The sequence below is a fragment of the Cyprinodon tularosa genome, unplaced genomic scaffold (genome assembly GCF_016077235.1).
Source record: "Cyprinodon tularosa strain WSP-4 unplaced genomic scaffold, ASM1607723v1 ctg25, whole genome shotgun sequence".
Classification (NCBI taxonomy): domain Eukaryota; kingdom Metazoa; phylum Chordata; class Actinopteri; order Cyprinodontiformes; family Cyprinodontidae; genus Cyprinodon; species Cyprinodon tularosa.
The window spans coordinates 1968552-2112730 of record NW_024038928.1 but is presented as its reverse complement, the minus strand read 5'-3'; the positions used below and the strand labels follow the sequence as shown (position 1 = coordinate 2112730).

Sequence of the window (144179 nt, the reverse complement as noted above, 5' to 3'; positions counted from 1 at the left end):
TATCTTAGGGTTAGGGTTAGAGTCAGGGTTAGGGTTAATTCTATGTTAAATTCTATGTTATTGAATGGTGCGTAAGATGCACATGCGCAAGGATATCTTGTCTCGAGGCAAGACGTAAAAATACGACGAAATACAACGGAAAAAAACGTCAAAAACGTACGAAATACTGTGCATAACTTTTCATACGATTTCATACGAACTGATAATGAGAATACACTGTACAGGGTGTTGTTCGACGACTGTGTCGAACAACACGCTGTGCCCACAAAACCCTTCAGAGCTTCCGGGATAAATGAAATTAACTCTCTTGCAACTGTCAATGGCAGCCGGGGAGCAGTGTGGGGTTAAAGGTTTTGCTCAGGAACCCAGAGTGGCAGTCTGCAGGGATCGAACCGGGTACTTACAACCTTACAAGCTCATTGCTCTAACCAGTGTTGTAGTACTCGAGATCGGTCTTGGTCTCAAGACTGGTCTCAAGACCATTTTTTGATGGTCTCGTCTCGGACTTGACCGCATTTGGTTTCGGTCTTGTCTCGGTCTCGACTTCCCTCGGTCTTGGTCTTGACTTGGTCTCGGACCCTAAAAGTCTTGGTCTTGTCTCGGTCTCGATACACTCTGGTCTTGGTCTTGTCTTGGTCTCGGGTTAGGTGGTTTTGACCACAACACTGGCTCTAACCACTAGGCCAGAGGACACAGATTAGCGGACCACAGACCACATTTATAAATTACCAATTGCTGTCAGACGGCAACTTCACCTGCACCGCTTCTCCTGTTTGTGTGGTAAATCCCCGGGACCAGGCTACACATTATATAAATTAGCCAAAGAGCTGCTGTCAGTCTGGGTTGCTGCTGCTAGCTACTTTTAGACACAGCAGGCAAACCAGCAAGCTGGGCAATGGGAAAGAAGGAGAAGATGATGAGAAAAAGAGAGCAGAGAAAGTGTGGACTGCTGGAAGAACTGCGCTGAACTGGTGACAGAAAAGTGAAATGGCATGCTCAAAGATGACCCTGCACATTTTGAGTATGTTTGGCTCAACCTGCTGCTGTGAAGCAGGATTCTCCACCATGAACAGAATCAAAAACAAATATGGATCCAGGCTGAAAATGAGCACCTTGATATGTGCTTGAAAATGGCTTTGTCTCCATTCAAATACCATTTTTATAAAATATCTGAATCAGGAAATTGTCTATATACCAAACTGAACAATTGTTATCTACTTAAAAAAACACTTTAGATTTCAAAGTGTCAAAAATATATATATATCTATATATTTTTATATTTTATATTTAAAAAGTCAGTGTATAACATGGATGCATAAAAACCTCATTTTATTTCAGTGTTAAAATATGTTTAAAGGAACAGATTATAATTAAAAACGTCTCTGGACCTTAACTGGTTGATGATTTTCATTATTCGGACCCTGCTGATTTTTAATTGGTGACCCCTGATCTAGTTGAATATCTCTGTAAAGTGCCTCCAGATGACATGTGGCGCTATATAAATAAACTGAATTGAGTTGTTAGACAAATTATTGTTATGGCCCATTTCCAACTCTTAAAAGTAAAATATTGGCATATGGTTCGTCATAATTATGAACCATAAAGTAAATTTCATCCTGCAAAGTAATAAAAATCTAAAGTAATTATTTTCAGATATGTTGGATTTCGTAATTATGATAAACCACGTGCCATTTTATCCTTTCAGTTGGCGGGAATGGGCTTCCATAAACTGTAACTATAACAGAGATCTCAGTAGGAACCGGAACCATACGGATTAGTTCTCAGTTCTAGGTACCAGAACTTCATACCCAGCGAAATATCGCGGTTTGATATTATTATTGTGGGGGAACGGCACGTGATTCTGCGGTCCTTCGGGTCTGACGTCACCCTCCTCCCCCAGCGCCTCCTCCTCCCCTCTCTGAGTCCATCATGGAGTGAGGAGGAGATGGGGATCGCGCGGTGCCTTCCTCACCGACACCAGAACCTCCAGTTCGGTCACAGCTTCCCCGGTCCGTACGGAGGAGGAGGTGGAGGAGGAGGAGGAGGAGGTGTTTGAGGAGCAGCAGGAACCGCATCACCATGAAGACCCCGCACCGCGCTGCGGCCGCGGCAGCCGAGCGGAGCTGAACCGGAGAAGATGAGCGAGGACCTGCGGCCGGACGAGTGAGTGTCACACCTGGTTCTGGTTCTGGTTCTGTGTGAGTGAGTGAGTGACAGGAGGCGTCTCATCACGTGGACACGGTCTGAGCGCCACTGATGAGGAGGATGAGGAGGGCCTCCTCTTCTTCACTGAGGCCAGAGGAGCAGAAGGAGTAGAAAGGAGGTCCGCAAAAAATAAAGGAGGAGGGATAACCGGTTCGGTTCGGTTCTGTTTCATCCCAGAAATGCTGCATGTTGTGACTCATCTTCAGGTTCCAGCTGATGGAAGCTGATCTGGTCCTGCTGATCTGGTTCTTCTGATCTGGTTCTTCTGATCTGGTTCTGCTGATCTGGTTCTACTGATCTGGTTCTTCTGATCTGGTCCTTCTGATCTGGTTCTGCTGATCTGGTTATGTTGATCTGGTTCTTCTGATCTGGTTCTGCTGGTTTGGTCCTGCTGGTCTGGTTCAGCTGATCTGGTTATGATGATCTGTTCCTGCTGGTCTGGTTCAGCTGATCTGGTTCTGCTGGTCTGGTCCTGCTGGTCTGGTTCAGCTGATCTGGTTCTGCTGATCTGGTTATGATGATCTGGTATTGCTGGTCTGGTTCTGCTGATCTGGTTCTGCTGGTCTGGTCCTGCTGGTCTGGTTCAGCTGATCTGGTTCTGCTGGTCTGGTCCTGCTGGTCTGGTTCAGCTGATCTGGTCCTGCTGACTGGTTCTGCTGCTGTGAGCCGGTTCTCTTCGGACCTCCAGAATAGGCTGCCTTCAGATGACTCAGTAACTCCAGGTACTCCTGGAGGTTCAGGTGGTTCTGGGTTTCTCCTGGTAGAACCTGGACTTTTAGAAACATTGCTAAGATGCTGAAGGCTCTGGTCAGGATGGGGTTAACTTCAGGGGTGGAGCTAGATGGTGGGCCAGGGGTGGCCACCCCTAGCCAATCGTTGCCACGATTAGTGCTATTAAATATCAATTTTATGCAGAATGTTTATTGATACAAGTAGGTAAGCCCCAGAAATCAAAACTGAAAGAGTTTTATCCACTATACCATTGATCTAGAAATTATAGATGTTTAAATATATGCGTCTATTTGTTAACAAAGGCTGTTGGAAAGAATAGTTTGTCTTTATTTAAAAATATGGATGTTTTGCTTGTTAATTTTCCTGTTGGAACAGTGTAGATTGACCCTGAGGTTCTGGTGCCTTTAAACTTTCGGCCACCCCTCAGTGTACAGTGGTTATTGCCTGGCCACCCTTATAAACATTTTGTAGTTACGCCTCTGGTTACAGTATCTCATCAGTCCACTTCCTCCCGAGGTTCATAGAACCGCTCTGGAGACGCATCACAATCTAGTAAAGTTCTGCTGAGACCCGCTTTCAGACGTGGTTCTTTCCTGAGACGGAGATTCTGGAAACCAACTCATTGATTCTCAGACAGGAAAGTTTTATTTGATAAACATAGCATATTATGATAAAGTTCATTATTTTGCATAATATAATAAAACTTGAACATTTATATATTTTAGATTCATTGCTCACTAATTGAAATTTTTCAGGTCTTTTATTTGTCATGATGTTACAAAGTTCAGACCTAAATGCAACAAACCGAACAGAGAGACCAGGGAAAAGGTTTAACGGGTTTTACTGAAGAGGTTAAACAGAAAGAGAAGTGTTGCTCTGAACACTGCTCAACCGGAACTGTAAAGTGAGGGGAAGACACAGCGGTTAGTTCAGGCTCAGTGAGGAATTTGACTCGTGAACTTGGAGAAGAGGATTTGGTTGCTGACTCGTGTTTCCAGAGAAATTGTTTTATCCTTGACTCCTGTCTATGTGCTGTAGTCCCAGTGTTTGTCTGATTCGGTTGAGGGCGGAACAGGGTTTACCCAGAATGCAGTTGCTCTTTGGGGGACGGCAAATCTGAGTGCCACTCAGCTTTCCTGCTGTACTTGAACGGGTCGTAGTGGTGAATAATCCCTTTCTCAGTGAGAAGCTCAAACAATCTCTAGGGGAAAGTGGATCCAAACCTCCTGTTTGAACCCCAGCTCAGTTTAAAGCTCAGTTGATCCTTCCAGGGAGAGAAGGTCCGAAAAATCCAGTTTGCAGGATTACTTCCTGCCGAGAGGCAAAGAAAAAAACAAAGTTAAACTCAAGTTGACAAAAACTCAGTTCAACTCAGCAAAACTCAGCTTGGCTAGAGTACCCAAAACTGGCAAACACTCTGGTGTCGAAGTAGTGGCAGTCAGCAGCTTAAGAACACTCTGTTAATGAGGAAACCATCAGCAGGTGTGTGTGGAGGCGGACCAGAACCAGGCGCCTCCTGGTGGATGAAGAGAGACAAACACAGAAACACGAAACCAAAGACAGGAGTCCTGACATTATTATTATCTTAATACGGATGATTTTGGCATACAGCTTATGAAAACCCCAAATTTCTATTCCACAAAATTAGCATATGATGAAAAAGGTCTCTAAACGAGCTATGCACCTAATCATCTTAATCAATAAATTAACTCTTAACACCTGCAAAAGATTCCTGAGGCCTTTAAAACTCCCAGCCTGGTTCATCACTCAGAACCCCAGTCATGGGTAAGACGGCCGACCTGACTGCGGTCCAGAAGGCCATCATTGACACCCTCATGCAAGAGAGTATGACACAGAAAGATATTTCTGAACCAATAGGCTGTTCCCAGAGCGCTGCATCAAGGCACCTCAGTGGGAAGACTGTGGGAAGGAAAAAGTGGCAGAAAACGCAGCAGAAATTAGAGTGCAATGAATGGAAAATATATACACGTTCAAATTTTATCATTACATTATGGAAAATAATTAACTTTATCACAATATGCTAATATTTTGAGAAGGACCTGTAGATCAAGGTTTATCCGATTACATTTTTAAGATTTATCTGAAACCTTTCTACTTCGCAAATTCAAGATATCTCTGAAAATAACATTCAAAATCCTCTCTGCAGGTCCACCGCTCTGTCTAGAAACTTCTATGGTTCTGTAAGCTGAGGCGGTTGTGTGAAACCGCTGCCTTTAACTCTGTAGTTAACTTTCAGGTCTCAGGCTCATCATTGATTCAGTTGCTCTAATTAAACTGAAAGTCGTTTGTGGGAATAAAAAGTCTCTGTGGAGAAGAGCTCCACCAGCCAGAAGTTTATAAAGACAGATTCTATAGATGTAACTTAGAACTAAAAATGTCTGAGACTCCTTCTTCTCTGAGATCAGCAACATTTTTTTTCTAATTTCTTCACCCAGAAGATCAGAGGGGCAGTCTGTACTTATATATATTTATTGTCATTCCACTGTGACAAGTACAGAGCAATGAAATGAACTCTCTGCATTTAACCCATCCCCCTTGGGAAGCAGTGGGCTGCCATTGTGCGGCGCCCAGGGAGCAGTGTGGGGTCAAGGGTCTTGCTCAGGGACCCAGAAATGTAGTATGTGGGATGGAAGCCCTAACCACTAGGCCACCACTCCCCTAAAGCAGATCAGCTAAATACCTGAAGGCCATTTAGTTGATCAACATTTCTTAAACACTTTTCGGAACTAATTACGTCATAATTTAAGGAGATACTGGTTATTCTTCTCAGATGAACAACTGGAAACCTAAAATCTAAGCTGATGCTAACAGTTGATAGATTTCTATACATCTTTTACTTTCATTTTACCTTTCATTTCCTCTGTGGTGTAATGGTTTAAAGGGAAACGCTGTTTTTTTTTACATTGGGCCCTTGATTTTCTGTTATTACATCATGTTCTACTCACCCATATGAGTTTTGCATCATTTGGAGCCATTCTAAAGATATTCCCTTAGGTTATATCCAAGTAGCGTCTTCCTTTTGGTAAAATACTTGAAGAACAAACTAAACTGTTCATAATTTATTCTTTATTGTACGCCAGCATTCATAACATGTAGGCGAATCACTGTCCCCCCAGACATCTGCGCTTATATTTCTTATATTTATATCTGTTAAAAACAAAGCGGCGCGTGTATGACGTCATAACTTAAAATCTTTTTAAAATGTAAAAAAAAAAAACGGCGTTTCCCTTTAAGTCTTCTATTTAGAAGTGCAGAATCAATTCAAATCCAAGTACATCATGAATGAAATCTGGCATTAAAACAATGTGAAGGAGCAGATGTAATTATAACACTTTTTTTTCTTCACATTCTGTCAATATTCCTGCAGATCTAATGTGGACCGTATGTATTTTACAGGCCTCACTGTAACTCACACTGACCTGGACATGAACAAAATCCTCTTCAGCTGCTCCAGAGGAGGGTTTTATCGTCGTGTGTGTGTGGTCTAGCACACTGATAATACATCCCTGATTCAAATCCATTTAAAAGATTGAATTAATTTCCATTTTGCACTGTTAGATTTGAATGAAAAAACAAGAAATGGTATCAATACAGTCAAAGTTGTGAGCAGGTAATTTATTAAAAACAACAAATTAACTTAAAAAGGCTAGTGGATCAGAGAATCTGAGCCCGACACGGGCTTAAATCGGCCCCTTAACACTAAACTTATGCACTAACCCTATATTTGTGTGTTCCCGATGAGTCAAATTGGTTCCAGAAAGAGCCGTGTGGCTGCAGGTTTTCTTTCCAACCAAGCAGTAGCACACCAGACTCCAGTCATCTCATCAAGTGAGTCCAGTCTTAAAGTTGTAGGGAAGTCATATTTAAATGTCAAATCATTCTGGCTTAAACATGTATATAAATGTACTCTTTATCAGACTATATTGTCCCAAAATGTAGAAAATTTCTATTTAAAAAAAAATCCTGTCTTAAAATCTTTTTTTTTTTTTTTCATTATTTTATGCAGGCCAATTAGTTATACATCAGCTTGAACACCTAAATTTCCCCAATCATGTATCAACGGTCATCTGTCAATCTAATTTTTTTCATCAGCATCTTGATTCATGTGTCGCAGCTAATAAACGCAACGGTTGAAATAAGAATAATTTCCTTTCGCATTGAGTTCCATCCCAGTGTTGACAGGGATGGACGTCTGTGTCTTCAGCAGGCGTAGAGCTAACAGAACTGGCAACGTTGCGAGGCAAGGGCTCAAACATGGCGTCCTCTTCCACAACATCTTCGTCCCCACTTTCCTCCTCTAAATAAAAAATGAATGACGGAGGAGACTCATCCACGACCTCCGACACTAAACTCTCCTCCTCTTGCATGTTTCCGCTGTCCATAGAGTTCCTTGACAGTGTCGTTTCTAAGTCACCAATTTAGTGCTACTTGGTCACAATGGAATTTCCCATTGGGAACCTACTAGCACTAAGTTGCTAACTGGTTAGCAAGATGCTTCCAATAAACCGGCCACAACCAAACATGCCTAAGAACCTTCCGCTACAACAATCCCACCCTCTTGATAAACAACCAATCACATTCACTTTATTCACTCGTGTTAAGTTGTGCATCACTCAGGAGAATTCGGAAATACAACGGTTGGAAAGGCTGTTTCCTTTCGACTTTAACATGATGACTTGATGAAATGACAGGAGTCTGGTGTGCTACTGCTTGTTTGGAAACAAAACCTGCAGCCACACGGCTCTTTCTGGAACCAGCATGACACCCCAGCTGTAGAGGGACCGTCACAATATGAGCCGTCCCAAACTACGTAGTGGGTAGGGCAAGTTGACCATTCAGGAGCTTAAATAGTGAGTCTGTTTTAGTGCAGGCTTGTTGGAATTTGGCGGGGGGTGTAACGCGAACTAGTGGCGTCGGAAACGCGCATTCATATGCAGGTTCCGCTGGTTTGCTGCATCTTCGTCACACGGACAGAAAATCACAAGTTGGGAAAAAAATGAAAAATACGTCATTAATCCCTAAATTGAGCTTTATTTGACTGGATAGATTTATTTTTAAGAAAATGGCAAACATGTTTATGTTAACTTGCCCCACAGAGCTACATGTGGCGTCTTTGTGTTCCCTCCAACCTTTCCGTTGGAGGGAAGAGGCCTTCCCATTAACGTTTATACCCGCCACGTACAATCCAGACGGTTTTGAGTGGGACTTTACAGCAAGTGACCCTTGATAGTTAAAGGTTAGTGGTTAGTGGGCGGTTTAGGATTCAGCCTTAAGGGCTGGTTATGCTCACTTAGCAGTGTGTCGCAGTGAGCTTGTCGCAGGTATGACGCAGATATTTTTGATTTAGGCCCAATTTTGAAGTGTGCTCTGCGCTATGTTATTCCACGCCACAATGCAAGCGGTACAACCACGAACTAGCTAGGAAAGAAGCATTTGTTCTTTTAAAGAACAAAGAGGCTAAAACATATAAATACATTGAAATGGAGTCAAAATACACCCCTGTTCTAGAAGCCATGGTTCCAGAAGTTCTACCTGTGTGTGTTGCAGTGACAGCTACATGGTGCGCGTCAAGGCAGTGGTGATGACCAGAGACGAGTCCAGCGGCGGTTGGTTGGCGCAGGATGGCTGTCTGAGCAGGGTGGGGGTGTGCAGGCTGCTGCCCAACGAGCTTCAGGGACGGAACCGCTTCCTGATCCACGGAGAGCGGCTCAAAGACCGGCAGGTGGGTTCTACGCTCCTTCACCGGGGTCATGGTTCTGTTAAACATCTGGTTGGTCGGTGTTGGTTCTCCAGCAAATCCAGCCTCAGTTTGGAAAGAGAGAGAAGAAGGGTTGAGTTTTGAAACTCTGATCAGAACATCAAGCTTAAGAATACACAAAGTAAAACAAAAAAGAAAATTAAGATCCAGTAATTTATTTTCTGCTAAATAACCAGGAAATAGAAATTTCATGGTTTCAAACAATTCTTCTTTTATTTATTTATTTATTTGTTCAAGAGGGAAGATCACATATCCCTGTGTTGTATTACCAGTGTTGGGGAGTAACGGATTACAACGACGTTACGTAATTTAATTACAAAAACAGAGTAACTGTAATTCCTTACAGTTACAATGAGAAAATATGTAATTCAGTTACAGTTACTTCCGAAAATATTAAGAATTACAAATTTAGTTACATTTTTAAAAAAATATAAAGAAAAACCTTTGCGAAATATGTACAGTGAACCCTCGCTATAACGCAGTTCACTTTTCACGGTCTCGCTGCTTCACGGATTTGCATCATGCATAGTTAAACTTTATTGTCAAACATAATCAATGGTGGCATGTCGGTTTATAAGGAACTTTTGGCCCAGAAGAAAAAAGAGCGACAACAACTACCGATAGCTATTTTCTTCTCTCCAAAAAACACACCTGTACCGCAGGCTTTAGAAGAAAAAAACGCCACAGAGCAGAGTCAGGATGCAGCGGCTCTGTCAAACAGCAGTGAAATACTGTATTGAACACGTCAGTCACTATTTATCCTTCTGTACTTTGTATTTTTTTTCATAATCATTTTTCATTTTCTCCCGTTCCAATCCGTCACGGCGGGGCGGTGCTGATCCCCACAATATTAACTCTTTAGTTCGTATTGATGATTAAAATTATTACTTATTTATTGATAACCATATTATTTTACAGTACAGTACAGTAGTCATTTGTAAAAAAAAAAAAAAACAGACAACAACAACGTTTATACCGTACTTTTATTTGTTTAACAAATGCTTGGGCCTGTAAAAAGTTTTTGTTCCTTGATTTCAATGTTGTATGGAGTATTTCATTGTATAATAACTTACCCCCGCGATAAACGAGGGTTCACTGTAATGATATTTTTATTGCTTCGCGCCCTATATCGCCGTTTCCCGCTACGGCTTCTTGTCTCTATCATATTTGCCACTCTGATGATCCATCCTGTGCTGGTGGAGCCTCCTTGAGGAACAGCAAGCGAGCAGACGGTTCTATTTCAGCTCAAGCAGGGCATCAAAAATGAAAGCCGTCCAGCACTGGAAAATTAAGGAGCATTTCATTTACATCTGTGAAAATGGCTCAAATTTAACCGTGCAGTGCAAGAAGTGTTTGCCGGCTATCAACCTGAACCTGCTTGTGTTAGTCTGCAAACTGCATAAATGGTAGAGCCTGGGGGAGGAACAGAAAAGAGTATGGCCCGATGAGAGGAGTCTGAGAAAATCTTCCATGCCTGGTGCTGGCATCTCTTCTTGTTGACATCCTGTGATCGCCTGTCAGCAGTTCCCTCTCAGCTTAGTGCTTTTTTAAGGTTCACATTCAGTTCTCAAAAATTAAATGTTGAACATTGGTCAATACTCATTAAAACCTTAAAGTAATCAAAAAGTAATCAAAAGTAATTAGTTACATTACTTTCTAAAAGTAATTGAAAAAGTTACACTACAATTACATTTTAAACAAGGTAACTTGTAACTGTAACGGATTACATTTTTTAAGTAACTTACCCAACACTGTGTATTACTATGGGAAAGTTTCGCAGGGGTAAGTTTGGAGAACAGAGAAAAACAATTTGCTCCACCAATTGTCAAAGTTAATATCATGGCTTATGGCATAACATACATGTATGTATAAGTTGACATTTAGGAACAAATGCAAATCTTATAGCAGTTCTAAAGAACTTTCTGTGTTCTTTAGAACTGAACTCACCTGACTTGTCAGTGACTAATGTGCTGACGATTCTTGAAATAGATAAATATGTCATGTTTGATAATTTTACAGTAAATACGTGTATGAATCGCTGCAGGAAGGAACAGCAGTGCCTGAATATGAGCCCTGCACAATTTTCAGAAATAAAGAGTATCTCAGGGAAATGTATTAGCATTGACTTCTGTCTTTATAACCAACAGGGAAAGAGGGAAGTGACGTATGTCGTAAAGCAGGCTGAGGTAGTTGTTTTGTTTGACAGAGGCCGTTTCTCAATACGTGTACTTGTGCGTTCTCATGTTCTCGTGAAACATCATCAGCCTCATTCCTAGTACTGCTCCAGTTCACAAGATCAGCAGACCGAGAACGGACAAAGTCCCCGGGATGTTGTTCTCACCCCTCCATATTTACCCAGCATGCATCAGAGCAGACTTGTCCGTTCTTGAGATTGACAGCTGTCCCAGCATGCACTGCGGCAGCAGCAGCTTTCAATGGAGCGCTCACAGAGCTCAGAGTATTAAGTTAAAAGTTTACTGTTCTGTAGCCGTTGGGCAATAAAAGTAAGTTTTAAGATAATTTTAAGGTGAGGACATTATACTTTTAAGCATAACTATACAGCCCATTTACTGATTTAATGTCTAATAAAAAAAAAATTCAGAAGTTGAGAGGACCGCAGCAACCAGCGGAGCTCCGGGGTTAGCGGCAGCCAGTGCTAACCTCAGCCCGTCTGCAGCAGCCCTCTCTCGGCATAGCCGTTTGTGAAGGACCGCTGACTCTGATGCCGAGTTCTTTTGTTTTATTTGGCAAAATGTTAATTTCATTTGTGTTTATCTGACTGTTTTAATTATTATTCCGCCACTAAATGAAAAAAAGTCCGAATTTATTATTATCTAGAGACTATTAATAACAGGAGGTGAAATGCAGCTCCAGACGAGCGTCACGAGTCACAAGTACCTCTGTTCAAATTGACCCAGATTTATACTGTTTGCTCCTATTCTCTCCAAGTCTATACTTTACCAAGTTCCTCTCAAGAACATATTTGGCGAGGACACAAGTCCGTACTAATGTTCTTATGAATTGAGAAACGGCTAGAGTTACTGCCATCCTCCTGGTCTACGGAAAAAGAGGAAGAGTCCAGTCTGAATTGAATTACTATTGGTGAAAAACAAAAAAAGTCACGTGTTGTTTTGTGAATGTAATTATCTCTTTTTTAAGGGTTTTTCCATTTTGTTCCATCTTTACTTTACTTTTTTTTAGGTGATTCTTGAGTGTTTCTTGAAAAAAGACCTGGTCTACACAAAAGCCACTCCCACGTTCCATCACTGGAAGGTAGACAACAAAAAGTGTGGCCTAACCTTTCAGTGCTCGTCTGATGCCCGAGCTTTTGACCGTGGGGTGAGGAGGGCTCTGGAGGATCTGGCAGAAGGTATGAAAGGAAACCTTTTAGCTTAGCATATGTCTCTCTCCATAAGGCAAGCAGTTAGCTGAAGTATTCATTGTACAGCAAGTGAAAGAATGGAGTACTACAGAGTTGACAAAGTCCACTTGTCCCAGAATAACACTCTGTTTCTCATTCAGTTTCATTCCCCATGTTTTTCTCCCATAATGTTTACATTTGATCACTGCTACACTTTAAGAAAATGGAAATGTCATGAGAGCTGGGCAAAACGAAGTCCAAGTGTCTAAGATTTGGTCATCTAGCTTTTTTTTCTTCTTTCAAGTGAGGAACTATATCTCCCAAAGTGTTTCATAAAAAATAACTTCAACATGCATTAAGTATTAAACAGTTAAAAGGATAAATTCCCAATACAACAATCAGAGAAGTCATTGTGAAAATGAAGGGGAACTCTGTGCTCTAGAGCTATCCATAAGGGTCACAGGGGGCTGGTGGCAATCTCCCTTAGTTTAGTGGCTAAAGGCAAGGACAGATTTGGACAGATTTCCAGTTCTTTCCTGGGCAACAATTTCCCTTTTTCCAAATACCTACCTCCTGTTTCTAGCTCCTATCCTTCAACTTAAATGGAGTCAACAATTCCAACTTTATCCAGGGCTGGAAAGGAATACTGGACTGCTGTGAGGATCCCAGGCGGACATAATTACCTGACATAAAATTGGACTACAGCCTCCTGATAAAGAACTACAAAAAACTAAATTTACATAAATAAAGTGAACAGCTGAAGCTATTAAGTATAAAACCTGAAGCATAAGAATGTGTGTACATGAGCATGTGTCACACAGAGTACAGGGTAGAAATAATGGATTTTTTTTTTATTCCATAAGGTGGGCTGTGCCTATACGCCTTGTCACCAAAAAATACCCAATATTCCTTGGCAGTAGCTCAGGAAATCATGAGGTTGTTATGCAATTGGCAATAGAAAGCATATTGCTTTCTTGTCCTAGCTCTTTCCTTACTACCAACACTCAAGACCCTTGCTTAATCTTAGTAGCTTGGTAATGACACTGAAGCCAAGGCAGAAGTGTGTCAGAGGTCTCCGAAATAAAAGCTGTTCTAATAGTGCTGGCAGTCAGGAAGCAGCTAGGATAAGGAAGCAGGATGCTTGCTAGTCTCAGTTCATTTTGCACAGGTGACCTCCTGATGACCCTGAACCGCCCTTGTATGACAGACAGTATAGCTAGAGCCCACTATTTTGTGACATGTACTGTGTGCGACACATGAAAACGTCCACATCCACATATGTTTTGGGGTTTTTACTGGAGAGCTTTTGTGGTTTGTCTCATTTGTGAAACTTGTTTTTTTTTTCTGGAAGACTATTGTCCCAAATTGACCCAGCTTCATTCATGTTTGTGTCGGCCCATATGGCTGAGGGTTCAGGTTATGTTTTTAGACTTTGGCAGGAAGTATGCCGAGAGACCCCACAAATCCATGGAGTAAACATGCAAAATGTTGGGAATCAAATCCAGGGCTATTATGCTGTCGGATGGATGGATGGATGGATGGATGGATGGATGGATGAAAGAGGACCTTTTAGAGGAACATTCAGGTGTCACACATCTGTTTTCTGTTCTGAAGGTTCCACAACTTCTTCATCTACGCTGCAGAATGAAGCAGAGCTGGGGGATGATGATGTCTTCACGGTAAGAAGTCTCTTGAGTCTCTTTATTGATAAATGATTAGTGTTTAAGACAGATTTTTTAAAATGAAGTCCTGACATTCCATAATAACCCATGTTCCAATAACAATCTGCAAACACACCTCTTGGCAAGAAATTACTGAACTCGACAACAGGAAGGAAGCACTGAGAACCATCAACAGGATCAGGGATTAGAAACCTGATGAGCATGTGGGATGGACCCTCACGCAGTGACAACGTGGACTGTGGTCAGATGGATCAGTATATAGGACTAATGAGGAGAAAGAGTCTCCAACTTGTCAGCAACCAGTCCCAGATGACAAAGTTTTCATCTGGGACTCAGGGCATGGATATAGAATAATTCAATTCATTTTTTTATATAGCTAAATTTCTTTACAGAGACAATTCAACCAGATCATGCAGTCAGATTGGTCCAATGTTTTCTATCTAAGGAAAACCAACTGATTGCATCGACTAATTAACTCCGAAGCAATCCCTCACACTTAGCATGCTTGTAGCGACAGTGGAGAGGAAAAACTCTCTTTTAACATGAAGAAACCTCCAGCAGAACCAGGCCCAGTGTGAGCGCCATCTGCTGAGGCACACTGAGTTCAAGGGGTCAGAGGCAGACATAGAAAGCGAAGCAGAGATAAAAAAGGTAACCGTCAATCAGCTCCGAAGGCGACCCCATCCAGGATACACAAAGTCAGGCAGACATGTTTCAAGCTATCTCCCATGTCAGGAAATGAAAGAGGGCTAACCATACAGTTAGTCAGTCAGAAAAAAAAGGACTATACTGAAAAACAGGGCAAACCCAACATCTATAAACAAAGGTGTTGATGGTAACAGCACAGCTGATATTTCTCTCCATGATATAGTCTCAGCAATACAGGGTCAGACAAGATGAAGCGACTATGATGAGCAAAAGCAGAGCAAGCATAACGTTAGAGATTGATCAAATACTGCAGAATGGGAGAATAGCGATAAAATGAAGAAGAATGATGAAAAGTAGTCCCTATGTCCTCCAGCAGTCTAAGCCTATAGCAGCATAACTATAGAGATAGCTCAGGATAAGATGAGCTACTGTAATTATAAGCTTTATCAAAAAAGAAAAGTGTTAAGCCTAGCCTTAAAAGTAGACAATGGACTAAAACTGGTAGTTGGTTCCACAGGAGAGGAGCCTGATAACCAACTAATCTGCCTCCCATTCTACTTTTAGAAATTCTAGGAACCACTATTAAACCTGCAGATTGAGAGTGAAGTGCTCCGTTAGGGACATATGGAATTATCAGAATAAGAAGTAGATCCTCAAAAGACATAAAGGCTGTAAAATGTAGAGGAAGTAATGGGAACACTACCAATATTTTGGAGGTGTGGGCTGCAGTAATAAAATCTTTTGAGGGTTTTTAAACACAAAACTGGTGACAGTTCAACTGTCTCAACAGTTAAAAAACCCTGAAAAAATGAAAATAATGTTATTACAGTTCCTGGATGTTAAGCTTCCATCCATTTCTCTGCGGATTTGTTTCATTCTGAATAGTTTCCATCAAGATATCTACTGTAACCCTGCAGAGGTTCATAGGATTTCAGCGAACAAAGATCTGTCACAGTTCCTGTTTATATAGGGAGCTTCAATTAAAGGAAAGAACAGCCTGCTGCAGGTCTTTCCTTCCTGTCTGCTGTCTGAGTCCTTTCTCAAGAACCCGAGGAAGTAAGATTGTTTCCAATAAGACCTACAGGATAACTCACCCAGTCTGGGAACACGTCTTTTTCCGAGGCAATTTTATCTATTCAACTCTAAAGAAAATCTACAAAAAAAGACTACGTCGTAGATCCCAAAAATATGTCTGATCACATAGGGACTGATCTGTTTGGTTGCTAACGACAACTATTAGCTTAGTTAGCTCTGGTCCTTAAAGGAATAGTACACCCAAAACATGATTAGCCTTCATTTTTTACTCACCCCCATGCTGAACAACACTCTGGAGTACTTTTTTGATATCTCAAATGCATCTGGAGATCTGGGAGGTTTCTTGCTGTCTGCTTACATTCAAATAATGGAGGTCCATAGCGCCCGAGGCAGAAAGTTCCATAAAAGTCCACAAAAAACGTGTCAATATTTCTCCATACTGCTCGTCCAATGTGCAATTTCATCTAGTTTGGTCTGCCGCGGTTTCCGTAGACTCGTGAACGCGCAGGCGCGCGCTTTTAGGAAATCCTATACACTACTGTTTATGCTCTAAAAACATTCTAAATGACTTTGTTTCGAGTAAATTCTGAATGCTACCCACTCAGGACACTTGGAATATATTGGACGAGCAGTATGGAGGAATATTGACACGTTTTTTGTGGACTTTTATGGACCTTTCTGTCTCGGGCGCCGTAGACCTCCATTATTTGAATGTCAGCAGACAGCAAGAAGCCTCCCAGATCTCCAGATGCATTTGAGATATCAAAAAAGTACTCCAGAGTGTTGTTCAGCATGGGGGTGAGTAGAAAATGAAGGCTAATCATGTTTTGGGTGTACTATTCCTTTAAGGGGAGCTGAGACTGATGTAACATGGTGCTCTGTGTCACATGACCCATTCAGTGATGGATTCCACCCGCTAACCTAACGTCCACAATGAATAAATATGTAGGTAGAAATTTAATTATACAGTGAGACATAACTGTATATATATTTCTTAATTAGCTTCTTTATTTTTTCACCTTTTTTGTAAACAGTTTCATTTGTTACTTGAATCAATTTGTTTAATTGAGGTCTGAAGAAGTTTTCTCTAAGGGAGACCCTAAAGAAATAAGATTCCTTTTGTAGGGTTTTGTTTTCCCTAGAGATGTCCATTGAATGCAAACTCATAGCCATGTCTCGATGTGTAGAACACTACACTGTACCCTTAATTTGGTTCTAATAACAGCAGATTGTTTACTAGTTTGTCTACTGGTAATTACTTTAGTTTTTTTTTATTATGCTGATCATAAAGCAATTTTTACAATGTGTTATGTCATTGGCTGATCTTTAATAAATATTTTAACCAGTGTGTCAGACTCATTTTGGATTGACACTAGCTTGGTACAACGTTAAGTAGCTTCTGATGTAGTTAAACTACTTTTAACACATTAGTGTAACTTAGCTTGCTATAATTCTTTAGGTGGTAGCTTTTGTGTAGTGAAGCTTAATTTATTGTTGAGTAACTGATAGCTTAGCTCACTACACTGGACAAGTAGCTTGCCCAACACTGCGTATAACCTAGTAGGTTTGACCATAGTAATGACCAATTGTTGGCTATATTTAGCCCTGGGTCAAGCTGTCTTCCTTTTACAAACTATTTGTATTGTTTCACCTTCTCCATTTCTTCTCCAGACTGCCACTGACAGCTCATCCAACTCGTCTCAGAGGAGAGAGCCCACCATGCATGTGTTGGCTCCGGCCAATTTCTGCGAGCCGCGTCGACACCACTGCATCCTGGGACATTTCTACGAACATCACCGGCCCTCTGACCACTACTTCCTCGATCCGGTGAGTCCACATCTATCTCTGAGAGGCATTATGGCCGAACTGATCTACATGTCTCCATGATATTTCTGCATCAACCAATCTTCTCTGACTCTCCTAGGCAGTACACATCTTTCCTCGTCATGCCAACTTCCCTTTGGAGGAGGAGGAGATTGTTCGCATTAGCCCTCACGAGCGAACCTGGCTCACCGGCTATGAGGACTACCGGCACGCCAACTCCACACGTGACAAACTCATGCAGCCACACATCCCGGACACCTGTGTGCACTTCACCAAGAGTGAGCCGCCCAAACACAACTACACGTACCCGTACCCTCTGAGCTGCGGCGTGCAGCGAGGCTATGACAGCAAGCCGGGCTGCCTGGAGATGGGAGGTGGTCGCAGGGCAGTGGTGACGCTGCAGCCTCGACCTCCTCAGTCCAAAGGGAAGTGTCGCATGGAGGATGGGGAGCGTTTTCGCTGCGTTTACTGTCAGGACATGTTCAACCGCGAGGACAATGGGCGGGGCCAGTGCCAGGAGGCTCCTGACCCCATTCAGACCTGTATCCGCCGGGTCAGCTTCATGTGGTGCGCCGACAGCCTGCTGTATCACTGCATGTCGGATCCGGAGGGCGACTACTCGGACCCGTGCTCCTGTGACACCAGCGACGAGCGCTTCTGCCTGCGCTGGACGGCGTTGATCGGATTGTCGCTGGTGGCGCCCTGCATGTGCTGCTACGCCCCTCTAAGGGCATGCCATCGCTGTGGGGTGGCTTGCCGCTGCTGCGGTGGGAAACACAGAGCTGTGGGGTGAGTCACCGCAGGCCCCGCCCACACAGCAGAGACCACCTGGAAACCGATGCCGCTGTTATTTCTGTTGTTGATGTGGTTCATTTGTAGAAAGAAGTGAAACTTTGTGTCAACCGTTGTGCTTTTTTTTTTTTTTGTTACTCAGAGGACCAAAAGGCTTTGTGAAGAAAATGTCTCCACAGAACATAAAAGTATGAATATGGGTGTATTATTAGGGCTGACAGATTTAATGTCAACACAGAAAATCATCTAAAGTACATCTAGAAATCAATTTGTAGTTGGTAACACTAAGGCACCATAGCATTTATCATGAAGGGTCGCTTCATTCTCTTTGTTTTGCAAAAAAACAAAAACAAAAGTTAAAGCAACCAAGTGTAGTTTTTAGCCATTAGGGGTGTTAGTGCTGTAATTTCCAGGTTTAACACCCCTGAAGGCCAGTGGCATTTCTATATTAAACAGTCTCCCTGTATTCTGGTTCTGCTAGCAGATCATTCTGGACCAGCAGATGGAGAAGTCATGATTTCCTTGTAAACACAAGGACACATTCACCGCTGTAGATGAAATCCTACATCGTAATTATGTCTGGTCAGGTAAGGGTCAGATCTGTCTTGTTGGCTAACTACTTTTAGCTTAGTTAGCTCTGGCCTTTCAGGGGATCCACCATTAGTTGTACCAGCAGACTTTATTTGGGGAAAAAAATGTGTATATTCAGTTTAAAAAGAACACACTTAAAATACTGTAAACTGTTTAGTTTAAATAAATGTACATATTATTTACGCTGCAATGCATTCTGGGCAAGTAATGTATGGTAGGTCCTTTAGCGTTAGCTCTTTCCAGCCAAAACTACAAAAAGTGAAGTTGAACTTTTCAGTTTGAGCCACAGAACTTTGAAATGAATGAGAATGTATAAATTACAGGAGGTGATAAAGATGAGGAGGACCAAATGGAGGAAGAGAGGAGAATTGGATGAAGAAGCTGATGCTAGGAGATGCTAACCAAGATGGAGAACTATGCTACAAAAAGCTCCGGTTTCTAAATGAGGGTGTTATCTACGGAAGAGGATTAGGGCCACTGAAAAAAAAAAAAGTTTACTGATTTTTAAATTTTATTTCAGTTTAACATGGGAATGTTAATCTCAGAATTCTGACTTTGATCTCAGAATTTTGACTTTTTTCTCAGAATTCTGACTTTAATCTCAGAATTCTGACTTTTAATCTCAGAAATCTGACTTTATTCTCAGAATCCTGACTTTTTTCTCAGAATTCTGACTTTAATCTCAGAATTCTGACTTTTTTCTCAGAATTCTGACTTTAATCTCAGAATTCTGACTTTAACCTCAGAATTCTGACTTTAATCTCAGAATTCTGACTTTAATCTCAGAATTTTGACTTTTTTCTCAGAATTCTGACTTTAATCACAGAATTCTGACTTTAATCTCAGAATTCTGACTTTAATCTCAGAATTTTGACTTTTTTCTCAGAATTCTGACTTTAATCACAGAATTCTGACTTTAATCTCAGAATTCTGACTTTAATCTCAGAATTTTGGATCTTAATGTAGATGGGCACCATGAAGGAAGAGATGTGGGAGCACTCAGCTTCACTGACAAAGATGTGAGTTGTTTGAGAGGGGCAGTAACACATTGGTGGAAAATGACGGAATTAGGCAACCTTTTACATGCCCGCGGGGTCCCCTCATTAATGGAGGAGCAGAAGGTCATTAAAACAAGAGAGCTAGTCTCTAAAACAGACATGGCTATGGCTTGATGCTAACATGTTTGTTATCTGTCAGAATTCTGAGAAAAAAGTCAGAATTCTGAGATTAAAGTAAGAATTCTGACTTTTTTTCCAATACTAAATTGAAATAAAATTTTAAAATCAGTCCTTTTTTTTTTCAGTGGCCCTAATCCTCTTCCGTAGTTAGCAGTTAGCATCAGGATCATATCATTTTCTCAGATATACTAGAATGATGAGGTACAACAACTGACAAATGCTTGACTTTTAATTTAAACAGTTCATTATCTTTGGGTTTGATTCTGATTTTCTTCTGCTAACGGTGTTAGCACTAGCGAATATAGTAAACAGTAAATAACAAGCCAATTACATTTGTTTATTTTTCGTACAGATATCTCATGTATAACAAAAACTTTGAGGCAGCGACGCAGTGTGGCCATTTTTTATTTATTTACACCAGTCAAACACAAGTGATAAAAACAGCTCTGCTAATGTTAGCCTTCCCATGTTCACTCTGTAGGTTCCAGCCCCGCAGGACCTAACCACGTCATCAGCCCATCATATATTGCACAGTTGAAAATGGACTTCCACGGGTGAAAAATAGGACAAAGAATATGGTAATTATGAGTTTTTACACAAAGGGAAATTCTACGTCAATAAGAAAATGACAACATATTAAAGTCACGGGTTCAACTAGTCATGGATCCCTTCATGGAGATGTCAGGATGTCGCAAAGCGGTGCTATGGGTCACATGATTCAGTCGATCCTTTAAAGTTTCTTGGGAGTGTTTTTAAGAAGAGAAACCTGGATTTGGAATCATTAGAAAAATCTTAAATTAAGCTAATAATTGTGTCAAATTTTACACATTGTTGCTTTAACTTTTAAAACATGTATACCGTATTTTCACGACCATAAGGCGCACCGGACTAAAAGGCGCGTTTTTTATATACAGGTACATGTCCTCTCAGGTGGATTTTCCAACTTAAAAACATATTAAAACTACTTTATTCCCACTGATCACAGCAAATAAAGATGCAAGGTGTATTTATTACAAAGTATTATTCAAACCTGGGAACCGGCATGCTGATGACACAGGGCTGTGATTACTCCTCTGATACAGTTTATTGAGGCATAAATTAACTTAAAACATAGGCAGGATAATAATCTGGATGAACTGACTGCAATGATTAAATTTTCAGGTGGACTTTCTCACTTAAAAAGATTTAGATTATTTAGATGAAAAAACACCTGCGGAGGTGAGCCCGTATGCCCCGCGGCCCATAGGTTGCTGTTGAATTAAGTTTTCAGGTAGAAAAATAGAGCGGGAGCAAAACTGAGTATGATTGTGCTTTATTAATGTATTTATTACAGAGTATTAATCAAACCCCTCAAAGTCCTCATCCTCTGTTTCTGAATTAAACAGCTGCGCTAAATCCGACATGCCAGTTTCCCCTTCTTCTTCGTTTATTGACGCATAAATTAACTTAAAACATAGGCAGGATAATAATCTGGATGAACTGACTGCAATGATTAAATTTTCAGGTGGGCTTTATCACTTAAAAAGATTTAGATTATTTAGATGAAAAAACACCTGCGGAGGTGAGTCCGGATGCCCCGCGGCCCATAGGCTGCTGTTGAATTAAGTTTTCAGGTAGAAAAATAGAGCGGGAGCAAAACTGAGTATGATTGTGCTTTATTCATGTATTTATTACAGAGTATTAATCAAACCCATCAAAGTCCTCACCCTCTGTTTCTGAATTAAACAGCTGTGCTAAATCCGACATGCCAGTTTCCTCTTCTTCTTCGTTTATTGACGCATAAATTAACTTAAAACATAGGCAGGATAATAATCTGGATGAACTGACTGCAATGATTAAATTTTCAGGTGGGCTTTATCACTTAAAAAGATTTAGATTATTTAGATGAAAAAACACCTGCGGAGGTGAGCCCGTATGCCCCGCGGCCCATAGGCTGCTGTTGAATTAAGTTTTCAGGTAGAAAAATACAGCGGGAGCAAAACTGAGTATGATTGTGCTTTATTCAAGTATTTATTACAGAGTATTAATCAAACCCCTCAAAGTCCTCATCCTCTGTTTCTGAATTAAACAGCTGCGCTAAATCCGACATGCCAGTTTCCCCTTCTTCGCTGTCAGTCACTTTCCGTGCAGCGCAGCTCCTCAGAAATAATGCCGGCTTTTGCAAAAGCTTGAACAACAGAGCCAGCAGACACGTTAGTCCAAGCATCTACAATCCATCCGCAAACTGTGGCGTAACTTGCCCGGCGCTGCCTTCCACTTTTCCTGAAACTGTGGTCTCAGTCTGTCATCCATCGCTCCCACGCCGCTCGCAGCCTTACTTTGAACGGCCGCGTCACACCGATGTCGAGGGGTGGAAGCTCCTTTGTCAGACCCCCGGGATAACGGCGAGCACAGCGTTCATTTGATTCATCTTTTTTTCACATCGGCTGTGAGATGGGCACGCAGCAATGGTGATGCGTGGAAAAAAACACCTAGTCTTCTCAGATACACCTGCCTCAGCCACGCATCCATACGGAGCCACCCAGCCTTATACGCGCGTCAACCATTGACTTTGCATGTAAACTCGCTGCTTCTGCTGCAATTGCTGGGTCCGGTTCACACCGATGTCGAGCGGTTGAACAGCGAGCACAGGGTTAATTTGTTTCCCCATGTTTTTCACATCAGCTGTGAGATGGGCACGCATGGAGTTACATATTAACAGCAATTGTGAGGGGTGGAAAAAAAAAACACCTGGTCTCCTTACATTCAGCCACTCTTTCATCATCTCCTCAATGAGGTGGTCTCAAAAGTCGCAGTTACAACACACATAGGGCGCACCGCACCATAGGGCGCACCGCACATTTTGAGGGGAAAAAAAGACGTTTAAGTGCGCCTTATAGTCGTGAAAATACGGTACATTCATTCTACACAGAGTTATATATTTCAAGAGCTTGTTGATATTTATTTGAATGATTCTAGCTTCCAGAAAAAAAACTAAATCTAATAAAATCAGAGATATCTAGAGTACCCTAATTTAATATTAGGTAGCGCTAATTTAATATTCTTTATTATAGTAAAAGTAGAAAGTAGTCGTCCAGGAAATTGCTCTAGTGGGAATAAAAAAGCATTTGGTAAAATAGCTGCTAAAGTTCTGAGGAACTGTTGGTTCATTATTATTATCTGATTAAATTATAAATATCCAGACATATATGGATCAGGTACAATTAATTATATTTTAAAGTATGAAATAAAAAGAAACCCCACCCAAAAATAACATGATTGATTAAAAATAAGATTTGTTTTTCAGAAGAAACTATTTATAGCATATTTTTTTCAACATAAACCTATACATAACCATGTTTAGTTGGTTAAGTATATATTTCAGGAAAGGATAAAGAAATTCTAGCTAAAATATCTACTGTTTATTGTATTTTTAACTGGATATTTGAATAGCTCAAGTAGCCAGAAATGTTACTCCAGTTAGAGTAACGATACTCTCACAAAAAAACATAATTTAAGAAGTAAAAACTTACAAATACTTCTAAAAGTATGTTCTTTTCTAAAGGTTCCTCAAGTAAATGTAACTAGTTACTACAAACCTGCCTTTTAGCAATAAAAACACTATAGATTCAGTGAATCTCCTCCAAACCTTTGACTGGGCTGCATTTCTCACTGTTGATTCGGCCCCTTTTCCCGCCACACCTTTTTCCTTCCACTTAACTTTTTATTAGCTCACATTGTTAGCCACCTTTAGCAAGGACCTAACGGAGCTGGAGGGAGCCAGTGTCGAAAAGCTGGACATCTTCCAGGTCAGCTGTTTTCCACATGCTGTAAATTTCTTAACATTATGTAATTTCTTGAAATTAAGTGTAATTTCCCTTGTTTTTGAGCAGGTAGGAATATCTGCAAATGGAACAAGACAGGTTATGTGTAAAATAAAAACATACAAACTTTTTTTTTTCTGATTTTAGGCACATAATAAATCTAGTTATCTTGAATGCAAAGCTACACTGGAAAAAAAATCTAAATCTAGACAAGTAATTTTTCTTAAAATAAGTGCAGTTGTTCTCCGATTGAGGAGGCCAAATTTACAATTGTCAATGGAAATAGAGAATTTACATTTAAAGTGAGAAAATGCAATTGCATTGTCTTATTTCAAGTGCATTTTATCTAATTATCTTATTTTAAGAGTAAAAATATTAATTGCATTGGCCATTTACCTACTCAAATTAAGGGTATATACACTTAATTTATGAATTTTTTTTTATTTTTCAGTTTACGTATTCCTTAGGCAGATCACATTATTTAACTTCTCAGATTAAAGGAAATTTTAATTATTTTAACATCAGTTTTTGCAATGAAGCTGTCAGTTGTCTTGATTAATAGCCCATTTTTATTGGTCTGATGTAAAAATCTGATCTTCTGAGAAACTATTTATGAATTTCATCTGCTGTAAGCTAGAATCATCAAAAGAAAAAAATCAGGTATGAATAAAATATATTTCTCTGTGTAGCATGAATATTACTGAAGAACTGACAATTAATTCGATTTAGTTTAGAGGGTCCAGGGTTTAATACCAGCGCTGTTGGTAGTGTGACGGTCAGCAGAGATGGTTTACTTAAAAAGGTTAACAGTGTATCCCAATTAACCTTCAGCTCTGTGGTTTTTCACTCAAGCTGATAGGTTTTTCCTCATAATGCAGGGTCTGTCTGAAATGCAGCCTGTTGGGTATTTTTGCAGCCAACAGACTTTGTTTACTGACTGGTTAAACGTTAAACTCTCCTACAAATTGTCAAAAGTATGTCCCTTTTTGTTCTTTCTTTCTCCTTAAAGCTTATACTTTTTCTCCAGATCTTTAAACATAAATAGATAAATTAAGAAACTTTGCTTAGTCTGTTTAAAGAACACTCCCAAATCCATTTTTTTCTTTCATAAATATTTTTTTCATAAATATATTTTTAAAATTCCCCCAAAATGCTTACTTATTATGGACCTCTTTTTAAATATCACTGAATTAATTAAAATAGGTAAATGGCAGATTATCGCCTTTCTCAAATTAGGGGAAAAGAAACGTATAAGCAAAACGTCTTGCTTATTTTTAGAACAGATGAACCACACTTGTTTTTTCACACATTTCCTTTTTAACTCTTCTCATTTTTATATCGCATAACAATGTTTTGGTGTTTTATTGATCTCTCTGGCCTGATTCGACCATTTTGGCCCCAGTGATAAAGTTTGGACTCTAATGGCAGCAAACCGATGTTATTCTGCTTGTTGGGTCTTTTTAGATCATGGTGGATTTCAGTTGTCAGGAACACACATGTAGATCCTGTTGGGTTCAGTATCTAATTTCATAATCTGGATTGAAACACCATTATACTCCAGTTTAAACCAGAGCAGTGGCTCCGGAGGAGTCCAGGCCTTCTCTCTACCTCACAGGACATAACCTAGGCTCCAGACACCCTTTTAAATACACCTGCTTTATCCACACCGATAGCGGTTTAAATTAAATGGCACAGAAGAGAAAAACCACACAGAGTTCATCTCCTGGCGGCTAAGAGCAGGAAAACATGGAGGAAATTCCCTTAGACTTACAAAAACAGATTGTAGCTGCCTGGATTCATCCTGGCGTCTCTCAACTAGCTATCTCTGCTTCCCTCCAGCAGAGTAATGGATCCTTTTACAAGGAGGAAACCTGTTTTTGAATATGAAGATGAGTTCATTGTATTGGAACAGCCTTCAGTCGCTGGATCTCATCCAGATGTTGGACTGGAGATCTTGGATTTGTAGGTGTTCTGCAAGTCCTGGGATATAATGAGTTGATTTGGGCCAGAACCTGAGAGGTTTTCTTCTTCCTGGAGAAGAAACTGTCTCTGCAGTGCTGATCTGAAGGTAAAAGTCTAAACAGTCCGTGTCCAGGATGTGTTGGTTCTGCAGGGATGATGGCTGCCCATTTTCTTAGTCAGCTATCCTGCTTCTAGATTGATGCAAGCCTCGTCCTGATCACCCTTCCTGAAGACATGATTGTTGTAATTTGAATGGGTCCTGTTTGGTGGATGAGCCAATCACAGCGATGCAGGAACTATTGATAGAGTGAATAGTTGCTGGTGACGATGGATAAAGTGCAGTCCCAGGTTGGCTTCATCATCTCTGATCTGTTTCCCATTAAGCAAACCACATTAAGCCTGAGATCTTCTTCCGATTCCTCCGTACCAATCGATCACTGGATTTTCATGGCCACAGGGAAACATGTCATTTATCCCAGTGGTGGTGCATTTCCTAGAGACCGGTATTATGGTTGAACATCTGAAGCATTAGAGAACCTCACACATCTATAGGGAATAGCTAAAGCCCCAAGTTGATGCAAGGACTATCGTATTTTCACGGCCATAAGGCGCACCGTACTAACAGGCGCAGTCTCAGTTATGTGTGCCATTACTGTATTTAACACACACATAAGGCGCACCGGATTATAGGGCACGGGTTTTATATACAGATACATATCCTCTACTACGTTTAAATACCTCTACTGCGTATTTAAAAATAGAGCGGCATCTTGTCCATGTTGGTGATGGGGCTTGGCTGGATGCGTTTGTCGGCGATGTGTTTGCTGCAGTAGGATTGGAAGCTCGCCAGGTTTTCATTATAATCCGCTGGACGTTGCTGCGCTACTGTACCGTTTCATAAAATTCATAAAAACGGACCTCCTTGAAAATGTTCAATTTTCATTTCTTCCGCTAGCGTTACTGCTTTTAGTCGAACAGTGACCGTCGAAAAGCTCGCCCCACTTGTTCTTTGCTCGCTGATCCACCGCTCGAGTCTTTCCTCCAACTTGGGCCACCTCTCCTTATGTCCGTGGAAACTCAGCTGCGTCTTCTTCACCTGTCGGAGTTCGTTTTCCATCTTCCTCCACTTGCGAACCATCGATTCATTAATCTTGAATTCTCTTGCGGCTGCTCGATTTCCATGTTCCTCTGCGTAGCTGATAGCCTTCAGTTTAAACTGTGCTTCATAGGTGTGTCTCTTTGCCATTTTCAGGGTTGTTAAGACAACAATGTTCTGCATAAAGCACATACCTGTTCTTTTATACACAATCCACGCCCACACTTCCTCCTTTAAAGTTCTCATGGTGGTCTCAACAACGTCCGCAGTAACAACATACATACGGCACACCGCACTTTAGGGCGTGCCGCACATTTTGATGGAAAAAGAAGACGTTTATATGCGCCTTATAGTCGTGAAAATACTGTAGTTGCTTTTGGCCGACAGGTACTGGGTCTTTTGTGCTCTTCTGACGATGAAGGAGCCTATTGACATCTTTCTGAGTGCAGGTTGTTGGTGGTATGAGAAGGACCAGTAAAGTTTTTAGTTGGCCTTTATGTGGGTGAACAGGTTAGAGGTCGAATGGCTGTTTGTCCAACCTGCAGAAGAACCGATCATCACATCAGTTTTTCACATTGCAGGAATGTACTTAACTTTCCATCCTTGATCAGACCTTTTGTGCAGGCATGAATACCTTTAGGGAAACACAGGATTGGACACTACCTTTTTGAGGTAGTGTCCGACTGAAGCCTCCCACTGCTTCTGGTCTAAACACGAACCCAAACTACAGAAAATTTTGGGATATATCAAGCCATTGTAGCTATGAACAAAATACTGAAATCATACCTGAGGGGTCGTCGGTTGCCTAGCACGCTGGAAACACGATCTAGAAATAAGCTGATGAAGATTCTCAGTCATCCAGGTCATAGTCATTCTGTAAAGGTTTAAAAACGATCCACTGGACTTGGTTTTCAAGCTTTGAAGACGTTTCGCTTCCCCTCCAGGAAGCTTTCTCAATTCAAATGTCCGGATCCGCAGTGAGTTTGAGGCTTTATATAGACAAGGCCTTGTATTGCTTGGAAACATACAAATTGAAACCGACGAGTGGGTCGTTTGGTTCCATTGTTAGCCTGTAATACCTGAAATCTGTCTATGATTGTGAATGGTCGATCTAAAAATAAGTAAATATATCTTAAATTAAGTGTATTTACCCTTTATTTGAGTAGGTAAATGAGAGTTAAAAAAAAGATAATTAGATAATATGCACTTAAAATAAGACAATTCAATTGTGTTTTCTTATTTTGAATGTAAATTGTCTTGTTCCATTGGCAAAATGTATCTTTTACCTCCTCCATTCAAGAACAAATGCACTTATTTTAAGAAAAAAATTACTAATCTAGATTTCGATTTCTTCCAGTGCAACTTTGTTGCCATTATAAAGTTTTTCTCTATTTCCAAGTCTGTGCTACGTGTTGTCCTACTCATGCCCGTCCAATGGCAGCAATAATCGTAACAAATGTTGGTTTGTTACACTGTATAATTCACATGTAAAATAAAAAATGTGGGAGCAAAGCGGACCAAACAAAAAGTAAAAATATGAAGTCAAACCAAGCAAGCGGACTAATTGAGTGTTTTGGTGCGATAAAACCCTTAGGGCCGGATCTATCAAAGGTTTGCGTGTATAAAAACGTGAGCTATTTCACTGCGCACGCTAAAAAATTTACAAACTGATCTATCAACAGCGTGCTAAAAGGATTTGGTCTTTAAAACGTGCTAAATAGCGCCTCCTATCCATTTAGTACTTTTTCTGCAATGAATATGCGATATGGGGCGTTTACACGCAAAAGTGCGTCTTGTGGGAGGAGAACATGTAAATATATTAATTTAGCACTCGCAAAGTGATTTATTAAACCTGAAAGCAATTTTGCTAACGGTATCTGACTCTATATTTAACACGTTTCAAAAGAAGGTGCAAATGGTCTGTATGTAATTGCGTAATTGCGCACACATGGCAGCGGTTATAGTCGCAAGAAGGAGACATGGAAATGAAGCAAGGAGACGCAGAGAACACATTTTTTCACTCCGTGTGAATATTTTTGGAATGAACGAGGTAACGATCATCAAAACATATCGTTTATCCAGCATTGACATTTTGGAGCTGCTGGGGGAACTCCGAATGGATTTGGAGCCAGCCACAAGGAGGACCCACGCAATACCAGATATCACAAAACTCCTTGCAACATGGCACTTTTTTGCATCTGGGTCATTCCAGCGTACGGTTGCAGCGAGAGCTGGGATCTCCCAATCTCGTTTTTTCAGAAGTGCTGTCCGACGGGGTCGGGGTTCTCCCCCTGCACCTGTGGAGCAACGTGCCAAATGCTGCGGGCATGCGTACGCGCAGCACACATATTCAGCCACATACCACCTTAGGGATTAAAGCTTGCCAAAGTTTATATATATATATATATATATATATATATATATATATATATATATATATATATATATATATATATATATATATATATATATATATATATATATATATATATATATATATATATAATATTTTTTTGTTGGGGATCACTGTAAGATTTAAATTTCTTAATGCGCAAGTTTGTACAAACTACTTTGCCGCAAACCACAAAACGTGCAAAACCATCATTTAAATAGGGCGTCTCCAACAGTTTTGCACCTGCAACCAGTTACGCAATCACTCTTGTTAAATCACCCGCAAACCATGGTTCAGCCCCTCGCGCAAAATTCCAGTTTGCGAGCGCAAATTACTGCACGCAAAATTGGATCTTGATAAATCCGGCCCTTAGTCTCCTTGGTCAGTTTGCTCCTGGCTCTCCCAGGGCTCTCCTTAGTAAGATACAGTTTCCTGTGATGTGAAATTAACAATCTTTTTTTTGTTATTTGTACTAAATGTCTCGGTCTAAACAAACATGTCTTCACAAAAATAGATTCTTATTTAGGACCGGTACACAAAGCTCTGAATACAGTTCAGTCTGTGCAGACAAAGCGGGCCTATAACCGAACGATCAGTCCTGAGCTTTGCGAGGAACTGCTCGATGTTTCCTTTAGGTAAAGTGTGTTTGTGTGTCTGATGGGACACGTAATATGCTGTCTGTATTTTGGAAGCAGATTTGAGAAGTTTGTGCTGCTGAAACATCCAAAAAAGAGAGTCTAATGGGTTTAAACACACGTCAGAACAAACATGATTGCGTTTAGTTAATGCAAAAGCTTACAATCTTTAAAAGATGGTGCCTGTCAACCCTGTAATGCCAAATGTATCATATTTGATACATAAAGTTTCTGAAATGTTTTGCATCTGACACCTTTTGCATAATTTAATGGTAAAAGCTTTGCTCAAAATCCTATTGTACACAATCAGATATACCTGATAACAGAGGGCAGAAGACTACACAAAAAATAATCTTGACTTACCGCATAGTAATAAATTATTAATATCAAAAATGTATTTCTGTTTTTTCTTTTTACATATTTTGTTAAAAGGCCAAATAAGGACTTCAAACCAAAAAAAAAGTAATTTTCTGTTTTGTTTTATTCTTGGATCGGGCTTTAAAGGGTTAAGGTAGTTTTTACAGCAAAATGGAGTCCAAACTTGTACTAGCAAGGTATATATATATATATATATATATATATATATATATATATATATATATATATATATATATATATATATATATATAAAAAATTGTCAATTAAAGTTTTGGCAGCCCTGCTGACCTGTTCTGAGATCTGTTTTGAAGTTCCTCTCTCCTCCGCAAACCAACAGACTGCAGTTGGAAGCACTTAATGGTTCGCAACAGACCTGCATTCCTGAGCATACATGTGACAAAACCTCTGCTTTACTAACTAGAGTATTAAAATTATTAGATTTCTCTAATTCAAGCTTATTCTCAGCTAAAAGCCCACTGATATACCTTCAGCTAGTTTCCCTCCATCTGCTTTTACAGAAAACTTACAGTTCAGACTTAAAGGTTGGTGGAAGGAAACGGCAACAAAAACCGTCACTGCTGGCCACACAAGATGGAATCCACAGTCGGGTCAGAACACAGCAGCTGGCATTTCAAGAGAAACTGAAGGGAGCAGCAGTCAGGACTCTCATGTCTGTCCCGCTGATTTGCTTCAGTCCACCGTCAGATGTGGAGACGCGTCCTACAATAATAAAAAAAAATAAAGCGTCACACATGATTTTTTTCAAGGTGCACTGAAGCTGTTTCCTGTGTGTCTCAGTCTTTCGTCCTGTGCTGGCTCTCTTCAGACGTTAAAGGAAAGTGCCTGAAGCCTCCTCTTCCTCATGTGCTCATTGATTTTTCAGTGTAAAAACTGTATGACAGAAAAAAAAAAAAGCAAAGGTGCAATTCATCGGTTTGTCTTTTTATACATAACTTACATTTATACCAGTGTAAAAAAAAAATGGAATATATATGAATATATACTGTTTATGTATCAGGTCAGCGATGTACATTTTTCAGTTTTATTTTTTTATTGTTTCTAAAATGATGGATGTCAAAGATACAAACAAAAAGACTTAAATCTGAAAAATAAAAGAAAACACTTAAATATGACAGAGTTTGTGTATTTCATTTACTAACATTGACAGACTTGTGGTGTTCAGAGGAAACGGTCACCCAGCTCTGCGACAGATATTCAAACTAATACACTGCCTGGCCAACAAAAAAAAAGGCGCCACCTGGATTCAACTAAGCAAATAGGTACGAGCCTCCTATTGGATAATTACTGCATGGGCGATTATCTTTCAGCTGGCAACAAGTTATTTAACCCCAACTGGTGCGATGACTTCTCATTTCCTAAACAACCATGTCGAAAGACACATCCCGAGGTTGTGGAAAAGATGCTAGTCTGTTTGAGAAGGGTCAAATTATTGGCATGCATTGTGAGAGACCGAGCCAGCCAAGCATGAGGACACAGTGGTGATTGTCAAGAAAACTGGGTTTTATTTCCAATAAAACCAATAATCCAAACAAAAAAATCAGGGCCCTTAAAAGAGGTCAAATGAAGAGATTAACTAAGGGCAAAAAAATATCAAGTTCAAACATTTGAAACCTCAAACTAACTGAACAAAAAAAAACTGACCTGACATACAGCAAACAAAGGGGACTTAAATACTGGCTGATCAGACCAGACTGACACACTGAGGAAGAGGTAGGGAGAACATCTACACCAATTTAACAAAAATAACTAAACAGTTAGCTTAAGGATTAAACTTAAATGAAAATTATTAAATTAACAAAATGAGCAAATCAAAAAAGTAAGAAGAAGAAATTATGCAACATATTTAACATGTTGAGTCCATGATCTTCCCCCTTAGTGGAACTCCAGATGGTACCACCCAATCAGTCCATGATCATGTCAGCCACAGTCTCCCAGTTGACAGCACTCCCACAACACCAGAAAAGAAAGCACTAAATATATTAAGCATTTGACAAAATTATATATACAAAAGTCAACCAAATGTGCACACTACAATCGGAACTAATGTCTTCAATATTGTCAGAATAGAAAATACATTTATGCTACTGTGTATTAAAACTTATGAAAAAGTGGTTGTGTGTGGGGTTACTGACCATGTGACCATCACACCATCAAGCAGAGAAAACATCTAAAGAGATTCCAGAAACCACTAAAATTGGGTTAAGAACCGTCCAACGTGTTATTAAAAACTGGAAGGATAGTGGGGACCCATCATCTTCAAGGAAGAAATGTGGCCGGAAAAAAATCCTGAATGATTGTGATCGGCGATCACTTAAACATGTGGTGAGATCAAATCGAAGAAAAACAACAGTAGAACTCAGGGCTATGTTTAATACTGAAAGTAAGAGCATTTCCACACGCACAATGCGAAGGGACCTCAAGGGATTGGGACTGAACATCTGTGTAGCCATAAGGAAACTACTAATCAGTGAGGCTAACCGGAAAAAAAGGCTTCAATTTGCTAGGGAGCATAAAGATTGGACTGTGGAGCAATGGAAGAAGGTCATGTGGTCTGATGAGTCCAGATTTACCCTGTTCCAGAGTGATGGGCGAATCAGGGTAAGAAGAGAGGCAGGTGAAGTGATGCACCCACCATGCCTAGTGCCTACTGTACAAGCCTGTGGGGGCGGTGTTATGATCTGGGGTTGCTGCAGTTGGTCAGGTCTAGGTTCAGAAACAGTATGTGCTCAAAGAATGAGGTCAACTGACTACCTGAATATACTGAATGACCAGGTTATTCCATCAATGGACTTTTTCTTCCCTGATGGCACAGGGGTATTCCAAGATCACAATGCCAGGATTCATCGGGCTCAAATGGTGAAAGACTGGTTCAGGGAGCATGACACATCATTTTCACACATGGATTGGCCACCACAGAGTCCAGACCTCAACCCCATTGAGAATCTTTGGGATGTGCTAGAGAGGGCTTTGCGCAGTGATCAGACTCTACCATCATCAATGCAAGATCTTGGTGAAATATTAATGCAACACTGGATGGAAATAAAGCTTTTGACATTGCAGAAGCCTATCGAAACAATGCCACAGAGAATGCGTGCCGTAATCAAAGCTAAAGGCGGTCCAACAAAGTATTAGAGTGAATGACCTTTTTTTTGGTGGCGACTTTTTTTTGGCCAGTCAGTGTATCTGACCTGAAAATGCTGATAGGACATCACTTGACATCTCCACAGAAAACACCCTCACTGCAGTGTTGCTGGAGAAGCCTGGGAAGATTGGAGACATGGTGCATGTCTTCAGGACTGTCCTCTAATCCAAGGCTACTGGGAAAAAATAAAATAATCAACAAACGGATGTTCCCCTTAAATACACAAATAAATTGATTGATTGATTCTACTGATCTACCTCACTCACTCAGATCAGCAGGCAAAAATGGGATGCCGATTTTAGCATTTCTTCATGTTAATTAATTAGTGTGTCTCTTTCGATTTAAAAGAAAGTCCCTCTGGCTGGTCTTTAAAAGCTTACCAAATAAACTGCCTGTGCACATTCTTAGTCATCTGGGTCATAACAAGCACCAAACAGGCTTAAGTTGGAAGACAACTGCACATTTTTGAAGACATTTCGACTCCTATCCAGGAGTCTTGTCAGTTCTGTTGGATTGAACCAAAATAACAGAGGTATCAAGTAACGAAGTACAAATACTTCGTTACCGTACTTAAGTACAATTTTTAGGTATTTATACTTTACTCAATTACTTATTTTTCTTCCTACTTCTGACTTCTACTCATTACATTTTCACGCAAGTATCTGTACTTTCTATTTCTTGCATTTTTAAAACAAACGTAACTCGTTACTCTTGGTTTCGGTTTAATGTTTATAAATATTTATTTCACTGCATGTGCTCCATCCAATGCAGATCACTGGCTCCATCCACATCTAGTGAAAACTAGTGGAATTGGATGAGTCATATAATGCAAGCACTCATTGGTTAGCTAAAGGAAATCGTCAGAAGCCAGCAGGTGTTCTTGAAACTGCAAACGTGAATTGTCCATGCCATGCAACAATGTTGGATTCATAAAAAGATGTTGAAATGTCTGAAAGGTCGGACACAGGCCAGGGCGTATCGGGAGATGGAGACGGTGACCAACAAGACCTCCCTTATCCTTGGCCCTATCTCAAAGAGATTTTCAAAACAGTCGAAAAATTAAGCTTTCAATTCATATAGTGGCATCTGGTTGTTTTTATTTAAAGGTTACTTTATACTTTTATACTTTTAGTAGTTTTTGGAGCACTTACTTTTTTTTTTTTACTTGAGTAAAGAGGTCAAGTTGATTCTTCAACTTTTACCAGAGTGTTTTTAAACTGCAGTATCTATACTTCTACTTAACTAACAAATGTGTGAACTTTTGACACCACTGGAGCAGATGGGAGGAAGTCTGCACTGCTGATATCTGTTCTGTTATCACAGCACAAGTTATTGATTTGTCTGGTTGGAACTCATAAAATGCACACTTTTTTAAAACTTTGACACTGATCTGTTAATGTAGATCAATATAGGACATATAAGTAGAGGACTGTTTTCTGTAAACTGTTGAAGTAATCTGATGATTTATCACTTTACAATCCTCATGATATTAGTTATTATGTTTATACATTTTTATGATCTTCATTTAGCAATATCTGGCTATAATCTTCCCCAAAACAGCTTTTGTTCTTGGAGAAAAATAGTTTATTGCAGGCAATCTTAAGTTTATATTAATTCAGCTAAATCTATAGATACAAACTGATGGAAATAGATTGTTGTGGCCCAGCTTTGATGACACAAAAAAAGTGGAAATCCACAAAGGCCACAGATGCACCATGGACTAATTTTACGCAGACATAGAAAAAATGTTCCAAGTAAACTTCTTTAGTTTTCTTAGGTTATTTTCTCCACAGGCAAGCAAACTGAAAAAGAAAAACATTTCCTCCATGTTTCTCTTGCACTGGTTAAAAAAAAAAACCCTACGCCCACCCAGATGCATGCAAGTCCTGCCATTGATGGCCTGTTTATAAAAATAATTCACCTAAATTAATCATAACTAACCAAAAACAAAGGAACATGACTAAATAACCAAAAAACAATCTCATAACAGATATCAAACAATAAATTAAAATAAACTTAGCAAGATTATGCACAAAACAAAAAACTTTGCTAATTATTAACAAAAATAATCGTCTCCTACATAGATATTGTGAAACGTAAACTCACAAAATCCTAAACATTGAATTTGAACATTTTGTAGTTTAGTTAAGCACGCCTTGAACGGACTATTTAGCGGGAGCACACGCCCATGGCCCAAAAAACTACAGTACCCATAATTCCTTTAGTCTGGTATTTCCGGGTTGGTCGTAATCAAACGGCCATATTTGATTCGGTTACAGTCTTCTGACAGCTACTTTACGGAGAAAATCGTCTTAAAATTGACGACAGGACCAATTAAATCCCTCTGAGACGACCTCCAGCTGCTTCCACAGCCAACACACTTCACAACCAGCAGACAACAATGAATCCGGAATAGTAAGTCTGGTTCTGGTGCGGAGTGACACGTCCAGGTCCGGGCTGAGCTGTCAGCTCACCGGGGAGGCTAACGCTGAGCTAACCGGGCGGAGCGTCGCGTTAACGATTTTTCTCCTCGGTGCTCAGGCTTTAACCTGTCCGCCAGTCGGGACCTCTGGTACCAGCCGCGATGTCGAGCTCCTACATGGGTCCTGACACCAGGTCTAAGTCCAGATATGACCGAGCCGAATTCCAGGCAGTATCGGTCTGCTAGCTAACTGTTAGCTGCTAACTGGCTAACTCTGTTTACTCTGATTAGCAAATTATTGTGTGACGGGTTAGTTACTGTTTGGCAATAGGTTAGATGTGTTGTGTGCTGGTCAGCGTTTAGAGGATCGGTTAGTTACTGATGGGTTAGTTACTGTGACGAGTTAATATCTGACGGGTCAGTAATTGTAGATCTAGTTGCCGTCTCAGGGGTGTGTTTAGTTGTTTTAAGAATTCAATTACCTGGCAGTTTCTCAAATGTGTGGGTTCTTTCTTTGTTTTTTAGTACTAAATTTAAGTGATATTGGATTAAAAATGTATTGAATCAACTGCCTGATTTTAATTGCTAAGTGGGCTGATACACTTTCTGTTTTGTTTTTAGCCAAATACAATTATTGAGTTTATTGTGGTGAGTGATATCGCTGACTATGTGTGTGTATATATATATATATATATATATATATATATATATATATATATATATATATATATATATATATATATATATACATATGTGTGTGTGTGTGTTGGCCTTTGTTGGAATAACAGCTGAGTTGGAGCTACAAAGGTCCCACCCATTTATCAACAGATCTTTCTCAGAGCTGTCGCCACTGGGTTTTAAGAAGCTATTTGTACAGAGATTCAGTTGTTCTTTTACCTGCTTAAAATTATTGAGACATTTTGAACTGGTAACCTGATGCAATCCCCCGCAGAGAGAATCCATTCGGATTCACATTATATTCATCATGATTTCCCTCCCCAAGCAAAGTTTAAATCAACATTGTATTAAAGAATATTACCAGAACCTTCTGCCTGGAGTGTTGGAATGAACTCCGAAATAACTCCACCTAGTATAAATAGCTCTAAACATTTAGCGGGATTGGGGGAACATTTTGTTTCATTATTATTTTGTGGAACTACAATATAAACTTGAATATAAAACTTATTAGCTGGACAGGTGTTGTTTTTCATTATTTCACCTCATACGATATTACCCGTATTACTGTCAGACAAGGACAAATCATCTGTTTTTACTCCCAGAACCCTGAGCATCCTCATCATTGTTCTTAGTAAAGGAAGATTTATCTAGAAGCTGTTGCATTTAGCTTTCAGAAGTATATAGAGAACAGAGTAGAGATGGCTTGAGGCTTTTGTTAAGAAAGTCTTGCGTGTTTTTCCCCACAGTTTTTTAATTTTGTAAATGCTGGAAAATAGGAAAAGCCTTTATAACAATATTTTGCTTTTTTATAAAGACATTTAACAGAACCTCAGCAGGACAAACAAGCTCCATTCTGTGATTTATAAATCCCCATCTAAAGCTAACTTCTTCTGCATATGAATTACCAGGCAGTGGCAGGATTATAAAAGCTAGCGTACAGCTGCAGTTAGCGCTCAGTGCTGTTTGCTGGACAGAATTTCTGTTGCACGGTTTGAATTTTCGTCTGCCGCTAAATGTCTGAGACATAGTGGTTCAAGGTTGATAGCACAGTGACTGAAAACAGTTTTTAGTGGGATTTTATTCTTAAAGGATTATGTTAACTAAATATTAATGATATATTTCACTGTGGGGATCATTAAATCGCAAACTGTTAAATTCTCAAAACAAAGCTAGCGTAAAAATGGAACATGATGGTCCAGGGATCATGTGCCAGATTGTCGCTCTGATATCAACATTGCCCACTCCTTACTGGTAAATAGACACCAAACTGTTAGTATCAAACCCATGGTTTCTTCAGCTTTGTGTATTTGAACAGAGAAGAGTTTAACTATGTTTCTTTAATACTTGAAAAAAGGACTTTAGCTAAAATAAGTACTTGTCTCCAATGGAAAAAAAAATCTTGGAAACCTGAGGCTCTTAGTTCTGACATCGATAAAAGGTTTAATTTAAAATTTGACCCCATTTAAATGTAACCTTATAATGGATTAAATATGTTGTAGTTTTCTATTACCTTCAAAAACCCATGTTTGCGATACTTAAAAACTCCTCATTTGATAATTACATATCCTTTGTTATATTTTTCACCCCTGGAGGTGGCCATTTTATAGCAGTGCAATGCATGCTGGTTAGATGATGCATTTGGGTCTGACTGGACTGAAACCTACGGAGTAAACACAGGAAGGCTAACAGTAGCAGAGTTGTGAATCACATGACTGGTGTGAATTTAGACAATGCCACGCTGCTTTGCTGCCTCAAAGTTTTCCTAAATACCGTACATCATATGTTTAAGTCAACCTGGTAAATGTTTCCTTACAGCCGCTGCTGTTGCACAACATTTTACTTCAGCTACCATAATAGGTCCACGCAGAATAATTCTCTCTATCACAGAAGTCTGTAATATCTCAGACAGTTTCTGAAAACTTGGACATCTGGTCCCCATATTCTTAAAGCCTAAAGATCATATTTAAAGGACATCCACAGACGCCTCCTTGTTTCCTCACTTTACGCTGAATGTCAGACTGAACCGATGTGTTTTTCTCCTCACAGTGATTACTTATTCAAGCTGCTGCTGATCGGTGACTCCGGCGTCGGAAAGTCCTGCCTCCTGCTTCGGTTCGCGGTAAGTTTCTGTGTGTCTGTGATCTTTTTGCTGATGAGCAGCGGGTGTCTCACTCTCCCGTCTGTCTGACCCCCCCACACACAGGATGACACGTACACAGAGAGCTACATCAGCACCATCGGGGTGGACTTTAAGATCAGGACCATCGAGCTGGACGGGAAGACCATCAAGCTTCAGATTGTAAGAAAGCCCCCCCCCCCCCCCCCCCCCCCCCCCCCCCCCCCCACCACAGATAATTTATAACACTTGTTTGGTTTAATCTGACCTTAATCTGACCCTCTGCAGTGGGACACAGCTGGGCAGGAGAGATTCAGAACCATCACATCCAGTTACTACAGAGGAGCTCATGGCATCATAGTGGTCTACGATGTGACAGATCAGGTCAGTGACCTCTAGCAGGACACATTCATCCATGGTCCAACTGGACTGATAACCAGTAAACATCCGGTTAATGGAGGGGGTATAGATCAGTGTTGACCTGCTCGGATCAGCCATAAGCATCCGTCTGAGATGAGACGTTTTTGCTTTTAAGGTTCTCGGAGGGGTTTGCCTCTGAAGTTCTGTTCATGATCTCCCCTTTTTAAAGTTACTCAAATCCGTTCGTTCTATCCAGATTTCATATCCTTAAAAAGGTTTTACTGTGAAATACATAAATAATGGCTTCATTTTAGTTATTTCAGATATGTGACTGTTGATTTACATTAAAAGTAGCAGAAGATTTGGTTTACAGGTGATTTTACTGGATTTAGAATAGAATAGAAAATCACTTAATTGTCCCACAATGGGGAAATTCTGGTGTTTACAGCAGCAAAAAGACTGCAGGAAAAATGCTCACACAAATGTGGACCTTAGAAAAATGTATAAGAATAACGTAATAGTGAACATTTAAAAGATAAATAATAAAATAATGTTCTGTAAAATGTTTTAACAATATAAAACCGCACCTGGACAGTTTTATATTTAAACCAAAGATCCAAAGAACGTCCTCTGACCTTAGTTTAGTCAGACCCTCTGCAGTACATCATATGTTTAAGCCAACTTGGTAAAAAAAAAAAAAAAAAGTGTTAGGGTTAGGCTCAGCTGCATCATTTTAAAGTTGCGTTTGCTTTCACCCTCAGGAGTCCTTCAATAATGTTAAACAGTGGCTCCAGGAGATCGACCGCTACGCCAGTGAGAACGTCAACAAGCTTCTCGTAGGGAACAAATGCGACCTGACCACAAAGAAGGTGGTGGACTACACTACAGCCAAGGTATGTGGGTCTCAGAGTTCCAGTCAGTCTGCAAAAGGTCTGAGGAGCACGCCTTTCAACAGCTGCCCCAGTGTAGCCCAAGGGTAGCTTGGATTTTAATAATAATGATAATAATTGAACTTAACTGGTTTCTCATTGGAGAAATGTACCTCTTCATTTAACCCATCCCTTTGGGAAGCAGTGCATCGTTGGGCGTCTGGGGAGCTATCAGGGGGTTAAGGTTCTTGCTCAGAGACCCAGAGTGGCAGTCTGTGGGATTGGGTTTTAAACTCACAACCGGCCACAGTGTTGCCGATTCATCTGAATTTTCCTCATCAGTAAAAACGTAACTAAAACCTTGATCGTTTTTCTCTTCTCCAGGAGTTTGCAGACAACCTTGGGATCCCGTTCCTGGAGAGCAGCGCCAAGAGTGCCACCAACGTGGAGCAGGCCTTCATGACTATGGCAGCTGAGATCAAGAAGAGGATGGGCCCCGGGGCCACAGCCGGTGCCTCAGAGAAGTCCAAAGTCAACATCCAGAGCAAGCCGGTCAACACTTCATCTGGAGGCTGCTGCTGAGAACCATGAGGTGCCGCGATCCGACCCTCCCCACCCCTTCACTGACCCGCCCCCCAAGTCCGCCACCTGTCTTCATGTCCCTTCCACCACGTCCTCCTCAGAAAGACAGTCAGGAGGACCCAACGGCGTCCCTGTGTCTCAGTCAGCAGTAAGGCGATAACCTCCCCCCCCTAATCACACCGCCGTCTCCCATCGCACGGAAAGCGTTTAAAAAAAAAAGTGTCTCCGGTTTGTGCTGCTCTTCACCACCAGTAGTGCAGAGCAGCACGACTCTTCAGACGGAGCTCACGCTCAGACCGGCAGCGTGCACGCTGCACCGCGCTCCTTCAGCAGGCTCCGCCCCACACAGCCCACGTGCCTTCACGGCAGGAGAAGAATCCACGCTGCTCCACAACAACATTCCCGCCTGCCTGCGTGCACGCTGCCGGTTTAGTTTGCTCGCTGAGCGCCGCTCCTCCAGAGCTCCTATAAACTGTATATATTTATACATAAATGTTTGCAGAGCATGTAGAGCAGAGAATGAAAGGAAGCGGATATCTGAGCACCTCATATGTGGCTGCGGACGTGACATTTTTGTGGCACAGTGTCTATTAAAGAATGAAGGAGATCTTTGATAAGAGCTCGTTCCTGTGTGGTCTGTTCTTCTCTGATTCCTCAGATTTATTCATTAATCTGATCACCGTTGATGCTCCATTTCTGAAATCTGCTCTTAATCCATACACTTTGGAAAAAATCCTCAGAGCTGTAATTTTCTGGATTTAGAGAATCCAGGGTGAGGGACCATTCCTTTCTAGTTTTCTGACATGTTTTCCAATATTATTGAAGGCAAAGATCACATTTCAAATAATGAATTTAAAACCGGGTTCCTACAGTAGTTATGAAACTTAATGTACAGAAATCTAAAGGTCATGAGGTCACACTCAGAATATGACTTTGTTCATTTTTCATCACCCCTTCTATATGCTCTTTTTTTCATTGATGCTGATTTTTTTTTTTTTTTTATAAATTCATTTATCTATAAACTAAAATTGGTAGTAAATTTAACACGGGGATTGCTGTTAAATGTGTAAAACGTGGTTCAAAAATAGAACTTTGAAAAAAAAATTCAATAAAAATTTTTTTGGAATTAATTTGTCTGGATTAGATTTTGTTTTCCATTTTTTTTTTTTCAAAATATTTTAGGGGAGCATAAGTTTTATAATTTACATTCTTTTCATATTCTGATGGAGAAGGGCAATGCATGGACCAACGGAAATGATTCTGCCCTGCCTGGACGTTAGCAACGACATTTGGGAAAATCAGAAAAAAATTTTTTGAAAAGAAATGGGGTTCCACAATCCTGAAATTATCATCTGAAATCAAGTTTAATCATTTCTTTTAAATGGAGCTTATTTGAGCCTTCTGGTTACATATGAGAGCTCGCCTTCTTCGCTTTGCTTTCCCTTTACCAATTGATGTTATGACTGAAGAAAATTTTGCTCTACACTGCAAAAAATATAAATCTAACTAAGTCATTTTTTTTTTTAAAATAAGTACATTTGTTCTTGAATTGAGGGGGAAAAGGAGATACTTTGCAAATGGAACAAGACAATTTACATTTAAAATAAGAAAAAGCCATTGCTTTGTCATTTCAAGAGCATATTATCTAATTATTTTATTTTAAGAGTAAAAATACTCATTCCATTGGCAAATCATCATTTACCTGCTCAAATTAAGGGTGAATACACTTGATTTAAGACATTTTTACTCATTTCTAGATCGTTTTAGCAGTGTAATTACATTCTTTTTTTAACTCATCTGCGTCCAACTATTAGTCTGAAAAGAGGATAAACTGAAAGACAGTAAAGAATCTATAGAATATTCTAGGTCTATTTGAGTTGATAAGAAAACCTGAGTCACATCTATTCAATTCACAAAGATCTAGAAGCTGTGATAAATCATCCCACATTATACAGTCAGATTAATATTTTTTTCCTTTTAGCTGATTAACAGCATCACGACCCAAATGGAACAATTTATCCTGCAGGAAACTTAAAATCAATCAAATCAGTAAAGCAAAGAGCAAATGGAAGCGTGCAGACACACATAAAAATAAATAATATAGAAATATATATAATAAATTCAGACTGTAAAGATAATATACAGCATAAGAAAAAAATGCGCAGATAGAAATATCAGACTCAGATTTGTTTAGATTATGAACAAATGGGAAACTTCAAATATTAGCAGGGGTGTGAATACTTACTGGGTCCAAACAGCAGAGGTTAGTACCGTAGTAATTAGTTACATTTACTCAGTTACATTTTACTGGAGTAACAATTTGAAAAAAAAATTACTGCAAAAACGATCTAGAAATAAGTACAAATTTCTTAAATTAAGTGTATTCACCCTTAATTTGAGCAGGTAAATGAGATAGTTTGCCAATGGAATGAGTAATTTTACTCTTAAAATAAGATAATTAGATAATATGCACTTACAATAAGACAATGTAATTGTGTTTTCTTATCTTAAGTGTAAACTGTCTTGTTCCATTGGCAAAATGTTTCTTCTACCACCTCAATTCAAGAACAAATGCACTTATTTTAAGAAAAAAGGACTTATCTAGATTTAGATTTTTTGCAGGGTAGAAGTAGTTGTACTGTGACGTACTTCTTACTTTTACTTGAGTATTTCAGTAAAGTATCGCCGTTCCTACTTGAGTAAAATCTCTGACTACATTGTTCTTTATGAGTAATTTGAAATATTCCAAAATCAGGTAAACTTACAGTAAACAGATATTAACAGTGGGCGTTTATTAATTTTTCCTAATATATATACAGTTCTCATTGTAAGGATTGGTTTTCTAAGCATTTCTCCTGCATGAATCTGTTCTTGTATATTGATAACATTTATATTCTTTAGGCATTTGAGTCTTTAAAATACCAGAACTTGCACATAAAGTCTTTCAGCAGCATGATTTATAAACATTAAATCTTAGACTTAGATTTATTTTGTCATTTGTAGACACACGTGTAAACAAAAAGAAATGTTAAGAACACCTCTCTAGACAATTTCATTTTTTTAAAGTGCAGCCTTGAAATCAGTAAAAACGACATAAAAACAGTAATATAAACATATGACCATCAGTTATTCCGTTCCCTTTTTAATGAAATACTTTTTTACTTTCACTGGTGTGAAAAAATGTAAAAGTAGTGCTACTCTGAAATGAGTAAAATTTTTGGGTAATCTACCGATCTCTGCTGAACAGACCTACTTGAGGACAATTAGTTCCCCAGTTAACCCAGTAGTCCTGTTTGGACTGGGGAAGGAGCAGGAGAACTGGGAGGCCTTCAGGCAGTGGCATCTGATCCCTGAATGACTTGTTACTCATGGAGGGAGTAGAATACCCAGATAATTTGCTGACAAGAGCATTACTTAAGCAAAGTAATTGTAAATTTTTATCTAAAAAGTGCTCACATCAATGTAACTAATTTCTACCCACCTCTGCATCCATGTCTGCTTTATCAGCGGATCTTTTATTTGCAAAACCTTCATTACATCAAAATGTTCTTTCATGAAGAGAATCAGAACATCCCTGCAGTACAAAAGCAATAATCCAAGTCAACTACTGTGTAGTCTTTCCTACGGAAGAGGATTAGGGCCACTGAAAAAAAAAAAAAAAAAATTAACTGATTTTTAAATTTTCTTAAACTCAGAATTCAGACTTTTTCTCAGAATTCTGACTTTTTTTCTCAGAATTCTGAGAAAAAAAGTCAGAATTCTGAGATTAAAGTCAGAATTCTGAGATTAAAATCAGAATTCTGACTTTTTTCCCCATACTAAACTGAAATAAAATGTAAAAATCAGTTAACTTTTTTTTTTTTCTCCACTGGCCCTAATCCTCTTCCGTACTTTCCTTATCCCTCTACTGTGTAGATATTTTTTTATATCTAAGGGAAAAATATTCCATCCATCCATTATCTGACACGCTTGTCCCAACTCGGGTGGCGAGGGGTGCTGGTACCTATATCCAGCAGTCAATGGGTGAGAGGCGGGGTGCACCCTGGACAGGTCGCCAGTCCATCGCAGGGCAACACAGAGACACACAGGACAAACAACCATTAATGCACACCTAAGGAGAATCTAGAGAAGCCAATTAACCCAACAGTCATGTTTTTGGACTGTGGGAGGAAGCCGGAGTACCCGGAGAGAACCCACGCATGCTCAGGGAGAACATGCAAGCTCCATGCAGAAAGACCCTGGGCCAGGAATCGAGCCCAGAACCTTCTTGCTGCAAGGCAGCAGTGCTACCCACTGCACCACTGCAAAATAAAAATATTCCAGGACATTTTGTACTATATACACTCTTTTTAAATTGTCTGTTGTATTTTTATCTTTAATGGCATCTTGCTTTAACCCTTTGTACTCTATATAAGCTACTGGAACCAGAATTTCCCTGAAGGAGTAATCCCAAGAGATAAGTCCCAGTCTAAGAACCAAGAATGCATCAATTTCCTCTTAAATTATTTTAATTTCTTGTGTACACTAAAATTTACAGATTTCCAGTCTGAAAAGAAGCCGGGCATGCACGGCGACCTCCTCACAGCCTCTGACTGCGATTCAGCCGTTTTCCATAGGAACCTCCTGGAACATTTAGTCCATAGTTTAACTGTACACAGTCTAAAGCCACAGTGAGCTATGATTACATCCATTTCATCTTTACAATGTGCAAAAATCCTCCTGGGAGACGGCGACATTAGAATGAGCGAAAAAAAAAAAAAAAACAAACAAAGAAAAACAGCAACAGACACAGACAGGTTTGTCCCTTAATTGCTTCACTGCTGCCAGATTCAACCAAACAAGAATAACAGGAAGGACATATTCACACAGGTGGATGGAGAGCAGCTTCACGAGGCGGGAACGAAGCTGCAGGACACAGAAAACCCTGGAAGGGAGAAACTAAGGCCTCCGAACAGAACGAGGGACGAACATTCAGCTGGATTCTGCAGGCAGTGTGGTTTCAAGTCCATAAATAGATTTATAAAGACTCTTATGTTTATATAAATGTTTTCATACTTTGTAGACCTCTATGAGTCCCACTTCAGTTTAAGAGCTCCAGCCAGTGTTTCCTTCACACTACCGCCAAAATAAAAGCAGAATCACTCAAATAAAACATTAAATCCCTGATTATGTACACACCCCTCCCCCAAAACAGAAACGGTGAACTTTATTCAGAAAAACTAAATAATGAACAAAAAAAAGAGGAATTATGCAGGTTAATGCGCGGGGTCTGTTAGTGCGATGGGCGGGGCTTCAGTCGGGCGTGGCCTGTGAGCAGAGTGGCGTCAGTGTGGCAGGGAACATCAGAACCTTGGCCTGCATGAAGGAGAGGTCTGGCAGCGCTGCGATCACCTTGGACGCCTCCTCGCTCAGGTTCTCGTCTTTCCTCGGCTTCCTGTCGGGGGCAGAGACACAAACCAGCTCAGAGCGGTTCTCACTGGGGGTTACGCAGCAGAAAGCGGAGCGCCGGCTCTTACCTGGTGGACGTGCTGGTTTTCTCCATGGTGGACATGAGGCGGGCGAAGGCGTCGGCCACGCGGCTCCCGGCGCCACTTGAGTCCAGCTTGGTAGTGGTGAGCTCAAACAGTTCCGGGTCCACACCTGAGACAGAGGGGGAGAACAGAGATGACCCAGATGGAACCAAACGGACCAAACAGGAGAAACTTTTAGCAGAACATCTGGTAAAAAGATGTTAATCACCAGATTCATCACGACGCAACATCAGTTTGTTTAGACGACGACGCGACAATTCCTCTGATCGTTTTCAGCACTCTTAAGATTGTAATTAAATTCAATTTAAAAGTCTGCGATTTATACCATGTGATGTCATCTAACATGATCATTTCCATCTATATCACAACACATCAGAATTAAAACAGTATTTAACTGATAAAAAAATAAAAATCACCTGTTCTGACAGTAACGCCAGAGCTAGCGTAGACTTAAGGGCAGATTAGACTTCTGCAACCGCACAGATCAAATGTCACATGGGTCTGCTCGCAAACCAGTTTTGCTGGTATGCTTCTGCACCGTCGGTCTGGAATTCCTAGGGATGCACAGCAGTTTACCGCCAAAGTGCAAGGGGTAGGCTAATCGAGAACTCGCGAGAACTTTGGGGGATGGTCACAAGAACTTCGCTTTGGCAGAGAAATTGGCATCTTTATATAATTTGTCTGAGGCATCGTACAAGTGGTTGTACTTCCGAACCTCTTCGATTATCCTTTTGTCGTAGTTGTCCATTGTAGTTGTTTCTTGGTTTTAAAAAAATGGCGCGCCCCGGCACCGAATCGATAAAGACGACCACACAGACAGCCGGAAAGGCGTACCAAGGACCAATCACAGCTGCTTTTTGTCTACGGACTTCAGCTTGAGATCTGCGCTGGTTTCTGTGTTAGGAAAAAAGTAGCAGACTAGCCGGGCTGTAGCAGGTATGCTTCAAAAGCCTGGACAGGGCGGAGCTTCGGCAAGCATCGTCATACTGCATTTGCCCCGCCCTCACCGGTTTCTTCGCCATTAACAGACAGGTTTAAATTCCTATGAAAAACCTTATGAGTTTGGGAATTTAGGAAACTCTCCTGCTGTTATGCCGACCAGCAGGGAGAGCTAAGAGTATGCAGCCAAACAGCACAATGCAAGCTAGCTGACTGAACCATTAGCTGGCTAATTAACCAGCCAATGGCAGCATAACAGACTCCAGAAAACACCAGGAACCTGGAGTTATGTTCATGCTGGTCCAACCAGATCAAAGGATGAACTCAAGGTGGAAACCAACCAGGTGACCTGAGGCTCTGCCTTCTACTGGACATTTTCTGGAAATTTTCTTAACCCTATAATGCCAAATGTATCATATTTAATACATAAGGTTTCTGAAATGTTTTGCATCTGATACCTTTTGCATAATTTAATGGTATAAACTTTGCTCAAAATCCTATTGTACACAATCAGATATACCTGATAACAGCCAGTAGAAGACTACACAAAAAATAATCTTGACTTATCGCATAGTAATAAATTATTAATATTTTTTTTTTACATATTTTGTTAAAAGGGCAAATAAGGAATTCAAACAAAAAAAAGTAATTTTCTGTTTTGTTTTATTCTTGGATCGGGCTTTAAAGGGTTAAAGGTTATTGGTCGGGTTTTAAGGGCAACATTATGCCCAGAACCAAAACCTGGATGTGGAGAAAAGACAATTAAATGCGATATATTCAGAATAAATTTAAGATCAGCTAATTATTTTTGCATTTTTTACTTCTGTATTAGTATGAGACCGCAAAAACCAAGTGGCGGTCCTCAAGGGTCCATTTTAGGGACCCTCTTATTTATCTCATTCATCTCACCCTAACTTATCAGTTACCTTAGCGATGCTGATGACATTCAGCTGTACATTACCATGTCACCAGCTGACTATAAACCAGCTCTGGGTGAATGCACAGAAGAAACCAAGCACTAATGTCTCATCAGGACCTTAAAAAAGTAACTCCTGATTCGTTCATCTTTAGTAGAATTGATCCCTGCAGCGGTGTCCTCACAGGTCTGCCTAAAAAGTGGATCAGCAGCTGCAGCCGATTCAGAACGGTGCTGCCTGCGTCCTCACTAGAACTAAGAAAGTAGAGAACATTAGCCCAGTTCTAGAGTCCTTCCTCTGGCTCCCCGTGTCTCAGGGAATAAACTTTAAAATCCTTCTGTTAGTCTAATATGGCTTTGCATCAAAATACATTCCAGACTGGTTGGCAGGAGATCAACAGCCAGACCTCTCCGGTCTACTGGACTAGAACCACAAGAAAACACTGAGAAGCAATTTTTGGTTCTTATTCTCCACTAATCTAAAATAAACTCCCAGAAAACAGTTAAAGTGCTAAAACCCTCAGTTGACGTGACTTTTTATTTATGTATAGAGGAGATGTTTATATTTCCTCTTAATATGAATACTATTAGACTGACCCCATGAGACGATGCTCTGATCCACCTGCAGCAGTGGTGGGTTTGGGGGCAGCAGGGGTACAAACTGGTGCAGCATTAATGGTGCGTTTTGTTGGGAATCCTTCCTAACCTGGGCGCTCTAACCCTTCCTTCAAAAAGTCGCTCCCTGTCTGCGGAGATGCCTGGACTGCATGTGCACTTAGACCTGCGAGCACTTAGGGTGAGACTGAGTCGATGACGGACTCTGAAAGATGTCAGGTTCACGTAGTCATGACGCTTCTCTAACATTTAAGTACAAATAAGGAGGTAAATGTGTTAAAAAACACGGTTCTGTTGTGTAAAAGTCAGCACATCGACCATTTTGACAGTTTTCAGCCAATTGGCCGAGATGTTGTAGGTGAAAACCCAGAGTCAATCGATCTTTAGGAATGAATATGACCATTGATTCAGAATTGGAAAATGGGTTTTTGTTACGATTCTAAATCAAGGTTTCTTAACCCTGGTCCTCCACTGGCCTTCATGTTTTACTCTCTACTCAAGCACAACTGATTAAAATTATTGCCTTACCTCCTCCATTGCCATCAGATCATGCAAAGCCTGTTGATCACCTTTTAATTCAGGTCAGGTGTGAGGAGGCAGGGAAACCCCTAAAACATGGAGGGCAGTGGGTCCCAAGGACCAGGGTTAAGTAACCCTGCTCCAAAATGATGATACCTTGTCTTGATGACATCAGGAAAACGGTGACTGACATCACTGCCCTTTCCTCTAGCCTTCAAATTCAAGCGGCATTAAAATGTTTTAAATGACATTATTCCTTTAATAATAAATGATGTAATAACGATGGAAGAGGCGGTCCAGACTTTTCTTTTTGGCTACAGGCAATGGCGTAAATATCGCTAAGTAGAGACAGCAGTTGCTTATGTATGGAGGATAAAAAGTGCCAAAATTAAATAAATAATTAAAAGTGTCAATAATTAATTAAATGTGGAATTAAATAAATAAATGTGTCATTCATTAATTAAAACCACGTCACTAATATAAAGTGCCACAATTAAATAAATAAATACAGCTATAGACAATTAATTTAATGTGTAATTCATTAAATAAATAAGGAATTAAATATATAAGTGTCATTAATTTAATAAAATACGTCTTCATTTTATAAAAAAAAAAAAATATATATATAATTATTTCAGTGTGCATTTAATTATTTCATGGTCCTGTGTCGCAGTGCATCGAAACCATTAAAAGAATCTGTCAAACTCACCCATCAACGTTAGGTTAACGCGAATCGAGTCTCTGTAATCGATTTGCTTCGCCTTAATGTGCAGGGTGACCAATCAGGTGTTAGATAACCGCCCCCTAACTTTGATGGGCGAGTTTGACAGATTCTTTTAATGGTTTCGACGCACTGCGACACAGGACCATGAAATAATTAAATGCACACTGAAATAATTATATATATTTTTAAATAAAATGAAGACATATTTTATTAAATTAATGACACATTTATATATTTAATTCCTTATTTATTTAATGAATTACACATTTAATTGTTTATCGCTGTATTTATTTATTTAATTGTGGCACTTTATATGAGTGACGTGGTTTTAATTAATGAATGACACATTTATTTATTTAATTCCACATTTAATTAATTATTGACACATTTAATTATTTATTTAATGCTGTATTTATTTATTTAATTTAGGCACTTTTTATCCTCCATACTTATGGGCCCACGGCCTCTTAGGGGCCCCATCACTGACACCTGGCTGGCTCCCTACGCAATTGTTGACTAAGAGGTCTCTTTGCAGATGTAATGGTGCGAAAAATTCACCTGATACAGAAGAGACTGACCGCATCGGACCTAGTTTATACCGCAACACATGCCAGATTTCATCGTGATGGCGAGCCGTTTAAACACGACACCAATAGCAAAGCAGACAGCGGTACTTTTAATTACTATGTTAACAACTGTGTATAGTTCACTGGGCGGTTGGTAAACAATACACTCATATAATATGTTTCAAACCGCAATAAAGATCTTAAAAGAACAATGTATTTGAGTATTTCATTTTTTACGTGTTAGCGACAATGGATACAAAAAAGAGGTACTTAAGCGGATTCCAGAAAAGAAAAAGGAAAGAAGAGCTGCTGTAAGAATGGAAAAAAACTTCCAAAATCAACACGTTCTGTCAAAGAACCGAAGAGGGAGAGGTGGACGTTGCTGCTACAGTGAGAAAAGATCGCGATCAGGAGATGAATGGAGAGAGGGTGGGTGAGGAGGGGGGCTGTGAAGCTGAAGGTTGCCCCATGGCTTGTTGTGTTAATATACTAAAGTATATCCATGTCTAGTGAAGGTGAAGAAGGATGAAGTGGATATGTATGGAACACTTATCGGGTCGGTTGTCTACGGCGGGGGTTGGTTTGATAATGAGTTTTTGTCACCAATGGTTCCATTCAAGGTGCGCAGTCACTATTTTTCCATGTGTGATGTGTAATCATATACTACTAAGTAGGGCTGGGCGATAATTCAATAACGATATATATCGATCGATAGACGTGTGGCGCAATAGAAAAAAAGAGGGTCGATAAAAGTTTGATAAAAAAATAAACGCAGTTTTCCTTCCTTCTCATTGTAGCCTAGCATGTAGGTTTATGCTAGTCACTGCTTCCTCCCAACCAATCACAATCGCGGACCCAGGCATGCCGTCACCAAGCGCCTCCCTCTCAAACCACAACACAGAGCACATGAAGCTGTGCAGCAAGGAGAGGCGGAGGAAATTGTTTCAAAGAAGGGTTTTTGTAGTTCGGCAGTCTGGCAGTATTTCGGTCATGGCAAGTCGGACAAAAAACAAACCACAGTCATCTGTAAAATGTGTAGGGAACCAGTGAAAACCAAGATGATAATGAAACCAACTTGTTTTTTTTTTTTTTTTTTTTTTATCATCTCAGTCGCTCACAGCCGCAGGAGTACGAGCTGTGTAGGCCCCGACGCAGCTCTCCTCCGAGGAATCTTCGGAAAATATATATATATTTTCAGTTCTGGGCAGTTTCCCACGTAGTTCTAACAATTGAGAGAAAAATGCTGAGGGGCCAGAAACTTCAAAGTAATAACTCAGGTTAAAGCAGGAAACGGGGGCGGCGGCGGCGGTGGGGGGGCATTTATTTATTTGTTATATTTATTTTGGTCACTTTTCTGATCACTGTAGCTTATTCTTTGTCAGTATTTAATAACATAACTCAGGTCTCTTAAGTTATTTTCTTTAAAACAATTCTGTTATGGTTAAAAAAGTTGGTTAAATAAAGATTTAATTCGAAGTCTGTGTTTTTGTTTTTTATTAAAATTAAATCATTTAGCAATATTATAAAAAGTCCAGGCAGAGCTGCACATAAAATATGGTTTCAAATCTTTTCAATAATTATCGATATCGATCAATATGCATTTCTTTTTATCGATAAGCTTTTTTTCTATATCGCCCAGCCCTACTACTAAGTAGGGATGCACGATATAATCGGCCCCCTATCGGTATCGGCCTGTATCGGCCTTAAAACTGAACATCGGACATCGGCCACCCCACCGATATTTAACCTGATATTTGATCAGCTTCTGAGTTTCTAAAGTCTAAAAAAAAAAAAATACTACTTCTTCTTCTTCCTCAAAAACTTCTTTTTTACAGACTTAAAAACTTCTAAAGACCAGGGAAAAAATATTGTTACATTAAAATATCACAATATCTTCATATGCTGATATATTGCCATTTAAAAACACCATATCAATCTCTTTTACTAATGAAATATTGCTTTATTTCATCGTTATGCTACAAAATCCCCCGAAAATTCACAAAATTTTGCCATATTTTTATATGTTGACATATTGACGCGGTATCGATCTATTTTACTAACAAAATCTCACAAGAATTTGCAAAATATCACGAGAGTTTGTAACAGAACGATGAAATTTCACGAGATTTTGAAAGTAAAATAGATCGATACCGCGTTTTTAAAAATCTATTTAATATCAGCATATGAAAATATATTTGAGTGTATTATTTTTCAAAGTGTCAGAAATGGATAACAAAACTGCTATTTTCAATGACTACTTATTTTTGTCCAGCTTTAACATCGGTATCGATATCGGTTTTCGGCTACATGAGTTTTAAAATATCGGCATATCGGATATCGGCCAAAATCCCAATATCGTGCATCACTACTACTAAGAATTGCATAATTGTATCTTCTTGACCGATGGAACTGTCGCCGTATCCTGAACCTTTATCACGTGTTGTACTTCATATGGGGCCCACCCAGATAATGTTGCTTACAGGCCTATTGTTGGGTCATTACGCCATTGGCTACAGGAATATTCTGCAGAACCAGTCGGCCGGATCCGGCCATAGTGGCAGCAAAGCCAAAGCTACAGATTGGCTGCAGGGTGTCAGACTCAGTCCAGGACGAACGTCTGAACCGGTTCTCAGACCAAAAAAAAAAAAGTTTATGCTCATTGTGATTAATTTGGTGGGATGGATGAGAGGTTAAGGTGAGCAGCCGCTGACCTGGGATGGAGGCTGAGCTGCTGGAGCCTGAATCCTCCACCGGGCCAAAGAAGTCCAGGTTTAACAGAGCCGAGCCTCCGCTGGCTGGACGGCCGAGGTAAACACAGACAGACAGAGAGAGAGAGAAAGAGAGCGGTCATGCAGCAGAGTCGGCTTCATGTGAGACTGATGACAGACGGCTGCAGGCTGACCTCAGATCAGCTCAAGCATCTCAGCTTCAGCAGCGAGCAAAGCAAGGAGGCCCATCAGCGGCTCAACCATCAGAATGATCAGATTACGATGCTGATGCCACCATACTGAAAAGAGGGGTGGGATTGTTCTGCTCAGCTCCTGGATTTCATCTGATTATCTGAACCGGTTTGACTGAGGAGCAAAAAACGTCCTCAGAGGATGAAGAACATTCCGGTCTCCGCTGCTGGAGCAGAACAAGCCCAAGGAGCAGCTGGAAACTTTGTTTTATTGTTTTAAATCCCCTCACAGGGAAAACGGCACAGAAACAAGGACCCTTCAACTCAGGCTGAATTCTGCCGGTTCCACTGAGCCGTCTGTCGGACGGAGGAGCTTCTGAGGAGCTACGAGGTTAAATGGCGGCGGGAGGGAGACAGACGGCGGGGGAGCTGGATCACCTACCATCCAAAGGGTTGGTAAGGCCACTGCTGCTCCAGTCAAACTGGATGGGAGGGAGCGCCTCCTGCTGGAAGAACAGGAAACACTTTAAACACGCCAGCTATCATTCCAGATCATTTGGGCAGCAAGTGACTCGGTCTCAGCGTGCTGACCCACCTGCACCGGGTCAGACGGGCAGGAGCTTTTCTCTGCGGCTGCAGGGGGCGTCTGAGCGATGGAGGTGATCATCTCTGCAGCAGAAACGGGCTTCGCCGGCTCTTTGGTCGGTTCCAGCATCCCCTGAAAACGACACCAGTCAATCATCTGCAAACCCAGCATTCTGAAGGTTCTGGATGCAGAGCAGCGGATGGGCTGAACTCACCAGGCCGGCTGCGTACATCGGCACAATTACCGGCTGCTTCCGCTGTCCCGTGAACAACTGGAGAAGGAACAAAACAAATAAAACTATGAAAAGAACTAATCCAACAACAAAAGATGCATCCAACACAAGAACCCCAAGAGGAACCATTCCCAGAGATCTGATCCTGCACCAGGAAGCACCACAGCTCCACTTCCTGTTGGTCAGGGATCTTAATCAGCTCACTTCCTCTTCCGTGGTGCAGCATCACATACAGCTAAGATCTAGAGCAAATTCTGCTGCCATCAGAATCACAACTTTTACAGTGACGCCCATTGTTTTCCACCAAGGCGATGGAAACCAGGTCACCCAATGCAGACCACACAAAGAAATCAGAACCAAACTGATTGACTTATGAAACAAAACAAAGACCAACTAGATTTAAAAACACTTAGAATATCTGAATCCTCCAGGACAGACTTACGATGTTTCTGGTGTCAATGCCGAGGCAGCAGAGCAGGACTTTGTTGCAGTGCGAGCCCCCCCACTGGTACCGAAGCCCCAGAGCCTCGTGGACGTCCCGAAGCTGCATCCAGACGTCGCCGTGCGTCGACCTGCAGCGAAAACGGTGAGAGGGACGCATCGCTGACGGCTGCTCCTCACAAAATGACGTCACATCAGATCAGGAAACTTCACAAAATCGACTCACCGGCTGCTTCTCAAACTCTCCTCCTCGCCATCAGGATCCGGTTGGACCTTTCCGGGCTCCAGCAGGACCTTCAGGGTCGCCACCTGGTCCTCCACTTGGTGGCTCTGGGTGGAGCTCGGGAAGCTGCTGAGAAACAAACCCTGCAGACGGCTGGACAGCGCCACCTGGGGAGGGATCAGAGCAGCTGCTTGAACTGGTGATCCGGTTCTGTGGGCTCCTGACTGATCTGACCCGCCACACTTTGATGGTAATGAGTCCAAAGCGCAGATCGTTTTAGCAAATTAACCCGATTAAATGACTGCAGCGCCTCCCCCTGCTGGTCATGTTACTGCTTACGCCCACAGCCAGCCATCGGAACCTTTAATCCAGCTGGGAAAGAGTTAACCTGAGATACCGTTCAGGTGATGTATTAGTGGGACGAGCCTGCAGGTGTTCATTTCTGAACAGAACTCTCTTTTATACAGAGCATGATTCAAACAAACTGGACCATCTCAGAATTCTAATGGTTCCAGAAACAGCTGGGGCCGGACCAGGAACCAAGAACTGGAACCATTTCAGTTCTAAATGGGAGAAAATTCTTTTTCAGCACCTGAAACGAGCCAGAACCAGCAAACAAACTGAACTTTAGCTAAAAAATCCCACAGACTGAAGCTGGATTGTTTTGGTTCGGCCCAGATTTACTGATACTTTGCCTGGTTCCTGGTCCGCCCACTATCCCAACAGAACCATATCAGGCCCGTTTGTCAAAGGAAACATATTTTAGAGTGATGTTAATTATTTGAAGCCTTTAAACTGGACATGATGTATTTCTGGGAGAACCCAGAACCTTTTAGGACCGCATCCAGGGTCCAGATTAAGCCCCGCTTCTTACCGGCTGAGTTTCTGGTCTGCCCGTCTCCTCACTAACTGCAGGCGTTGGACCTTCATCCCACTCTTCCTCTGTGCCAACCTCGGTGGTGACGCTCGGCGCGGTGCTGAAGGCAGCCCAGGACTCTTGCTCCTGGTTCTGCTGCTCTCCGAAGGCGCTCCAACCAGAATCCTCCTCGCCGTCTTTGGCGGAGCTGAAATTCCCAAAACTCTCGCTGGTGGGAAACTCTGTGAACTCCTCCCCATGTTCCCCCTCGTTTCCGCAGGTAACGCATTCAGGAGAGTTGAAGTCGCCGAAGTCGTCCTCCTCCATGTTTGCACATTCCGCCGCAGAATCAGAACCCTGCGATGTGTTCTGTTCCTTCTGGATCTCCACGTGCTCAAAGTCTGCGAAGCCCGGACCGCTGAACGACCCGGCATCGCCAAAGTCGCCAAAGTCTTCCTCTTCCTCAGCGGGGGTGGCCGTGTCCCCCTGGAGCGGTGGGGACGGCACCGAGCCGGTGGTGCTGACGTCGCCGTACTCCTCCAGGGCGTCTGTGGACAGCAGGCGTCCAAACGACGTCTCCGTCTCCGAGCTCTTCTCCTCCGACTGCCCCGCCTCGACATCTGCAGCCGTGTCAGATGACAGGTCTTTGGACTCGTCCTCGTCGGCTTCCGTCCCGTCCAAGGAGAGACGGTCGTTAGTGCAAACGGTATCTGAGGGCTCAGGAGCGACGTCTTGGTCCGTTTGTAGAGAGTCCGTGTCCGGGCCCCGGTCTGTGTTACAGGAGCCAGCCGGGGCCTCGTCTCTGTGTGTGTCCCTGACAGTTCCCTCTGAAGACGCTCCCTGGTCCCCGTTGCTGTCCCCTGTGGGGGCGGCGTGCCCCGGCGAAATGTCCGTGTGCTCCTCTGTCTCTGCAGAGTTGGAAAAAGAAGCAAAGTCTGCAAACCCGTCCTCCAGACTGCCGTCCGTGTCCTCTGTGGACGGTCTCTTAGTATGAGAGTGGACAGATCTCTGTGCAGAGGGGCTTCCCTGAAGGTCAAAGGTCACAAATCCGTTAGTCAGGACCTCTGTGTCCTCGCCATTGCAATCAGCAGGCTCACTCACAGAAAAGTCCAGTGAGGAGGAAGAGGTTTTCCTCGTCTCAGTCCTTTCTGAGGGACCGATGGGGCCGATGCCGTTGGCCTTGGACAGCTCAATGGTCACCACCCCTTTGCTGCCCTGGACCTCAGGCGGCGAGGTGGCCGTCAACGCTTGGCTCTGGTCGAAGCTGGTCGGGGTATCAAACTCAGAGAAGCTGATGCTGTTTGGAACGCCAGAGAAGGTACCAAAATCCCCAAACTCATCGTCCTCTTCCTCCGCACCGTCCTCCATCGGCGGCGGCGAGGACGAGTACATGCGTATCACCTCTGGCTCCATAATCCAGTGGGTCGCCTCTGCTACACCTGGAAGACGGAGTGAAAGAAAGAAAACAGAAATTAAACCCAAAAGGTAAATAATCAGTGTGAAGCTCAGATCCCGAGCAGAACCTGGACGCCTGGCTGAGACCCAAATTAAACCAAGATTAAAAAAAGAGCCACACATCACTGGATCTTCTGACCTAACAAGCAATCAGGGTCGCCTCTGGGCTTTACCTCAAACGGCTCCTCTGTGGGATTTTAACATCTGTGTCACATGGATCATGACCCTCACAGGAGCAGCTGCTCTGTTCACTGCAACCTACTAACTGTTCTGATAACGAGACCTTCAGGATCATTCATGATAAGAAGCTGCTGACATTCAACAACCATCAACCATTAGAGTGGCTCAGGTTATCCTGAGATATCTCTATATTTATGCTGCTATAGGCTAAAACTTCAGAAGGACATAAGGACCCCTATTTCATCATTTTGCTTCATTCTATCTCTGCAGAATCTGTTAGTTCAATCTCTAACCTTCTGCTCTCTCTGCTTTTTCTCTGAGTAGTTTTGCCTCGTCTATTCCTATTTGGCCGTGACTCCATCCTGGAGAGAAACATCAGCTGTGCTGCTGCCATCAACACCCTTGTTTATAGATGCTGGAGATCAGCCTGTTTTTCCAGTGTAGTCCTGTTTCTCTGACCGTGACTGGCTGGATGTGCTCTCTTCATTCTCTGACATGGAAGTTGGCTCAGAACTCGTCTGCCTGGCTGTGTGTTTCCTGGACGGGGCCGCCTTTTACTGCTGCTTTTTGTATCCCTGATTATGTCTCCTTGAACCCCAGTCGGCCTCGGCAGATGGCCGCTCACACTGAGCCTGGTTCTGCTGGAGGTTTCTTCCTGTTAAAAGGGAGTTTTTCCTCTCCACAGTCGCTAAAAGCATGCTTAGTGTGAGGGATTGCATTGGAGGCAATGAGTCGATGCAATAAACTAGTTTTCCTTAGATAGAAAACTTTGAATCAATTTGACTGGATGATCTGGTTGAACTGTAATGTGCCTATAAATAAACTGAATTGAATTGAAAAGGACCTCAGTTTTAGTTTAAAACCTATTCAACTGGAGGTCTGTATCAAACTCCCCTCCCACCCTGGTCAATAATGGCAGTGCCTCTAACATGTCCTCATTCATCAAACCAGCAACCAGTCAGACTCTTCCTTGTTGCATCAACTATTTAGAGAAGAGTCTCTTTTTCTTCGTTACTTTTTCCAACTCTGAACAACTTCCGTTTCTGGATCAAAGCAGGAACTGCAGCTGAGGGAGGAGCCAAAACACCTGAGAGCAGGTGTGACCCTGGAGCTGAGCTGGACCACAAACCTGCAGGGCCAGAAAGACTAGTCAACCTGCAGGAAATACCTCAGAGCCCCGCGGTGACGTGGAAACTGTTCCAACAGATCAGTGTCAGAAAAACACAACTAGAACCAAACCTGTCCCAAAATCAATGTCAGAACAGAAGTAGACACTAATCTGAGGTCGGTGTCAGAGCTGATAGGAACCGAAAGCGACGGATCGATGTCAGAACAAGCTTACCTGAACTTTCCTCACAGCCCAGTAGAAGATCCCTGCCTGTTTCACGTCAAACCGACCGTTTTAGGTGGTCTGTCCCTCTTGATCACTCACTGTTTCACACTTTATTTAGCTGCTAGCTGCGGCTAACATGCTAACAGAGCTAACAGGTGATCAGGCTCCCAGCTGGCGGAGGTTGAATGCTGATCGGGGGTTTAATGATCATGATGTGGGTGATCGGACACTTCCAGCCCCGGACACAGACACGTCCAGTCAGAGGAAGAATTAAATTAACAGGCCGAACACCTGCTTCACTCCAGCTAGCCTAGCTTAGCTTAGCTAAGCTGTGGACTAAGACAATAATCAACAGAATTACGTCACAAACGCCCGGTTCCGACCCAGCTGGGATATTATAAAGAGATAGAGTCGGTAGATTCTGACCCGTCCAATTCATTAAGCAGCAGATATGAACAGAACAAGGCTAAACTCAAACACAACCAGCCTGTTTCCCCGAAGCTAGCATCCCGTTAGCTCCTCCAGCCGGCTCCGCCGGACCCGGACAGAGAGCAGCTCACCATTAGAAAGCGGCACCGCGGGTCCATGGCTCGGTGTGAAGGCAGCGGTGTCCGGTAAGGGTCAGCAGCAGCCAGCTGGACGGTGTGTGACGGCTGGAGGTGAAGGTGGAGTCAGTCAGCTGCTTGGTTCCTCCCAGCATGCAGCGCGTCCTGCCTGCCTGCCTGCCTGCCTGCGGCTCCAAAGTTTCCAGGTGGAACAGGTAGTTTGGTACCCACAGCATTAACATCCGATTTAAGCAAAGGAATGGAGAAAATAAGGTCATTTTTATTAATTACTATCAATGTGGCTTTAGAGCAGGTGGATTAACAACAGTGGTCAGTAAGGATATATAGGAAAAACTTTAAAAATTAAGGAAATAATGATGATAGGATACATGATTCCTTATGGAGAGAAGGACTCATAAAACTCAATCAGATGGGAATAGATGAGAAGAAAGATAAGATAAGAAAAAAGTCAGAATTCTGAGTTTTAAGTCAAGATTCTGAGTTTAAAGTCAGAATTCTGAGTTTTAAGTCAAGATTCTGAGATTTAAGTCAGAATTCTGAGTTTAAAGTCAGAATTGTGAGAAAAAAGTAAAAATTCTGAGATTAAAGTTAGAATTCTGAGAAAAAAGTCAGAATTCTGAGTTTAAAGTCAGAATTGTGAGAAAAAAAAGTCAGAATTCTGAGATTAAAGTTAGAATTCTGAGAAAAAAGTCAGAATTCTAAGAAAAAAGTCAGAATTCTGAGTTTAAAGTCAGAATTGTGAGAAAAAAAGTCAGAATTCTGAGATTAAAGTTAGAATTCTGAGAAAAAAGTCAGAATTCTAAGAAAAAAGTCAGAATTCGGACTTTTTCCCCATGTTAAACTGAAATAAAATTTTCATGTTACTGATTACGGCCTCACACATTTTAAATTCAAAACAAAGTTTTAAAATGTTGACTTTTTATAGTGCAGTAATAGTTATTGTGTAAAAATAAGTTATCTGTAGTTATGTGAAAAAATGTTCACACAATATCCATTATTTTCTATATTTTGGATTTTTTTCTGAGAATTAAAGTAAAGCAAAATGGACCCTACTAAAATACTTACATTTTAAATATACTGTAAACTAAGAGTTTCACAACTGTGTTTATTAATTATTCTATGCAGTTCAAGTAACATATGCTGCTGCCACCAGACTCTACAACACGACAGTACAACAGCAACAACTTGTGCAATATATAATGTGCAATTTACCGTTTGATACCCTTTGCAATAACCTGTTTCTCTACATTTGACACCCAATGCAATAACTATATATAAATATCCATCTATATAAATAACAATGTAAACACCCTGTGCAATAATCCTGTATAATGATCGATATACAAGTGAAGATAGGGGATATATTTTACAAAGAATGGAAAATGGAATTCTTCAAGGTACTTTTTTCAGTTCCTGATTATAGAAACCAGTGGGATCTGCTAATTATAAAATGTTTAACTTTCTTGTAATATTTCAAAAGCGTATCAAGGTAAATCTAAAGGTTTAGAGTTATAATTGATCAGAAATAAATGAGATACAGTGGGATGCATAAGAATCCTGTTTCTGTTGTTTTTTTTAAAAAGTCTACATGGACCGTTAAGTCAAAGCCAAAAACCTACAAAAAAAAAAAGAAACTTAACAGACTATAATTAAGGTTGTAATACCACATTTATTTTTTCCAAAGACATTCCACTTTTTGGTGGCATATCTTCCAGAAAATTATTGGCAGTTTTGTATTCAGCCATTTTCAATAGCTGTCTTACTACCAGCTATCAGTAGATGTGATCTTTCCTAACTTGGGATCCCAATCCTGAATAAATAGCAAAAAGAAAAAGTTAATATTTAACCTGATGAGGGATCTGATTGCAGTCATAATTTTTCTCCAGTAGGGGGAGATCTCAGTACAGTGACAAAAAATGTGAAAGGGACCTGCAGACTCATTCCCACATATTCTACAGTAATCTCCAAGCTTTGGATCTTTGTTTATTAATTTGCTTCATTTTGCGAGGAATAAAGAATTTTCCAGGTGAATTCTGTCCACTGGTGGAAGCTAGAGGTAATACATTGTGTTTATTGCATACATTTTATCAATCTAATTCTGTTAATTTTATGTTTGCATATTTTTTTCATTTAGTTTTAACAAGGAAAGAATAGATTTTTTAAATTATTTTAATGACAAACACTAAATACAGTCTTGCTTCTCTAAATTCAAAGAATTTGTAAAATGCTGGAAGGTTTCCAAATTTCCTCAGGTAGGAATGCTAAAATCTGATGACTCAAATTTAGAGTCATAGCAATATTGTGGTAGATATTTAAAATGTTTGCACTCTACATTTCGCATATCAAATATGAAGTGGGATGGTTTGTCTGATCTACTCTGCTCCAGATCCAACAATTTGAACTCCATGTTAGGACTGCACTGTACTGTTCTGCAATAATAGGCACCAGCACACCTCGCGACAACAGTAGGGATAAGCGTGTTGGAACGTGGGATGGATGGATGTTCTGTAACAATATTTAAGGCAATGTAGAGCCATAGCACCATTGTTTGTAGAGAGCTGCGGTGCCTTTTCTTTTCCTTGATAAAGGTTGAAATGAATCTGTTTTATTCAGGTTTGAGGTTACCCATTTAAAGACTGACTAAGACAGCAGCCTGGGTAGAATATGCATCTTAACCATCTCAATTTGGTTAAACACATTCATGTAAATCAATCACCAGCAGTTTAAATACTTTTAATTTCATTCAAAAATTAGCAGTTATGATATGTATTTTTATGCATGTATTTACTCCTATGCTTTTTCCATTTGAATTGATTCATTTACCAATGTTTTCAGGAAGCATATAATTAAAGGTGAGAGTTTGACTTCTGTGCAAATCAAACTGATAACTCAAATATATAATTATAGTCCTTTTTTTAGTAGGATGAGCAAAATCATTATGGAATTATTTAGATTCGTAAATGTGTCATAGTTTTGGTTCTTTTATGTTTTCTTTTGAGTATTCAGTTTTACTTTGCTCCTTGTTTTCTAGTTTTAGTGGTTTAATTCTTATTTTGTTGTGTTTTCTGGTTATTTTCAGTTTTCAGGTTTTTATTTGTTGCCCTCTGCTGCCCTCTTGTGTTCTCCTTTTTCCTTTGCTCCTTTCCTGTTCTGCTCTGTTTCACATCTGCTCCTAATCTCCTTGTTAGTCCTCTATTTTTCTCACTCTCCCATAAATACTCTCTCTGTGCAGTTCTTCAGTGCTGGTTCTTTGTCAAACTTCCTCCAACTCTGTCTTCCACCTCTTGATAGTCTTCCCCCCTGATGTCTCCATGTTTTCTGGTTGGTTAAACTTTTTTCTTGTTGGATGTACTTTTGGATTTTTGGATTTCTGCTTCAGTTGTTTGAAAACACTTCAATAAATCTCTGCCTCCCTGTCTCTGCATTTGGGTCCTCGCACCACAACCAAATCTTGACAAAATGTTAAAAGAACTAATCAGCATATGGACATTCCTTGTGATGATCAGCTCCAATAAGAATATCTTTGTCCTGTCTGATATGCTGGTAAAGATTCTCAGTCATCCAGGTCATAGTCATTCTGAAAAAAAAAAACAATCCACTGGACTTTGTTTTCAAGTTTGAAGATGTTTCGCTTCCCATCCAGGAAACTTTTTCAATGCAAATAGAGTTGAGTTTTTTGGGCTTTATACAGTAGACCAACAAAGCCTTGTTTTTTTTTTTTTTTTTTTTTTAGAAAACCCCCTTTGGAATGGGGGTCATTTGGCTTCTTTTGTTGTCCTGCAATCCCCCATATCTGTCTATACCTCTCTGATCATTTGTGCAATGGGGTTCCATAAACAGGGCAAAAAGTATTGGGTTGAAGGAACACCTCTGTCTGCATCTTCTATGTAGGTTAACAGTCTCTGATATGTTTCCTTTAATTATGACTTATGTAATGATTTCATTAAATCCACTATCAGATTATTAAAGCTAAATCCCTGTTAAACAATGTATAGGTATTCCCTGTCAGTGACATTTAAATGTAAGGCAGCCATGTTAAATTTTAAGTTTACAATTGTCAGAAACCTTCAACTTTGTCACTCAATATAATGGCTTCTGATCATGATAACTATATATATATATATATATATATATATATATATATATATATATAATTTTTTATTTTTATTTTTATTTTTTTTTTTACTTTAGTCTTTGGCATTTCAACATATGATGATGTGTTGTGAATTAGCACTATATATATTTAACCTGAATTTACCAGAGTGATTAAAAACTGCATTCTTTGAACAACAAATGATAGTTTTGGTTCTTTTTTGCTTCAATATATTAAACACAAATCTGGAAATCAAAGTATTTTTTAAAGTCTGTGAAAAATGATGGTATGTTGTAAAATGAAGTATATACTGAGGTGGTACTTGTAGTAAAAGCTTGCAGAACCACAGCCTTAGATGGCTGTTGATGTTGTGTGCAAAGAACAGTTTTACAACCACACTTTCATTCATGGGAAGTTTATGGAAGTTTCCCAGTCTGTGTAGTTCTGTTGAGATAACGGAAACTAAGTGTTTTGTCATTTCTTTTCGTTATGTTGTCATCCAACATCCTGCTCGGCTGTTTTTTGAAGCAGAACTGGGTGATGTTCCTCATTTATGGTTCCTATTTGTGCACAATTTTGTCTTTGCCTGTCAGTTCAATTAAATTTGATTTAATCATATTCATTCAGTTGCTTTCAGTTTATTTAATTCCTTCATAAAACTCCATAGGCTCTGTTCTGACTGCCTGCAGGAGAACCTTTAGAAACTCCAGGCAGGGAAACTACAGCTCTGGATAATTGGTGAGTCTTGGACACATTTTGACTCCTGCTTTCAATTGCAAAAAAAAAAAAGGATTCATTTATTTGATTCCATCAATTAGAGCTTTGCTGCTGTTGGTTTGTTTAAAAAATTGGCGATTTGAAATGTAGACCTTTTGATTATTTACATAAACAATCATCCATAATGGGGATCATCATAGAAACACTGAAATCATGGAGAGAAGTACATGAAAAGGACTCCCTTACAATCACTATTTTAATGCAAACAAATATTGTGCACATGTCCATTTATTTGACTGGGAGAAATTCTGAATTCAGAAAAAAACTGGGAGAAAGTTTTTTTTATAAATGTTATATGAGGACAGAACTGAGGCTAGTTGAGTTTATTTTTAATTGGTACTGACAGGAGTGTATAGTAACACTGGTGATGTTGGATCTGCCTGTGTGTGAACTTTACCACTATGTCTCTCACTGCCCTGTTAATGCCGCCACGTCGATGCCGTGGATCTATTCTGTAACATTCTAGCAACATAATTGCATTAAGTTCCGAACGATGAGAGACAAAATGACTTTTAAATCAGAAAGTCTTTTAATCCAAAACTTGACATCTCAAAGGCAGGTCTATGTTTGCCCATCTTTATTACAAAACTTGAAAATACAATTTAAACAAAACTTGATATATCAGCACAGTGCCAGCCTTCTTAGTGTCTTCCAAATTATCTTTTTAATATTCAGTTTAAGCCATTTAGTTGGTCAAATTCTCAATCTTTCAAATCAGTGCAACAGAGCATGTGTGCATAATAAGGAATGCTTCACAAGCATTCACACTATTGAGAGCCTCTTTTTCTTCTGGTTGCTTCCGTAAACTTTTTGAATCACTACAACTTCTGTATAGCTTTTTCAGCTGTTAAACTTTTACAATGTTCATCTTAATCAGGACTTTCTGCTCTGACTTATATTTCAAACCTTTATACTTTTTTGGGATCTCTGCTCCAATGCATAGAGAGTGCATAGAGATGTCAATATCTACAGTTGATTTATTAAAAATGCCTGTCAGTAAAAGTCAACAGCAATAACTTCAATAACAAACGATCATTTTATTCAAAATGTATTTCTTAAAAATGCTTAACAATTCCTGTAATAAATGAAAAGCACAATGAAAGAAATAATGTCTCATCTAAACATCCCTCACTTAACAATAAAAGTTAACAATAACTCTCAATAACAGATGATATTCAGCCTCAGTAATGAACTAAATAATGTCTGTTCTGTAGGCTATTGGAAAAAATAAATTAACAAATGAGCTAATTAACAAAAAATACCTCTTGTGTAGCAAAAATTATTCAAAATGTACCAAAAACGAACAAACATATCAATAGACTATCTTTACTTTCGGTGTCCAGGTGGCTTTTCAGATTCCTTGCACCTCCATTGGACACCGAGACATATGTGCCTGCTTTGCATACTGTGCACAAGGCATCCAATGTGTCTCTCGATCCGGTCTGAAAGTGGGAAAACTCTTTTGTAAATCGTCGTTAAACATACATTTGCGCTTTTGCATGTTGTTGGCGTACTGACAGCCACGCTATCTTTATTCTGATTAAGAACAGGGCTGCCCGCACTGACGCGGCTCAGGGATTACGTCAGCGTCGTGCGCAGTGCCCTAGTGCCTGTAAATTGAATAGTCGAATTAAGGTAATTTAAAAAACAGGACATTTCCTCACTTTCTAAAAAAAAACCAGGACGCCCGGGACAGGACGTGAAATACGGACATGTCATGGGAAATACGGACGTTTGGTCACCCTATCCTAAATGTTCTACTGAGCTGTGTTGTGACAACATAAATGGTTGAACTAATTCGTTGTTCTCACTCGTTGAAAAAGAACATGCGTTTAGTCATAATTGTAGCTGAAATTATTCCAAATACATCTTTTTTTAATGACGAAATCTCAGCTAATTTCTCTTGGTCATTGCACATTTTCAAAGCTGTTAAAGCTACCAAGGACTAACTCATGTCACCCAACTTCCCTCCATAAGCTGGGGTGCGGTTTGGTTCGGATCTCTGCTGTTTCAATGTGTTAGATGGGAACAAACTGGGTTATGTAACAGGACTTGTCATAGGACTTAAGGGGCACATGGGAGCTGGCTCAGAGCTCGTCTGCCTGGCTGTGTGTTTTCTGGACGGTTCCGCCTTTAAAGCTGCTTTTTGTATCTCTGCTTCTGTCTCCTTGAACCCCAGTCGGCCTCTGCAGATGGCCGCTCACACTGAGCCTGGTTCTGCTTGAGGTTTCTTCCTGTTAAAAGGGAGTTTTTCCTCTCCACTGTTGCTACAAGCATGCTCAATGTGAAGGATTGCATTTGAGTCAATGAGTCAATGCAATCAACTGGTTTTCCTTAGATAGAAAACTTTGAATCAATTTGACTGGATGATCTGGTTGAATTGTCTCTGTAAAGTGCCTTGAGATGACTTGTGTTGTGAATTGGTGCTATATAAATAAACTTAACTGAATTTAATGTACATTGTGATGATTGTTAAAATGTTTTATTGTGTAGCTCATGCTCCAATGTTTAATTCCAGCTGAGGATAAACATGAACCGGGTGAGCCGGCATTGGATTTGTTGCTCTTCAATTTTGATGAGTTGGTTGAGGTGGTTTGGGCATTTGAATATGATCTAAAATCTTTAATTTAGAGGGTTTCTATGCACACCCAATTGGAGCAAGATTACACCACAGACTGACGACTTGCAAGAACAGTTAGTTTACCTCTTCTGGCCTGGGACTCCCAGCAAATCACTCATACACTCATAAGGTGCTATAGATTGAGGTCTGCAAAAGATGTTATGTTTCCTTCTTATTCTTTCCTTCAAATTCATTTCACATAAATAGATTAATGTATTTATTATTTGACAATTATGCTTTATTAAAAAATATTATTTTTTTCAGGGTGGTGGTGGATGAGGAGCAATAATCACCAACTATTGCTGGTAACAACCCATTATCCTTTGGGCAAAACAAAAGGCCCTATGATGCCACAGGCATCATAGCTGCCAGGAGAACATGTTTCTATTACCAAACTCCACAATGTAATTTATGTGATGACACATCCGATCACACCATTTAGGACAGTATAAAACACTAGTAAGAGCCCACAATGACACCAGAGGAGCTATTGAACTTTCTGGAGGACTTGGTAGAGGAAGAATTCCTTAAATTCAAGTGGCTCCTTCAACAGACTAGTCATCTTTTGGGTTTCCCAGCCATAAAAAAGAGCCATCTTCAGACAGCAAATAGGCAGGACACCGTGGACCTGATGGTCCAGACCTATAGTCTCTCTGGAGCTGTAAAGGTAACCAAGAACATTTTAGAGAAGATCAACAGGAATGACTTGCTGCAAATGTTGTGTTCCAGCAGCTTGAGAACAGAAGGTCAGTTATAAAATGAGACACACATTTTTAAAAGTAGTAAGATTATCTTAGTTTCTGAGTTTTATTTCTGCCTTTCAGTGGATGTGAGTGATGTTGGGAGAATTTCAGAGGACACAGGCCATTTAACATCTCCTATTCAGACTCCTCTTCCTCAAATTCAAAAGGAAGTTCGTGGAATAACTGGTATGTAGTTAATTCAAAAAGAACAAATGTATAATAGTTTGAAATCACTCATTCTTATAATATTGCTTTTCTGTGACTTTTGATATTGGTATTTTACCTTTTTTAAGTTTTCTTATTGAAATTTCATGAAAAATTGATTAACTAGATACGATTTAACTTTTAGATTAATGCAGTTTCAAATCATATAGTCACACTTGTGGATAGTTTTCTTTTTAAAGTAAAACGGCTCAGTTGAGTCATAGTTTGCAGGATACGCCCCTCCTGGATGAGCACAATAAACTCGCTTGCATTGCTTCATTGACTTTAAAGCCATCCCTCACACCGAGCTTGCATGAAGCAACAGTGTAGAGTAAAAAAATCACTTTTACTCTAAGAAAATTCCCGCTGAACCAAGCTCAGTCTGGGAGACCTCCTACCACGTCCGACTGGGGTTCAAGGGGGCAGAAAAAAACTTACAAAGGGAGCATAGACGTATGGATCCATATATAATTTATATTAGTAAAGATGATGATGAACTAGCTCCATAGGTGGCTCTGTCTGGGAAACAGCAAAGCAGACAAGGTTTGAGCCAGTTTGAAAACCAAAAGGGAGGAAAGAGAGAACATGCATTTATGAAATAAGCTGAGCCCATAGCTATATCTAGGAGAGAAGTAGGACTTAGCATTGAATAATAGGCTCAACTCTATCGTCTCTAATAGAAGGTGGGGCAGCCCTGATGATTTCGCCCCCATGATGGTGTCTGAGCCAGAGAAGAACAGCCGAGATGTAGCTAGCATGACAGGTGAAAAGGATAGAGAGCAAAACGTTATGGGTTAAACTAATAGATATTTCAGAATAGGAGAATAATAAAGCAGAAAGATGAAAAGTGGTTTGATTGTTCTCCATCAGAATAAGCCTATAGCCACATCACAATAGAAATAGCTCTGGATAAACTTAACTTTCTAACTATAAGCTTACCTCCTGAAAGTAAACAGGGTGTCTGTGTCATTAAGACTCCTACAGAAGAGGAGCCTCATAACCAAAGGATCCGCCTCCCATTCAGTGTAAATGTAGTTAAGTGTAACTGTAGCGAAAAGCCTTCAGCTGATTCAAAATGCTGCAGCCAGAGTTCTGATGAAAATTAAAAAGAGAGATCATATCTCTCCTATCCTGGCTTCTCTTCATTGGCTTCCTGTTAAATCCAGAAAATAATTTAAAATCCTCCTTCTCACATATAAAGCCTTAATTAACCAAGCTCCCTCTGATATCAGAGATCTGATTGTTCCTTATATCCCTAACAGAGTACTTTACTAGTGGTTCATAGGATTTCTAAAAGTAGAATGGGAGGCAGATATTTTAGCTATCAGGCCCCTCTCTTGTAGAACCAACTACCAGTTTTATTCTGTGAGGCAGACACCCTGTCTACTTTTAAGGCTAGGCTTAAAACTTTCCTTTTTCATAAAGCTTCTAGTTAAAGGGCTCATGTTATCCTGAGCTATCTCTATAGTTCTGCTGCTATAGACTTAAACTGCTGGAGGACATAGGGACCCCTTTTCATCATTCTGCTACATTCTCAATCTATTCTCAAATTCTGCAGCTGGCTCAGAGCTCATCTGTCTGGCTCTGTCTGCCTTTGGAGCCGGTTGCCTTTTGTATCTTTGTTTCTTTTTCTATGTCTGCTTCTCTCTCCTTTAACCCTGGTCAGCCTCAGCAGATAGCCACTCACACTGAGTCTGGTTTTGCTGGAAGTTTCTTCCTGTTAAAAGGGAGTTTTCTTCTCCACTGTCACTACATGCATGTTTTGTGTGAAGGATTGATGAATAGTTAAAGAGGCGATGCAACCAGCTTTTTCCCGTAGGGCCCTGTCACACCTTGCCGATTTAGACATTTTATGTCTGACATCCCAGATTCTTCTAAAAAGCTGGCATACACTGAACTTTCTATATATTTTTTTCAATTTCCGGCATGTACATAGCATATTCATAACGAGTCCAGAGCGTATGCCCAACAACAGCCTAACTTATGCAAAAACACACGGCAGCGTAATGCCCATGAATTGATGCACAAGCCAGTGTCCTGAGGGGAGCAGCGATGTGCCTGCAAGCACTCCGGCCTGCATAAAAAGATGTCTTTGATTGCGGTGTTAATCTAAAAAAAAATGAAAAAGAAAGAAAGAAGGCTTGCAGTCGCAGCAGATTCAGCGTCATGTCTGCTAGGAAGATTGTTGCCAATATGCCATTATACAGAAGCTGTATGTTGGAAACACGTTCAGTGGTCGACTGGAAAACGTCAGCTACATTGATATGCGTTGCAGATAAGTTCTTGATAAGTTATACATAAGTCATTCTGTCTAGCTTATCCAAAGCCAATGAGGAACTTGTGCATAAATTAAGATTAACTTACACTTAACTTATGTCAACGATCAAATTACAAACCTGTAAATTATGCCCCATGTATGAGCATACGCTGAGATACATTGACGTAAATAAACTAAATGGAAATGAAATAGGTGAGGATTTCTTATTGAAAACTAGGGAGGACAGCTCTACCTGAGGAATGGTTACAAACCTGAAAGATATTCAACATTTAATATAAGCCTACTAATAATTTTAATCAAACAGGCTACCTCTAATATATATCTCTATGAAAACTTATTTCCGCTTTGCTAATTGATGGGAAATCAGGTGGACCACCTTCCACAACAGGTGGATTTTTCATTCTATTAGGAAACTATGTTTGGATTTCAGCAAATCCAAACATAGTTTCATAAATGAAGTGAAACCTTGTAAACGTTTTAATGATTATAGTATTTTATTGCCTGGGGGGGGCATCACATTAAGGCTTCTAACAACAGTAATATTAATTTGTGAATGTTGTTGCATGAGAAATACTAATTTCAAACAAAACTTATTTTCCTATCAAACAGAGGAAATGGTTCCAGTTCCTGAGCCGCATCCCATCACATTTTATCGACAGATGCTTCAGTCAAACTTCCAGGACAAGTTCATGTGCGCACAGGAGGGTTGGGCTGAAGATAAACAACGCCTGGTGGATATCTATACAGAGGTCTACATCACTGCTGGATGTGATGTACACATCAACACACAACATGAGGTCAGGCAGATTGAGAACCCATTAAAGCCAGCAGAAGAAATACGAGTGAAACCCAGAGACATGTTTAATCATCCTTCAGGAGAGTACCAGCCCATAAAAACCATACTGACCAACGGAATAGCAGGAATTGGGAAAACCTTCCTTGTGCAGAAGTTTGTTTTGGACTGGGCTGAACAAAGATCCAATGAAAACATAGATCTTATTTTCCCCTTCACCTTCCGTCAGCTAAATCCACTAAGAGCAGAAAAATTCAGTTTAGCGCAGCTCATCCATGAATGTATCCCAGAAACTGTTGATATCAAAAAGGAGGCTCTAAATTACATCTTTAAAACGCTGCAGTCTTCTGGAAACAGCAACTATGACAAAAGTAGATTTAAGCTTCTGTTTGTGTTTGATGGACTGGATGAGAGCCGACTTCATTTGGATCTTCACATGAACGACAGTAGATCCACTGATGTAAAAAAGAAAGCCACACCAGATGTTCTGTTGAGGAAACTCATCAATGGGAAACTTCTTCGCTCTGCTCGAATCTGGATAACTTCGAGACCAGCAGCAGCCAGTCAGATTCCCAGGCAGTTTGTTAGCAGCGTGAATGAGGTCAGAGGGTTCACTGACCTTCAAAAAGAGACGTACTTTAGGAAACGGTTCAGAGATGAAAGGCGGGCGAACAAGATCATTTCCCACATCAAGGGATCACAAAGTCTCCACATCATGTGCCACATTCCAGTCTTCTGCTGGATCACAGCTACCGTTCTGGAGGATATGATAAAAACCAGAGGCACTGGAGATCTCCCCAAGAGCCTGACTGAGATGTATACAGAGTTCCTGGTGTTTCAGATGGATCACTCTAAAGAGAAATATGGCTCTGAGATGTCTATTCAGTCCATCAAATCCTTAGCAAAGCTTGCTTATCATCAGCTGGAGAAGGGCAACCTGATCTTCTACGAGAAGGATCTCATTGAGACCAGTGTTGATTTGAAAGAAGCCTCAGTGATCTCAGGATTATTCACAGAGATCTTCAAAGAAGTACGTGGCAGGAAAGATAAAGAAAAGATGTTTAGCTTTGTCCATCTGAGCGTTCAGGAGTTTCTGGCTGCTGTTTATGTAAGAATGTCTCTTAGCAACAGCTACAAACATTTATTTTTACCCCAGAGGTCCAAAAAAATGCATTCTGTCCCGAAAACAAGAGCTTCCAAAACCAACCAAGTTTATATCGACAAAGCCTTGCAGTCTCCAAACGGACACTTGGATTTGTTCCTTCGCTTCTTTCTGGGTCTTTCGTTGCGGACAAATCAAGATAAACTTAAGGAACTGATGGTAAAACCCTGGAGCAGCTCAGAAACCAGCCATGAAACAGTCCAGTACATCAAGAAAAAGATTGGTGAAAATCTTTCTCTAGAGAAAAGTCTCAATCTGTTCCACTGTCTGAATGAACTGAATGATCATTCTCTTGTAAATGACATTCAACAGTACCTGAGTTCAGGAAGTCTCTCCACTGATAAACTATCTGCTGTCCAGTGGTCAGCTCTGACTTTCATACTGCTATCATCAAAAGAACATCTGGAAGTCTTTGACTTAAAAAAGTACTCCGCTTCAGAGGAGGCTCTTATTAGACTTCTGACAGTGGTCAAAGCCTCAAATAGAGCTCTGTAAGTATATATTTATATATATATTTATGTTTGTTGCTGGACTCCACATAATGCAAAATATAGATCTATTAATTTATCTTTGTTCAACAGAACAAAGATTTTCCCCAAATTTCCCAAGACCTTTGCATATAACATAGAAGAAATTTTTTTTAGTCATGACTACGATTGGATGACCATATGTGAGGGTAGGACTGTAGACTGTCAGCTAAATGGAGAGCCAAAGCACTCCCTAGCTTTCTCTTTTCATCACAACAGACCAGAACAGGGTCTGCCTATCGATCTCCCGCTCCATTCTCCCCTCATTTGTGAACAGGCCACTAGAGGGCGCTGCTGTTGGTGGGACGTATCAAATTCACTTCCTGTTTTCACAGTTGAGCTATGTTCTGTGGTCCTGCTCAGTGTTCCCATCCGTCCTGGAGCCACGATCCGTAACATCAGCTCATATTCGCATATACAACCAGATTTACATCCGGGTCGCCCTCAATTTTAATTTGTAAAAAAGACCCAAACTACGTTTTACCCTCCCCAAAAATTGTAAACGTTCTAAATTATAATGTGTTAAAGGTTAATTATATAGTTCCTGAGAAAATAAATGCCTTTAAATCCTTTCTGTTTTATCACACGTCTGTGTCCGATCTGTACCGGAAACGGGATCCTACGCTACTGCCGGGAGGCAACTATTTCGGTTTTGGATTTAAACCTAAATTTAGTCTTTTTGTGTTTTATGTTTTCCTCTATGTTGACATTATGGTTTATAGTCTGCATTAAAATGCAGATAAACATGGTGTAATCATATCTTGACAGACTGCTCTGAGCGTGTCCGATGATGACGTCAGAGAAACAGTTTAATGGAGAAAATGTAATAAGCTAGCCTGGGTGCCAGTCCGAACTTAGTCCCGCCCACAAGGTTTGAGGTCGGGGAAGTTCGGTCTGGCTCTGCTCCATAGTAGCGCGAGTATTAAAGCCCACTGTCAGGCGATCCAATCAAATTGTCAGGGCGGGCTTTATACGATGATGGACAGATGATCAAGAGTAACGTTATCAACCACGTGACCAAAGCGCGCTTGGGTGACAACAATAATGGCTGCCGCTGGAGAGTTTGGGTGAGTAGATTCTGCTATTAGGTATGTTCTAGAAGATATCGACAGCAAATTAATTTTAAAAGAGGAACAGAGAAACGCGATCAAGGCTCATCTTCTTATTCTAGGCGTGCAACTGCACGCTTTGATTTTTGTGGACAACAACTATGCCTCGCTTAAGATACGTCACGCACTCCGTTGCTCTTATTGGTTGTAGATCTATCCAATTGAGTGCAGAGGCATTTTTTTTCCTGGTCCGTTCAAAACACGCCCCATAATCACAGCTCTATGGAGCAGTATCAGACTCATATTCTGACTAGAATTGAGTCGGACTACGTCAGGCTAGTAATAAGCATCAAAATTGTCTAAAAAACTCATAAAACATTTTTAAAGGTGTCTATGAGCATTCTTTATTGAATTAAGGATATAAATAAGTAATTTTAGTACCATAATTACATTACATTTATTGAAACCCAGATGTATACTGTATCTGGTTGCGCATGCACAAAGGAGCTGATGGTACAGATCGTGCCTCCGGGTCGGATCAGGTGGTGACTCTCAGGCTCCATTTGTGCTAAGTCCTTTTTTCTGTGATATTTCTAAGTTACCCCAAGCTTTGAAAAAAAAAATGCTGCTTACATTTAAAGTTTTAGAATTACAATGGAAGTATGCCAATACACCACCTTTTCATGAAAGTAAAGGCCACAGAAATGGTGTTTTTAAACAGATTTACCTCCTTATTTGGACACATTGAGGGAAGTCCTGTGAAAACGCTAATCCCGTGCTGTTAAGTCTGCCATCAGCATACAAAGGCAGGTGAACGCATTGTTGCCAACTTAGCAACTTTGTCAGAACCCTTCAGGGACTTTTTTTTTTTAATTTTTCAAAAAAGCAACTAGTGACAGATCTGGCTACTATTTTCTTTCCTGTTGAAGACTTCTGTGACAATGTGAAAGCAAACGATGTGAGTGAGCAAACAAACTCCTCCCTCCCCCAAAAACACTGAGTCAGATGCAGCAGTTGCAGCCCAATCCTACAGTCAAAGATAGAAGGACTTTTCTTTAAACCTGTTGCTCTAGAATATATATTTTTTTATCCTTTATTTAACCAGGTAATACCCATTGAGATTAAAATATTTTTTGCAAGGGAGACCTAGCCAAGATAGGTATAAAAAATTACATCACATCATTACATACGTACAAAGACACACACATAAAAGCCAAATATGCACTTACAATAAAATTTCATTTAAGACATTGACATGTGAGGGAGTTCAACTCAAAACATCTCATTCTCAGCTTAAAAGTATTAAAAGGAACCAATTTACTATGTTTCAGGTTATTTTGCAGCAAATTCCATGTAAAGGGTGCAGAGTAAGCAAAGGCCTTTTTGCCCAGCTCAGTACTGACACGTGGGATAGAAAACAAGACAACAGCCTGAGAACGGAGAGAGTAATGACCAGTACTTTTTTCATAAGAAGTGAACATAAATAAGATGGCAGCGCACCAAGAATAGCCTTATATATAAATATATATCAATGACAAAGCCTCCGTGTAGCCAAGGCAGACCACCCTACATGAGAATACAGCTCACAGATGCATGATAGGCTGCGTCACAGCTTATTTTGAAAGTAAAAACCCAATTTTAGTCTCAACTTTCTCACTAGACAGTGAACATGAGGCTTAAATGATAGGTGGCCATCAATGACAATAGATCCCTCCTGTATTTATTTCATACTCACCGCCATCCACTGTGGTCTTCTGTACCCAACTTTGTTAACTAAATCTTAACTTGCTTCACTTAAAGGTATAGAGGATGAGCTTTTATATCTGGGTGGATCATCTAAATAAGTGGTCCTCCTAACTGTTCTAGTGATATGTTCAGGTAAGGCCAGCCTACACACTCGTCCTGTTAGCTATCTTTAAATGCGCATGGTCACTTTCAGGCGAATATCAGAGGTGAGCTACGGTTTCAGTCATTGAAGCTCTCCTTTCTCAACACGGTTCTTTGAAAATGGCCGAGGATTGTAAGAGAAAAAGTGTCTAAGAAATGTATGAGAAGAAAAGAACGGCCTCAGAAGAGGCTGATATATCCCAGAATGCTTTGCGGGGAGAGCTCTCCTGTTTTAGCGGCCCGCTGTCAACATAGGCTCTTGCCACCCACCAGCGGTGACTAATAAAAAAGATAGGGCAGGCACCATGCAGTGGAGGAGGAGTTACGTAACCAACGGGGAGTAAAAATCAGTGATCATCTCTCCAAACGGTCAATTAACTGAGTTTGCTATACAATCTACAGTGATTAAGGGAATGCTATAGTAATTCCCGCCTTTTCTGAGTATATGTTGGAAGAAAGCCAATAACTAAGCGTCATACTGAATTATGAAAAATGGCAGTTTTTTGTCTACAGAATTTTCTGAGAAATTGGGCAAAAAAAAAAAAAAAAAAATCAGATGTCAGAACTAAAATATAATTAAGTTTTATTAGCATTTGGTTAACTAAACAAAAAAGGGTTGTAGTGAAATGAGACCAGACAAAAATGCCAACCTCTTGATCTATGACTTGTAAATTTACATATAAAGCTATTTTTGACATAAAATATTCCAAAATATCACACAGTCGTTAGACTTTGTGATATCTTAATCAATTGAGAAGCTAAAACATTGTGATAATAAAATTAAAGAAAGTAAAATTCAATCATTTTGTGAAAACTGATGACCCTTTGAGACAGAATGCTACTTGTATGCCGCTGTGCTCTGAAATGTATTAATTTCAACAAATTGCTCCATGGTGGTTTATCCCTACGTCAGGCAACTGCCCAACCTAAGCCATTAGAAATGATAGATTTCAGTGCATTTTGCATCTTTTCTAAACGGGCCATAAGAGCTGTAAGGCATCAAGGTGCAGATTCAGACCAATAAGTTCTGTGACCCTCTTTTAGCTTTAAATGACATTTCTAATGCAAAATATGACTAAATTATGTTGCTTAGTAAACTCCTGCTGAATCATGTTAAAACCAAAACATTAAATTTTTTTATTGCTGACACTTTTCAAAGTACATTTCATTTGATTGAGCTGAATGTTAGGGGTGTTTATGTAGAGTTATGCAGCTTATGGTTGTTCTATGTTGGAGTGGCTGCTTTATTTTGAGGATTTTTTTAAAAGAACTTAAATTAATTGATTTCTTGATCATTTAAAAAAAACATTTTTTTTTTTTTTAACCACCTATGTTGGATGTTGTGCAGCTGAAAGGATTTCCACCGATATCTTTTCATTTTTGGTAGGACGCATATCAATAGCAGCCAATAAAAAGTTTTTTTTTTTTTTTTTCCACCTGGAAGCAGCTCATTAACATCTCTTCCAATTTGATCCAAAAGGAGGATGTAGAGCAACAGGAAGAAGAAAAAAGATGAGGAAAAAATTCAAGCCATGTCTTCCATTAATCCTTTAAATCCAGGTGTATTGTATTTGATGCATGACAAACAATCACACACAGAACAGAAAACCTATAAAAGCTTACACAGAATATTTATGAAAATAAATGATCTAATTTAACTTATATAAAATGTATGTTTTGTTCTTGAGTGTCATTTGGTCTCAAACATCAATCTTGGCAAAAGGCAGAAAAATTGACATTACTTTATCTTTCACAGGCTCATTCATTGTTCTCTCATTATAACTGTCTTAGATCAGTGTATTTTGTTAACTGAGTTACTACAATATTTAAGCATTTAAAGTGTCTCATAAAATTAAGTTGTGTTTATTTCTCACTGTCTTCTAGGCTCAATGATTGCAACCTGTCAGAGAGAAGTTGTGAAGCTCTGTCCTCAGTTCTCAGCTTGCAGAAATCAGGCTTGAGAGAACTGGACCTGAGCAACAACGACCTGCAAGATTCAGGAGTTAAACTCCTGTCTGCTGGACTAGAGAGTTCACACTGCAGACTGGAAATCCTCCGGTCAGACATTTAGTCCTGGAACATACTTTGATCTTAATTTGCTTATACTGTGCGTTTATACGTAGGGTCAGCACAGAAGTGAAATAATCACTGTTTGGACTAACATGTTTTTGAGGATCATGCAATAGTAACTGCGTACATTTTCCAGTAACTAGCACTATAACCAATTAACAAACTACATTTAATTGATTACTGCATTTAAGTGCTTTTTTTGAGTTTCTTCACTTTACTTGAGTAATTTTTTGGGAGAGTGCTTATAACTTTCTACTCCACTAAATTTCGAGGAAGCTGCTAGTTAATTGTTCCTTTCGGCTCAACTTAGATTCGTAATCCACTGTTGCTGTTATTCTTTCTTGAAATGCAATTTCAACAAAGCAGATAGCAGCCCTTAGGACTATACATGTGTATGTATATATATATATATATATATATATATATATATATATATATATATACAGAGATGGGAAGTTACGAAGTACAAATACTTCGTTACTGTACTCAAGTAGATTTTTCTGATATTTTTACTTTACTTTACTACTTATTTTTATGGCGACTTTTACTTCTACTCCTTACATTTTTACACAAATATCTGTACTTTCTACTCCTTACATTTTAAAAAATTGGATCGTTACTTTAGTTTTGAATCATTTCAATGGAGTTACCGTTATTATTTTTCACGTCATCAATACCAAATTCAATCTAACTGGATGGGAATCTATGTTGCATTTGACGCACCACTACAAGATGAATCGACAGATTCGTCGGTATTCATTCGCGGCAAATCATTGCAGCTTGGTGGCGGTGGTGTTAGCATAGTAGTATGGACGACGAGATGATTGAAATGAACACAACGGAGATCTAGTCCTATTGGCAGACATCCATTTAAAATGTAGGCAACGGCATGAAAAAAGTGGTTTCTACTTTTACTTTTATACTTTAAGTAAATTTACAAGCCTGTACTTTGTTACTTTTACTTGAGTAAAGAAGTTTAATCAGTACTTCCACTTTTACCAGAGTATTTTTTAACACTATCTGTACTTTTACTCAAGTACGGAAAGTGAGTACTTTTGCTATCTCTGTATATATATATATATAAATATATAGTCCTAAGGGCTGCTATCTGCTTTGTATATATATATATATATATATATATATATATATATATATGTATATGTATATATGTGTATATAAATAGCCAAATGAAGGCTGGCACTGTGCAACAATATATAGTTCCAAAACATCTTATCTTAAATTAATAAAACTCATCACATCTACATTATATTGCGAATCACTTGTCAAACATCACAAATCAAATCAATGCAGATTATTTTTAAATCTTTTCTAATTTGTAGACCTTTTAATTATTTTAGTCAATAATGAATACAAACCTTATATTGCATGATTGATCCTCTATTTGTATTTAAAGTTCCAGATTTTAAAACATGAAAACTAACTGCATAGTTACTTTGGCTACTTTCACTGCACAGTAATCAAGTTAGTAACTCATAATTGCTAACTTTTTTAAATTTTGGAAGAGTAACTGGTATCTATAACTAGTTACTTTCTAAAGTAACTTACCTATTACTGAAATAATCAACAATTATGTAAAAAAATTGAAGTATAAATATGGTCACCTCAAATATTATGAAGTCCAGTTTTAACAGTAAATTTCAACAGGAATATAATTCATTTAAGTTTAATTAGGCTTAGATTTAAACTAACATGTTGTAAGTATTAATATTATATGTTAATATTTATGTTTTGTGTAAATCTAGACTTTCAGGCTGTATGATAACGGATGTAGGCTGTTCTTCTCTGGCCTCTGCTTTGTCCTCCAACCCAAACCATGTAAGAGAGCTGGAGCTGAACTACAATCACCCAGGAGAGGAAGGAATCAAACTGCTGGTAGCTGGACTGAATAACCCATCCTGGAGACTGGATACCCTTAGGTAAAACATACATGATAACTTGATTATTTATAAAAGCAAATTTGTAGGTAGAATCACCTTATGAGACCAGTGCCAACAAATAACAAGGATCTAGTGTCTGAACCATGCAAAGAACAATCTTTATCTCATCCATACGGTTAGATCTTGGGGGGCAATTCCAAAATATGTTTTTAAGTGAGACACATAATCAGATTTTTGTTGAACAAAGTGAGACATATCAGGCAGAAGTATTGAAAGCATTTTAACAGAGAGCTTTCTGGATCTTTCATTTGTCTTGGTTTTTCATACATTTTGATACAAGCATCTAAACTACACTCTGTCCTTATTTCTTGCTCAGCATGGAACATGGAGGAGAGGAACGGATGAAGCCTGGACTGTTGAAGTGTAAGTGTGTCTTTCCTTTCATTTCTAATCAGCAGAACATTTTACCTTATTATAAAAGCGCCAGATTGTGTCCCTCTGAGCAGTTCTTGGTTGGACAGGTGACTCATGATGGTGCACCGCTATGGGCAGGCAGCTACAATGCTCATCAGCATGTGAATGAGAGAATGTAGTACAAAGTATATAGGTCATTTTTGGCCATTTGCTATAGCATCAATTAAACACTAACTAAAATAGGCAAAGCTGTCTGCTGTGAGTTGCAGCCTGTAGCATCATCACTTAATGGGAGTTCTCAACAGAAAACAGCAGCCATATAGACTGGCTGATATGCCACTTGTGCCACTCATACATTAGAATAGAGAGGAGAATGTTAACACAGCTTCCGTTTCACTCGTACTCGTCTTCTGCTTCATCCGGGATCGGGTCCCAGGGACAGCAATCTTAATAGAGACTTCCAGCATTCCTTTTCCCCAGAAAACTCCTTCAGCTCTGCTGGAGGAAGCCTGAAGTGCTGTAAGGCCAACCTAGAGACATAGTCTCTCCAACGTTTCTAGGTTACTCCAGAGGCTTTCTCCCAGTGAGACATTCGTGAAACACCTCAGAGGTAGGCGTCCAGGGGGCATCCAAAACAGATGGCTGAGCCTCCTCAGCTGATTCTACTTAAAGGAGAATTCCGGTTTTTAACACTTTTAGCCCATTTTCTGTAGTGTCCAGGATGAAATCGAATGATCGACACCAAAATTTTGACAATTGGTCCTGTCTCTGCTTTTTGGCTCATGCAGAATCCACCCCTGGCTGCTTCAGAATGGCTTCCATTGTGCATGTCCGATAATGTCCTTAAAACAACCTTAAACGTTCTTTTTTTAAAATATGCTACTCACCGGGTCATCAGCGCTGTTCAATGACGTTCCAAAAAAAGTTTCGTGAAGAAAAACCGTTCCTGTCTTGTGTTATTTAGCATTTTGTAAATCCCAGAACTATTTTTTCCGATACATCACAACCGCTTATAAACTTCCGCTTCCCGTTCGAATCTGAAGCGTTGCACACTCCAGACCACTAGTTGGCGACGGTATCCTCTACCGTCAAACTCAAAGTCCAATATGTCCTCCTCAAGAATCCACCTTTCGTATTCCATTTTCAGAGTTTTTTAAAGTGTTTACCAGAGACGTTAGCACCTCGACGTCGGAGTACACAGAGTAAGGAAAAACACTTGGGCCTTGCGAAAAGACTACAACTATGTGTAAACAGGCCCCATTTCCGATTCCGGTGGCGGAGGGATATTGACTATTCCAACAGAACTCAATGGGATTTACAAAATGCTAAATAAAACACTACAGGAACGTTTTTTCTTTACGAAACTTTTTTTGGAACGTCATTGAACAGCGCTGACGACCCGGTGAGTAGCATATTTTAAAAAAAGAATGTTTAAGGTTGTTTTAAGGACATTATCGGACATGCACAATGGAAGCCATTCTGAAGCAGCCAGGGGGGGATTCTGCATGAGCCAAAAAGCAGAGACAGGACCAATTGTCAAAATTTTGGTGTCGATCATTCGATTTCATCCTGGACACTACAGAAAATGGGCTAAAAGTGTTAAAAACCGGAATTCTCCTTTAAAGTGTCTACTCCAAGCCGCTCTCAAATGACCGAGCTCAAATCCGATTCTGCGTCCGATCAGACAGAAAATCGTGTCGGACGAAGTCGTGGCATTCAGAGCTCATTGAAAGTCAATGGGGATGATCACACCCAACACGATTTTCTGCAGTTCAGCGGTAATTAATGGGTTCAACAGGAAGTTGAGGTTGATCACAGTAGTCGAGGCAAGACAGAAAGTGGGACAATCCAAAAAGTGTTTATTAAAATGAAGGATGATAGGAGTAGCAGCGGCTAGGGCGTGTATCACAGGAAACTCTGTAAAAGGAAACACAGGTTAGTGACCACGTAAATCTAATGGAGGATAATATGGAGGTGTGTGTCACTAACCTGGTTTAACAGTTCCCCTGTCCTGAAAGTGAGGTAGAATCCAGGTGGCGGGCTGCTAACAAGATGTGGCGGGAGCAAGAGTCTGAAGCCAGGTCAGGCAAACAGATCAGAGAAGGAAGGCGCAGAGGTCCAAAGGTTAAAAGACAGATCAGGCAAACAGATCAGACAGGAACAGGCAGGCTCAGTGGTTGAGAGGCAGAACAGCACTAGGTAACCAGAAACACTAAGGCAATGCTAAAAACACTCACCACTGATGTCACACAGGAAGAGGCAGGCCCAGCGGTGGAGAGGCAGAGCAGGGAGTGGCTGCCTAGTGGTTAGGGCATAAGGCTTGGAATCCTGAGGTTCTGAGTTCCAAAACCACTCCCACAGACTGACACTCTGGGGCTGTCTTTTTAACCCATCCCCTTAGGGTTAAATGCAGAGAGTGAAAAAAAAAGAACAGGTCAGGAAATCAGGAACACTATACTACACTACGCTAAAAACCCTCTCACCACTTGCCCTGATAACTAGATGCAAACACCTTAAATAGAGGCTGGAGCTGGTGGATCAGATGAGCAGTGATATAAACCCAGCAAAGTTAGACAGGTGAATGGAGTTGTGATGAGAGTCATGACAGTTTTAGTTTAGAAAAACCTTTTGCACGTAGATGGTATTTCAATTTTTATATCCTCAACCCCCATATTTGAGCTGCTGTGTGATTGTGATCTGAATAATGTTGAAGGCACGGATACAAAAAAGGTTTAAACATGCTGTCCCCCAAATTACACACCCGAAGCTAATTGCAGCTCATTCGAAGAGCTGCTTTATGTCTACATACAAGGTTATACTGTATGTGTTTTAAGATGGACAACCCTAGGGTCATAATATCCCTGGCCTCCAATAGTTCAAAATAGCTGATGGGGCAACTTTATATTTTTTAGGGTTGTCATTTAATAGAAGTTTTTCAAGATCGCAGGTATGATTTCAATCTTGGAAACAGACGACCTTGCACTCATCCTATCTAACGGATCTTGTCAAACTGAGATCATCATTCTAGATATCAGACAAATCAAAAGAATAGAAATAAATGGACGAAAATCATTAGCTGAATCATGTTTAATGATGACGTACTATATTAAGCCAAGTGCTCCTAAAACAATACAGCACCTTAGACCTTGATGAACCAGGGGCACCATGCCTGTAGCTCAGAGGAAGAGCCTGGTGCACCTGCACGCTTTCATATCTATTCCTGCAGTTTAACGTAACCATAGTATTTTAGGGTGTTATTTTGATATTGTGTTGTTTGTGTAATGGAGAACTGTTCGATAACGTTTAAATAGTATAATAATATAAATATTTCATTGTGGTTCGTATAAAATGATTTTCGAGCTAATATAATCATGTGTCACAAAAGCACAATCTAACAAGCTTTATTGTCAACTACAATTTACATTGCAATCGAGATTTCAGTTTCAGTACCAGGGTTCCTACAGCATAAGGCAAGTTAAATTCAAGACTTTTTAAGACTTTTTAATGCCACTTGAAATAAAAATTTAAGACCAAATTCACAAGAAACACAAGAAAAACCAGCTTGCGACAACTTAACCCAAAGGTTTATTTTAACATAAACCACTGCACTATTGTTTCAAATTTTGAAAAGCTTCCCATACAGGAAGAAAGCTAAAAACACACAAATGACAGATATATTTTAACAATTATTTAACTGAATTCACAAACTTTGTTTTAGCAGGGAACAAAACAAATCAGTTTTAAAGCCACAACATAACCAGTGCTAAGTCTTTTTTGCAGCTATTTTTCTTTGTATCATTTTCTTAGTATGTTTGATTTGGTGATAATTGGAGGCGTTGCAGAGACAAGGGTGGAACTAAACTGAGAAATACCGTCTGTGTCTCGGTAACTCGATTTTGACGCTTTGTGTTTCGTGCTTCGCATGTGTGACTCCACTGCCTTAATTCCAATCGTTCCGAGCTTGAATCACTTCGTGCACAAAATCCACTGAGCCTCATGTATGTTCCCTGGTTTTAGCCATGGAGAAAACTCTTGGCTGGAGACAATTTTCGTTACATTTACACTTGCTCATATTTTCCAGACAAAAAGTTAATGGCCCATCTCCCAAATGTCCCGGCCGCAACAACGCTTTTATTGGTTCCGCTATCGAGACGGAACCAATAATGGAGAGCCGTTATTATTATTTTTTTTATAAAAAGAAAAAACTTTTATTTAGATTACAAAAATAAATCGTAATAAAAATAATCCTATTTATGATGTTTTAAAAATTAAGACCTACGAAAGACTGATTTAAGACATTTTAATACCAATTAAGGTCTTAGTTTTATTTTGAAGAATTCAAAGCCTTTTAAGACTTTTTAAGGACCCGCGGGAACCCTGAGTACAAACCGCTCATCTCAATACATCGCATACATTTGGGTGGGGGGGCTGAGATGGGGAACGGATTTACTGAGGCAGCGTTCTTCTCAGCACACCTGCTGAGAAGTTACCCGTGACTCCTATTAAACATATAACACCACCCACTCTGACTTTAAGGTATTAAACCAAGCACAAAATAACAAAACCCCAAGAAGTTTGGCTCTAATACAATATGACCTTCCATTAAAGGTGTTCAGTTTCTTTCTGATTAGATTAATATTAACGTTCAGTTGCAAAACACTGCTTAAGGTCCCATATGACAGAAACCCGATTTCTCATTATTGCTAAAATTAACTTAAAATTTGTCAGCAGAATTCATAAGATGTCTCAATATTTTCTCCTGGTTGATACATTCAGGAGTTTTATAAGGGAAGCTGCTGATTTTCTGTTTCCTGTTCTCTTCTTCAGATCTCTGTAAACTCACTCTGGACTTGAACACCATAAACAGAAGAATGAACCCAGTCGAGCCGAGGAGGGTGTATGGGTTAAGAGAAAAGCAGCCATTCCCGGATCATCCAGAGCGGTTTGAATGCTGCCAGGTTCTGTGTGAAAAGCCTCTGGCTGGACGTTGCTACTGGGAGGTTACCTGGAGGGGAGGAGTGTATGTGGCTGTGAGCTACAGAGGGATCAAAAGAAAAGGAATCAATGCTGATTCTTGGTTTGGCTGGAATAATCAATCCTGGAGTATTTTTAGCACTAACGACAGAGATTATGTTTTCTGGCATGACAGAAAAAAAAAGGTTGTCCGGACTTCTTCCTTCTGTGTGTCCTGCAAAATAGGAGTCTATGTGGACTGTGCTGCTGGGACTCTCTCCTTCTACTGTGTCTCTGGTGACACAATGGTCCACCTCCACACCTTCAACACCACCTTCACTGAACCGCTTTATGCCGGCTTTGGTCTCTGGAGTGCAGGTTCCTCTTTTCTTATCAAATGTTTGTAGGGAGGATCTCAATTAGAGTTAAACACAGGAAGCAGCTATCAGATAATTCTGAAAGATCCCCCCGAGTTGTTGGAACAGGAAAGTCTCGGGACATTTGAAGATGCAAAATTCATCTAAATTGCAGTGTACCAGATGGCCCGGGCAAGCCAGATGCACCTTGCAGCAGCTTGCTCTCGTCTTGCTGACAACGGAGCCGAAGTTGAGAAATGTGGGCTACCTCACAGCTGCTGAAAGCCCCACAAGAGAAGAGAACCGTAGCAGAATGCCTTTCCCCTTTGTGTCGAGAACTGAGGAGAACACTGCCTACCTCACCTCTTTTCTGTATAGCAAATATAAAGCCACTCCAAGAATGAAGCAGAAGCCATGGAGCTGGAGCTTTTCAAAGGGAATCAACTAGCTGCTACAGGAAAACTGCTGTAACTCCATGAGCCACGGCTGAGGAACCCCCCAGTTACTTTGCAGAAAAGATACAAAAAAACATGTTTTTTCTTTATTTGCTACCTTACTTGTCATCGAATGTCGCTTTGGTCTAGTTGCGAACCAGTTTTTGCTTCTGCACCGTCGGTTTCCTGCCAAAGCGCAAGGAAGAGCCTGTTCAAGAACTTCGACGGATTGTACTTCCGTACCTCCTCGATTAACCTTCCGTCGTAGCTGTCCATTGTAGTTGTTCCTCGGTTTTTAAAAATGGCGCTCCCTGGCACCCAATCAAGAAGGTTGACCACACAGACAGTCGGAAAGGCATACCAAGGACCAATCACAGCTGTTTTCTGTCTGCGCACTTCCACTTGACGTCTGTGCAGGTTTGCGACCGTCTGACGCGTAGTCAGGATTTTTTTTGAGGTGCGCGATGACGGTTTCAGAACCTCTGAGCGGGGGGCATGGTTGCGCAGAGACAGATTTGACGGTTGCAGAGGCTATGCCTCACAAGCATAAATTGACCTTAATTAGAAACAGATAGCAGTATGTAGCCACACAGGCATTATCTGTGAAATGCGTATCTTTCCTATTTATATCCTAAGCTATCTCTATAGTTATGCTGCTATAGGCTTAGACTTTTGGAGGACATAGGGACCCCTATTTCATCATTCTGCTTCATTCTCTCTCTGTTCTCCTATTCTGCAGAATCTGTTAGTTCAATCTCTAACCTTCTGCTCTCTCTGCTTTTCCTCAGAGTAGCTTTGCCTCGTCTGTTCCTGTTTGGCTGTGACGTCATCCTGTAAAGAAACATCAGCTGTGCTGCTTCCATCAACACCCTTGTTTATAGATGTTGGAGATCGGCCTGTTTTCCAGTGTGGTCCTGTTTCTCTGGCTGTGACTGAGTGGATGTGCTCTCTTCGTCCTCTGGCATGGGAGCTGCCTTGGAGCTTGTCTGCCTGGCTGTGTGTTTCCTGGACGGGGCCGCCTTTTACAGCTGCTTTTTGTATCTCTGCTTCTGTCTCCTTGAACCCCAGTCGGCCTCAGCAGATGGCCGCTCACACTGAGCCTGGTTCTGCTGGAGGTTTCTTCCTGTTAAAAGGGAGTTTTTCCTCTGCACTGTCGCTACAAGCATGCTTACTGTGAGGGATTGTATTTGAGTCAATGAGTCAATGCAATCAACTGGTTTTCCTTAGATAGAAAACTTTGTATCAATTTGACTGTATGATCTGGTTGAACTGTAAAGTGCCTTGAGATGACATGTGTTGTGAATTTGGCGCTATATAAATAAACTGAATTGAATTGAATTGAATTTATATGTTGCTACTGAGCTGCATAATTTGCTAAATCAAGGCTGGAGACCCTTCTTTTTAGAACCGCCTATGATTGGTAGTTTGCAAGCAGATTCAGGTGAAAAACTGCTGTAACGAAAATATCTTATTACACATTGAACCCTAACCCATCTTCCTTTAAATATCATGTGAAGCTTTTTGATGGTGTTTATGATTTTGTGTGATGCTTTGTTGATTTTCTTCGTAGTTGATTGATTTTTTTTTTATGATTTCTATGATTTAACTGCACATTTGTTAGGAGGTCTTTATGATGTTAAACTTACTTACAACAGAGAAAACAGGATTCCCTTACTTCTGACTACCCCAAAACACAAATTTTCTTAAGAAAGCCATAGAGAAACTCAGCTGCTCACCTTGTTGAGATAATTAAAACCATCCCACTAACGGACTTAATAGGACTAGTTAGGTAAAGTTACATCTAAATGCCCCCTTAGTTGGAGGAATATAGTCATCCTCCCTGCCTACTGGCACATGAATCCGCTCCTTCATACACAATGCCATTTCTCCAGACCTCCTCCATATGTGAAGCAAGTGCATATATGTGAGTAAGTGTGCTATATGTGAACCTGAGGTGGTATTTTAAACTAAATAAATGAAGCAAAATCAAAGTTGTATATATATATATATAATAAACTGGCTAGTCTTTGTGTGTTGGCACTAAAGTTGTATTAAAAATGCAGACTGTTTTTTTTTTAATCACCATGGTATTTTTATACATAAGTGGAATGGAGTTGTGTTTTAATGTCTGTCATTTTTTAGTGTGAGAAATTGGGAACATGGAGTGAGAGAGTGTGAAGACACTGAGATGGGTGAGTCTCACTCCCAATGGGTGAGAGTTGACAGCCCTGAATACGGGAGGAACAGCGGAGGCTGTAGGCTTTGTTTTGCGCAGGAGGTCTCCAACGCAGCGGGGCAGAACGGTGACAGAGGATGTGGGATTTTCGGGATAACAGGAGAAGCGCCGCAAGTGACGTTTAGACACTGTCGTCAGACAACATGTGGTAATTTATAAATCTCCAGATCCAGACCTCTGGCGTAATGTAGTGTTATGTCATCTTTATGACAGCCTAATGTCTCCAGCTTTTTATTCTCATTATACTGTCACAAGCACAGAGCACTCTGCATTTAACCCATTCCCTTGGGGAGCAGTGGGCTGCCATTGTACACCCAGGGAGCAGTCTGGGGTTAAGGGTCTTTTGCTCAGGGACCCAGAGTGGCAGTCTGTGGGAGTGGGGTTTGAACTCAGAACCTCTAGATTCCATGTGCAATGCCTTAACCACTAGTGCGCCACTCCCCCATAATGTCAGTCTTATGCACACTATTCAAATAAGTTGTATACAAGTGGAATCTCTGAATCCCTGTTCTAACATTTTTCCTTCAACCAGAATCTTCTGTTTATTTGTCAATTCTCTGCACTTTTGTTTCTTAATGCATTCTACCATTTGCACCTTATCCCTCTATCGAATTTCTCAGTCATTTGCCAGTATTCATTAGGTTTATCTTGTCTAATCTTGTTTAATTTCCTAAAATAATGTTGCTTCTGAGTGTCAGTATGAGGTTTGGTCTTGAACAATTATGAAGAAAATGAGGAAACAAACAAAGTAAAATGAAATAAATGCAACAGTGCGGAGTAAAACACAGAACTATGAATCATGTGCTGTTAAAAAGACTTAAACTTTGTGCTGTGTCAAATGTTTTTATTAGTCTGATCCACCTCCCCATGACAAGGTTTGTTTTGCTGAGGAGGATTTATCAAGAAAAGCTTATTAAAACCAAACAAATCAAAGTCTCAGAAACTTTTAAATAATCTAAATGAACAGACTTGAACAGTGTTTTAGGTTAGATATTCTTTGATTTACTACAGGCGGAACATTGGATATTTTCTCATGTCTTTGTTTATTCTTTTTTATCCCTTTTCATGGTTGAATTTTTTCAAAGAGATTTAATTGGATTCAGTGATGAATAACATTGGTGAATAACCAGGTTAAAACATACAGAAGCATGTGCATTAACCTATTATTAAACTAAATTAATGGTGTTCAAGTGAAATTTCATTATTGAGCATTAATATGTTAATTTTTACTACTTAGTTGCAAGGTTTTTTCAGCATGCACCCATTCTCCATTCATCTGCTCGCCACATTGTCTACTTTCTACTGTTTTTCCACATTTAACTCTTTTGATAATTTTTTTTTATCATGTGTAGCATGATTAACAAACCGCTGGTAGGTGGGGGAGAGGGGCACCAAAAGAAAGACTCCAGAGAGGTCCATTATTTCTTGAAAATTTATTTGTTAAACATTGCTTATGTCTAAAAAGATTGACACTTTTTAATTTTATTTATGTCATCATAACTATAAATGTTATATACCAAATATAACCCCCCCCCCCCCCCAGGCTCTTGGTAGCTTCTTTTTTCTGTGTTTGAATTATGTGCATGGAGGGCGGGGCACCAGCGCAGAACACTGGAAGTCGAAGGTCAAAGTCTAAATGACTTCCCCCTTGAAACATTTACGTTAAGAACATTTCATGGCTTAATGCAAGCTTAGAAAGATAACTAGCAAAATAGCTAACTGCTAGCCGCCTTTCCTCATAGAGTTTATACTTAATCTAAATTTTTACAGTTGACAGTTTTATCTGCTTTTAATCGACCTGTGCAGAGACTATATAAAAACTTCCCTCTCGTAATACTTCCTTTTTTCAGCCATCGGGGTGAAGCAACAGGATGTTAAAGCTACTAGCCCATGAGGATAGGTATGTATTTAGCACGTAGGGATCATTTAACAGCAGACGAAGAAAATAGGATTGTCTAATCCCTGTCTGAGTTATATTGTTGCAACGGATTCCTTCTTTTGATTAATTTTATGCTTTTAATAACTGACATTTCAAGTAGACTTTGAAAAATGAACTGAACAGATTTAGAAATGGATCCTCTGCTTTAAAGAGAAGTTTTTCCATGTAAGTAAATATTACTTCATATTATTTATTTTATTATACCTACTGGGGATTGTTGATTCCTGCTGACTGCTTTCTATCTTTGATTGCTCTCCCTAAATAAAAATTTATTGTCAATAGGTTGAGTCTAAAATAACACAAAATCAAAATTTTCATTTTGCATAATCATTTAATTTTTCTAAGAAATCATTGCTCATTGTATATCTCAGCAAAACTCCTTATAAACCTAGGTAAGCTAAACCAAAACCTGAAGTTTAAAAAAAATTGCTGCAGTGGCCTGTACGCACAACTCCACTACTTCCTTAATTTAAGGCGTATCTTTTGTTTTCTGTCTTTCATTACTGGATGAACTGATTAATCCAGGTGTGTCTGGCCATGATTCCTGCGGTCAGAATCCTGGATTAATCAGTTCATCTAGTAGAAAAAGACAGGAAACAAAAGAGTTGCCTTAAGTTCAGGAAGTTGTGTAGTTGTGCATAGAGTTCATTGAATTTAGAACATGAATGAGTAGGATCACATAATGAGATAAATTCATAGATAAACTAAATTCATTTAAAGTATTAAACTAAAGAACAGAAAGCTGTTATAAAATAGTTCTTAAACTTCCTTATAACTAAAACTGATGCAAAATTAAAAAAGAGGTGGGTACTACAGTATCTAGTTAAATTTAACCGAGTAACTATTTTGATTTAAAAAAAAGGATTTTTAAGAGAAGGTTAACTGTGCTGTATTATTTACTTCTTATTGAGTAATATTATTCAGAATTATTGCTACTTTTACTTGAGTAAAATTGCTAGCTACTCTACCAACCGTAACTAAATAAAGAATCAGAATATTTGAACCATGTAAATGCCAGAGAGACACACCACTACAGATCTAGCTAAGTTGTTTTACTGTTATTTGCTAATGAATTTATTAAGACACTTGGAGGTCAATTGGAAATACAGTAAATTCAGTTAAATCCAGTTCATTCTTTGTTTTTCAACAAGTTGTTATATATATATTGATGGCTGTTGGCAGGTATGATCTTCTGTAGCTGTTTGGAACGTCAGGAGGTCCTATGTTAAATGAATTGGCACAAGGAAGTAAAGTGCTTCCTGTTCCTAGCTCCTTCCTAAATGCTGGCATTAATCGGATTGCAAAACTTTGGGCAACTAAATGAACTTCCACTGAGGCTTAAGTGTCCTGACCATTTTTAGGTATTCAGATTGAGCCAGTATTGTTGTGTAACAATTTGTGGAGAGGGTTCCCACTATTGTGTATAATGTTCTGCATTTTATGACATAATCTTCTTTGACAAATCTTCTCCAGAGCTTCTAGAAGAGTTTCTAGAACAGAGCTGCCCTTCTTTATATCCTTATGAGCTTCTGTAAAAATGCTGTTACCCTAGCAGATGATAGCGGAATATTCACAACAGACTAATACAAGTGTAGGTGAGTTTCTACAGAATAACTCAATGGCAATGAATGTATTACACTTGCCATTGGGTGGTGATGAGAACAGAAACTAACAATGCATTTTCCATTCCTGTTCGATGCACAAACCAATACACCAAATAGTGGCTGACACAATTGAGAATCATATACTCATACTCATACACATACTTGTCATCTTCACTTTTATCTACGACCAAGATTCCCAGAATTCCCTCTCCCCAAAAACTTCCTTCCATTGGGATGTGCTTGTATTTAATTGATTATTTAGGTTATTGAAACATCAGATTTTTTGAAAAATAGAATTATTTAGCTTTATTTAGAGACCTGATATTTTATGCAATTTCTTTGAAAAATAACTTCTAGAAGTGTGAACAGTCCATGAACATTAATTATAGGGAAATTCCTTCCACTAAATATGGTAAAACATAATCTAAAAATGGCAACAGTGAATACAATATTGCCTTTAAACAGAAGATAAGTTTAATTTTTAATTCTGACAGAACTATGACAGTTAAGATATGCATAAAGCCTTGCCTTTGGGAGATTAATAATTGCTGTTCAACATGGAGCCTATAGTGCAATTAGAGCAAAAACGCCTGTCTTTAATTGGCCGGTTGATGTAGTTCATTTACAAACAGGTCAACAAGTTATTAGTGCAGAGAATGAGTGGAGCAGGCAGAGCAAGTAGGGATCTGCAAGGTTCAGTCCCTTTGAAAGTAGTTCTGTATCTGGGGAAGTTGTCTGTTGAATAAATTCTTTAACCACTTAACAAATTGCTTGAGACGTAAACTTATATGTGCTCTGCCAAAATTACATTTTCTATGAAATGTTGGAATGTGGTCTGACTCAGATGTGTTCTTTCCTTTTGTTGAATGTACTCTTCTTTGGCCTCTAAAGCTTTAGAGATGAAGTTGTCTAACTTGTTCATTCACCAGCTTGGTCTGTAGCTTCTGTTGTATCTTACTTACCTGGTGCTCATTGACAGAAGGTGTAAATTGCAGGCTCTTAGAGGTGCCCCTCTCTCTGTCTGCATCAGAGGTTGAAACTCAGGTAGTTCCTGAAGGATCCAAGGATCAACGTCCCTGGCACAGTTGGTGTAAAATTGTATATGCTGTTAATTGCCAAAAAGAGCATTTAATCATTTGGGCACAAACAAAGGCCAAAATTAACATGTTTATCCCCATGTTTTGGGTGATTTTTGCCATGGAGCAATAAATCTGAATCTCAATCTAAAAAGGCAAAACCATCAGATTAAGATTCAGTGTTTTACGCTCATATACAAACCAATGCTCCCCTTTTTCAGGAATGAAGATGTTCTCATCCTGAATAGGGAGGAAAGCTGATTTGAGAAAGAGTAAAGGAAGCCATATTTGTGAAGAAAAACAATCCATCTTTAAACGGGGTGGAGGATTTGGGCTCAACTTGTTCTCCTCTTACAATCTATTTATTGAGAGCATTGCAAGGACTAAAATTGGTCATTAGGTTGGTGATCTTAGTTTGCATGTTAGCCACCAGTTTTTATTATCACCAACAACTGGATATGTGAAGGTACTATCTATAAGGCTATCATTAGCTAGAACTCATCAGATTAAAGAACTGTTTTGGAGAAGAGATTAAATGTTTCAACAAAGAAGAATAATTGTACTTTTTCAATATTTTAACCTAATTCATGGAGATGCATTATTAACTAAATACTTCACTATTTTTTTTCTATGAAACACATTTTAACTGTTACTTAAGTCATTTCTGGTTGGCTAATCTGCTTACCTGGTCACAAATATGGTGCATTTGTGCCACTCTTACTTGAGTACGTTTGACATCATAAACCATTTCTGAGTAATAATAAGCGATAATAAACAGTTATACATAAAGCTAAAAGGCAGATTGAGTGTTTCTTTTTAATGTATATTTAAATCCATCTGAGACTTTGGCTACCCTTTTGTCTGTAGGTAAGCTGGTCAACAGCCGAGGGATACACCTCACCATGAGTTCTGGTTCTCCCTCTTGAAGGAGGGAGAAAATTCTCCCTCTAGAAGAATTTTTTAAGAAGACTCAAAGTTGTACTACATGCTTCAAATTGTGTTTATGGATATCCAATCCAAGCCAATCCAACAACACAACACCCCACTGGACTTGGCTCTGTACCTCTAACACAACAATACCTGAACCCAGACTCCACCAAAGGCAGTATTGATTTTTATATATGTAAGGAGCTGCCATGACACCAGAAGACCTCTTAAACATTCTAGACGATCTTGCCAATGAGGAGTTTATCCGATTCAAATGGTTCCTGCAGAAAAGTGACTGTCTTGAAGACCTCCCAACCATCAAAAAGGCTCAACTTCAGATGGCAAATAGAGAGGATACGGTTGATCTGATGGTTCAGACATACAGGATTCCTGGAGCTGTCAAGGTCACCAAGAAGGTTTTAGAAAAGATCAACAGGAATGATCTCCTTAAACGTTTGCCAGTTACCAGATCAGGAACAGAAGGTCAGTCACAGAAACAAACATCATGATGCACTCTGATTAATGTATTTTATGCATGTTGCAACTTTTTAATATATTTTTACCACCTACAATCTCTGTATGTCAGTCAATGGAAGTGATGATGAAGACTCCTCTGGGATATCTGGACAGGCCTTCTCTCATACACTGGCAGGTCCTCTTCAAAAAGAAGGTAAATCTGTTGCTTTCTTTGGTAAATATGAATGTCTTTAAGATGTCAGTCTTTAATATGACTCAAGTGGGGAGTGGAGAGTGGTGGCCTAGTGATTAGAGCAGTGCACTTGTGCTCTGAGAAGGTTGCAAGTACCCAGTATGATCACCACAGCCTCCACTATGAGTTCCTGAGCAACACCCTTAAACCCACACTGCTCCCCCAAACAATGGCAGCCCACTGCCAACCAAGGGGATGGTGAATTATAAACTTAAACTTAAACTTGCAAAGGAACGACTGACATGCTGACATATATTATCCATCTCTGTAAATTATCCCCTGAATTCCAGATCTTCCAAATTTTTGTCTTATATTGACATTTTGAAAGCTTCATTCCCATGGTGAAGTCTTTGAATATCATTAGAGAGACCTGGGTCAAGAAGGGAGTAAAAACTTTGTCTATAAGCAATGTGTAATGATTTTCTTTGACGTCCATTGAACATGGGTGCAACTTAAAAGGACACAAACAAACACACTGGCTTTTGAAAGTTGTGTTGAAATGACCTAGAAAACACTAAGACTGTGTTGGAATAATTATGTATAAGGTACTTGATGTTTGTTCTTATGATGTTTAATGTGTGACATATTACTGTTCCAGAGAGGTGTTGCAAAAGCAGTATAGGTCAACTATCAGGAAGTATTGTTAATGAAACCAGGAGGTTCTCGGACCATTTGACCGCAAGACATTTAAATGCAAATTGACCTGTTCATTGAGGCTGCAAAATGAATTGTATTTCTTGTTTCCTATTCCTTTAGCGCAACCTCAGCTTGTGTAACTAGGGACGCCCCCCCTGACTTTAATAAATAGCGGGGAGAAAGCTGAAGACCGGCAGAGTGGGTTGGAGATTTGTAAACTCCGCAGTCTCTTCCTACCCTCCTCGCGAGTAAAACTAAATTAACTGTCTCTGTGCCTTCTTTCTTTCCCTGTATGTATGTATGTATGATGTTTTAGGTGCTTAGACCTGACAGAATGTTATAAAACCTAACTTATTTTAGAAGCTTAATTTAAGTTGGATAATTAAATAACCAATGAATGATACATTTTCCTTCTAGATAAGGTTAATTTCCCAGGCAGGTCAGATTGTTAAACTGTCAAAACATGCACTATATTTAGATACTTACTCTTGTTTTTATACACAGATCTGATAGTTCCAGTTCCTGAGCCCCATTGCATCAGATTTTACCAACAGATGCTTCAGTCAAACTTCCAGGACAAGTTCATGTGCACACAGGAGGGTTGGGCTGAAGATAAACAACGCCTGGTGGATATCTATACAGAGGTCTACATCACTGCTGGGTGTGATGTACACATCAACACACAACATGAGGTCAGACAGATTGAGAACATTTTAGAGCCAGCAGAAGAAATACGAGTGAAACCCAGAGACATGTTTAATCATCCTTCAGGAGAGTACCAGCCCATAAAAACCATACTGACCAATGGAATAGCAGGAATTGGGAAAACCTTCCTCGTGCACAAGTTTGTGTTGGACTGGGCTGCAAAGAAATCGAATCAAAACATAGATCTTATTTTCCCCTTCACCTTCCGTCAGCTAAATCCACTAAGAGCAGAAAAATTCAGTTTAGCGCAGCTCATCCATGAATGTATCCCAGAAACTGTAGATATCAAAGAGGAGGCTCTAAATTACATCTTTAAAATGCTGCAGTCTTCTGGAAACAGCAACTATGACAAAAGTAGATTTAAACTACTGTTTGTGTTTGATGGACTGGATGAGAGCCGACTTCATTTGGATCTTCACATTGAAGATGTTCGATCTAACGATGTTACAAATACCACCACACCAGATGTTCTGTTGAGGAAACTCATCAATGGGAAACTTCTTCGCTCTGCTCGAATCTGGATAACTTCGAGACCAGCAGCAGCCAGTCAGATTCCCAGGCAGTTTGTTAGCAGCGTGAATGAGGTCAGAGGGTTCACTGACCTTCAAAAAGAGACGTACTTTAGGAAAAGGTTCAGAGATGAAGAGCGGGCCAACAAGATCATTTCCCACATCAAGGGATCACAAAGTCTCCACATCATGTGCCACATTCCAGTCTTCTGCTGGATCACAGCTACCGTTCTGGAGGATATGATAAAAACCAGAGGCACTGGAGATCTCCCCAAGAGCCTGACTGAGATGTATACAGAGTTCCTGGTGTTTCAGATGGATCACTCTAAAGAGAAATATGGCTCTGAGATGTCTATTCAGTTCATCAAATCCTTAGCAAAGCTTGCTTATCAGCAGCTGGAGAAGGGCAACCTGATCTTCTACGAGAAGGATCTCATTGAGACCAGCGTTGATTTGAAAGAAGCCTCAGTGATCTCAGGAGTTTTCACAGAGATTTTCAAAGAACAGCTTGGCAGGAAAAGAAAGGAAAAGATGTTTAGCTTTGTTCATCTGAGCGTTCAGGAGTTCTTAGCTGCTGTCTATGTGAGGATGTGTCTTAGTAACAGCAGCAAACACTTGTTTTTCACAAAACCATCAATGAAAAATTTTCAGTTTTTTTTCAACAACCCATCTTCAACAAAGGTTGACAGGATTCACATTGACAAAGCACTGCGGTCCCCAAATGGACACTTGGATCTGTTCCTTCGCTTTTTTCTCGGTCTTTCCCTGCCCAGAAACCAAGATAAGCTAAAGGACTTGTTGGAAAAAGCAAACAGTAGTTTAATGACCAATGAGAAAACTGTTCAGTACATCAAGAAGAAGATTGGGGAGGATCTGTCTGTAGAGAAACGCATTAATCTGTTTCACTGCCTGAATGAACTGAACGACCACTCTCTGGTAGAGGAGATACAGCTTTACCTGAGATCAGGAAGGCTCTCTACAGACAAACTGTCCCCAGCTCAGTGGTCAGCTCTGCTCTTTATCTTGCTTTCGACCAAAGATCTGGATGTGTTTGACCTAAAGAAATACTCTGCTTCAGAGGAGGCTCTTCTGAGGCTCCTGCCAGTGGTTAAATCTTCCTGCAAAGCTCTGTAAGTGCACAGACAACTGCATCTTTTGAGACATAAAAGTAAATCTTCTAACACACATGACAGTGACTGAGAAATGAAAACGCATTCCAAATAATAAATCTGTAGCAAACACAAAGAATACTGCAAACACAGAAATGTGACTAACACAAAACGTGTGCAAAGAAGATGCTACAAAAGAGGAATGCTGCAATCATAGAAAATAGTAAATAGCAAAGAGCTAACGCACTAGAAATACAAAACCAGCTGCTAATGCATAAATAATGCTATTAAAAAAAACACATGGTGGTTAAAATTATGCAGGCAACAAAAACTACTGCAAGTTACAAAAGCTGCAAAATAGCCCCACATAATAGAAACAATCTCGACCACTAATGCTATGTACACACATGCTTTAAGCAAGAGAAGCAGCTGTTTTATATGCAAAGTCCATGGCTGACGTGCATCAAGGCACATCAAAAGGTCCTTCTGCAGGTCTAGAGCAGCAGGAGCACCGCATCTTGATGCACCTGAGCAGCTGAAGCAGCACCTCAGTAAGGAAAGTAGCTAGAAGACGCTAGAAGTCGCTGAATGACGTCCTTGCCTAATTTGCATAATCTGCCACACGATGTGATGCAAGGCAAGGCAAGGCAAGGCAAATCTATTTGTATAGCACATTTCAGTACAAAGACAATGCAAAGTGCTTTACATGATTAAAATACAGGAAGATAAAACAGAATCAAAGCAAGTAGGAAAAAATAATAAATAAAATTAAATAAAAAAAAATGCAGAAACAAAAAAGAATATTAAAAACAGTTGGGTTAGCATTTGATCAAAAATTTCTCCTTGGGCAGTTGACAATTCCCTAGAACCTTGCCTTTTGTTCTACTACCATAGAACTGCAAAACCTTTCCCATTATCTACAGGTAATTTAACTCTGCCCGATACACACCAATCCTATGGTGCCAACCTGGATAACTGGGGGGGGGGGGGGGGTCCCACTCTAGATTACCGACATCTCAGTAAAATAAAGTACCTTCTGGTGGCACCTACTGTACAACCTTCCTCTCACTCTTAGAGAGAGCCTCACGTTCCTATGTGAGGTCTTTTGGTTCACAGGTGGAACAAAACCTGAACTGTCTTTCTGCTCCCCAAAAAGAAAAGTTATCTTTTATTTTGTATGTATATTCTTTATTATTATACTAATGGTAATGCTTTTGAAATAATTTGATTGATGCGTGTTATTGATGCTGTGGAAGAAATAATGTCGTTAGAGAGAGGCAAAGTGAGTGAAAACACTCACAGTATATAGACCTACTTTTTCTGTACATTAATGTTTATTTATTTGTTTTTTATTCAATTAATTTTTTTTTATTAATGTTTATTTTATCAAAATACTAACCCTCCTCCTTTACCTGAACTTTTGACCGGCAAAATGAACCATAAAGAGACACTATGGCGGAGTTACAATTTATTTATTTTTTTCCAACTTTTTGTTTTATTTTTTCCCCCCTTGTGGTCAACTAAGGAGCCTACAAATCATGGTAAAACATGAACATTATGAACCATAACATTTTTTTTTTTACATGACATCACTTTAACAATCTAAATATAACAACAAAAAAACTACAAAGAATCAATGACAATGTGAGCAAATATTGGTAATTATTATAATATATTTTTTTAACTAATAAGATTTCCATGCACACACGCAGGCTGTGCCTGCCTACTCACAGAAAAAGTGGGTCCTCGTCATGTTGGTCAAGACTCTCTATGGCAGGTTCAGCAACTGAGGGAGCTGACTCCAGCGTGATCAACCTGCACCGTCAATTCCGGCGCATGCGCGCAGTTCATTTGCAGTCTGGAAGCTGAGGGTAAACATGCCGTGGCTCTGACTGCAGCGCTGGGAGGGACTCCTGCGGAAGCGGGATGAGAACAGGGTTGGGACGAGGGAGGGGACGGGTATCATTCCTACTCTTGTCCTCCAGCGGCTGATGCTGACCTGCCGCTGGAGGACAAGAGTTGGAACGATACGTCCTTTCACATAAGAGTCTCCAAAAGCTGCCAGTGATTCCAGAAAAGTTGATAGCTTTGTAGCTAGTCGCTTTTTTGAAAAAGAGTCGATGGAGGGTTCTGAAAAATCGATAAATATAGCAACAAAGTCGCTGAGTTGGATACACTGGAATTAACTTAAAAGTTTGAAACTTTATTATTCTGGTGCTTGCTGTTTCTACCATATACCTGAAAAACGCTAATATCTACTTGCACAGACAATGTTTTGTGGTGGACTTTCTCTCTTCAAAAATATTAAAACTTATTTTTACCCATACATCACAGCAAGTATAGCTAAATGACTCTGCCATTGAACACAGGAGCAGCACAAGCATCAGATGCATCTGGACACGTCACTGTTTACTGGATGCGCTTCAGGAGTGTCAAAGATGCTCTTGAGGTGCCTGACCTTAAGGTGTAGAAGCATCAATTTAAAGCCGCAGACGCTTTTCTGCAGCTGAAATTGCATGTGATGTGAACATAATATCAGAAGACATGATCACCAACTCATGTCGGACCATACCCTTAGACACCAACTGGATCCCCAAGGGGACTAGGTCTTTTCGAGGCACAGCCATGGAGGGAGGGCGTATGGTTCTGCTGTGGTGAAGGCAAAGCTCGGTGTATGTTCCTACCGTCACCTATAGTCATAAAATCTGGAGCATGACTAAAAGAAGGAGATCCCGGATACATGCAGCTGAAATTACCTTTCTCTTCAAGGTGGTTGGGCTTTCCCTTAGAGGCTCAGAGTAGAGCTACATCTCCTCCAGATCGATAGGAGTCCATTGAGGTGACAACTTTTTTGGATGTTCCCTGGACGCCTGCCTCGGGAGGTGTTCAAGGTACGTCTCACTGTGACGAGGCCCAGGGAAGACCCAGGACACGCTGGAGGGACTATGTCTCTATACTAGCCTAAGAGCACCTCGAGATTACCCTAACAGAGCTGAAGGAGGTGACTGTGGAGAGAGAAGTCTGGGAGTCTCAGAGGGGGCTCAGACAACTGCCCTATGACCAGGTCCTGTTGAAGTGGGAAATGATGAGCCTGTCTGTATGTTTCTTGAATGGATGTGGTTTCTAGACAGTAATTTTACATAACGTCTATGATCTGGTTTCATATGATGTCCGTTTTCAAAGCAGACAGACAGTTTGATATTTCCAAAAAGTGTTTTTTTAAAGTAACGGATCTGCAGTGAACAGCGAGAGCATTTAAGGCAGGAACCTCTGCAGAAAGAGAACACAGATTAGTGACCACATCAATCTGGCAAAAGATGATTATGAATGTTTAAGTCACTAACCTGGTCTTAAGGTTCAGTCCATGCCTAGAGAACAAGGTTAGTTCTAGCCGGTCGGCTGCTGGGAAGAAGCGGCGGACGCTTCCCAGAGAGTCCCAGATGATGTCCCTGGAGTACAGAGAACAGGCAGGAGATGAGATCCGAGCAGGCGAAGGAGGGCAGGATAATCGAGAGAGCAAAGCCAAAGTCAGTGTCAAGGAGGTGCTCCGGGGTCCTGGCCAGAAGATCAGAGATCCGAAGAGGTACTGAAGGGAAATCCAGGGCAGTGTCAGGAATCAGTTCGAAGACAGGTCAGGCAAACAGATCAGAACGGGAACAGACAGAAGACCAGATGGAGAATGGGGCAGGATCAGGAAATCAAAACACATTAAGATTCGATAGAAGACTCATCAGGGGCTCGAATAATCTGGCACTGATAACTGGAGGAAACAGGTTTAATAGAAGCTGGAGCAGGTAGAACAGATGGGCACTAATGATAAAAGTTGACTGAGCTAGGCAGCTGAATGAAATGAGTAATCAAGCCAATCATCAGTCCTAAGATCATGACATGAATTGGTGATCATCCCTCACTAGTGGTCAGGAGCATTGCTTTGCTATTTTGCAAGTTTTACATGTGTTTGGTATATTAGCATACTTAGTGATTTTGCATAACATTTGCATCTTGCTTTTCTATTTTCTGCTAATGTAGCTATTCTACTTTCCTGTATTTTTACTATGCATGGTTTTTGCCTGATAGTCTCATTTTGTCTTTTTGTATTTTCTGTGAATTTTTGTATTAACATTGCCTTTACACCCCTCTGCCATTGCAAATTGTTATGTCACTCTGAGTCATACACTAATCACAATATTGATTAGTGGTGCATTAATAACAGGAAACAATTCTGTATAGGTAATGACGGAGCCCATCTTCTTACTTCCGCCAGGCTGAGTGAATGTAATCTGACTGAGAGATGCTGTGAAGCTCTTGGCGATCTACTCATCTCAGATTCTTGTGGTTTGAAGGATTTGGACCTGAGCAAAAATATCCTACAGGATTCAGGACTGGAGCTGTTGTTGGCTGGAAAGGAGAACCCACTCTGTAAGCTGGAGATTCTCAGGTAAGGTCGAGTTATATTCTTTGTAAATCTCCATGACACTTCTGAAAAGAAAAGACATTTAAGTTTTTTATTGGTTAATCACCAACTGATAACATTTAGAGACATCTAACAATTAGAGACATCTTATCATCCACCAGTTCGCCAGCGGCCCGGTGGATGTTAAGTGGAGTAAGCATACAATTCCACCGGTAAACTTTTTACCAGTATAGACAAGTAAGACATCATTGGAAAGCTTAGATTCTTAGGTCTGATAAGCTCCGAAAGCGAAATAATATTTTTAGGCAGGGTCATAATCTTGATGAATTAACTACACAATAATATTTTAGGATGGACTTTCTCACTTAAAAACATATTAAAACTTGCCATGGTTTTAAAGTGCTGTACCAGTCCGTCGTGGTGAAGAGAGAGCTGAGTCAAAAAGCGCAGCTCTCGATTTACCGGTCGATCTACGTTCCTACCCTCATCTATGGTCATGAACTCTGGGTCATGACCGAAAGAACGAGATCACGGATACAAGCGAGTAGGGTGGCTGGGCTCTCCCTTAGAGATAGGGTGAGAAGCTCGGTCATCCGGGAGCGACTCGGAGTAGAGCCGCTGCTCCTCCACATCGAGAGGAGCCAGTTGAGGTGGCTCGGGCATCTGGGTAGGATGCCTCCTGGGCGTCTCCCTGGTGAGGTGTTCCGGCCACGTCCCACCGGGGGGAGGCCCCGGGGAAGACCGAGGACACTATGTTTCTCGGCTGGCCTTGGGGTTCCTCCTGAGGGGCTAGAAGAAGTGGCTGGGGAGAGGGAAGTCTGGGCCTCCCTTCTTAAGCTGCTGCCCCTGCGATCCGACCCCGGATAAGCGGAGGAAGATGGATGGATGGATGGATGGATGGATGGATGGATGGATGGATGGATGGATGGATGGATGGATGGATGGATGGCCCACATGCAGACATAGATGGGGGAAAACAGGAGCAGTTTAAGATGTTTATTTGTCTACACAGAAATAAGGTCAATTTAGAACAGGAGTCGCAGACGAGGTTCAGAACGTCAGTGTTTGGAGTTCTGCGGGAGCAAAGAGGAAACTGATTAAGACTAAGAAAATAAAAAGAAACCTGCGCTGTTGCTGCTCTGCTTACCGCCAGGTACAGATAACCTATCCAGGGAGGGTGAGTGGAGGAATGGGTTCTGTAACTCACAGTTTTCCGATGGGAAGAGGTGGAAGAGCGACAAGTGGGACTTAGGCGGGGGCCCGAGCAGCACCGCTGCGGAGACAAGTTTGAGGACCAGCTGAAGGAACCAGTGTGAATCCAGGGAAGGAATCTCTTGTCCGACTCGGTAGTACCGAGGGGGCTCGATTTAAACGCCAGAGCAGAATCTGAGCAGCAGGGATTTAGAGTCCAGTCCTCAGAGCATGGAGACAGGCGGGTGAGCAATCCAGAGCTCAACCAACTGAGGGAGACAGGAGACCGGTTAGAACCAGCAATCCGAAACATCAGGTTTCAGAGATTTGTCGACTGGATAGAGGCCTAGGCGTACCACAGCGGTTTAACACTCTGGCGTCCTTTAGCAGACTGAAAGCTCCTCTTAAGCTCAGCTGATCAGTTTCAACGAGGCGCAGGTGCGGGGCCACGCCCACCTGTCAGCAATAACCACCTGTGGAAGAGAGTAAGCAGAGCACAGAAACACCGAACCCTGACAAAACTACTTTTTAACCCAGATAACAGCAAATATAGCAAAGCCGCTCTCTGCCATTGAACACAGGAGCAGCAGAAGCATCAGATGCATCTGGACACACTTCGGCCCAATGTGTACAAGCATCAGTAATGAATAAGCAGAGGCTTTTTTGCTGCTTCCAGTCTGAATGTAGCATTAATTAAGAAAACTCTTTGAAATTTCCTAGATAATGGTCATACATCTGTGAAAAATGTCTGTGTCCATCAGGTTATACCAGGTTGGCATCACAGGAAGAAGCTGTCAGGAGTTATCATCAGTCCTCAGCTCAAACTTCTGTTGTTTGAGAGAGCTGGACTTGAGCAGCAATGACCTGCAGGACTCAGGAGTAAAGCTGCTCTGTGCTGCTCTGGGAAGTCCTCAATGCTCTGTGGAAACTCTCAGGTCAGACGCAGTAACATCCACAACTCAGCATTAAATATGTGTGAATTACTCTTCTCATTACAAAGGAATGAGATGAATAGGGAAAATGGAAAGCCATTTTTTTCTGAGCAATTTAAACAACGAATCACAATACTGACAGAAATCTCTGTTTTCGACCAGGTTAAATCAAACATCAATCACAGAGAGCTGCTGCGAGGAGTTATCATCAGTGTTCTGCTCCCAGTCTTCCAAACTGAAACAGGTGGATCTAAATAACAATGACCTTGGGGATCAGGGGATGAAGCTTCTTTCTGTTGGACTTCAGAGCTCCAACTGCGTTCTGGAAACTCTCAGGTGATGCCTGGATTTCAGTTTGCTGGGCTAAAACCCTCCAAAATATGGTTTTGTTGAGATACATCAACTAAGCACATTAATAATCAAAATGTCTGGAGGGCATCCAAATACACATTGCTTTAAAACTGGATGAAGTTTTGATTAAAATAAAAATAATAATTATGACACAATTAGCATTCTACACTCACCGGCCACTTTATTAGGTACACCTGTCCAACTGCTCGTTAACACTTAATTTCTAAGCAGCCAATCACATGGCGGCAACTCAGTGCATTTAGGCATGTAGACATGGTCAAGACAATCTCCTGCAGTTCAAACCGAGCATCAGTATGGGGAAGAAAGGTGATTTGAGTGACTTTGAACGTGGCATGATTGTTGGTGCCAGAAGGGCTGGTCTGAGTATTTCAGAAACTGCTGATCTACTGGGATTTTCACGCACAACCATCTCTAGGGTTTACAGAGAATGGTCCGAAAAAGAAAAAACATCCAGTGAGCGGCAGTTCTGTGGGCAGAAATGCCTTGTTGATGCCAGAGGTCAGAGGAGAATGGCCAGACTGGTTCGAGCTGATAGAAGGGCAACAGTGACTCAAATAACCACCCGTTACAACCAAGGTGGGCAGAAGAGCATCTCTGAACGCACAGTACGTCGAACTTTGAGGCTGATGGGCTACAGCAGCAGAAGACCACACCTGGTGCCACTCCTTTCAGCTAAGAATAGGAAACTGAGGCTACAATTTGCACAAGCTCATCGAAATTGGACAATAGAAGATTGGAAAAACGTTGCCTGGTCTGATGAGTCTCGATTTCTGCTGCGACATTCGGATGGTAGGGTCAGAATTTGGCGTCTACAACATGAAAGCATGGATCCATCCTGCCTTGTATCAACGGTTCAGGCTGGTGGTGGTGGTGTCATGGTGTGTGGAATATTTTCTTGGCACTTTTTGGGCCCCTTGGTACCAATTGAGCATCGTTGCAACGCCACAGCCTACCTGAGTATTGTTGCTGACCATGTCCATCCCTTTATGACCACAATGTACCCAACTTCTGATGGCTACTTTCAGCAGGATAATGCGCCATGTCATAAAGCTGGAATCATCTCAGACTGGTTTCTTGAACATGACAATAAGTTCACTGTACTCAAATGGCCTCCACAGTCACCAGATCTCAATCCAATAGAGCGTCTTTGGGATGTGGTGGAACGGGAGATTCGCATCATGGATGTGCAGCCGACAAATCTGCGGCAACTGTGTGATGCCATCATGTCGATACGGACCAAACTCCCCGAGGAATACTGAAAACTCTTGCGCTTTCACACCTGAAAGAGATCACTGACCCCCTCCTGGACCTTCTACAGTTTGCCTACAGAGCCAACAGGTCTGCAGACGACGCTGTCAACTTGGCTTCTCACTACATCCTCCTGCACCTGGATTCCACAGCTAGGGCCCTGGACAACACGGTCGCCCCCATCATTCTTCATCAATTCCGTTCCTGGACCTGTTCCTGAGTGTATTTATATTTACTCATAAAATCCCTGAAGCCTTTGTTTTCATCTTCCCTCTTTCTTTTTAGTTCTAATAGCCCCTTATTTAAAGAAAACATATTACATATACCTAATGCAGATATATGTATATATATATATATATATATATATATATGTATATATATATATACTATTAAATATTTTTCTCACAAATGTCAGAGTGTCAATTTCGGGCCCCCCTCTGTCCTGGGCCTGGGACAGTTGACACCTTTGTCCCCCCCTGTCGGTAGGCGTGTCCCAGGTACTTACGCCAGGAGCTTGCTTGTAGATTTCAGCCTTCAATGCAATCACCCCAGCTCTGCTTCAGTAGAAGCCCTCCCAGCTGAGTGTGCCTGACTCCACCTGCAGGTGGATCACAGACTTCCTGTCTAACAGGAAAAAGCACATGAAGCTGGAAAACCTGTCTCTGACTCCCAGCTCATCAGCAGTGGCTCTCTGCAGGGCTGTGTTCTTTCTCACTTGCTCTATTCCCTGTGCACCAGCTGCACCTCCAGTCATCAGTCTGTCGAGCCTCTGAATTTCGGGGATGACACTAGTCTTATCTGACTTATCTCTGATGGTGACAAGTCCACCTACAGGTGGGAAGTTGACCATTTGGTAACCTGGTGCAGGAAGAACAACCTGGAGCTCAACACTCTAAAAAGAGTGGAGATGGTTGTGGACTTCAGGAAGAACTCAGTCCCAACTATCCCCTTCCCTCTTGACTCCACAATTGACAATGTTGAGTCTTTCAGCTTCCTGGGAACTATCATCTTACAGGACCTAAAGTGGGAGCTGAACATCAACTTCCCACAAAGAAAGCCCAGCAGAGGATGTACTTCCTGCAACCTTTGAAAAAAATTCGGTCTGCAGAGAAGGTGATTGGCTGCAATCTTCCATCTCTCCAGGATCTCTACGCCTCAAGGACTCTGAGGCATGCAGGGACGATAGTGGCTGTTTCCTCGTTCCCCAGTCACACACTATTTCATTCACTTCCCTCCATCAGGAGGCTGCAGTCCATCAGGACCAAAACCTCACGCCACAAGAACAGTTTTTTCCCATCCACTACCAGCCTTTTCAGCAAGGACCAGAGACCCCCGTGATACTGTCACTCTCTCCTCTCTCTTCCTCGTTTCAAGACCTAGAAGCTACACCAACGTAGCATCTCCAGACCTCCTGTGTTACACTAACGCACAGTCTACTGCGTATCTAGTATCGCAGTGGGGCTGGTGTCTATCTCCAACAGTCTATGGGTACACCCTGGACAGGTCACCTGTCCATCACAGCTTTTAAAATATAACATTGCATACTGAGTAGAAAAAAAACTTTTTTATTCCCACATTGTATTGAATTGGAATGTAGGAAATAAAGTCTTCTAATAATCAAATGAAACATCTGTGTCAATGTTATAGCATTGTAACCCATTTAATAAGTGCTGATAGTCTTTTTGCATGTTTCTCCTGGTATTTTGACAATTTTCCATCACTAACATAGATTCTAATCTGCTATCTTCATTCTGATACTAATACTGTGTGTATTTTCAGAGTTGCCCACAAGATTATAATTTTTTCGTTGTTTGTTTGCAGGTTATCGGGTTGCATGATCTCAGTGAAGGGCTGTTCTTTCCTGGAGTACGCACTGCAAACTAACCCATCCCATCTCAGAGAGCTGGACCTGAGTTTCAATCACCCTGGAGATTCAGGGAAAGATTTGCTTTTGGCTAGATTGGAGGATCCACTTTCCAGACTAGAGATTCTCAGGTCAGATTCATGTTCTTGCATTCTATTGAATTGGATTCATTTTCACTCAAAACAATAATTGTTAGTTTAATACTGCTTAGTTAAGGACCATCAGTTTTGTTTATATGTGGAAGATATTGGGTAGTGAGAGCAGCTGATGCATCTTTTCAATACATTTTGGGCAAATTACTTATTCAGTTGTTGAAAAGACCATCAAGTCTGACCATAAAGTAAAATCCCCCAGCGTTGGTGATCCCATTATCTACCTACTTTGAAACTATGACCCTGAAAATATGGCAAGTACATGCTAAAGATGGTATCTTAGAAGATAGCTTCTTTCACATATACTTTCCATATTTTCAGACCTTTTTAGAATTTGAATGGACTTTTATTCTCATAGCTATATTACATTGGTCTCTTCTTCTCAAAGTTCAATTAATTTGAATTCAGTTTATTCAGATAACACCAAACATATTATCTCAAGGCACTCTATAGAGAAAATTCAATCAAACATGCAAATAGATTAGTTGAAAGTTTTCTGCCTATAGAACGCAGCTGATTGTTGTCGTGATCGGTTTAATGAATCTGACCCACATACAGAGTAACCACTCAGAGAACCAGGGGAAAAGTTCAACAGATTTATTGGGGAAAAAGAGATCTGACGTAGATTCTGGAGCTCAGTGAACTGGTGAACCGGAACTGGAAGTGAGGATGGAAGATCACAGAGATCAGTTCAGGGACCAAGGGAATTTTGGATTTCGTAAGATTTAAGCAGGAGAGGTACTCACGTTTCTCTTGTCAATCTTTGAATCCAGTCTGTGTGGGATTGTCCAGAGAATATGTAACATGTTGGAGAGCGGACAGGTAGACAAACGTTGGACCCGGAGGAGTAATGGAGCGGACTGTCACTCGGATTTCCGATTGGAACTTGCTCAGTGTGAACTCAGACTTTCCTTCCAGGGGGAGAAGGTTCAGGTATCCAGTTAAACAGGCTTCTTCATGAAGAACAAGGACAAAAGAACATAACTCTCAGAGAAACAAAGCTCAAGTTAGACTCAGCTAATCTTTAGCCGGGGTAGATTGCCCAAAACTGGCAAACATCTGGTGTCGAGGTAGTGACAGTCCACTGCTCAAATACTCCTCCAGATAATGGTCCAATGAGCCACAGGTGTGCAGAGAGGCCCAACGAAAACAGGGCACATAAACAGACCACACAACCTGGATTCCTATAAATTGCTGATTATTCCTGTATAAAACAAACATTGATAACCAGCAGCTCCCCACCATTAGCAAATGTGCACCCCGGGTAAGTTCTCTCCTAAATCTTCTTCTAAAAAGTTACTTCAACTTATTGGAATCATCCGTGAGAGTCCTGTAGCTTGGTGATGACACCAGCATCATTTGTCTGATCGCGGACGTTGAAGAGTCTGCAAACAGACAGGAGGCAGCTGACCCACTGGTGCAGTCATCCATTCTTTCATCAACTTTAACAATATTGATCTTTTGTACATCCTGGCTACCACCTTTTCTTGGGAGTTGAGTTGATCTTCACATTGTGTGCATGGAGGCGCAGCACAGACTGGATTTTTTGGAACAACTCAAGAAGTGCAACCTTTCCCAGGAGCTGATGATCATGTCCACTATTCAGTCAGCCCTGTATACATCCAACCTCTGTGCAGTTTGGCTCATCTACAAAACAGGACAGGTCCGAACTCCAACAATATTTACATCAGCAAAGAGGACCCGGTGTTCATCTTTACCTCCACACTCCAAACTTAAATTCAAATAAGACTTTTCTAGCCATTGGAGAAAATTAAGCAGCAACATGTGATGTCGTTATATGAAGCAGCCTGGCTGGACCACTGATTATTAAAGGGGCGAGTTTTTAATGAATGTGTTGTAATCTAGAAGTTGTATGTACAAAATCATTTCAGATAATATTAGCGATGGTACATGCCATCGGACAACATTGAGAGAGAAGCTCGATTCTAGGGATTTGCTTCTGGTTGGCTTAGAAAAGGATAAAATTTTTGGCGATACATTTTAACTTGTGTGTCATCACGGGGGGTGCAGAAACATGTTAAACCAATGGAGCAGAATTTGTCAGAGTCTTGGTCTGTTTGTTCCTGTTTTTCTTGGTTTTCCATTTGTTGTCCTCTGCTGCCCTCTTGTGTCCTCCCTTGCTCTGTTTTTCTGTTCTGCCTGCACCTGTTTTCAATTTCCTCGTCAGCTCTCTCTTTGTCTCTGTCCCCTTTAAAAGCCCTCCCTCTTCAGTTCATGTTTGCTGGATCCTTGTCTAACTTCTGCCTGCCTTCCCCGTCTAACATCTGCCTGCCTTGTCTCGTCTCTTCCTGGCTCCTTGAGGTTTGGTTTACCCCCGAGGTCTCCTTGGTTCTGGTACGTTTATTATTTTCAGTTGGACTCTGATTCCTGCCCCTGGATCTGTGAACCTAAATAAACAGACTTAATTCAACTCTGCTTACTGGTCTCTGCATTTGGGTCCTCCTAACAAACACCGCCTCATGACAGAATTTAGGAAACTAATTAACAACCAAAGAACTCTTTGAGACATTTTTAACAGAGTTTGTGGTTCACTGAGGAGTCACTAAGAAAATATGAACAGGCTCTCATAAGTGTACAGATTTATTTAATGGCTTTAATCTGTCTTATTTGATAAGCATAATTGAATTATGTAAAGATATTTCAAACATTATTTTTAACAACTGAATTTTGCTTTTTAATGTCTAAAAACTGAATTTTTCTTCTTGCAGACTGGAATATGATGGACAACAGAGACTGAAACGTGGTCTGAAGAAGTGTGAGTGTTTGTTAAGTTGAATTTATGAACTAAACTCAGTCTTGATAAAACAGCGTATGAAAGCAATGATTGAAGTCTCCTGATAAACTTATGTCGTCTCATTTGAATTGAGAAAGCTTCCTGGAGAGGTGGCGAAACGTCTTCAAATCTTGAAAACCAAGTCCAGTGGATATTTTTTGAATTTTTACGGAATTATGTCGTCTCGCTCTTTCTCTCAGATTTCTGTGAACTGACGTTGGACCTGAACACAGCCCACATAAAGCTCCAACTGTCCCACGGCAACAGGAAAGTGGCCACAGTAAAAGAGGAGCAGCCCTATCCAGATCATCCCAACAGGTTTCACTTCAGTCAGCTGCTCTGCACGGACGCACTGGTTGGCCGCTCCTACTGGGAGGTGGAGTGGGAAGGAGTGGTTCACATAGCTGTGAGTTATATAGGAATCGGAAGGAAAGGAACTAGAGGTGAATGCTTGTTTGGAAGAAATGAAAAGTCCTGGAGTCTGAGCTGCTCTACCATTGGTTACGCCGTCTGCCACAATCAGAAAGAGGTTGTTCTTTCCTCCTCCTATGTCTCCAACCGAGTAGCAGTGTATGTGGACTTTCCTGCTGGTGTTCTGTCTTTCTACAGAGTCTCTTCTGACATACTAATCCACCTCTATACCTTTAACATCATATTCACTGAACCTCTTTATGCTGGTTTTGGGTTCTGGTATGGTGGGCAGGGATCCTCAGCTTATCTCATCTCTCCATAGAAGAACAAACCTCCTTGTGGTGGATCCTGTCAAAAAACAGTTTAAAAACACGAACAAAAACTACCATCTTTAAAATTACTTAAAGTATAATGCAGGAAAAATAGTTAAGCCTATTAAAGGAACATATTCTGTAATTCTGGATGAAAATTTCCTTTGTTTTATAACTAATGGTAACAGAGTCAAATTTAACTTTGCTTCATCTTGAAAAACGATTTGTTTTGATATGTGGCAAACAACACATTGGTGCAGCACCGAGTCCAACCACAAAGAAATAAATTGTCTGGATGAAACATTATTTTGATGTTTTTTGTTTTTTTTGTACCAACAGGCCACAATGAGAATGAGCTCGAGTGAAACAAAACTAACAAGTCTATTTTTAGAAAGTAAGGAGTAGAAAGTAGAGATAGTTGCAAAAAAATGTGAGGAGTAAAAGTGAAAAGTTGTCTAAAAAATGATTAATGGTCAGTGGTAGTGCAGTAGTTGTGCGTGACCCACTTAGAAAAACTTTGGTCCTCGACACGGCCATCATAAGTTAGACCTTTGCCACGTGTCTTCACCATCCCTGTAATCCTATTTACTGTCTGTGTACTTGAAAAAACAACAGCAATAAAGCTACTAGATGCAAAAGATACACTTTTTAAAAAAAAGAGGAAGAACAGCTAAAAACCCAGTAAATGCAAAGCTAATTATATATAACCTAATATTTCTTATGTATTGGAATTAAAGCAGGGCTGCTCAGTGGAGCAGTGGGTAGCACTGCTGCCTTGCAGCAAGAAGGTTCCGGTTTCCTGTGTCCGTTTAGAGACAGGAGGTTTATGTTTGGGTTTTAGTGGAATTGACTAAGCAGTTGCTTCAAGTATGCATCTATGATGCAGGCATGTACCTACAGAAGAGGATTAGGGACACTGTAAGAAGTCAAACAAAAATTCATTTATTTTTTTAATATGGGAAAAAAAAATCAGAATTCTAATCTAGGAAGTCTGATATTAAGTCAGAAGTCTGAGAAAAAAAAGTTAACTCATTTTTTTATTTTATTTGAGTTTAATATGGAAAGATTTTTGAGATTAAAGTCAGAATTCTGACTCTTTTCTGTGGCAGAAGATTAGGGCTACTCGAAATGACTAAAAATGTTTACTGATATTTTTTTATTTGATTTGAGTTTAATATGGGAAAATGTTTACTCTGATGTAGGGATGATCAAGGGATGATCACAGCTAACTAAAAGTGACAAACATTTAAAATAATTAGGGCAGAGCAGCAAAGCGCTGCGAGTGCCTATTGTATTTCGAAAGTTTCTTATTAGCCCCGAGCAGCGACAGCGCTGCGAAAGCCTATTGTTTCTGTATCGTTTATTATTAGGCCCGAGCAGCGACAGCGCTGCTGCGAGAGCCTATTGTTTCTGTATCGTTTATTAGGCCCGAGCAGTGACAGCGCTGCGAAGGCCTATAGTTCCTGTACCGTCTATTAGGCCCGAGCAGCGACAGCGCTTCGTAGGCCTATTGTTCCTGTACCGTTTATTAGGCCCGAGCAGCGACAGCGCTGCGAAGGCCTATAGTTCCTGTACCGTCTATTAGGCCCGAGCAGCGACAGCGCTTCGTAGGCCTATTGTTCCTGTACCGTTTATTAGGCCCGAGCAGTGACAGCGCTGCGAAGGCCTATAGTTCCTGTACCGTCTATTAGGCCCGAGCAGCGACAGCGCTTCGTAGGCCTATTGTTCCTGTACCGTTTATTAGGCCCGAGCAGCGACAGCGCTTCGTAGGCCTATTGTTCCTGTACCGTTTATTAGGCCCGAGCAGCGACAGCGCTGTGAAGGCCTATTGTTCCTGTACCGTTTATTAGGCCCGAGCAGCGACAGCGCTTCGTAGGCCTATTGTTCCTGTACCGTTTATTAGGCCCGAGCAGCGACAGCGCTTCGTAGGCCTATTGTTCCTGTACCGTTTATTAGGCCCGAGCAGCGACAGCGCTGCGAAGGCCTATAGTTCCTGTACCGTCTATTAGGCCCGAGCAGCGACAGCGCTTCGTAGGCCTATTGTTCCTGTACCGTTTATTAGGCCCGAGCAGCGACAGCGCTTCGTAGGCCTATTGTTCCTGTACCGTTTATTAGGCCCGAGCAGCGACAGCGCTGTGAAGGCCTATTGTTCCTGTACCGTTTATTAGGCCCGAGCAGCGACAGCGCTTCGTAGGCCTATTGTTCCTGTACCGTTTATTAGGCCCGAGCAGCGACAGCGCTTCGTAGGCCTATTGTTCCTGTACCGTTTATTAGGCCCGAGCAGCGACAGCGCTGTGAAGGCCTATAGTTCCTGTACCGTTTATTAGGCCCGAGCAGCGACAGCGCTTCGTAGGCCTATTGTTCCTGTACCGTTTATTAGGCCCGAGCAGCGACAGCGCTTCGTAGACCTATTGTTCCTGTACCGTTTATTAGGCCCGAGCAGCGACAGCGCTTCGTAGGCCTATTGTTCCTGTACCGTTTATTAGGCCCGAGCAGCGACAGCGCTTCGTAGGCCTATTGTTCCTGTACCGTTTATTAGGTCCGAGCAGCGACAGCGCTTCGTAGGCCTATTGTTCCTGTACCGTTTATTAGGCCCGAGCAGCGACAGCGCTGTGAAGGCCTATTGTTCCTGTACCGTTTATTAGGCCCGAGCAGCGACAGCGCTTCGTAGGCCTATTGTTCCTGTACCGTTTATTAGGCCCGAGCAGCGACAGCGCTGCGAAGGCCTATAGTTCCTGTACCGTTTATTAGGCCCGAGCAGCGACAGCGCTTCGTAGGCCTATTGTTCCTGTACCGTTTATTAGGCCCGAGCAGCGACAGCGCTGCGAAGGCCTATAGTTCCTGTACCGTTTATTAGGCCCGAGTAGCGAAGCGCTGCAAAGGCCTATTGTATCTGTAGGGTTTCTTATTAGGCCCGAGCAGCGAAGCGCTGCAAAGGCCTATTTTATTTCGAAAGTTTCTTATTACGGTTCTTTTGGCACTTTGAACGCATTTTACGGGGACTTCGAATATTCAAAAACTCAGGAAAACGTGGCAGTAAATTGTCTCTCAGTCTTAACATGGCATGGGGCTTACCCTTTGTTTCCCTGCCTAATGACCAAGTTTGACGCTTGGCCACGCCCACATGCTTTGATGTAGAAAAATTCCTTTGATAACTTTTGATCCTCAATGCCTCAAGTCAAGGTGGACTTAGTTTTGTCTTTATCTCATCTCCAGGAGGTATGTTTTTTTTCTTTGTTTTTTTGTTTTTGTTTTAAATGAACATGTTAAGACATTTTTCTCTGTGTCACAAATATAGAAAGATAAAACAGCCCTCTCCCAAACCTGTTTTAATGTTGGTTTTATAAAACAACCTAACCTTATGTTAAGTTATTTTAATCATTAATGGCCCTTTTTTAGCCTGTAGCAATGAGGAACACAAAAACTGTAATGCTACGTTCAAACTGCGCATGCTTTGGGCAGCAAAAAAGTTGCTATTTCATTTTTGTAGCTTGTACACATTAATATCAGATGAGCTTCAGAAGCATCAAAGATGCGTCAACCATAGACTTTGCAAGTAAACCAGCTGCTTCTGCTGCCCAAAGCGAATGCGGTGTGAACATAGCATAAGAAAAGCTTCAACAACATAGAATAGAATCTAGGAAGGAAATCCTTCAACAAACACAAGATGTAAACAGAACCAACTTCTTTTCTTATTCTTCTATTTTCAAATGACTAATTTTGAAGGTTTCACAAAGCCCCCCCCCCACACACCAATAACATCACTTTTATAATCCTGTTTACCATGGACCCACTCCAAATGATCCCCTATAATCAGAGTCTCCAGACTGATGAGCGAGTGAAATCTTGAAAGCTCGCGAGATCAGGATGGTCTCACGAGGCTACCTTTTCTGTCTTTAGGCTCAGTATTTTTAACTTAAAAAAATGTTTTTTCTTAAAAAAAAAAGAAACAAACCTTTGACCTCCATCTTGGATCTCAGATCAGCCGCTGTTTCAGTTCTAAACCTAAACTCTCTCAGGGATCGTTAACGTTTCAGTTGATCCTTTAGCTCCAGATCAACTACCGGTAGTTCAGATCAACTGTATTCACCTATTTTTATTTTATTTTTATCTTTGTTGTCTTGCCACTGAAATGGTTTTATATAAATAAACTTGCTTTGCCTTTAGTGAAAAATGTTAGTAGTGTTTAAATGTGTAAGTCTTAAGGAAGGCACTTTGTTTCAGATCAGCACTTTATGTTTTCTAGACTGCGTCTGACATGACTTTGATGTATTTTGTCATTTTGTATAAAAAATGAGTGTAAAAAAGAAATTTCCTTTAGAACAGCTCTAGACAATTTCATATTTTAAAGTGCAGCCTTGAAAACAGTAATAAATACATAACAAAACTAGTAATATAAACATATGACTGTATATTTACACTTCTAAACAATTATTTTATATAAATAAAATAACCTATTCTACAAAACATTCAGCAGTCTAATGGTTGTGGGGAAGAATCTTTTCTGGAATCTGCTGGACCTGCATCCAATGCTTCGAAGTCTCTTCCCAGAGGGCAGCAGGGAGAACAGTCGATGGTGGGGGGGTGAGGGGTCGGGACACTCAGCGCTGGGATGAAATGTCTTTAATGGAGGGAAGAGGAGGCGTTAAAAATGTCTGTGATGACACCAGCCAGCTGATCTGCACACTGCTTATACACCTGCCCAGGTATGTTATCAGGGCCTGATAATTATAACACGATTAATTTTATCTGAGACAGTTTGATTGAACCTCGTGTCCTATCAGAGCAATGATCTTGTATTAACTTTAAAACTGGCCTATCCTCAAAGATAGTTTTTAGAAGTTAAAACCTTTGTTAAAATAAACCTTTAAAATATGATTAATTATTACTGTGGGGAAAAAAAGAGCAGGATTCTTTATTATGGTATTTGTTGCCATAAATAGAAGAGGTTCACCTCTAATTGGTCTGGTTTTGTCTTTAATAGTGCAGTAAACGGCTTGTCTTTCTCCTTGAGGCGTGATGTTTCTGTGGTGAGGAAATCAGGCTCCATATGCCGGTCTAATCTGGCACAGGTGGTCCTGTCCGCTTCTATTAGCAGAGGTTCAAACAGGCCGACTCTGAATCAGAGAGCAAAGAGGAGCCAAAGTTTAATCTTAATCTTTCCTAACGGACACGGCAGAACCACGAAGGGATTGTCTGTCTCTCAACCTGAGACCTATTTCTTAGAAAGACAAAATACAAAGCTGACTTCTGTTGTGTTTGGCAGGTGAATTTAAAGAGCAGAACTCCCAGTAGAACTACTGTGAGGAAGCAGAACGTATAATTTGACATCATTGCTTAAAATGTTAAATATAAGTGAAAAAAAAGAAACATTTGATCAGAGGTAAGAAACTTTTATTAAGAATTCTAGGCAGCTAAGTTAGGGCCATGAAGTTTGTAAAAAAAAAAAAAAAACTTATTCTGAAACTGAAAACAAATTGAAAACTATAAAAAAAAAAATGTAACTGAAAGAAATACTTTAAAGACATTTTCTAATTCCCACAACCCCCAAATGTAACAGCTAGTAATATTTTATCCAGGCACCTAAACTCTATCATCATTCCACACCTCATGTCACCTAAAGCCCACCCACTAGCCTAAGGGGTGAACAATTTGAAAGTGAAAAAAAAAAACTTAGAATCAAAAAGGAAAAATCCCTACAATTGAAAAATTGTTTTGAACATTTCTTCAGTTTCAAATTCTTCATTTATTTTCATTTTGTTTTCAGTTTTTAATCTTTTCTAAGTTTTAGAAATATTCATTTTTAAAAATTTCTTTGTTTCACATTTCTTTTTTTAGTTTCCTTCATTTATTTCCAATTTTTTTTCAGTTTTTAATCTTTTCTAAGTTTTAGAAATATTCTGTTTGAAAACGTTTTTGTTTCACATTTCTTGTTTTAGTTTCCTTCATTTATTTCCAATTTTTTTCAGTTTTTAATCTTTTCTAAGTTTTAGAAATATTCTGTTTGAAAACGTTTTTGTTTCACATTTCTTGTTTTAGTTTCCTTCATTTATTTCCAATTTTTTTTTCAGTTTTTAATCTTTTCTAAGTTTGAGAAATATTCAGTTTTAAAACGTTTTTGTTTCACATTTCTTTTTCAGTTTCCTTCATTTATTTTCATTTTTATTCAGTTTTTAATCTTTTCTAAGTTTTAGAAATATTCAGTTTTAAAATGTTTTTGTTTCACATTTCTTTTTCAGTTTTCTTCATTTATTTCAATTTTTTTCAGTTTTTAATCTTTTCTAAGTTTTAGAAATATTCAGTTTTAAAACGTTTTTGTTTCACATTTCTTTTTCAGTTTTTTAAATTTGTTTTCAGTTTCAAGTATAACTTCTTTCAGTCTTTTCTAAAAAGAAATGTGGCCCTAAATTTGCTCAATAAAACAACATGGTCAATGGTGGTGATACAAAAATAAATAGTGTGCAATAAATACATAATTTAATATAATAATACATAAATAAATAAATACCATAAATATATTATTTCTAACAATGTTTTCCTACATATCATTCAAGTCAAAGCCAATTTCTAAGGTTTTCAATTCTTTTTAAATTTCAAAATGAATACAAATGTTTGAAATGAATCTGATATGTGTCCAATGGGCAGCCTTTAAATATGGATGGTTAGATGCATTTAACCTATCTCCTTAGGGAGCATTGGGCTGCCATTGTGTGGCGCCCAGGGAGCAGAGTGGGGTTAAGGGTCTTGCTCAGGGACCCAGAGTGCAGGCTGTGGAATCGAACCGGATACTTGCAACCTTTCCAGAGCACAAGCGCTCTGCTCTCAACACTCCCCACTGACTGTATGATTGTGAAAGACTAATGAAGGTTGTGTGCAGTTTTCTAAGTTGTCCTGTATGCAGTGTTGGGCACGTTACTTTGAAAAAGTAATTAGTTATAGTTACTAGTTACTTCTCCCAAAAAGTAACTGAGTTACTAACTGAGTTACTCCACAATAAAAGTAACTAGTTACTAGTAAAAGTAACTATTGCGTTACTTTTGCGTTTCTCGCCCCGTAACCCTCACCACCCGGCCCCCACCTTCTCGCCGTGTGTTTCCAAAGCCAGCTGAATAGAGCGGACGACAAGACAAGAACCTGCAGACAGTTTAGCATTTATTGCAACTCAACGTAAATGACATCAGGGGGGAACGCTATGTGAAGTTTTATAACAGGACATTCAGATCCGGTGAGTATATGAAATTAATAACTGGGGATGTCTAATTCTGAAATCCTGTGTGTTTGGGTTGTTATAGATACTGCAACATCTATCTATCTATCTATCTATCTATCTATCTATCTATCTATCATCTATCTATCTAGATGTATACTCTGTGTGTGAAATAAAATATGGATCTCCATCCCTGCCACAAAGGCCATCAAATAATGTTTAAAATAAAAAATACAGTAGGTTGAGAAGGCAGAGCATCCATCCATCCATCCATCCATCCATCCATCCATCCATCCATCCATCCATCCATCCATCCATCCATCCATCCATCCATCCAGATTTCTCCCTTTCTCCATATAGGCTATCATTTCTGGCTGTTGTCAGGTTCATTTGATCGTTCACGCTCTCTATAGTTCTCCTGTGGCGCGAGCACAGGGCGACTGTTGCGCGCCTTTAGCGAGCATGCGCGTTTCCTGCCGCTTGCGCGGTGACTCGTGCCGCCTGCGCTGTGTGGAGATGCAGAGGAAACCGTTATGTGATGGGGAAACGCAGCTCTACGTAACACCGGTATTTCCATGTGGAAAACGCTGTTTTGCTGCTGGAGTCATCCTCACTCTCCATCTCTCTGTGTGTGCTGTACGTTAACACCCACCAGCAGAAACACCCACCTATTCAACTGACAGACGGAATCTCACTATTCATCAGCCATTCTCATCCTCCCCTCTCTCATGACAAGGCGCGCACCTCTGGATGACCTAAAAAATAATCTTTAATATCTCTTAAACAAAAGTAGCACAAACAATATTTTTTTCTGCACAAATCTGCACTAACGTTGCACTAACCATTCAGTCTATTTGCAGAGTTTTTTGACGTGGGTGGGGTGTCAGCTTCACGCAGCTGCGCACGAGTCCTATCATGAAAAAAGGTTCATTGTGCGACCTGAGTAACGCGCAGTAACGGGGTGCCTGCAATGGTAACTGCGTTATAGTTACAGTCAAAGTAATTAGTTAGATTACTCGTTACTAAAACAAGGTAACGGCGTTAGTAACGGCGTTAGTTTCAACGCCGTTAGTCCCATCACTGCCTGTATGCACGTGTTTCTGATCTCATGGGTTGTGATGCCTTCACTGAACAGCTGGCTAAAATAAAAACTAACAACATCTAACTTCTCATTTGAGTTCACAGCTCCCCTCTCCAATCAGACAGTTGAGCTTCCGCCACCATCCCTCTGACAGGCTCTTAATCTTATCCGGGGTCTTCTTCCTCAGAGTCAGCCTCTGCTGCTGGGCCACGGTACTCTCCGTCTGCTGGAAGCTGGCCAGGATGGCTGCATCAAAAGTGTCCTTCAGGTTCTTCTGGGTCAGCGCGGAGCACTCCGCGAAGCCCACCGCCCCGAGCTCCAGGGCCAGCCTCTGGCCTTCCTCGGTGCTCACCGGCCGCTGCTGGTTCTGCGCCAGGTGGATCAGAACGTCCACATCCTCTCTCAGGTCCAGCTGGGTACCGACCAGGACCAGGGGAACGCCGGGGCACAGTTGGTGGATCTCAGGAACCCATTTGTTGGTGAGGTTGCGGAAGGAGCAGGGCCGAACCACGCTGTAGCAGAGGAGGAAGACGTCTGCGTTCTTGTAGCAGAGCGGCCGGAGGCGCTCCAACTCATCCTGCAGGGTAAATTGAAATCGCATTAATATCACTTTGTCTCATTATTTTGTATTATTATAACTTTGCTTTACATAGGTATGACTATGAAAGTCTGTATTCTAACATTAAATCTCATCATTATGTCTATGTATCTTCTAATTATGTCTTTAAATCTTATAATTATGATGTAATTTGTGCCACTTTCTACATTCAAGCAGGGGAAATTAGCTTACACAAAATTCCCTTTACAAGACTTAATTTGTAAGGGAATATCTTCAGCTGAATATTTAATATTTTTACACATTTGTGACCTCTAAACTACAGAAGAGGAAGAGGGCCACTGAAAAATAAAAAAGTTAAAAGATTTTTAAATTTTATTTTAGTTTTATATGGGAAAAAAGTAAGAATTCTGACTTTAAGCTCAGAATAATCTCAGATGTGGTAGCACTCAGCTTCACTGACAAAGATGGGAGTTTTTTTAGGAGGGTCAGTAACACATTGGTGGAAAATGACAGAATTAGGCGTCTTTCTACATGCCTGAAGGGTCCCCAGTGATGCTATTTCATTAATGGAAGAACAGAAGGTGATTAAAACAAGAGAGCAAGTCTTTAAAACAGACAATCAGTTAATGTTTCTTTTATTTTTTCAGTGGCCTTAATCCTCTTCTGTACTAAACTCCCTAATGTGACTCAACACTATTTTAAAATACTTAGCTAATTATTTTCACATATTTGCATATTGTTTTTCAGATACAGGATTAAACGAAAGCTAGTTCTCATTTGGACCCTGTATTCATCTAAAGGCTTTCAGTCGGTCTGAAGGAAATAAAGGTTTTCTGTATTTTTGTCACTGTCAATGTTTTCAGGGTAGAATAAATATAGTAAATCATTTATTTAAGTTCTTTCAACAGAAATGTGGGGGCTTGGTAATGTAATTAAAAACAGATTTTGTTTAATTACAGCTGTAAACTTAAATATTCAAGAATTTGATGCGGTGAACATAAAATAATAATATAAAGAAGACTGAAAACTATAAATTTGTTGTCCTGAAACGAAGACCTCTCTGAAAATTTGCTCAAATGCAAATGAAAAATGATGAAAAAAAGGATTTCTAATAAATTAAGTTTCTAGGGCCTCTAAACGTTTTCCATCTATGGAGCTAAATAAGGGCCATAAAATGCATCCAAAAACCTTTTTTTCTAAGCTGAAAAAACTAAAAATATCTTTTTAGCTTGCAGTTTTACATTGAAAAGAGCTAAAACTGAAAGGAAAACTTAAAACAGAAAAAAAGATTTTAAAACTCAATAGAAATGTTTAAAACTACTTTCCAGGTTCAAGTTTTTGTTTTTCTCTGACAGCCCTGCAGCATCAGGGTGGAGCTTAGATGACAGGGGCTACATTTTTTATAAAATATTTCATGCAAGCAATTCAGGACCGTGGGAACCAGAAAATCTTTAAAACATCACAAATACTTTACTAAACCTTTCACAGAAATTACAAGTGCATGCATTTTCTTTGCTGTTTCAAGTCTTGCAGGTTTAAATATTTTTCTTCAGTTTCCATAGATAGATAATTATTAGACTATTCCAAATTTTGCCACGTTGCAAAGAAAACATAGAAAAAACCAACATACACCTAACCATGTCTGCATTCTTGTCCAACTGTTTTATGAGCTAATTGGTCTTCATGCAAAAGAGAGAGGTCAGGAGGCATTTGAAATACAATACTGCATAGGTGGTCTTACGGATAAGTTATTAATAAAAGGAGTATGGGAATGGACTATGTAATGAAAACAAAAATAAAGGGATATTTAATAGGAAGCTGAAGAGGTCTGGGTTATTCAGAACCAAATGGAAACACTTCTGAAAGGAAAACAACTGCTTTAATCTGCAGACATATGATGTTCAACCCTGTTTATAAAATGAATGGATACCATGGTTTATTTTCATTCTGTCATTGCATTCCTCTGACTTTAAGTACTTTAGAGACAGCCCAGTAAGCCTCTGATAAAACTGAGTTTTATCTGTCTCTATGGATCATAGAGTGACACCTTACTGCCTGAAACATATTGGAGCCAACACTGAGGCCAGAACTCTTGTTCAGGTTACAGGTATCTGTTTGGCAGCAGCCTTCAGACTGACTGATTAAGCAGCTGATAGGGTCACACTATTGCTGCTCTAAAAAAAGAGCAGAGCAGCTAAAAACTGTAATGTCCTGCTTAATAAAGACGTCATACTCTGAATAATTCCATGTTATGTCTCTACATAAATAAACAAGTGCTAAACCTAAACATATGGAAGCGAATCGTTACCATGTTTCAAATGAAAAAGCATTTCCACAAATGCTTTTTCATTTTAAGAATGTGGCTGCATTATTTGACTAATAAATGAAATTAGTGAAATGAAATTTTCAAATTTTACATTTCAAATTGAATTTTGGTATGTATTTGCTGGGGTATATTTTAAAATATAAATCTCAAACGTCTTTTTCTTTTTCATTTTAATTAAGTAAAAGGATAAGCAGTCTTGAAGAAGAAAATTAAAATGCAAATAGGATGATTGATTACAAATTTTATTTATGAGTCTAGTAATGCAGCCACATTCTTACAATTAAAAGGCATTTCTGGAAATACTTTTTCATTTTCAAATTTTACATTTCAAATTGAATTTTGATATGTATTTGCTGGGGTACATAAGTAAAAGGATGAGCAGTGTTAAAGAAGAAAAATAAAATGCAAATAGGATGATTGATTACTAATTTTATTTATGAGTCTAGTAATGCAGCCACATTCTTACAATTAAAAAGCATTTCTAGAAATACTTTTTCATTTGAAATATGGTAACGATTCGCTTCCATACAAACAGCGCGGAGAAGCCACAGGATGACAGTAGCTAAATGCCCATTAAACAGGAAGGTTTCATCCTGCAGGGGGCGATGCTGAGCTACTGCATCCAGTAGGTTCGGACCAAAACTGCAAGGTGCAAACAAAACATAAAGGGGGGAAAAGTCAGAACACACTGATCAGGAATGACTTACATTAACTGATCCATCAACTGGCCCCCATTTCTAGCATGGCGGTGCAGTGGCAGGGAGGAAATGAAGAGCGTTTAACGTACAGCCGCCACACATCATGCAGTGAGGACTTTATGTGATAAAGAAGACAAAAACAAACTGACCTGACCAGCGGTGTCACACAGCTGCAGTCTGACTGGTTTCCCATCAACCACAACCATCACTGGAAAGAAAAAAAATCCCAAACAGTCGTTTAGTTTCAGTGGTAAGAACGTGGAACAAGTTGTGCCAGAATGCGTAAAAGCCGCGCGTAACGGCGGCAGAGGCGGAGCCACCGTGGTGGCAAAGGGGGGCACCCGCCCCCCTTGTGATCTGATTGGCCACCCCGTGTGCCACCCCAATTGTCATTGGCTTTCATGGATGTCTATTATTCTGCCTTTCAAATGCGACAAAAGCTTTTGAAAAGTGCCGTTAAAAGTACAGTCCTGGAAGAGAGGTAACATATTTAAATTTCTTGATAATTGCATGTAATAAGTATGACAAGACAATGATTACTTTGTTACAAATGAAGGCTCTTTACTGTGTTACAATTGTATAAGGGCTTCGTTTGTGTGTGTGCTGAATTTATATAAGCTACAAGTAGTCTGCTTTGTGATATAGAGTTAACCAGCGCTAATGTTAATGATATCTGTCCAGCAAGCTAGCGCTAGCGCTAGCGCTAGCTTGCTAAAATGTTATACCGTATTTCCGCATATTTTCCTTAACTAGTACAGAAGTTAACATGACTTTATTTGAAATACACTTGTTGTATCATCCCACTGTTCGATAGTATAATTGGTCATATTTCGGTAAACTTTGTTCTGTTTGTTAAAGTTTTTGCATTAAGCTGCAGGAACTCAACATTTCCTGTATCATTTCAAATTAAAAGCTCTCTGTAGCATTTCAGGTTAAAGTGTGTGTAGGAAACCTATAATTTCTGAATAAAGCTTTTATTGTGAAACATTTTTTGAAACTTATCTACAGCTTTGTCCTTAAGTGTTACTTATATTTTATTTATTAAAAAAATATTATTATTGACTTTGTTACATTAAATCCATGTGGATTATGCTATCTTGATGCTAATTAAACCTTAATAGTCAAGGAAAGTATCATTTTAACCCAGTTACAATAACCATAAATTAATGTTTTTATGTGTATTCTGTGTTTTGTAATAAATGTTTTTAAAGGTAGAGTTAACAATGAAACGGAGAAAAGGAGACATTAAAGATTTCTTCATTAAGAAGAAACAGGCTCAGAACAGGGACAGTAAAGGTCAAGATGATAGCTTTGAGGGCAACAGTAAAGGTCAAGGTGACGGTCAGCCTGAAAGCAGCCAGGGACCATCCTATGTTGAACAAAACTTCCAGAGCCAGACCAGCACCCACAGACCAGGTGAAAACACAGACCCTCACTTAAATCCAGGATCTAAGGACCGATGCTGATGTATGCTGTACAGATTGTGAAGCTCTCTTGGGCAAATTGGGATTTATATTGAGCTAAATAAATAAAATTTACTTTTATCTTTTATTAAATAAATTAAATTGATGGCATTGTGTACTGTGCAGTTTTTAATTGTTTGGCTTTGTTAAACCTATATACTTTATAACATATTGTAAAAAAGTAATTTATATTTGAATACAATTTGTTATCTATGCCAATCAATATTTTTAGATGCACCTAGGGAGGAGACCACAGACACGGATAATAATGACGATTATTTCGAATCGGATGACAGCAGCAGCTGCAACAGAAACCTTTCGGTTCAGCCATTTTCTACATTTGCTGCACCTAAAGGTCCCCAAGGTGGATAGTTAAACTCTATATGTCATTTACCCACCATGTAAAAATGTGTGACTTGTCCTTTCGTATTGCTTATCTATTGGAATGCAGATGTTTTTATGGATGTTTTGGTTAAATCTTAAATACCATAGGTTATTTCAAAATGTGCAGTGTTAACTGTAAAGTATTTTAAGTAATTATTACAATTTTCATCCACAGATTTGTGAGTGAGACTGATTTTAAACTTTTTATTTCCAGATATTTCTCAAACCAGAGCTGCTGGCCCTGCACAACCGATCTTGAATGCATTCCCTCGCACTCAGCACGGAAAGGGTAGGACGAGAGCCTTCAATGCGTGCTGGTACAAAGAGTACACTTGGCTTGAGTACTCTCAATGCCAGGATACTGCACATTGTTTTGTGTGCCGGCATTTTTCGCTACCCACTGCTCCTGAGACAACATTCTCCTCAGGTACTGGTTTTTCAAACTGGAAAAAGGCAATGTATAAAGATGGAGGATTCCAGATGCATGCCAAGGCAGAGCACCATGTAAATGCCATGGTGGCATGGACAGAGTATAAGAGGGGTGTTGAAAACAATACGTCTTTGCTCCAAGCAATGGATAAACAATACCAAAAAAAGGTGGAAGAAAATAGAAAGTATATCAAGACCATTGCTGATGTCCTACTGTGTACGGCAACACAAAACATTGCGCAGCGGGGCCACTGTGAGTCAGAAAACTCTAGCAACAAAGGTAACTTCTTGGCCATTATGGAACTGATTGCAAAGCATGACCCTTTAGTAAAGCGAAAAATGGAACATAGCAATGCCAAATATACAAGTCACATGATTCAAAATGAGATTTTGGAGGTGCTAGCTGAGATGGTCAGGAAGGAGATTATTGAAGAGGTAAAGCAAAGTGGGGCTTTCAGCATCCTAGCTGATGAGACAAAAGACTTACAAAAACAAGAACAAATTTCCTTAGTTGTCAGGTATTATTACAAAGGAACAGTACATGAAAGTTTTATGCATTTTGAACATGCTGATAAGCTTGATGCTGCAGGGCTAACAGAAAAAATTGTCAATAGCCTCCAAAAATATGGATTGGAATACAGAGAGCAGTTGGTTGGGCAAGGTTATGATGGGGCCTCAGTGATGAGCGGTAGACACAATGGTGTCTGCAAGGATACAGTCGCTGGCTAGGCACGCGTTTTATGTGCACTGCAATGCACATTGCCTTAATTTGGTAATTGTGGACACAGTGAAAGCAGTTCCAGAGGCGTCATGCTTTTTTTCTTTGTTGCAGCGCCTCTATACATTTCTATCTGGATCGTATGTACATCAAAAGTGGCATGACATACAGCGTGCAATGTTTCAGGATAAGCCTCGAGAATTGCCCAAACTAAGCGATGTTCGGTGGGCTTGCAGGTTTTATGCCTGTCGAAACCTTATGGATCGGCTGCCAGCTGTTCTTCGTGTCCTCCATGACATTGAAGAGGAGAACAACGGAGACAGATGTGTGGAAGCACGTGGACTTCTTGGACAGATAGATCTAAACTTTATTGCCCTTTTGGCTACTTTTAGAAGGATACTGGGAGACACAAAGTTTTTGTCTGATATGCTGCAATCCTCGACGTTGGACTTAGCCAGGGCAGTTGACCTGATTGAGGCACTACGAGAAACATTTGTGCACTACAGAGATGAAGCATTTTTTAGGGAACTGTGGACACAAGTTCTGGACATTGCTCATCAGTGCAACATTAGTACAGACAAGGTTTCCAAAAGGCAGCCAAAGACTAGCTCTGCTCTTCATGGATCTGTTGTCACATCCACAACTGGTCAGCGAAACCGTGATGAAGAACATTTTTGTACCACTGTTTTCTATCCCATCTTGGACAATGTGAAGGCTGAGCTAGAGAGACGTTTTTCTAAAACCAATTGTGATATCATGAAAGGAATTCAAGCACTCAATCCTAAAAGCAACAACTTTTTGGAAGAGACTCCTCTGTTTTTGTTGGGAACCATTTACAAAACAAACCTGGATGATCTTAAGCACGAGCTACATCAAGCCAAGCGGATCTTGGAGAGGAAGAGGGCAGCTGGAATGAAAAATTTAAGTAGTTTGCTTGAGTTCACAGTATTCTTGGAGCCATTCAGGGATGTATTCTATGAACTGTTCAGACTGTGCAAAATTGCCATGGCTCTACCTGTAAGCACAGCTTCTTGTGAACGCAGCTTTTCTGCATTGAAACTGATTAAAAATCACTTACGCACCACCATGAACAATGAAAGACTAAGTGACCTTGGGGTGCTAAGTGTGGAGTCCCCGAGAGCCAAGGCCTTGGATATGGATGAATTTATTAGGTTGTTCAGTGGTCGACACAGAAATCGGAAAATACAGTTGTACTGATGAGTACTTTCTACTGCGACAATGTATCAATTTAGCTTAATATACTTAAGACTGAGTATTGGTTATCCTTTTTTTTATCCTTATGTAAAAAAGTGAAGAATATTGCAAGAAGTGAAAAATAATAGTGATGAGGGTTGTTCATGCACAATAAATTGCATCTGCTTAATCTGGCCTGGCTCATGTTTGCTGAGTTTTCTAATAGCACATACTAGCTGAATGTTGATGAAAACATGGGGACTTTAAAATTTTAATGTTGAAATTGCAAAATAAAAAGGCCATTAATATGAAAACGTTAATGTAGCCAATGAAAACATAAAAACGCTTTAAATATGAAATGTAATTGTTTACACTTCGTTTTCTAACTGTGGGGAGAGAGTGGTTGGTGGCAGCCTTCAATTCTGTTGGCACTTTTAGGTGGCCCCCCTGATTTCATCGTTGTCCCCCCTGTGCCCCCCACATGAAAATGATCTGGATCCGCCCCTGAACGGCGGAGCTCACCGGTGAAGTTATCAAACGCGGTGGGGATGTATTCCGTGGGGTATCCGTTGGTGGTGTAGCTCACGATGAGGCTGCTCTTCCCCACGGCTCCGTCTCCGACCAGAACGCAGTTGACCCTTCGCTCCGGAGCGGAACCGGACCAGCGGCGCATTGCGCTCATGGGGAACTCCCGGTTCTTGAAGCGCCGCGGCGGAACCGTCGGACGGTCCCCTCCGTCAAACGGCTCTGAAACCCGCCCGCCGGGCTTCTGGTTCGCGACATCGCGGGGTAACATGCCTCAGTTTACGGATCAGGATCTGGTCTTAAACGTTAGACGTGGCGCAGAACCGATGGCTCCATTTTCCCCTGAGGGTTCTTGATGTTTCGGTTGTCAACAGCAGGTCGGTAAGCTGATTTACTGTGAAGTGTGTCAGAAGTGTGGAGCAGACTGTGTGGGAAGTTTATGTGCGCAGCGGGAGCAGCTGATTGGCATTCTCTGCATCTGTCATGGTGGTGCGTCCTAAGAGGCTTAACATGCACGACAGCATCCAAAGTCCAAGCCTTTCCAAGTGAAACCAGCCCGCTTTCTGGAATCCTCTGACCCAAAGAGACACATTCACACCCCCAACCTCTTTATCACATATTATTCATTTGAACCTTATTTAAAAGTGACTCAAAGTGACTTTGTTTGCTTCTCATTTGCCATAATTGCTAAACTTTTTAATATTTCTAGACCTATAAGGAAAAATAAAGTCCTCACATTATGAGTTAGAGGAAAGCAAATCAATATAAATACGTTTAAGAATTTATGGTAACATTAGATCAAGTTAAATCCCTTATAATCAGTGCCTCCTAGATAAAAACAAAAAACAAAAAAAAACTTGCTGATAAGTAAGCGTTTTGCTGCCCCCTAACGGTTGACTTCCTAGAATGGTTATCATGTCAACATTTTATTTTTATTTTAAGTATTTAAAGGGGATTAATATACGGAAGAGGATTAGGGAAAAAAATGTTAACTGATTTTAAAATTTTATTTCAGTTTAACATAGGAAAAAAGTCAGAATTCTGACTTTTTTCTCAGAATTTTGACTTTTTTTCTCAGAATTCTGAGATGAAAGTCAGAAAGCTGACTTTTTTTCTCAGAATTCTGACAGTTAACAAACATGTTAGCATCAAGCCATAGCCATGTCTGTTTTAGAGACTAGCTCTCTTGTTTTAATGACCTTCTGCTCCTCTATTAATGAGGGGACCCCTCGGGCACGTAAAAAGTTGCCTTATTCCGTCATTTTCCATCAATGTGTCACTGGCCACCTCAAAAAACTCACATCTTTGTCAGTGAAGCTGAGTGCTCCCACATCTCTGCCTTCATGGTGCCCATCTACATTAAGATCCAAAATTTTAAGATTAAAGTCAGAATTCAGAGAAATAAGTCAAAATTCTGAGATTAAAGTCAGAATTCTGAGAAAAAAGTCAAAATTCTGACTTTTTTCCCATATTAAACTGAAATAAAATTTAAAAATCAGTTAACTTTTTTTTTTTTTTCTGTGGCCCTAATCCTCTTCCGTATTAATGTGGAGCTAAATTGTGGCAATAAAATTTGTTTTAAAAAAGCCTTTTTGTTTTGTTTTTTTGGAATTAAACTGTAACAGTATTTGGAAACAGAAGAAAAGATTGTCTTCTGGAAAATATTTTAATGATTAAAAAAATAATTTAAACTGAAAAAAAGATTGAAATGATAACTGATATATGAGAGATTAGATCATTTAGAGAAGATCACTAGAAGACACAAAATATTCCAAGCCGTTGCCTTCAGGGAGCACAGGAACTAGACGTGTGTTAATATTAGTGTTCCACCGATACTGATATAAGTATCGGACGGGGCCCTGATCCAGCTCTAAAATGGTGGTAGGGCTGGGCGATAATTCAATAACGATATATATCGATCGATAGACGTGTGGCGCAATAGAAAAAAAGAGAGTCGATAAAAGTTCGATAAAAAAAAACGCAGTTTTCCTTCCTTCTCATTGTAGCCTAGCATGTAGGTTTATGCTAGTCACTGCTTCCTCCCAACCAATCACAATCGCGGACCCAGGCATGCCGTCACCAAGCGCCTCCCTCTCAAACCACAACACAGAGCACATGAAGATGCCACAGCAAGGAGAGTCGGAGGAAATTGTTTCAAAGAAGGGTTTTTGTAGTTCGGCAGTCTGGCAGTATTTCGGTCACGGCAAGTCGGACCAAAAATAAACCACAGTCATCTGTAAAATGTTTAGGGAACAAGTGAAAACGAAGTCTGATAACACAACCAACTTTTTTTTTTTTTTTCATCTCAGCAGCTCACACCCGCAGGAGTACGAGCTGTGTAGGCCCCGACGCGGCTCTCCTCCGAGGAATCTTCGGGAATTTCGGGAAAATATATATATATTTTCAGTTCTAGGCAGCTTCCCACGTAGTTCTAACAATTGAGAGAAAAATGCTGAGGGGCCAGAAACTTCAAAGTAATAACTCAGGTTAAAGCAGGAAACGGGTGCGGCGGCGGCGGTGGGGGGGGCATTTATTTATTTGTTATATTTATTTTGGTCACTTTAGTTTATTCTTTCTCAGTATTTAATAACATAACCCAGGTCTCTTAAGTTATTTTTCTTTAAAACAATTCTGTTATGGTTAAAAAAGTTGGTTAAATAAACATTTAATTCGAAGTCTGTGTTTGTGTTCTTTATTCAAATTAAATCATTTAGCAATATTATAAAAAGTCCAGGCAGAGCTGCACATAAAATATGGTTTCAAATCTTTTCAATAATTATCGATATCGATCAATATGCATTTTTTTTTATCGATAAGCTTTTTTTCTATATCGCCCAGCCCTAAATGGTGGTATCGGTATCGTCAAGTACCAACAAGTAGGGCACAATACCATTTTGAGAGCCAAAAGTTTATTCAAGTATTGTCACAATTCCAGGTACAGTAGGCAATAAAAAGTTCTACTTGATTGACTTTGTTTTAGTCTTTTTCCGGGTATCGGTATCAGGACCAAAAAGTGGCATCGACACAACACTAGTAAATTCATCATTGATACGTGTTTATAAATTTGTTTTTGAAAAAAACAAACATGAAACAAAGAGTTTCACTTTTTCTCAGTGTAAAACCTTTTTTTTTTTGGATTGTTTTTAAAAACGTTTTTTTCAATTGAGATGTTTACTTTTATTTTTTTAACTATCAATGTAAACTCATCCATGTCGATGCATCAGCTGGTTTTTCTTCGATAGAAAACTTTTTTACCAATGGGACTAAATTATCTGGTTGGATTGTCTCTGTAAAGTGCCTGAGATGACATGTGTTGTAAATTGGCGCTATAGATTAAACTGAATTAAATTGAAATTAAAAAAAATTTTCAGTTTGTTTTTCCCATTTTTCAAATCATTTTTCAGCTTAAATTTTTTTTTTTAGTTAAAAACAAAACTGATTTATGGCCCTTATTTGGCTCCATACTTCTACATCCTCTGTCTTTGATGACATGGCCTCTCTGCTTTGACTCACACGTGGGTAACTATGGCAAGCTGTTTTTGTCTTTATTCAGTGCGCCATCTGCCTGCATCATTATTGCTCTGGCAGTGATGCCATCATTGATGCCCTCTGCTGCCCATTATTTACACTTTGTCTGTATTTAAACCAATTTATAGTTACATTTGAAATATGCTTCTTGATGCTCAACTGTTTTCATCATTAAATTAATTTTTGTTTTAATGCATTTTTTTTTAAAGAAAATTCTGAGTAAAAGATGCTTTTAAATGAAAATACTAATGATGTCAATAAAACTAACGAAAAGCTTCAAATAAATGTTTTAACAGGTTAATTTGATCACCCATAAAAAAATTCATGGGTATTTTAATATAACATTTGGGGCATTTGTTGCCTTGCAGCAAGAAGGTCCTGGGTTAAATTCCCAGCCTAGGATCTTTCTGCGTGTAGTTTGCTTGTTCTCCCAGTGCATGCATTGGTTCTCTGCAGGTACTGATTTCCTCCCACAGTCCAGAATCATGATATTTAGAATAATTGGTATCAATAAATTACCCTTAGAAGTGAGTGTGTGTATATAATTAATAACCAAACTATTTTATGGATAACGGCATGAACATTACAAAAAAAAAGATAATTTTGTAAAAATATTTTTGAATGAATGTTGGTCCAGAAAGAACCTACAAAATCTCTACAGTCCATAAAAATGAGTTGGACAAATCAATAAAAGAAAAGAATCCAAAAACTACATTTCTGTCTCTTAATCTGTTTTAATTCCAGATGAAACCAATAGGTTTCATCCTAATGAAAACTATGAAAGGCATATACAAGATGTATATCATGAATTAACTAAAACTAAACAATGGCTGCATAATAATAAATACTCAATGAACTTAAAAACCACTTAAATTATGATATTTTGTACCCACAAAGAAAACACACAGTTTTAATTTAATATAAGTCTTTTCGAAACTGAAATAGTGACTGTAATTACATTTTTGGGACTTCCGTTGTAGAGGAATTTATCAAAAAGCCTTTGTATAATAAATAAATACAAGCCTGTTGTAGATTGTAAGGCATTAACATATTTGGTATTGCAGTCTTGTAATGCCTTATCTAATGTAAGGAATCTGGATATGATGCAAAAGCTGTCGAACGTTTCTCCACATCATATGCCGTTAATGTAATAAAGTTAAATGATAAATGTTAGTAAACCTATTTGACCACTTCATTGCTGATTGTTGCAGTGTTATAAACTTTCTTTTTTTTTTTTTTTTCCACAGACCTGGACTCCCATCGCCAGCAGGCAATCAGAGGGTCTGAAGTCTTGCCTTGCCTCATATTTACAGCCCCAATGGCTGTAAATCATGTTTCATAAGTTACATATTGGATTCTGGTAAAAACAAAAATCTGAAGGAGTTTTATTTTTTATGCTTTATTTGGTGTGGTGTAATTATGATATTTTTTTAAAGTCATAGGAAAGTCATTTCTAAATATCAAATTATTCTGGCCTAAGCATGTATATAAATGTACTCTTTATCAAACCATATTGTTCCAAAAGTTAGAAAATGTCTATAAAAAATAAATAAATCCTGTCTTAAAATCTGTGTTTTTCTTTTGTTATCTTATGTAGGCCAGTTAGTTATACGTCAGCCTGAACACCTAAATTCGGCCAATCATGTATCAACAGTCATCTGTCAATCAATTTTTTTCGGTCATAGCATCTTGATGGATATGTCGCAGCCAAAGATGGGAAGTAACAAAGCACAAATACTTCGTTACTGTACTCAAGTAGATTTTTCTGATATTTTTACTTTACTTTACTACTTATTTTTATGGTGACTTTTTACTTCTACTCCTTACATTTTTACACAAATATCTGTACTTTCTACTTCTTACATTTTTAAAAATTGGCTCGTTACTTTAGTTTAGAATCATTTCAATGGAGTTACCGTTATTATTTTTAACGTCATCAATACCAAATTCAATCTAACTGGATGGGAATCTACGTTGCATTTGACGCACCACTACAAGATGAATCGACAGATTCGGCGGTATTCATTCGCGGCAAATCATTGCAGCTTGGTGGCGGTGGCGTTAGCATAGTAGTATGGACAACGAGATGATTGAAAATGAACACAACGGAGATCTAGTCCTATTGGCAGACATCCATTTAAAATGTAGGCAACGGCATGAAAAAAGTGGTTTCTACTTTTACTTTTATACTTTAAGTAAATTTACAAGCCTGTACTTTGTTACTTTTACTTGAGTAAAGAAGTTTAATCAGTACTTTAAAGTGAGTACTTTTGCCATCTCTGGTCGCAGCTAATACACGGTAGAACTGGCAGTGTTGCGATGCAAGGCCTCAAACATGTACGGCTGTAAGCCTTCTACACCAAACCAAGCTTCTGCCGCCATGGCGTCCTCTTCCACAACATCTTCGTCCCCGCTTTCCTCCTCTAAATAGAAAATGTATGACGGAGGAGACTCATCCACGCCCTCTGACCTAAAACTCTCCTCCTCTTGCATGTTTCCTCTGTTCATAGCGTTCCTTGACAGTGTCGTTTCTAAGTCACCAATTTAGTGCTACTTGGTCCCAATGGAATTTCCCATTGGGAACCTACTAGCACTAAGTTGCTAACTGGTTAGCAAGATGCTTCCTGGACACCGGCCACAATCAAAAAGATTGCGAACCTCCCGCCACAACAATCCCGCCCCCTTGATAAATGACCAATCACATTCACTTTATTCACTCGTGTAAAGTCGGGCACCACTCGGAAGAATTCGGAAATGCAACGTTTGGAACAGCCGCTTCCCTACGACTTTAAATACTCTCTCTCTTTTTCTGTATTTATATATATATATATATATATATATATATATATATATATATATATATATATATATATATATATATATATATATATATATTTTACATATATATGCACAAACATACAGAAATATATATATTGAAGTTTCTTGTACTGTATTGCTCTTTTTTACTTTGACTTGATAAACAAATATGCTAAATATGTTGTGCCACTGTGACTTCAGAACCAATTGTCTGTCCTTGCCACTCATGGCTTCAGATTGACACTTGCCTCTTAACCCAGGCTGGTTCCCGACAAACTCAACAAGTTGTTACATTCATGCTGATTTTGCACAGTTTCTCTCTTAGTCAGTTAAATACCATGCTGCTGTCATTTGGCACATCTCTGATGTTGCTGCTATTTTCAAATATCCATTCATATTAAAATGCCCATAGCTGTATGGTGGTTATATTCTCCAGGTGCACAATATTTATATTGTTAAAACACGTTATAGTACAGTGTTTTATTTGTTTAATTTTTAACTCTTATCTACTTATAATTTTTTCTAAGGTCCACATTTGCGTGAGCATTTTTGTCTACAATCCATTTGCTGCTGTAAACAATATAATTTCCCCAGTGTGGGACAATAAAGAGATTTTCTATTTGATTCTATTAATTAAAAAACTTAATATTCTGTGTTTTAGTACATGATTTGGTGTTCTGAATAACTTTATAAAAGTAATCCTGAAAAAAAAAGCTGTTAAATGCTAAAGAAGACTTGATGCTAGGGTTGGAGGTTGACCCTCCAGCAGGACGAGGACTCTAAGCTTAACTGGAGCTACAGTCAAACAGTTTAAGCATAAACAGGGGTGTGATTATGTTTTGGAAGCCACTGTATGACTCCTTCCTGCCAACAGACCTCTTTTAGCATAATGCACTTAAAGACGAGCGCAGAGGAACAAATAGTCTGAAGCATAAAAGAATCTTCAACCAGCCGCTGACATCTCTGCCTAATAGGATTAACAAGAAGTCAGAGGAAATCTGCACCTTTCTGCCAGGCCTGTGGAGGGATTGAGACATCGGTTGGCTCCAGGACGCTGGCACAGCATCCACCAAGCTCTACATCTTGTCAGTTCAACCATACATAACATACAAAGCTGCTACTGTTGGGAGTAAAAGCCCCCCCCCAGGGCTCCACCTGTCCTCCAGCGTCTGATAAACTAGACACCTAATCAGGACCTTTAGGGAGTCTGGGCCTCCTTTGGGTAGGCAAATACATTAACTCAATTTAGAGTTTAGGATTAAGGCCCCCTCATTATAACACATGTTAAATAAACAGACAAGGCTCCATCCCTCCTCCGATCTGCTCTGCCTTTCCTCCATCGCTCCTCTCTCTCTTTCCGCAGGGATCAGCTGAGCGCTCCATTCTGTTCCTCTTTCCCTCACCCTCTCCTTATCTCTCTTTCTCTCTCCCACTCTGTCACTCTCTCCCTGTATAGCCCCCCCCCCATCCCCTCCGGGAGGGGCTCTCAGACTCTATAGTTATGGGCCGGGGCCATCTGTCACCGTGCACATTCATGCAACCACCAGAAGGCCACAACATGTGCCGGTTTAAATGGAGAACCCAACTTTCCCAGGACACACAGGCCTGACCCCAGCAGCCACAGCAACCCCCAGCCCTTCCTCCTCCTCCATCCTGCAGCCATCAGCACCATCCAGCATCCCTAAAACCCAGACCCCACCCAGCTGCCACACCCTCCTCCACTAGCACCTCCAAGAAATACTGTCTGCATGTGAATTGGTGAAATTAGAGTCCCCACCCCCAGCTCTACCTAATGGTTGTAGAGTACCTTCTCTTGACATAATGGTTGGTTGTCTACCTAATGCAGCTGCTGATGGTGGAGGTCGGGAGAGCAGGAGGTAGAGGCAGGGCCTTGTTGGATGTGTGAGACGATCAGCTGACTGGTAAAACCAATGGAGGATGGATGGAAAGGAGCCCTTTGGTGGGGAGGGAGGGTAAGGGAGGGTGACAGGATTGGTTTTGTCGCTGGGACCCACGGTGAGGACAATAGGGAGCGGCGGGGGTGGGGCAAGTATCACATGCTTTTGCTTTGTGGCTCGGTCAACAGGCGTGTGCCACGGGTGCCGTCTTGCCTCCCCTCGCCTGCTGTCCAACTCCTGGAATGGACCAGCAGCCCTGAAAACCGGTGCCCCGGGCCCTTTAATGAGGGGCGTGCTGTTTCTTATCAAAGATGGACAAGCTATCATTACAATTGCGGCACAATGAAGCACGCCTCCCTCAGCTATGGATGGGAAAATCCTCCTACAGAGCTGGGGCAACGAGTGCTGCAGCGGGAGGATGAAATAAAGAAAGAAAAGCGTTATACAAAAATAAAAGCCTGAAACTGTGTCAGTTTATGGGTTCGGTTCAACAAGTTTGATTAAATTCACAAAAGAGAAAGTTCAGGACAAACCATGGGGGGTTGAGCTCAAGTAATTGTATGAAAATATGAACCCATAGTTTCAAGCAGATAAAGATGGTTCTTATTCTGTTTGAAACTTACCCACAATGCACGTTTTTTTCCACTGATGATGGCGACCGATCGGGAGAAATCATCTGCTGTGTTTTTAAGGCTTTTGTTATTTAAGTTTGTTACTTAGTACCTTTAGCAAGATAATCAAAATAGTGTTCATAATAGGAAAAAAACAAAGGGAAAGTACATTGCAAGACAAATCGAAAAGAACAAATTAAATAAACTTTACTAATAATGTTTTTAGTGAGCAGGCAAAGACGACTCTAATCAAACACATTCGTAATCGCTATTTAAAGCAACTGAAGGTTCTATTTCTTTTAGTTTTCTGAGATTTTATTCCAGATTGGTGGAGCATAAGAAATAAAAGCTGTTTCTCCATGTTTGGTTCCGGTTTTGCATAGATTAGAACCAGAAACCCTGAGCGGTCCGGCTGTTGATCCGTTGACATCAAGTCTATGATGTATTTTGAAGCGAAGCATTCAGTGACTTCTAGACTAACAAGAGTATTTAAAAGTTTATTCTCTGAGATACAGGGTGTCAGTGAAGGACTTTCGAACTGGGCTGATGTTCTCCAGTTTCTTAGTGCTAGTGAGGATGCAGGCAGCAGTACTCTGGATCAGAGTGGGACACGTCCCCTGCGTTTTTTTCAAATGTCTGCTCTGGTCCCCTGCTCATTTTACTGTCCAAAAACAATGTTACACTACAGTACACAGACATTCATCGAGCACTAGATGTTACTGCCATTAGGAGCAGTTATGCTGTTTAAGTTAATTTCATAGATTTAATTTGCAATAAATATGTTACAAATAAAGTTGGGGTAAGAAGTTCAGACGATTGATTGTTAAAATGTACATTTAGAAGCCTCTGTAAAGGTTTCAGGGTGGAACCAATGTTCATTGTTTTGTTTTGTTCGGATCAATATCGCAGTTACATGCTATACTTGATAGAGGGCAGCATGCTTTATTTTCGCTGTCTGTGTTGCTTGCAGTGAAAACTTTCAGCACTGCAATGAAGAGGATGGTACTGCAATGTATATTTTTTAATTAACCCCTTCACTTTAATGCGGCCGATGAGGTAAAGAGTTCTTATTATGTGTTTCAATAAAAGAAGATGTTTGTGCTTGAAATATCTGTTTATCAGTCACATGTCTTTAAATGTTACACAAAGAGGTCAAACTATTGATTCAGTAAAGGTTTATGTTGTTACAAACATGTTTAATTGTTTATTCACCTATAAGAATGCCTTATAGTATTTAAATTGATTATTTTAAGTCGTTTGTACCGTTCTTACAGCATCATTGATGAGGCCTGTGTCGAATTAAATGCCAGTAAACATAAAGAACGCCTTGTGTCCGTAATTCCTCTTGGAGGGAGTTACACTAGGACCAAGTGGAAAAAGCAGCTCAAACTGAAGCCTGCTTCCCTGAGTTTAAGCTCCTGATTGGCCCACCGTCTTTTCTTGTGTGATTAGCTTAGGGTGACCAAACGTCCGTATTTCCCGGGACATATCCATATTTCACGTCCTGTCCCGAGCGTCCCGGGTTTTTTTTAGAAAGTGAGGAAATGTCCTGTTTTTTAAATTACCTTCATTGGACCATTAAATTTACAGGCACTAGGGCACTGCGCACGGCGCTGCGTGTGATGTAATCCCTGAGCCGCGTCAGTGCGGGCAGCCCTGTTCTTAATCAGAATATAGATAGCGTGGCTGTCAGTACGCCAACAACATGCAAAAAGCGCAAATGTATGTTTACCAACGATTTATAAAAGAGTTTCCCCACTTTTAGACCAGGTCGAGACACATTGGAGGCCTTGTGCATAGTGTGCAAAGCAGGCACATATGTCTCGGTGTCCAATGGAGGTGCAAGGGATCTGAAAAGCCACTTGGACACTGAAAGTAAAGATAGTCTATTGATATGTTTGTTCATTTTTGGTACATTTTGAGTTATTTTTGCTACACAAGAGATATTTTTTGTTAATTAGCTCATTTGTTAATTTATTTTTTCCAATAGCCTACAGAACAGACATTATTTCATTCACTACTGAGGCTGAGTATCATGTGTTATTAGGAGTTGAGAGTTATTGTTAACTTTTATTGTTAAGTGAGGGATGTTTAGATGACACTTTATTTCTTTCATTGTGCTATTCATTCATTACAGGAATTGTTAAGCATTTTTAATAAATACATTTTGAATAAAATTATCGTTTGTTATTGGATATATTGCTGTTGACTTTTACTGAAAAGCATTTTAAATAAATCAACTGTAGATATAGACACAACAGAGATCCAACCCCCCCCTCCTGGTTTTCCCAAATGAAAATATGGTCACCCTAGATTAGCTGTCACCGCTGTCAGTCCTGAGAAGCTCACTTTACAAACATCTGATGCGCCACTGAATCGGGTCTGTGATTGGATGGTCAAACACCCTGAAGTTAGTTATATTAAGAAATACTTGCTTCCCCCGAATTCTAAAATCAAAATTTTGTCCATGGCTGCAGCTGTCTGAACTTCATTTTAGGCATACCTGTGAAGCTGCACCAAAAGTCACATCTAAATAAATCTACTAATCTGCGGTAAACCTGAAAAATTGCTCAGTTGGATATCTAGCAGAGAACAATGGGAAGATGTCCTCTAGACATTCAAACCCATTTCTTCAATTCAGTATATTCATATAGCCTTAATTCACCAACACATGCAGGGCTCGATGTTAACCATCGCCGATCTCCCGGGGCAAGTAGTTTTTATTGTGTGGAGAGTACAAATTTCATTGCACTTGCCCGGCGGGCAAAATAATGATATATAACTATGTATAATGATTCTCTAGAATAGTCACATTATATTAATGGCATTATCTTGTATAAACATACCGTGACTATAAAATAAAAGTTATTCATTTGTGACATTGACTTCTGTCTTGTGATTTATCATAAGTTTTTAACCTGTCAAGTTTGTTTTAGATTTTTAACATTACAATTTATATTTTTCCAAGCACACAACAGTTTAAAGCAAAGTTTGGTTTGAAAAGAATGTGCAGGAAGGATTGAAAAGCATGTTAACACGTTAATGAAGACTTGAGTTCATTATCTGACGCATGCATATACACACCAGGAACCTGGAAACTTAAAAAATACTGAATTACAAAAAACATAAAAACAAACATGTTTCATTGATATATATACAAAAATGAATATTAGGAACTATATTTATCAAACATTATACTGGGCAAGTAAAAATTGTTTCTGGTCAAATGAAATGTGAAAGCTAAAAATCCTTAACGTCAACCCCTGACATGTAATCTCAAAGTATTTAGAGAGACAAATCTTTCAGATAATCCAATCAGATTGGTTAAAAGGTTTCTATCAAACAGAAAACAGCTGATTACATCCAGCCACTGACTTTGCAGGACATGCTCCTCCTGGATAAGCATGTGGTGACAGTTGATATTTGCTTTTATTGCGTCTTTGACTCATGCTAGCTGAGGGGTTAAAGGAGACATACAAAACGAACACAGAAGCAATGATCCATAAATACTGTCTATGTTAGAAATGATACCGGTGAACTAGCTCTGTCTAAGTAATAAACAGTTGAGCAGAGGAGCTCTGAGTCAGTTTTAATGTTAAAAGGGATGTTGAGAGCACATATACTTAGGCCCCGTCCACACGAATTCAAACCCTGGCCTAAATTCACAAATTTTTCACCAAACCAGCCTCTCATCCATACGAAGCCGGCGTTTCGGGGTCTGTAAACAATCTTTTTTTTATTAAGCCTTCAGAGTGGGAAGATTTTAAAACACCGTTTTCGCGGTTCCATCTTTAAGCTATGACCGCATTTTTTTTCTTACACGCATGCGTCATAGCGTCGCCTCTAAACACGCATGTGCGACACAGTATCACAACAACAATGGCGCCGTACTGTGTGGAATGGTTGCTGCTCATGCTACTCACCCTGCTGTCGGGCTTACAACAGAATCTTCTTCTTCTGGAATATCTCCAGGAAGAACAGAGCAATATAGACGACATAGTTCAGCACCTGAATTTGACTGAACCACGAAAATGGACCCGCAGGGCAACCATGTATAAATATTACTGCGCATGCCCAACATTTCGTTGCCTGTTTTCGCCTATTTTTGCTTTGGCACCACCGCGCCACTTACAGGCCTGGCATACATTTTGCAGCGTTTTCATGCATTCATGTGGTCGATCACATTTATTTTACGTCTCCGTCTTTAAGACAAACGTTCTGGAAAATATTAGCGTTTCGTGTTCGTTTTGACTTCGTGTGGACGGGGCCTTTATCACTCTAAAAGTTGAGACCATAGCTATGTCTAGGAGAAAAGCAGGAGTAAACATTAAAACATCAATCACCGATGATGTAAGGCAGGGGTAGGCAACGTCAGTCCTCGATTGCCACTATCCCGAAGCTTTTGCGTGCATCCCTTCTGAAACATACATGAAAGAAATTAATGATTAATTGACGGGCCTGTGCTAAACTTAATGACATACCAAGGAGATAATCTGGCCTTTTGTTTCATGTGTGTTGGAGCAGGGATGCATGCAAAAGCTGCAGGACATCTACAGGATGGAGCCACAGCCAAACAGGAAGAGCCCAGATGAAGCTACTATAACGGGAACAAGCAGAGAGAACTAAAGCTAGGGGCAGGGAGTAACAAATAATGAAGAATTGAAGAATAGATAGAATTAAACAGAGTGGATAAAATTGGTCCCTATGTCTTCCACCAGTCAACGCCTATAGCAGCATAAGTATAGAGATAGCTCATGATAACCTGAGCCACTTTTACTATAAGCTTGATCAAAGAGAATGGTTTTTAGGCCGTTCTTAAAATACACAGGGTGTCTGCTTCATGGACTAAAACTGGTCTTTATAGCCATTGTAGACTTGCCCTTGTGATTACAGAGGTAAGCTGAAAAAGAATGCAAAATATCTATATATATATTTTAGGTCTTTTAAAAAAATAAACGAAATCCTTGTATCCATTTCAAAATAAAGATCTACAGCTGTCACATAAAGGTAAACAGAGATACACAAGTTAGACATTGTTACAAACAAAGTAGGACATTTTAGAGAATACAGATAGTTTTTAAACAGAGAGTAGGCCTGTTTCTGTTCAACTGAAATTTGAATTTTAAGCAAACCTTTAAATGTTAAAAAAAAGGAAATTCTAATTTGTGGTGTTTACATGTGTTATGAAGTGAACTAACCACGCACCAAAAAGACGTCCTGCATTGTGCATATTACATGATCATGCATGACTGTAGTAAAATGGAATTAGAGGCTATAATCTAGACCACAAGTCAGTAATGGAGGAAAGGTTTAATAAATGTGTTCTTCAACTAGTATTGGCAATATTGTTTCCAGGCATACAGTATTTACAAGCGTAATAGGAACATCTGGGCAAAAGCCGACGTTAGAAAAACCTGATCAGTGATTCTAAAAACAGTTTTTCTATCTACCATTTTGCACATCAACCCATTTTTGCCAAAAGCCAAGTGAGAATAAAAACTTGAGCATTTTAAGGAAGTGTATTCAAATTTTTGTTGTTTTTATCAACTTTTCTGATGATGTAAAGCACACCTCATGCTGGTGTGTACAGCATCCCTATTTAAGGAAACAGCTACAAATGTTAAGAAGGACTTGAATCGTGACCAGTTTTAGTCTGTCTCCTGGTATTTCCGTCCTGGTCTGTGTGAAAATGAGGAGTGCTGGGTTAAAATGTCACGCACTGTAACTCGGCCTTGAGTTTTTCATCATTATTGTAGGCGAAGAAAACGTGTTGCTGCACCGAGGCCTTTCTTCAGAGCCTCCCCCAAATTCTTTTTAATGCTCTCCACTGACCTGCGGCCACGGCCACAAAAAGCTTTGTCATGGTGCCGAAGATTGTGAGGCTATAAGGATGGAGTGTGTTTGTGTGGAAGGGGGGGTATGACACTGCAGCAGTGGCAGCTGGCAGCCCAGCTTGCAGAGGCCATCTCCTGACAATGGACAGCCTTCCCCCTGGGGCCAGTGATTTAGGACAGGCCTCTCCGGACAGGCTTCTGAACAGCAGAGGGGGACACTAGCTTTTCAGCCTCTCCTCCCACCTTTGCCTCCCCTTTTTTTATACCTTCTTCAGCAAAGCACCCGCCCCAGCGCCTCCACTACCTCTCTCTTCATCCAACTGTGGCCAAGCTCTCTCCTGGGACGAGAAGGCGGGCCTCTAGATGGAAGCATTCCTAAGGTGTAGCAGGCTAACTCATGCCAGACACAGTAGGGGGAAGACAACAGGTGCATGTGGATCCTCTGTCATCCAGCAGCAGCTGAGAGATAGGGACACGGGGGTATTATGGCGCGATTATTCACCGCTGCAGCACTAGTGGGCTGCTGGACCTGTTTTCTTTTTCTTTTTTAAAACAAAACACGGCTTTTTGTGTGTAACCTAGCCTTGTAACCACCCTGCGCCAAAAAGCCTCTCTTTGGTCCTGCTACCTCGGCCAGCACCTGCCACCCCAGCAACCCCCAGAACAAGCCTCTGAACCACTGATCCCAATGCCGGACCTTTTGAATTCAGACCAATGGAAAGAAAACCAGAGAAATCTGCCTTGAAGTTCCCTCTTAGCACCACAGCCCCCACCCCCCCGCCTCCTGCTCCTCTGTCCCTCTGAATTATGTTATATCTGAAATGAACAGTCATACAGCAGATTGTTTGGTGTGGGCCACACTGACATAACTGGTGACAAAGCCTCTAACAGAGCAAGTGTCCTGGGGGGGCAGGCAGTATTTGGTTACTGGATCGTTGATCGCTCCCCATTGTGATCCACTCTGGCTCCCATAGAAGGTTGAAAGGAGGGTTTGGGGAGGGGGATGTGTGTGCATATGTAGGCCCACAACGCAGGTGTCTGCATCTGTTCATTTCTGGGCAGATGCTCATGGCTGGAGAGATACAGAGGGAGAGTTAGAGGGACAGGGGAGGGAGGGGAGGGGAGGGGAAGAAAGAATAGCAAAACCCAAATATCAGTCCTCAGAAAATGTAATGTCCTCTTATATATCACAACATAAATGTTAGGTTATGGCCACTGGAAAATACTGTTGCAAAGAGGCTGAGAGAGGTTTTATCAATGAATATTATTGGAATGGAACAGATTTGGTAGGAAGATGTTCCTCAATCACCAGACTTTAGAAGACTGTAAGGCAAAGACTGTTCAAAGTTTGGTTGAGACTACCTTCAGATGTTTCCAGGAAAATGGCTGCTACTACAATGTCTTGGCTATAAGCCCCTCCTAAACTTTAGATAACAGGGTAGTCTTTACTAGAGATAAGAAGGAAAATAAGTGGACTGTTTTAGAAAAAGAGACAAAGACTCTAAATGCAGGGCTCGATGTTAACCATCGCCCGATCGCCCGGGGCAAGTAGTTTTTACTGTCGGGAGAGTAAAAATTTAATGCAATAATCGCAAAAAAAAAAAAATATTATCACTCAAATTTACTTTAAAATCACAAACATTCGCTGAAAACCACCCACAAGCGTTGCTGGCGCCATTTTTGTTGTTTTGTACATGTTCTCGCGTGATTTGAAAAAGCTGCGTGATTTTCCGCGAGATGGCATGATTTTTGTCCGGCGCGAATCAGACACATTTGTTTCGACTTGGCAGGGCTATTTTACCCTCCACCCATTTCACCCACCACCCAGATAACCCTAGATTAAATATTATTTTCTCAAGGATTAAGAAAATTGGCATAATTGTATGCCATGCTCACAGTGTAAATATGGCTATCATAAGTCAGTCTTCTGTACAGTGATGCAGGTCATGCATTAAAAAATGTTCATTAATTTTTTTTTTCTCTTAGACATTGGAGAGGTGCATTTAAATGTTATAGAGCTAAACATGTCAAATTGGTGACCTGTTATGTTATTATTGTCTACTTGCAGCATTTATTTTGTCAGGGAAAACTAATCCTGAGTCAGTTAAAAGTCAGGGAATTCTGAAATTATGTAAGACTGTGGAAACCCTGTATAAAATAACTATGTATAATGATTCTTTAGATAAGTCACATTATATTAATGGCATTATCTTGTATAAACATACCGTGACTCTAAAATAAAAGTTATTCATTTGTGACATTGACTTCTGTCTTGTGATTTATCTTAAGTTTTTAACCTGTCAAGTTTTTTTTTAGATTTTTAACATTACAATTTATATTTTTCCAAGCACACAACAGTTTAAAGCAAAGTTTAGTTTGAAAAGAATGTGCAGGAAGGATTGAAAGGCATGTTAACACGGTAATGTAGGCTTGAGTGTATTATCTGACGCATGCATACCGGTATACACACCAGGAACCTGTAAATTTAAAAAATACTGAATTACAAAAAACATTTTAAAAACGAAAATTTTTCATTGATATATATATATATACAAAAATTAATATAAGGAACTATATTTATCAAACATTATACTGGGCAAGTAAAAATTGTTTCTGGGCAAATGAAATGTGAAAGTCACTTGCCCA

The 144179-nt window shown here is 40.2% G+C and overlaps 6 protein-coding genes across 14 annotated transcripts; 4 read left to right on the top strand and 2 right to left on the bottom strand.

Annotated features, from left to right (window-relative positions):
- The first annotated feature begins 1891 nt into the window (after positions 1-1891).
- Positions 1892-19177, top strand: LOC119785540 (sprouty-related, EVH1 domain-containing protein 2-like). The gene is given in 6 exon segments (XM_038288264.1): positions 1892-2163; positions 8506-8680; positions 11918-12117; positions 13663-13756; positions 17114-17269; positions 17367-19177. Coding segments are annotated over 6 exon segments (1344 nt in total). The 5' UTR covers positions 1892-2137; the 3' UTR covers positions 18060-19177.
- Positions 19178-35499: 16322 nt separating this feature from the next.
- On the top strand, positions 35500-41002 carry LOC119785522 (ras-related protein ORAB-1). 2 transcript variants are annotated; one of them, XM_038288235.1, is made up of 6 exons: positions 35500-35671; positions 38403-38475; positions 38560-38655; positions 38761-38856; positions 39594-39725; positions 40086-41002. In XM_038288235.1, exons 1-6 carry the CDS (start codon positions 35658-35660, stop codon positions 40281-40283), a joined length of 609 nt encoding a protein of 202 aa, XP_038144163.1. In that variant the 5' UTR covers positions 35500-35657; the 3' UTR covers positions 40284-41002. The 2 variants fall into 2 exon arrangements, with proteins under 2 accessions (XP_038144163.1, XP_038144162.1); XM_038288234.1 differs by lacking the exon at positions 35500-35671 and having other exon boundaries at positions 38368-38475.
- Positions 41003-44773: 3771 nt separating this feature from the next.
- On the bottom strand, positions 44774-59015 carry aftpha (aftiphilin a). 5 transcript variants are annotated; one of them, XM_038288212.1, is made up of 10 exons: positions 58859-59015; positions 55349-56769; positions 54478-54641; positions 54253-54382; positions 53793-53849; positions 53588-53710; positions 53435-53498; positions 52805-52888; positions 45800-45923; positions 44774-45717 (listed from the first exon to the last, which is right to left on the bottom strand). In XM_038288212.1, exons 2-10 carry the CDS (start codon positions 56741-56743, stop codon positions 45576-45578), a joined length of 2283 nt encoding a protein of 760 aa, XP_038144140.1. In that variant the 5' UTR covers positions 56744-56769; positions 58859-59015; the 3' UTR covers positions 44774-45575. The 5 variants fall into 5 exon arrangements, with proteins under 5 accessions (XP_038144140.1, XP_038144142.1, XP_038144141.1 ...); XM_038288214.1 differs by having other exon boundaries at positions 53435-53495; XM_038288213.1 differs by lacking the exon at positions 58859-59015 and adding an exon at positions 58308-58808.
- A 4504-nt stretch (positions 59016-63519) lies between these two features.
- LOC119785471 (NACHT, LRR and PYD domains-containing protein 3-like) lies at positions 63520-84851 on the top strand. The gene is made up of 8 exons (XM_038288168.1): positions 63520-63695; positions 66619-67100; positions 67179-67283; positions 70189-72025; positions 76882-77055; positions 78831-79004; positions 79342-79388; positions 84207-84851. The coding sequence occupies exons 2-8, from the start codon at positions 66827-66829 to the stop codon at positions 84737-84739; spliced, it is 3144 nt and encodes a 1047-aa protein (XP_038144096.1). The 5' UTR covers positions 63520-63695; positions 66619-66826; the 3' UTR covers positions 84740-84851.
- A 98-nt stretch (positions 84852-84949) lies between these two features.
- On the top strand, positions 84950-110567 carry LOC119785470 (NACHT, LRR and PYD domains-containing protein 12-like). 3 transcript variants are annotated; one of them, XM_038288167.1, is made up of 10 exons: positions 84950-85579; positions 92845-93387; positions 93491-93574; positions 94754-96593; positions 100837-101010; positions 102939-103112; positions 103272-103445; positions 106551-106724; positions 109475-109521; positions 109740-110567. In XM_038288167.1, the coding sequence occupies exons 2-10, from the start codon at positions 93114-93116 to the stop codon at positions 110270-110272; spliced, it is 3474 nt and encodes a 1157-aa protein (XP_038144095.1). In that variant the 5' UTR covers positions 84950-85579; positions 92845-93113; the 3' UTR covers positions 110273-110567. The 3 variants fall into 3 exon arrangements, with proteins under 3 accessions (XP_038144095.1, XP_038144092.1, XP_038144094.1); XM_038288164.1 differs by lacking the exon at positions 84950-85579 and adding an exon at positions 89020-89258; XM_038288166.1 differs by lacking the exon at positions 84950-85579 and adding an exon at positions 89020-89462.
- A 6392-nt stretch (positions 110568-116959) lies between these two features.
- On the bottom strand, positions 116960-127353 carry LOC119785463 (cdc42 homolog). 2 transcript variants are annotated; one of them, XM_038288156.1, is made up of 5 exons: positions 126843-127353; positions 122282-122340; positions 122142-122171; positions 118553-119126; positions 116960-117152 (listed from the first exon to the last, which is right to left on the bottom strand). In XM_038288156.1, exons 1-4 carry the CDS (start codon positions 127114-127116, stop codon positions 118638-118640), a joined length of 852 nt encoding a protein of 283 aa, XP_038144084.1. In that variant the 5' UTR covers positions 127117-127353; the 3' UTR covers positions 116960-117152; positions 118553-118637. The 2 variants fall into 2 exon arrangements, with proteins under 2 accessions (XP_038144084.1, XP_038144085.1); XM_038288157.1 differs by lacking the exon at positions 122142-122171 and having other exon boundaries at positions 116961-117152; positions 126843-127352.
- Positions 127354-144179: the final 16826 nt, after the last annotated feature.

Bases quoted from the DNA above. Each gene is read 5' to 3' on its own strand.
- LOC119785463 (XM_038288156.1), bottom strand. From the start codon at position 127,116: ATGTTACCCCGCGATGTCGCGAACCAGAAGCCCGGCGGGCGGGTTTCA. The intron at 122,341-126,842 runs GTGAGCTCCGCC...TTTTCTTTCCAG, and splicing joins CGCGTTTGATAACTTCACCG to TGATGGTTGTGGTTGATGGG. The intron at 122,172-122,281 runs GTCAGTTTGTTT...CCGCCATGCTAG, and splicing joins TGTGTGACACCGCTGGTCAG to AAATGGGGGCCAGTTGATGG.
- LOC119785471 (XM_038288168.1), top strand. From the start codon at position 66,827: ATGACACCAGAGGAGCTATTGAACTTTCTGGAGGACTTGGTAGAGGAA. The intron at 67,101-67,178 runs GTCAGTTATAAA...TCTGCCTTTCAG, and splicing joins CAGCAGCTTGAGAACAGAAG to TGGATGTGAGTGATGTTGGG. The intron at 67,284-70,188 runs GTATGTAGTTAA...CCTATCAAACAG, and splicing joins GGAAGTTCGTGGAATAACTG to AGGAAATGGTTCCAGTTCCT.
- aftpha (XM_038288212.1), bottom strand. From the start codon at position 56,743: ATGGAGCCAGAGGTGATACGCATGTACTCGTCCTCGCCGCCGCCGATG. The intron at 54,383-54,477 runs GTGAGTCGATTT...TTTTCGCTGCAG, and splicing joins GAGAGTTTGAGAAGCAGCCG to GTCGACGCACGGCGACGTCT. The intron at 53,850-54,252 runs GTAAGTCTGTCC...TTCCTTCTCCAG, and splicing joins GCATTGACACCAGAAACATC to TTGTTCACGGGACAGCGGAA.
- LOC119785522 (XM_038288234.1), top strand. From the start codon at position 38,383: ATGTGTTTTTCTCCTCACAGTGATTACTTATTCAAGCTGCTGCTGATC. The intron at 38,857-39,593 runs GTCAGTGACCTC...TTTCACCCTCAG, and splicing joins TCTACGATGTGACAGATCAG to GAGTCCTTCAATAATGTTAA. The intron at 39,726-40,085 runs GTATGTGGGTCT...TCTCTTCTCCAG, and splicing joins TGGACTACACTACAGCCAAG to GAGTTTGCAGACAACCTTGG.
- LOC119785470 (XM_038288167.1), top strand. From the start codon at position 93,114: ATGACACCAGAAGACCTCTTAAACATTCTAGACGATCTTGCCAATGAG. The intron at 106,725-109,474 runs GTCAGATTCATG...TTCTTCTTGCAG, and splicing joins TCCAGACTAGAGATTCTCAG to ACTGGAATATGATGGACAAC. The intron at 109,522-109,739 runs GTGAGTGTTTGT...TCTTTCTCTCAG, and splicing joins GAAACGTGGTCTGAAGAAGT to ATTTCTGTGAACTGACGTTG.